General features: G+C 40.9%; 2 protein-coding genes, 1 long non-coding RNA gene and 1 other non-coding gene across 11 annotated transcripts; 2 read left to right on the top strand and 2 right to left on the bottom strand.

Annotated features, from left to right (window-relative positions):
* The first annotated feature begins 30260 nt into the window (after positions 1-30260).
* PWWP2A (PWWP domain containing 2A) lies at positions 30261-64560 on the top strand. 7 transcript variants are annotated; one of them, XM_015472348.3, is made up of 4 exons: positions 30261-30853; positions 47256-48220; positions 59915-60034; positions 62448-64560. In XM_015472348.3, the coding sequence occupies exons 1-4, from the start codon at positions 30270-30272 to the stop codon at positions 62459-62461; spliced, it is 1683 nt and encodes a 560-aa protein (XP_015327834.2). In that variant the 5' UTR covers positions 30261-30269; the 3' UTR covers positions 62462-64560. The 7 variants fall into 7 exon arrangements, with proteins under 7 accessions (XP_015327834.2, XP_010805871.3, XP_024851054.1 ...); XM_010807569.4 differs by lacking the exon at positions 59915-60034; XM_024995286.2 differs by lacking the exon at positions 59915-60034 and having other exon boundaries at positions 47256-48950; positions 62448-62534.
* LOC112447615 (small nucleolar RNA SNORA33) lies at positions 41466-41595 on the bottom strand. Its single transcript, XR_003035808.1, has one exon. It is a non-coding gene; the product is annotated as a small nucleolar RNA SNORA33 (small nucleolar RNA).
* A 6133-nt stretch (positions 64561-70693) lies between the features above and the next one.
* TTC1 (tetratricopeptide repeat domain 1) lies at positions 70694-119584 on the bottom strand. 2 transcript variants are annotated; one of them, NM_001034217.2, is made up of 8 exons: positions 119519-119584; positions 118113-118473; positions 89937-89997; positions 88764-88876; positions 85539-85575; positions 80962-81110; positions 78581-78635; positions 70694-71311 (listed from the first exon to the last, which is right to left on the bottom strand). In NM_001034217.2, the coding sequence occupies exons 2-8, from the start codon at positions 118440-118442 to the stop codon at positions 71178-71180; spliced, it is 879 nt and encodes a 292-aa protein (NP_001029389.1). In that variant the 5' UTR covers positions 118443-118473; positions 119519-119584; the 3' UTR covers positions 70694-71177. The 2 variants fall into 2 exon arrangements, with proteins under 2 accessions (NP_001029389.1, XP_005209737.1); XM_005209680.5 differs by having other exon boundaries at positions 119545-119580.
* LOC132345785 (uncharacterized) lies at positions 71307-84017 on the top strand. Its single transcript, XR_009495336.1, has 2 exons — positions 71307-72210; positions 74498-84017. It is a non-coding gene; the product is annotated as an uncharacterized lncRNA (long non-coding RNA).
* Positions 119585-144179: the final 24595 nt, after the last annotated feature.

Genomic DNA, 144179 nt, shown 5'->3' with positions numbered 1-144179 from the left:
CTTCACTTTCACTTTCATGCATTGGAGAAGGAAATGGCAACCCACTCCAGTGTTCTTGCCTGGAGAATCCCAGGGACAGAGGAGCCTGGTGGGCTGCTGTCTATGGGGTCGCACAAAATCAGACACGACTGAAGTGACTTAGCAGCAGCATTTATCTATTCATCTGTTGACGGACGTTTAGGTTTTTCCATGTCTCGGTTATTGTGAACAGTGCTGCTGTAAAGATAGGGGTGCATGTATCTTTTCAAATTATAGTTTTGTCTGGATATCTGCCCAGGAGTAAAATTGCTGGATACCATTCATATTTGGTTTTCTGAGGAACTGCCATACTCATTTTCATAGTGGCTGCACAAATTTAAATCCCTTCAACATTTTAGGAAGGTAGCATTTTCTCCACACCCTCTCCACATTTGTTATTTGTAGTTATTTATTTTTGGGTGTGATGAGTCTTCATTGCTGCAGGTGGGCTTTCTCTAGTTGCAGGGCATGGGCTTAGTTGTCCCTTGACAGGTGGAATCTTCCCAGACAAGGAATGGAATTCATGTCCCCTGCATTGGCAGTCAGATTCCTGACCACCAGGAAAGTCCTGTTATTTGTAGACTTAAAAAATATATATATGTATTTTGCTGTGCCAGGTCTTAGTTGTGGCATGTGGGTTCTAGTTTGTGGCCCCAGGGATCGAACTGGGGCCCTCTGATTTCGAGCTCAGAGTCTTAGCCACTAGACCACTAGGGATGATGGTCATTCTGATTGATTTGAGGTGGTACCTTATGGTAGCTGTGATTTGCATTTCTATAATAATTAGCAATGTTGAGCATCTTTTCATGTGAGTATGCTGCTGCTGCTGCTAAGTTGCTTTAGTCGTGTCTGACTCTGTGCAGCCCCACAGAAGGCAGCCCACCAGGCTCCCCCGTCCCTGGGATCCTCCAGGCAAGAACACTGGAGTGGGTTGCCATTTCCTTCTCCAATGCATGAAAGTGAAAAGTGAAAGTGAAGTCATTCAGTCGTGTTCGACTCTTCGTGACCCCATGGACTGCAGCCTACCAGGCTCCTCCGTCCATGGGATTTTCCAGGCAGGAGTCCTGGAGTGGGGTGCCATTGCCTTCTCCGTTAATGTGAGTATAGCCCAATGTATTTTTTCTTTGGAGAAATGTCTATTTAGGTCTTCTGGCCTTTTTTTGATCCTGTTGTTTGTTGCTGAGTTGTGTGAGATGTTTGTATATTTTATAAATTAAGCCCTTATCAGTTGCATAATTTGCAAATATTTCTCCCATTATATAGGCTGTTTTTTCAGTTTTGCTTTCTTTTCAGTTTTGTCTTTCAGTTTTGCTTATGGTTTCCTTTGCTGTGCAAAAGTTTGTAAGTTTGACTGGATACCATTGGCTTATTTTTGTTTTTATTTCTATTGCCTTGGGTGATTGACCTAAGAAATATTGGTGTGATTTATGTCAGAGAATGGTTTGCCTATGTTCTCTTCTAGGAGATTTATGGTGTCTTATATTTAAGTCTTTCAGCCATTTTGAGTTTTTGTGTGTGCACATGGTGATTTGCACGCAACTGTCCAGCTTTCCCAGCACCACTTGCTGAGGAGACTATCTTTTCCCCATTTTATATTCTTGCTCCTTTGTCAAAGAGTAATTGACCATAGGTATGTGGGTTTATTTCTGGGCTCCCTATTTCTGTTCCGTTGGTCTATATGTCTGTTTTTGTGCCAATACCATGCTGTTTATTTTTAATTTATTTGGCTGTGACGGGTCATAGTTGTGGCATGTGGCATATTTTAGTTGTGGGAGCGCAGAATCTTTAGTTGCAGTATGTGGGGTCTAGTTCCCTGAGCATGGATCCAATCCTGGGCCACCTTCCTTGGGATCATGAGATCTTAGTCACTGGATCATCAGGGAAGTCCTGCGCTGTTTTGATTACTGTAGCTTTGTAGTATTGTCTGAAGTCCGAGAAGATTATGCCTCCTGCTTTGTTCTTTTTCCTCAAAATTACTTTGGCAATTCTAGGTCTTTTATGGTTCCCTTAATTGTATAAATTGTAGGATAATTTGTACTAGTTCTGTGAAAAATGTCTTGTGTAATTTGATAGAATCACTTTAAACCTATGTATTGCTTTGGGTATTATGGCCATTTTAAAAATAGTAAATCTTCTAATCCAAGAGCATGGGATATCTTTCTATTTCTTTGAATCATCTTTAATTTCCTTTATTCATGTTTTATAGTTCTTAGCATATAAGTCTCACCTCCTTGGTCAAGTTTGCTCCTTATGGAAAATTTTAATCATGCAGAAAAATAGAAGAAAAATTACAATGCCTTCTATTTCTAACATTCAAATGTAAAATATTAATACTTTAGAGTATTACCAGGAGTTTTTATGCATTTAAATAATATTGTAATACTTTATATCCAAAGACTTATATCATAAACACTTTTCATGTTAATGCAAATCTTTATGAATACAAGTTTTTTTTTAATGGTGATGATATTCTTTTACTTTTGAGTGGTGAATTTTCAAAGCTTTCTTAGAATTTCTCAATGGTATACTGTTCTTCACATGTCTGAGACCCAAGAACAAGGTAAAGTCTTCATTCCAAATTCAAAGATCATTTTTTACAGCAGCAATCTGAATACAACGTTTAAAGTTGCATAATATACCACTGAGTGGCCATATTATAATTAATTTACCAAACCTTGTTAGTGAAATTTAGGTTGTTTCTTTTCCCTCCCCTTTAACAAGGTGAAAGTGAAAGTCACTCAGTCGTGTCCGACTCTCTTAGACCCCATGGACTATAAGAATCCTTGGAATTCTCCAGGCCAGAATCCTAGAGTGGGTAGCCATTCCCTTCTCCAGGGGAATCTTCCCAATCCAGGTCTCCTGCATTGCAGGTGGATTCTTTACCAACTGAGCCATGGTGCATAGTGATAAAATTCTTTGTAGATAAAGTTAAAAAAAAAAAAAAAAAACACTTACCTAGAAATTGAAAAATTAAGGACCTTGTTTATATTATCAAGTTGCTATTCAAAAAGAAAATATCAAATTGCAGAGGCTTGAGTGCCTAAAGGAAAGCTCATCTCACTCACCTTCACTAGCATTTGATATCACCATTTCTTTCATCTTTACAAGTTCTCTGGGAAAAGCCATGGTCTCTCATTTTTGTTTTAATTGGAATTCTGGTTCCATCTCTTACAAACCATGACACGACCTTGGGGAAGCTAGTTTACAGTTCCAAGCTTTGGGGTCTGGGACTTACTGGTGGTCCAGTGATTAAGACCCTGTCCTTCCACTGAAGGGGGCACGGGTTCAGTCCCTGGTGGGGGAAGTTGCACATGCTGTGATGTGTGACAAAAAAAAAAAAATTATATATATATATATATATATACACACAACAAATAAGTTTTGGAGTCTGTTAGGCCAGGCTTGTGGTGTTGGCTTAGCTATCACCAACTGTGTGATCAGGGGCAAATCACTTCACTTTCCTTAGTCTGTTTTCTCATTTGTATGATGCATAGGAGTTACTGTGAGAACAAAATGATTTCTTATTTGCAAAGCATCTATCAAGTAATAGTTATTATAATCACAAGCCCAGTATGACTAAAAGATGTGATTATTATGGCCTCCCTTTATACTTGTGGCTTTAAGATGCCAGCCTCTCTAATCACCCACCCTGCAAATTTACAATGTCAGGATTTGAATTTGGAGGTTCACACCCAGCAGGTTTCTCCTCAGCTTTCAGAAGTATGATCTCCCTGAGAGCTGAAAACCAGGAGGTAGACAAGTTAGAAATCAATTGTAACTCAAGCATGGGAAGCTCGATTCTAATCCCCTGTCAGGTAGAAAGAGGGCAGAAGTTGGAGTGGTCTCCCAGGGCCTCAGGCACTGTTTGGAAAGACGTGGGTAAGATGTGGGTAAGACAGAGACAGGCAGCCAGCTACAGCCCGACCTTCTCCAGAGATTCCTGACAGTTGCCAGCAGAAGTGAAAATGAGGGAGACTAGTTAGATAGAAATTCCTCTTCCATATTCATGCAGGATGAAGGCAGAGGTGTTGATTTCCTCTTAAGTACACGTGTCACTTCAACTGTAATTACCTTTCTGCAAATTCAAGTATAGACTGGGGTGGGTAGGGAAGGAAAGGATGTGAATCTATAATGGGACTCTAAAAAGGAAAACAAAAGCCGCAACAGCTCATCAAATTTGTAACCAAATGCAAACTGCAGTCCCTTTCTGGGACAATTATTGGGAGGTAGAACTGATGGAGAACTGGATTTGTTTGACCAGATGTGGGTTCTCATAAAGGAAATTCACACATCAGGACCCATTTCCTCCATCAGGAAATGGAGGCTGCCCCAGTGGCCCAGCCCAAGTCACAAATCTAAACCTAAGTCAAGCCCTATCTTTTAAAAACAGCCTATCTCTCAGAGTAAGAAAACAAGATAAAATGGGATTTCAAATAAGATACAGTTTGGAATCAAAACAGGTCCAGGTGACTGTAGGACCAATCTCCAACAATCATACCTTTCTACTCTGTGACTCAGCCTCCTTAGAATTTAATGGGCTAAGATTTTTGATCTCAATTACAACGTCAGGGACTTCCCTGGTGGTCCAGTGGTTAAGAACCCACCTGGTAATAACGCAGAGGATGCAGGTTTCATCCCTGGTTGGAGAGCTAGGATCCCATATGCCACGAGGCAACTAAGCCCGTACGTGGCAGCTACTACTGAGCTTGATAGCTCTGGAGGCTGCACACCACAACTTGAGAGCCCGCACTCCACAACAAAAGGTCCCATATTACACAAGGAAGATCCCGAGCGTCACAACTGGGGCCCGATGCAGCCAAATAAATAAATATTCTAAAAACAAGTTACAAGGGTAAGGGGAGTTCCCAGGTAGTCCAGTGGTTAGGGCCCTCCACTTTCACTGCCATGGCCGCAGGGTAAGTCCCTGGTCAGGGAACGAAGATTCTGCAAGCTGAGCCACCAAAAAAAAAAAATTACAAGGGCACATAAAGATCACACCCAGTGGAGAAATAACCCTTGAATTCCCTGGCCCACCCGAATCACAATCATTATGTACGCCATAATCTGCAATGAATAGTATTGAAGATGTTTCACCCTATGAGACTCCAGAGTTATCTGAAGTTCCCCAGAATCTGTGGGCAACTCTATCATCAGACATTTAGCAAAATCAAGAGTGCTAAACTCAGAAAAACATAATCTACCAAACTTTTGCCTAAATTGATTGGATATCCATTAATATCAAAGGCTACACAAGGAATCATCCCCATTGTTGAATCTTAAATTTTACAAAGATTACTGTTGCTTGCACCAGGCCTTGTCATACTCCCATCCTCCCAACTAAAACACCAAGCGGGCAAGGATGGCAATTTGTCCAAGACCTAAGGTCGATAAATCGCGATTCCTCATTTTCCAGTTCTACCCGATCCAAAGACCTATTATCACAGGTCCCACCAACTGTTAAATGGATCACAGTAGTAGACTTAAGCTCAGCTTTCTTTAGCATCCCTGTGGACCTGAATCACCAACATTTATTTGTCTTTCATGGAACACTCAGCTATACACTTGGACCACAATGCCTCAAGGATTTACTGAGGCTTCCACGTATTTTTCCCAATCCCTCTACCAAGATCTGAGCACCCTACAATCCCCTCAGTTTTACAATATGTGGGTGATGTGTTGGTATATTCACCCACACAGGAAGTCTCTAAATTAGACTCAATATATTTACTCTAACAGTTTCCAAACAAAGGTCACAAGTCCTCAAAGAAAAAAACGTGAATTTTGCAATCAGTATATTTGCTATTTAGGACATGATTTAAAGCACTAGGGGATTTTACTTTTCTCTGAAGTGCATACAGTGAATACAAAACTTTCCCAAGCCTACCATAAAAACAAAACAAAACAAAAAAAAAGTTTTAGGCCTGGCAGGATATTGCAGGCTTTGGATTCCTAATTTTTCCTCAAAAGCTTCCCTGTTTTAGGAACTCACCAAAACCACACCAGAACCATCCTCAGGGGAAGACAAACATGAACAAGCACCTACTGACCTTTAGACAGCCCTCCAAAATCCCCGGCACTGGGGCTACCCAGCTATGACAAGTCTTTGTAGTCCTCCATGAAAGGAATAATAAAGCTTTAGGAATTTTTTTTTTTTTTTTTTTTAATTTTTGGCTGTGCAGGGTCTTCCTTGCAGCTCTCCAGCTTCTCTTTTTGCAGCTCACAGGCTTTAGAGCTCGTGGGCTCAGTAGTCGCTGTGCACGGCTTCTCTAATTGTGGCATAGGCGCTTAGTTGTCCCACCCAGCATGTGGGATCTTAGTTGCCCAATCAGGGATCATACCCATGTCCTGTGCATTGGAAGGCTGATTCTCAACCCCTGGACTATGAGGAAAGTCCCAGGCTTTGGGAGAGGAAGAACGAGACCTGCCAAATATGCAGCAGGCCGCTGAACATGGGAGCCAGGGCTCACGCAAATCAGCTTACGGCAGTCACAGCTGCAACTCAGTTAATAATAGCCTCAACAGGTCTGAACTGATGTTTATCTCAAACATCTCACACTGTTGTTCTAAGATCAGCATCTTCTCTCAAGTAGACCCACTGCTTATAGATTCTGCTTTTGTCTCCATCTAACATCTTAAACGCTGCCTGGCTTGGCTTCCCTTATCATGTGCAGAAGAACATGGCTGCGAGACAGTCACTTTTCAATTAGGTACCCCACATCCAGATCTAAAGGACATAGGCCTATATAACCCAGGTTTAGTTCTCTGTGTGGATGGGTCTCATACTGAAAATAAACAGTGAAAATATCAAGCTGGTGATGAGGTCACTACTCAATATGAGTTCATTGAATGCAGACCTTTCCTGCAGGTAATTCAGCACAACAGGCAGAATTATTTGCCTTGACCAGAAGAGCATGCATCATAACTCAAGAAAAAGCAGTTAACATTTACTGATAGCCACCATGCCCTTAGCATGGTAGATAGTTTTCCAACTATCTACCATGCTAAGCAACTCCTATTAAAAAGAGGGAATAAGTCGAAGTTCTTCTCTCCACCATTCTCCTCCCTTCTAAACACACTATCATTAAAATCACTCTTAAAGAACTGAGCTTGAAATACCAGAGAAAGGCATGGGAAGATTTTCATGCCACAGTCACTGCATCCACACTTCCCCTACTAAGGACACCAATACTAGAAATCATATTAAAAACAAATTATTTAGGGGACTTCCCTGGTGATCCAGTAGCTAAGACTCTGAGCTCCCAATGCAAGGGGCCAGGGTTCAATCCCTGGTCACGGAACTAGATCCCACATTTGCTGTTGTTCAGATGCTCAATTGTGTCTGACTCTCTTTCACTCCATGGACTGGAGCACACCAGGCTTCCCTGTCCTTCACTATCTCCCAGAGTTTACTCAAACTCGGGTCCATTGAGTTGATGATGCTATCCAACCATCTCATCCTCTGTCACCCTCTTCTCCTCTTGAGCTCAATCTTCCCCAGCATCAGGGCCTTTTCTAATTAACAGGCTCTTCGCATCAGGTGGCCAAAGTATTAGAGCTTCAGCATCAGTCCTTCCAATGAATATTCAGGACTGATTTCCTTTAGGATTGACTGGTTTGATCTCCTTGTAATCCAAGGGATTCTCAAGAGTCTTCACCAGCACCACAGCTCAAAAGCATCAGTTATTCAGTGCTCAGTCTTCTTTATGGTCCAACTCTCACATCTGTACATGACTACTGGAAAAATCATAGCTTTGACTATACAGATGTTTGTGGACAAAGTAATGTCTCTGCTTTTTAATATGCTGTCTAGGTTCATCATAGCTTTTCTTCCACGGAGCAAGTATCTTTTAATTTCATGGCTGCAGTCACCATCTGCAGTGATTTGGGAGCCCAAGAAAATAAAGTCTGTCATTATTTCCATTGTTTCCCCATCTATTTGCCATGGGACCAGATGCCATGATCTTAGTTTTTTGAATGTTTAATTTTAAGCCAGCTTTTTCACTCTCCTCTTTCACTTTCATCAAGAGGCTCTTTATTTCCTCTTTGCTTTCTGCCATTAGGGTGGTGTCATCTGCCTATCTGAGGTTTTTGATATTTCTCCTGGCAGTAATGAATCCAGCTTGTGAGTCATCCAGCCTGGCATTTTGCATGATGTATTCTGCATAAAGTTAAATAAGCAGGATGACAATATAGAGCCTTGACTTACTCCTTTCCCAATTTGGAACCAGTCCATTGTTCCATGTCTGGTTCTAAGTGGTGCTTCCTGACCTGCATATAGGCTTCTCAGAAGGCAGGTAAGGTGGTCTAGTATTCTCATCTCAGTTTGTTGTGATCCACACAGTCAAAGGCTTTAGCATATTCAATGAAGCAGAAGTAGATGTTTTTCTGGAACTCTCTTGCTTTTTCTATGACCCAGTGGATGTTGGCAATTTGATCTCTGATTCCTCTGCCTTTTCTAAATCCTATTTGCCCTTCTTGGGATTGGAATGAAAACTGACTTTTTCCAGTCCTGTGGCCATTGCTGAGTTTTCCAAATTTGCTGCATGTTTAGTGCAGCACTATAACAGCTTCATCTTTTAGGATTTGATATCGTTCAGCTGGAATCCCATAACCTCTGCTGGTTTTTGTTCGTAGAACATGAACAAGGCTTCCTAAGGCCCACCTGACTTCACACTCCAGAATGTCTGGCTCTAGGTGAGTAATCACACCATCATGGTTATCTGAGTGAATAAAACATTTTTGTACAGTTCTTTTTCCACCTCTTCTTAATATCTTCTGCTTGTTAGTCCATACGATTTCTGTCCTTTATTGAGCCCGTCTTTGCATGAAATGTTCTCTTGGTATCTCTAATCTTCTTGAAGAGATCTCTAGTCTTTCCCATTCTATTGTTTTCCTCTATTTCTTTGCACTGATCACTGAGGAAGGCTTTCTTATCTCTCCTTGCTATTCTTTGGAACTCTGCATTCAGATGGGTATATCTTTCCTTTTCTCCTTTGCCTTCCACTTCTCTTCCTTTTTCAGCTATTTGTAAGGCCTCCTCAGATAACCATTTTGCCTTGTCGCATTTCTTTTACCTGGTGGTGGTTTTGGTCACCACCTCCTGTACAATGTTATGAACTTCTGTCCATAGTTTTCCAGGCACTCTGTCTATCAGGTATAATCCCTTGAATCTATTTGTCATTTACACTATGTAGTCATAAAGGATTTTATTTAGGTCATACCTGAATGGCCTAGTGGTTTTCCTTACTTTATTCAATTTAAATCTGAATTTTGCAATAAGGAGTTCATGTACTCAGTCATCAGCTCCCAGTCTTGTTTTTGCTGACTGTATAGAGCTTCTCCATCTTTGGCTGCAAAGAATATAAACAATCTGATTTTAGTATTTGACTGTCTGGTGACATTCATGTGTAGATTCCTCTCTTGTGTTGTTGGAAGAGGGTGCTCTGACCAGTGCATTCTCTTGGCAAAACTCTTTGCCCTGCTTCATTTTGTACTCCAAAGCCAAATTTGCCTGTTACTCCAGATATGTCTGGAGAAGGAAATGGCAACCCACTCCAGTGGGATTCTTGCCTGGCGAATACCATGGACAGAGGAGCCTGGCGGGCTACAGTTCATGGGGTTGCAAGAGTTGGACATGATTTAGTGACTAAACCACCACCACCACCAGGTATGTCTTGACCTCCTGCTTTTGCTTTCCAGTACCTAGTGGTGAAAAGGACATCTTTTTTTGGTGTTAGTTCTAAAAGGTCCCGTAGGTCTTCATAGAGCTGTTCCACTTCATCTTCTTTGGCATTAGTGGTTCGGACATAGACTTAGATTACTGTGATGGTTACTGTGAACGGATTCTTGCCCACAGTAATAGATAAAATGGTCATCTGAATTAAATTTGCTCATTTCCTAACCATTTTAGATCGCACATACCACAACTTAAAAAAAGACCCTATGCACCATAGCTAAGATCCAATGCAGCCAAATAAATAAAAATAAATATTTTAAAATGTTTATTTGCTTGCACAGGGTATTAGTTGTGGCACATGGGATCTTCAACCTTCGTTGCAGCACTCGGAATCTTTAGTTGCAGCATGTGGGATCCAGTTCCCTGACCAGAGATTGGACCCAGGCCCTCTGCATTAGGAGCAGAGAGTCTTAGCCATTCAGTTTAGTTCAGTTCAGTCACTCAGTCGTGTCCGACTCTTTGTGACCCAATGAATCGCAGCATGCCAGGCCTCCCTGTCTATCACCAACTCCCAGAGTTCACTCAGACTCACGTCCATCGAGTCAGTGATGCCATCCAGCCATCTCATCCTCTGGCGTCCCCTTCTCCTCCTGCCCCCAATCCCTCCCAGCATCAGAGTCTTTTCCAATGAGTCAACTCTTCGCATGAGGTGGCCAAAGTACTGGAGTTTCAGCTTTAGCATCATTCCTTCCAAAGAAATCCCAGGGCTGATCTCCTTCAGAATGGACTGGTTGGATCTCCTTGCAGTCCAAGGGACTCTCAAGAGTCTTCTCCAACACCACAGTTCAAAAGCATCAATTCTTTGGTGCTCAGCCTTCTTCACAGTCCAACTCTCACATCTATACATGACCACAGGAAAAACCATAGCCTTGACTAGACGGACTTTTGTTGGCAAAGTAATGTCTCTGCTTTTGAATATGCTATCTACGTTGGTCATAACTTTCCTTCCAAGGAGTAAGCGTCTTTTAATTTCATGGCTGCAGTCACCATCTGCAGTGATTTTGGAGCCCAGAAAAATAAAGTCTGACACTGTTTCCACTGTTTCCCCATCTATTTCCCATGAAGTGATGAGACCAGATGCTGTGATCTTCATTTTCTGAATGTTGAGCTTTAAGCCCACTTTTTCACTCTCCTCTTTCACTTTCATCAAGAGGCTTTTTAGTTCCTCTTCACTTTCTGCCATAAGGGTGGTGTCATCTGCATATCTGAGGTTATTGATATTTCTCCCGGCAATCTTGATTCCAGCTTGTGTTTCTTCCAGTCCAGCGTTTCTCATGATGTACTCTGCATAGAAGTTAAATAAGCAGGGTGACAATATACAGCCTTGACATACTCCTTTTCCTATTTGGAACCAGTCTGTTGTTCCATGTCCAGTTCTAACTATTGTTTCCTGACCTGCATACAGATTTCTCAAGAGGCCGGTCAGGTGGTCTGGTATTCCCATCTCTTTCAGAATTTTTCACAGTTTATTGTGATCCACACAGTCAAAGGCTTTGGCATAGTCAATAAAGCAGAAATAGATGTTTTTTCTGGAACTCTCTTGCTTTTTCAGTGATCCAGCAGATGTTGGCAATTTGATCTCTGGTTCCTTTGCCTTTTCTAAAACCAGCTTGAACATCAGGAAGTTCACAGTTCACGTATTGCTGAAGCCTTGGATCACCTCAAAAGGTTTTATATCAATAAGATCTCCAAGCTCTGCGATATTCAGGGTGGCCATTTGGTTCTCCCACAATCTCTTTTCCATATCTTATGTTCCTTGTCACACCATAAGAACAGGAAGAAGTATTTACAAGCTATCAGCACTTTCTTTCATGAGGAGGAGAGTGAGAGAGTGCCAAATAGTGGCAGACTTTTAAGCTTGTCTGAGTGCCTGAACTGCTAAATCAATAGCTGCCCAACAAAAATCCCTGGACTCTGACCAAAGTTGTTCTTGATAATAGATAGCCCTTGATTATCTTTTAGATGAACAAGGAGGTATCTGTACTGTGGCCAACACCACTTACTGCCCTTGGATTAATAATTTAGGGAAGTTGAGACTCGGCTGTGTAAGATCACTGAGCAAACCATTTTACTTAAGAAGGTGACTCCTTCAACAGGGTTTTACTTTCATCTATCTGGTCTGAGTTGGTTTGCATCGCAGGGACCTTGGCCTCAAAGTACCCTCCAAATATTGGGTGGCATCCTGCTTATAATCATGCTAATAATCTCCCTGGTGTGCCATGTTCTCTCAAAGGCTTTAAATGCATGCACGCAGCCTCTGGGGACCAGACAAATGATCTCCGTTTGCCTAGAGCTGATCTCAGGTGGCCTCAGCCTGTGGGGGCTTGATGCAGGATTTTAGTTCCAGACCAGAGGTTGGGGTCAGGCCACTGCAGAGAGAGTGCTGAGTCTTAGCCACTAGACCACCAGGGACAAGACCCTGGCTTGTCAGCTGTGTAGAAATGAATTTCCACATAGAGATGAAAAGTAGTGAAACTAACAATGTGTTTATCAGGAGGAAAAAAAGTGTAAGTGTGGATAGACACACTGGCAAGCTCAGAGAGAGTCGCACCCTTGCGGTGATTTGAATCACTCTTCAAGGGTATTTCTTCTGGGTTTCCCTTGGCCAATCACCTTGCTTTTCCTAGTTCTGAGTGTATTTGGCATATCTTAGGACCCTCCCCTGTGTACTTGTGCATCTCTTAGCCAAGATGGATTCTAGTCAAGAGGCTTATGTGTACTTTGACATCACTTATTATGAGGTGATGCCCCCTCCCTCTTGACCTTCAAGGAGTCTTTCTGTGCATGTGTAGTTGGGAAGGTCTCCTGGACTTGGAGAATGAGGAGTATGTGGTCTTTTATCTCTTATCTGGGCAGGATTTAGCTATTCTCTGAATCCTCATCTGGGAGTATCTGTCCCCAGGGGGACAAACTCTGGCTGCTGAGCCTGGGGCCCATTTATCTCCTGCCTCGGAATGTCAAAAATGAGATGAAGAAAATAGCTAACTCAGGGACCAAGACCCTGGTTATCCTAGCCTATGAATTCCAGTTAGAGATCCAACCTGATCCCAGCATTCACAGAAAGCAGTAGTGCAGAGCAGAGCTAACACCTTAAGTTTTAATCAATGCTCTAGTAAAACTGAGAGTATTGATTAAATGTGGCGAATTGATAAATCACATTCATATATCAGGACCTACAAAATGGAGCCTGGGGCTTCCCTGGTGGCTCAGATGGTAAAGAATTCACCTGTAATGTGGGAGACCTGGGTTCAATCCCTGGGTTGCGAAGATCTCCTGGAGGAGGGCCTAGCAACCCTTTCCAGTATTCTTGCCTGGAGAATCCCCATGGACTGAGGAGCCTGGCGGGCTGCAGTCCATGAGGTTGCAAAGAGGCCAGGTGAGCGACTAAGCACGCCAGTGGCCTGATCCAAGTTATAAATCTAAACCTAAGTCAGCCCACACTATCTGGAAACACCTGACTGTCTAGGAAACTAATTACAGTCCTCCAACTCAGCTAAAGCTGGCTTACCTTACCCTATAGAGCAGGACCTCCCTGATTTCCTGGTCAATCACACCCTGTTTCCACATCCCTTCATCTGATGCTCTTTTGCCCAAAACCCTTTAGAAGGAGTGCTCTTCTGCTTGTGAGGCACTGTACTTCCCCATCCATGGGTTGTTTTCACATAAGTAAAGGACAGAATATTCATTTCTAAGACGCATTATTTTTGTCATTTAATGTTTAAATTTTGTTACCTGAAAAATGGGTTTGCCTCTTGGCTCTTGGTATATGTTGAACCAAAGATGGGGTTAGAAGGTAGGATTTATTATTACTAGCAGCAGGTGAGGAGAACACTGGGGATCTTTCTTAAAGCAGTGTCTCCCCAAGAGCAAAGTTTTAAGCTAAAAAAAAAAAGTGTTAATGGCTCTATCAGGTCTGACACTTTTTTTGACCCCATGGACATGCAAAGTCCTGAACAGGCTTGAGCAGAGGAGGATTCACAATAGAATTGGGGCCAAGGTCACAGCTAACTTTTAGTTAATTGAAGTCCGGAGGGTCAACATCATCATTTCATTCCCCACCAGGGTGGGGCCTTTGTTCATGCAGAACTTAAAAGATATATTATTATGTATATCCCCTGAGGAGGAACTAGGACTTCAGTTCAGTTCCCTTCAGTCACTCAGTCGTGTCTGTCTCTTTGAGACCCCATGAATCGCAGCACTCCAGGCCTCCCTGTCCATCACCGTCTCCTGGAGTTCACTCAGACTCACGTCCATCAAGTCGGTGATGCCATCCAGCCATCTTATCCTCTGTCGTCCCCTTTTCCTCCTGCCCCCAATCCCTCCCAGCATCAGAGTCTTTTCCAATGAGTCAACTCTTCGCATGAGGTGGCCAAAGTACTGGAGTTTCAGCTCTAGCATCATTCCTTCCAAAGAACACCCAGTATCATGCATCGAACCTGGACTGGCGATTTGTTTCATATATGATATTATACATGTTTCAATGCCATTCTCTCCCAAATCATCCCACCCTCTCCCTCTCCCATAGAGTCCAAAAGACTGTTCTATACATCAGTGTCTCTTTTTCTGTCTCGTGTACAGGGTTATTGTTACCATCTTTACAAATTCCATATATATGCGTTAGTATACTGTATTGGTGTTTTTCTTTCTGGCTTACTTCACTCTGTATAATAGGCTCCAGATGAGGAACACGTGTATACCTGTGGCAGATTCATGTTGATATATGGCAAAACCAATACAATATTGTAAAGTTAAAAAATAAATAAAATAATTAAAAAAAAAAAAAGAAATCCCAGGGCTGATCTCCTTCAGAATGGACTGGTTGGATCTCCTTGCAGTCCAAGGGACTCTCAAGAGTCTTCTCCAACACCACAGTTCAAAAGCATCAATTCTTCGGTGCTCAGCTTTCTTCACAGTCCAACTCTCACATCCATACATGACCACAGGAATAACCATAGCCTTGACTAGATGGACTTTTGTTGGCAAAGTAATGTCTCTGCTTTTGAATATGCTATCTAGGTTGGTCATAACTTTCCTTCCAAGGAGTAAGCGTCTTTTAATTTCATGGCTGCAGTCACCATCTGTTGTGATTTTGGAGCCCCAAAAATAAAGTCTGACACTGTTTCCACTGTTTCCCCATCTATTTCCCATGAAGTGATGAGACCGGATGCCATGATCTTCGTTTTCTGAATGTTGAGCTTTAAGCCAACTTTTTCACTCTCCTCTTTCACTTTCATCAAGAGGCTTTTTAGTTCCTCTTCACTTTCTGCCATAAGGGTGGTGTTATCTGCATATCTGAGGTGATTGATATTTCTCCCGGCAATCTTGATTCCAGCTTGTGCTTCTTCCAGCCCAGCGTTTCTCATGATGTACTCTGCATAGAAGTTAAATAAGCAGGGTGACAATATACAGCCTTGATGTACTTCTTTTCCTATTTGGAACCAGTCTGTTGTTCCATGTCCAGTTCTAACTGTTGCTTCCTGACCTGCATATAGGTTTCTCAAGAGGCAGGTCAGGTGCTCTGGTATTCCCATCTCTCTCAGAATTTTCCACAGTTTATTGTGGTCCACACAGTCAAAGGCTTTGGCATAGTCAATACAACAGAAATAGATGTTTTTCTGGAACTCTATTGCTTTTTTGAAAGATGAAAGTGAAAGTGGAGAGTGAAAAAGTTGGCTTAAAGCTCAACATTCAGAAAACGAAGATTATGGCATCCGGTCCCATCACTTCATGGGAAATAGATGGGGAAACAGTGGAAACAGTGTCAGACTTTATTTTTTTGGGCTCCAAAATCACTGCAGATGGTGACTGCAGCCATGAAATTAAAAGACGCTTACTCCTTGGAAGGAAAGTTATGACCAACCTAGATAGCATATTCAAAAGCAGAGACATTACTTTGCCAACAAAGGTTCGTCTAGTCAAGGCTATGGTTTTTCCTGTGGTCATGCATGGGTGTGAGAGTTGGACTGTGAAGAAGGCTGTGCGCTGAAGAATTTATGCCTTTGAACTGTGGTGTTGGAGAAGACTCTTGAGAGTCCCTTGGACTGCAAGGAGATCCAACCAGTCCATTCTGAAGGAGATCAGCCCTGGGATTTCTTTGGAAGGAATGATGCTAAAGCTGAAACTCCAGTACATTGGCCACCTCATGCGAAGAGTTGACTCATTGGAAAAGACTCTGCTGCTGGAAGGGATTGGGGGCAAGAGGAGAAGGGGACGCCAGAGGATGAGATGGCTGGATGGCATCACTGACTCAATGGACATGAGTCTGAGTGAACTCTGGGAGTTGGTGATGGACAGGGAGGACTGGGTGCTGCAATTCATGGGGTCGCAAAGAGTTGGACACGACTGAGCGACTGAACTGAACTGATCGGATGTTGGCAATTTGATCTCTGGTTCCTCTGCCTTTTCTAAAACCAGCTTGAACATTTGGAAGTCCACGGTTCACATATTGCTGAAGCCTGGCTTGGAGAATTTTGAGCATTACTTTACTAGCGTCTGAGATGAGTGCAATTGTGCAGTAGTCTGAGTATTCTTTGGCCTTGCCTTTCTTTGGGATCGGAATGAAAGCTGACCTTTTCCAGTCCTGTGGCCACTGCTGAGTTTTCCAAATTTGTTGGCATATTGAGTGCAGCACTTTCACAGCATCATCTTTCAGGATTTGAAATAGCTCAACTGGAATTCCATCACCTCCACTAGCTTTGTTCGTGGTGATGCTTTCTAAGGCCCACTTGACTTCACATTCCAGGATGTCTGGCTCTAGGTGAGTGATCACACCATCATGATTATCTTGGTCGTGAAGATCTTTTTTGTACAGTTCTTCTGTGTATTCTTGCCACGTCTTCTTAATATCTTCTGCTTCTGTTAGGTCCCTACCATTTCTGTCCTTTATTGAGCCCATCTTTGCATGAAATGTTCCCTTTGTATCTCTAATTTTCCTGAAGAGATCTCTAGTCTTTCCCATTCTGTTGTTTTCCTCTATTTCTTTGCATTGAACGCTGAGGAAGGAACTAGGACTTACCACTGAACTATTGTCTGACTGCCTTTTCCCTGCTCCTGCATTTCTTTGTTTTCTAAAATCAAGGATTACTGAGACGTGTTCAAGGGCAAGCAGTGCAGCCAGGCTGATTACAAAATGGCTTAGGCCAAAATGGCTTCTTTTATATCAAGAAAGCCATTCCTGGTTCTCTTTCTATGGGGACCTTGTAACCTATATTTTTATAAACCCAATTTATAAGCTAAATGGCTCTCAGAGCCTCAGTTTCCTCATCTGTTAAGTGAGGATAATAGTACCAATCTCATGGATTTTATAGAAATGAATGGTATAAAGTATATATTATCCCAGTGCCTGCAAAATAATAAGAATGCCTGCTTTTTTTTTTTTCTTATGGGAGACAGTTGTGGGTGTTAACATACTGTTTTATATAGTTGAAATGTTCAATTTTATTCTTACTAAAGAAGTCTTTTCTTTATGAAATGATGTAGTACATAATAATAGTGATTTGGTGACTTTATCTGGCAAAATAAAGGGTTAGTATCCCTAAGTTTGTCCTCTACTAGTACAATATAGATAACAATATCTTTCAGATAATATTGTTGTGACAATTAAAGGAGAGAAATGTGAGATGATGTTCTACATAGGTCAGCTGAGCTGGAATTAGAATTTTCTATACCACCTCAGTTTTATAAAAATACAATATGTATCACATATATTACTGAAAAATTTCTAGTAGCTGTATTAAAAATATGAAAAGAAATGGGTGAAATTAACTCTAATAATGTATTTTACTTAAAATATTATTCCAGGGACTTCCCTGGTGGTCCAGTGGTTAAGGCTCTGTACTTCTACTGCAGGGGCTGTGAGTTCAATTCCTGGTCAGGGAATTAAAATCCTTCATGCTATATGGCTGGAGAAGGCAATGGCACCCCACTCCAGTACTCTTGCCTGGAAAATCCCATGGACGGAAGAGCCTTGTAGGCTGCAGTCCATGAGGTTGCTAAGTGTCAGACATGACTGAGCGACTTCGCTTTCACTTTTCACTTTCATGCATTGGAAAAGGAAATGGCAACCCACTCCAGTGTTCTTGCCTGGAGAATCCCAGGGATAGAGAAGCCTGGTAGGAAGCCGTCTACGGGGTTGCACAGAGTCAGACACGACTGAAGCGACCTAGCAGCAGCAGCAGGGGCGGCATGCTACATGGCACGGCGCGGGGGTTAAAAAAATATATATATATATATATAATTATTCCCAACATGAAGATACTCTATTTTTGAATTTTAATGATTTATTTTTATTTATGTTGATTTGCAGTATTGTGTTAATTACTGCTATATAGCAAAATTATTCAGTTCTACATATATATACACACATTCATCTTTTAATATATTCTTCTACATTATGGTTTATCATAGGATGTTGAATATAGTTCTCTGTGGTATACAGTAGGATCCTGATGTTTACAATGGGATATTTTATATAAAATTTTTCTCCCACAAGTCTTTAAGGGTCAGTGTGTATTTTATACTTATATCGCATCTCAGTTTGGACCAGATACATTTCATGTCTTCAGTAACCACACAAAGCTGGCAGCCACCCTGCTGGGCAGCATAGCTCTGAAAGTATTGGCAGCAAGGCTATAGGGAGGTACAGATTTCCATTCTTCCCTTCTCTTCCCTTGTCTAAATCTTTTGAAAATTGAAAATCAAGCTATGAAAAGCATTTTCCAAATTCACCTTCCTCCCTATGGAATGTCCTTTTTTTCAAGTACTCTGCTCCTTGGCTAACACACAGCAAAGGTGTTGGGCTCTGGGTGAGTCTGGGAGAAGATTGTAGACTTTTCTGTTTTTGTCTGTGACCAGAAGTTCTAGCAGGAGAGTACTTTGTAACTTTGGAATAACAAAAACCGCTTATTGAATGTCAGGCATAGTGCTAAGTGATTTATATTCATTATTTTATTAAATCCTCACAATGACTTATAAAGTAGGTTCTATTATCATGTTTGTACAGATGCAGAAATAAAGGCTCAGAGAAGTGAAGTAACTGTCAAAAGTCACACAGCTGGACAATGGCTGGACTTGATCTCAGTGAATTTGAAGTCATTGCCTGAACTAATGAGCTATTGTACCATCCTTTATCATTAGTAAATTGCAGAGTAGCATTCAAATTCGCCTCTGACTCCAAGTAGACAGATTCAACCATTCTCTGAAGCTTCAGGTTTCTCAATTTAAAAGGAAACAATGACAGTCACTTTGCAGGGTAATTTTAAGGATTAAATGAGCTAATTTACTTGCAAATCTGTACTGGAAATCAAAATGCTTTGTCTCCCTACAGGAACTCTAGTACTGGCCTTTCACCAGGGGCTCATCACAATCTGATTACCATAAATTTGGTAACCTTTAGTGACAGTCCCAGGAAGTGGGACCCCAGTGCTTGGCACAAAAGGCCAAGAAGTTAGAAAATTTAGGATGAGAACATGGGCCCTGCACACCCTTGATGATGAGAAATTGTGGGTGAGTCCTTTCTCCTCTATAAACTGAGGGGACAGAACTGGAAGGGTTCTCAACCCCTTCCCAGCTCTGACCCTTCCCTCTGCACAGCAGAACACTGCCTCCCTTCCATCAGGCTCAGGCTCCCTGCACACCATCGCCCTGCCACCCTCCCCTCCCTGCTTTAAAGGCCCAGTGTGTCAGCTGCATGACTGTGAATGTACTCAGTGCCTGTTCCCCCGTGGGTGGAAAATGCAGAGGTGGCCTTGTTATGAATGAATATCGAGCAAAAACCACAGGGTTGAGGCTTCAGAGAGAAGTCACTATGGTGACCAAAGCCAAGAGAAGGAGCGCGGGCTCCAAGAGCCCTCCAAGGTCTCTAGCATTTCATTCCAGAAGTCTGCCAGCCTCCCCACACTGGGCTCCCCCCACCAGGAGCTCTGCTGAGTTAAGTGCCTCAAGGTCAAGCGAATAAAGCGAGGACGACAACTAAATTGGCTTGTCTGTTCCCTTCTTCCCCAGCAGCCACAAACCTGGGTGGAGAGGGCTGAGTATGGAAGGAATTCAGATTTGGATATGGGGAAACGGGTCACCTCTGAGGGTTCAGGGACAGGCGGAGGGTGGGAGCCGGGCCACCTCTAACGAATGCTGAGCCACAGAAACAGTCAAGGTCAAAGAGCTCCTTATGAATCATTCTCAGTCCTTGAAAACTCTTTGAGGACTTGCTTCTTGTTTTCACCCAGTAAACATACGAGAGCAAAATATGATGTGCTGTGACCCAAAGGAGAATGGAAAGGGCAGGCTGGCGAAGGCTCTGGGTTCTCAGATCGGAACTCTTGTGCCTTCTCCCCATCACAACCCATGTCTCTGAGTCATGCCTGAGGCTCTGCACACCCAACCCAGACAGCCCATGTTTGTGATCTTCCTGTTACAAGACTACCCAGGTTCCATTTTATACACTTATTTATTTGCTGAAGAAAGATTTTAAACATTTTCTGTAAGAAATACATGTTCTATGTAGAAAAATGAGAAAATTAAGATAACTGGGACATGTAGATGGGCAAAAAGAGAGAGAGAGCCACAGTGATCCTGCTAAGTCGCTTCAGTCGTGTCTGACAGTGCGACCCCGTAGACGGCAGCCCACCAGGCTCCTCTGTCCCTGGGATTCTCCAGGCAAGAACACTGGAGTGGGTTGCCATTTCCTTCTCCAATGCATGAAAGTGAAAAGTGAAAGTGAAGTCGCTCAGTCATGTCCGACTCTTGCGACCCCAGGGGCTGGAGTCTTCCAGGCTCCTCTGTCCATGGGATTTTCCAGGCAAGAGTACTGGAGTGGGGTGCCATTGTCTTCTCCGACAGTGATCCTACTCCCTAGTAATAACTATTCATTTAGTCATGTTTATGAATTTTACAATTTTTTTTGGCAGTCCTGCGTGTGGGATCTTAGTTCCCAGATGAGGGACTGAACCCATGCCACCTGCAGGGGAAGCATGAAGTCTTAACCTGGACTGCCAGGGAGGTTACTACAAATGTTCTTGAGGGTATGCTGTATGCCAGGCACTGTGCTCTGTGCATGCTCCGTTGTGTTCAGACTCTTTAAGACCCTATGGAGTGGGACCCCCCCCGCCCCCCCCACCCCCCCTCGGCCCCCCCGCCCCTCCCTCGCCCCCGATCCCTGCCCTCCAGCTCCTCTGTCCATAGGCTTCTCCAGGCAAGAGTATTGCATGGGATTATTGTTCCCTCCTCTAGGGGATCTTCCCGACCCAGGGATCCAACCCATGTCTCCTGCATCTCTTGTGTTGGCAGGCTGATTCTTTACCACTGAGCCGAAGCACTGCGTTCTGTGGGAGAGGTCAAATGATGCACAAGACTGATGTCACAAGGGCTTTTTTCTATGTGTAGCTGTATGCACATTCCTTCCTAAGAAGAATCTCTGCTATTTTAAAAACAAATACAACAGAAAGTAGGAACTTGATATAAAAATGAACCAAAGCAACATAGAACTGAATATTCTATTCTGTTTGTATTTGCAAATGTAACAGCTCTGTTGTTGCTGTTTAGCTGCTAAGTCATCTCTAACTCTTTGTGACTCCATGGACTGTAACCCACCAGGCTCCTCTGTCTCTGTCTCAGAGTGGGTTGCCATTTCCTTCTCCAGGGGATTTTCCTGACCCAGGGATCAAACTGGCATCTCCTGCGTCAGCAAGTGGATTCTTTTCCACTGAGCCACCTGGGAAGCCCAGCACCTGTGTAGTGAGAGAAATTACTGGGGGTAAGCACGGAAATAGCTGCTTAGAAACGAGTAGCCATGAACTGAATGCCAAGACTAGGGCCTGGCTGGCAGCCTCTAGCTCTGAATTTATATTGTATTCGTGCTTAGCCTTGCCCAACACTTACATTGGGTGAACCAAATGACCTCCACACTCCCACTCAGGCCTTCAGACCTTTGGGAGGGATAGTAAGAACAGTTGCTGCTTCACAGCCCTGATCCAGGTAGAGATGATTGTTTTTTTGAGGTAGAGGTGATCATTATCATTAGAGGCAGAGACAAGGAAAGCAAGACAGAGAGAAACTGTGATGACACAGAAGTAATTCTATCAAAATGAGTTTGTGTTTTTTCAAGAATGGATGTCATATCATATGAATCTCTTTAGCTGAGGTTTCCACCTGTTTTTCAGAAAGATTCACTTAAGTCTGTCAGAGCAAATGATAGTTTTTTTCAGAAAAAGCACAGGGAGCTCTTTGTAATCAACAAGCAAATAGATGTTACTCTTTGGTGCCTATATTTACTAGCTGTGTAACCTTGGGCAACTTACTTAACCTCTCTATTCCTCAGTTTCCTACTCTGTAATGGTGAAAATTATGTGATTATACCTCGTAGGGCTTAATTGATTTAAGGCTTGATGTAAAGTAAATACTTGATAAATATTAGACATTATTACTTGGCCTAGCACTGTGCTAAGGAAGTTATAAAATTAAGTCCTTACTTTACAAGGATCTAATAATCTAATAGCTACCACATTTGACATGAGGGGAGAACCCAACCTAGAGGAATGTTAAGTAAATAAAAGTTCTTGGAATTATTATGAGGGGGTGGGTTCAATCAGAGGTGTTTAGAATCTAAGGTCAGGTTTTATTTTTGTTTTTTTAGATTTTCTACTTTAAAGGTCAGATTTAACCTGTCGGTTTGAAAGTAGAAGGCTAGACCCAAAAAATGCACACTGATTTGCCATTTACCCAAGGATCCTGTCCCAGGGAATGGCTAAGGAAACATAAGAAACAGCCAAAAGATCAAAGTTGCCGAGAGAGCATTCTTTGGAGACTATGAGGCCCAGTCTCTAGCTTTGGAGGCTTTCTTTGACCTGTCCGAGGCTCCCCCTCTTGCTCGGTTGTTGCAAAGATCAATGTTCATTTCTGTAAGATACGAAGCATGAAGTCTGGCCAACCATTAGGGTTTGCCTAGCTAGGCCTGAGTGGTGTTTTGTTTTGTTTTTTAATTTGGTTTTTTTTTTTTTTTTTTTGGACCGTGCCATGCAGCATGCAGGATTTTAGTTCTTAACCATTTGACCACCAGGGAAATTCCAGGTCTGTTCAACTTTTAACACTGAACATCCTGTGTCACAGGAAATATTTAAGTTCCAGACAAACTGAGACATTCAGCCTAGAACCACTCCCTCCCAAGCAGTACCCTTAGGGTCCCTTTTGAGGGAACTATGTTGACACGGCAGCTGTTGAGCATATACAGAGAGGGGCAGGGACCATGTGAAGGAACACCTGAGACCAGGGAGGAAGATGACTCAGGATGGTGCCCACCTGTGATGTGCTTGATTCCCCCAGGCTCATCTGGCTGCTGTCTCAGCCTGGCACATAATAGGTGCTCACTAAATAGCTGGATAGATGACGGCTGTCTTTTCTTCAATATTGGGATTTACTTTTTTTTTTTTTTTAATATTCATTTATTTATATGGCTGTGCTGGGTCTCAGTTGCAGCATGCAAGATCAATCTTCCTTGTCGCATGCAGGATCTTTAGCTGTGGCATGCAGGATCTCGTTCGCTGAGTAGGATCTAGTTCTCTGACTAGGGATTGAACCCTGGCCCCCTGCCCTGGGAGCTCAGAGTCTTACCCACTGGAAATCCCAGGATTTATTTTTTTTAGTATGATGGCCCCTTCCACCTGCCAGTCTGAGGTGAGGATCTGTTACTAGGGGCAGGTAATATGGTGTGGAAAGCATCTGCATTGAATAAGAGGCCTCAGCAGGGTCTGTGGATGAGTGTGTCGGGATGGGGGGAGGTTTGGGGAAACATCTAGAATATTTTTTCTTTTCATCTTTTAAAACCTTGAAATGAGGTGTCCATCAGCTCCCAGTGATCCTTGCCTTCTTGGTACTCCTACCCCTGTGTGATCTTCTACTCTTGTGTTTGGGCTGGCTCTAGTGACTTGCTTTTGAACAGAACACAACAGAAGTGACAGGATGCCTCTTCTGAGATTAGGCTATAAGACACTGTGACTTCTGTCTTCCTTGCACCATTTCTCCCTGGCTCTTCTCATTTTCGTGCTCTGATGAAGCAAGCTGTCAGTCACAAACTATTCTCTGGACAGGCACACATGGCAAGGAGTTGAGGGCAGCCTCTGGCCGGCAGCCACTGAGGAACTGAATCCTGCCGGGATCATGAGAGAGAGGTTAGAAGTGGGCCCTTCCCTAGTCACACTTTCAGATGACACTGCAGCCCCTGCTGGCATTTTGATTATAGCCTTGAGAGAGACCCTAAATAGAGGACCCAGCTAACCCTTGCCTGAATTTCTGACCCAAGACACTGATAAAATAAACGTGGTGTTTAAGACACTAGCAGTAAAGGAAAACTAATACAAATCTATATACAAAAAAGCACATATGTGCACAGGTTGATGAATTTTTATAAGTTGAACATTCCTTATAACTAGTGAGTAGATGAAAAACAGAAAAATATCAGAGTCCCAGGAAACTCCATTCATATTCCCTTTTAGTCACTAGATGTACCGTCCCCTTTCTCCTGCTAAGAAAGGAAGAGTTGTAACTGCATAAGTTTATTTTCGGAGAAGGCAATGGCACCCCACTCCAGTACTCTTGCCTGGAAAATCCCATGGGTGGAGGAGCCTGGTGGGCTGCAGTCCATGGGGTGGCTAAGAGTCGGACACAACTGAGCAACTTCACTTCCACTTTTCACTTTCGTGCATTGGAGAAGGAAATGGCAACCCACTCCAATATTCTTGCTTGGAGAATCCCCAGGGATGGGGGAGCCTGGCCGTCTATGGGGTCGCACAGAGTTGGACACGACTGAAGCGACTTAGTAGTAGTAGTAGTAGTAGTAAGTTTGTTTTCTTTGTTTTTGTACTTTATATAAATGTGATTACACAGTACGTAAAACAACTTTTTAGTGGATTCTCAGAGATCCCTTAATACATTGAGAACTGCTGAGACACATGGAAAGCCAGTGACATGTCTGTCGGTAGTTATCATCACAGTCTTGGCCTGGGAGTGGGTCATCTGATTTTAGAAGAGAAATATTGGTTACTTGGACAGAAATAGGCCTAGAACAGGAGGAGCAATTTATTCAGCCACTATGACTTCACGACCATGTGCTGATAGTTACTTCCTTTTGTCCTGAGTCTCCAGGACCCATGCTTTTGTCTTTCTGTAATTAGATTTCCCGAGAGACCAGGCCAGGAAACAAAAACTACTAAAACATAATTAGCCATATTTATCCGTCTTCATGAACCACCACTCCAGTGTTTGGGTTTTTACTTTATCTTCCCTGGGTAGGGAAGATCCTCTGGAGGGGGGTATGGCAACCCACTCCAGTATTCTTGGCCTGGAGAATCCCATGGACAGAAGAGCCTGGCAAACCACAGTCTGTGGGTTCACAAAGAGTTGGACACAACTGAGCAACTGAACACATACACAAATTGTAGTACTCTGGAGAACTCAGATCAAAGTCTGTTTGAGACAGTGAGAATCCACTTGGTTAGTCAGCTGGATTTCTTATCCCTGACATTCATCTGTCAATCCACCCATCCTTTCAACAATTTGTCCAACCAAACAACTATTCATCTGTTATGGTCTGAATGTTTGTGTCCCTCCAAAATTCACATGTTGAAATCTCAACCACCTAGGCAATGGTATTAGGAGGTGGGACTTTAGGGAGATGATTAGGTCACTAGATTGGACTTCCCAGGTGGCACAGTGGTGAAGAATCTACCTGCCAGTGCAGGAGATATAGGTTCATTCCCTGGGTTGGGAAGATCCCCTGGAGTAGGAAATGGCAACCCACTCCAGTATTTTTGCTTGGAACATTCCATGGACAGAGGAGCCTGGTGGGCTAGAATCCAGAGGGTTGCAAAAAGTCAGATGTGACTGAGCACTAGGTCACTAAAACAAGGCCCTTATGAAAAGAGACTAATGCCTTTATGAAAGAGGCCCAAAAAAGCACTCTTGCCCACTTCTGCCAGTGAGCATACAACAAGAATTATGCAAGCTGAAAGAGGGCCCTCACTGAACTGTCCTGGCACCTTGATCTTGTATTTCTAGGCTGCAGACCTATAAGAAACAACTTTCTGTTGTTTATAAGTCGCCTGTCTGTGGCATTTTGCTCTAGCAGCATAAATGGACCAACCTTTCAACTATTCATCAAAACCTTTCTCAATTCAGCAACAAATGCCATGTGGCTATCCATTCTGTACAGGCTTCCCTCATAGCTCAGTTGGTAAAGAATCCACCTGCAATGCAGGATACCCTGGTTCAATTCCTGGGTTGGGAAGATCCGCTGGAGAACGGATAGGCTACCCACTCCAGTATTCTTGGGCTTCCCTTGTGGCTCAGCTGGCAAAGAATCCACCTGCAATGTGGGAGACCTGGGTTCAATCCCTGGTTTGGGAAGATCCTCTAGAGAAGGGAAAGGCTACTCACTCCAGTATTCTGGCCTGGAGAATTCCATGGACTATACAGCCATGGGGTCGCAAAGAGTCGGATACGACTGAGCGACTTTCACTTTCACTTTCACTTCATCCATCCTACAAATACCTCCTCTATGCTTACCCTATGCCAGGAGAAAGCTGAAGGCAGTGGAGACTAGGATATAGCAGCACATGTAAAAACTGGATTCCCAGTAGATCTGGAAACCCCTGAGGGCAGATCCTTGGTTTTGTATTTGAAGTACATAAAATAAGACTTCTGTTTTCCTTTCCAGCCTTATCTCCCTAGCTTATCTTCTTATTCCTCTTCAACCACATTGAATGAGAGATTTCTCGATCATTAGGGTTGACTCTTGGGACTTCATGGACTGTGGCCCGCCAGGCTCCTCTGTCCATGGGATTCTCCAGGCAAGAATACTGGAGTGGGTTGCCATTCCCTTTTCCAGAGGATCTTCCTGACCCAGGGATTCGACTGTGGTCTCCTGCATTGCAGGAGGACTCTTTACCATTTGAACCACCAGGGAAGTCGCACTGGTTTCTCTGGAGTAAACCAAGCCCTCTTGTGTCACAGGACTTGAGCAACTGCTGTTCCTTTTGACCCAAATGTTCCTTCAGCAATGTCAATAGCTGGCTCCTCCTTCTTTTTAAATGTATTTATTTACTTAGCTGAGTTGAGTCTTAGTTGTGGCATATGGGATCTAGTTTCTGACCAGGGACTGAACTCAGGCCGCCTACATTAGGAGTTTGGAGTCCCAGCCACTGGGTCACCAGGGAAGTCCCTGGCTCCTTCTTAATCCTTTGCATTGGTTAAAATGTCTTGTCCTCAGAGAGGTCTTTTCTGACCACCTTATCTGAAAGAGACACTCTCTGCCTCTCCCCTAGCTATTCCCTATCACCTCACCCTGTTTATTTCTTGTATGGCATTGCTCACAATTTGTAATCATGTTATTTATTCACTGCTTATTTTCTAGTTCCCTAAGTAGAGAAATAAGTCCCAGGAGGCTTACATGTTCTTTCTGCCTGTCTTCTGACTTCTAGCCTGGTAACTGGCATATAGTGTGTGTGTGCTCAGTTGTGTCCAACTCTTTGTGACCCCACAGACGGTAGCCTGGTATGCTCCTCTGTCCATGGGATTTTTCCAGGCAAGAATACTGGAGTGGGTTGCCATTCCCTTCTCCTGGGGATTTTTCTGACCCAAGGAACCAACCCGGGTCTCGTACATTGTAGGTGGATTCTTTACCACTGAGCCACTTGGGAATCCCCAACTGACATATAGTAGGCCTTGAATATTTATTTGTTGAATAAATGGATGAAAGATCTCCCCAGTATTAGAAAGCTTGAAGAGCAAGGGAGAGCAGACCCCAAAAGATAAAGTAGGAACAGAGAGAGCCTTGAAGGACAAGCAGAAGAGGCTAGGAAGCCAGTAGAGAATCTTGAGTTGCAGGCTGAAAATGGTGATTTATTTAGAAGGGTTACTTGGTATCCCACAACCTGCTATAAATCCTTAATTTAAAGGATTTACTGCAGCATCTTGCAGTGAATTACTGCAAGAGGTAATCACATCCTAGGACCTGAACTGTATTTTTCTCCCTGTAGGATATTATGCAATGTGGGAACTCTGTGTGGGTCTCCAAGTTTCATAGAACTATATGTAATGTTTAATTGATTATGTTGAAATATAGAAAAGCAATCATGGTAAAAACTCTGTAAGGTGGGATCCATGGCTGTTTCCTGCAAGAGATCTAGCCTGCAGGGGACAGATTATTTGTTCAATGAATAAGTGAAACAATCATGCTCTTGAAGGACCTGCATTCTCTAGGATCTGTTGCTAGCCATCTGTGTGATGGCTAAGAAGACCTGTAACCTGGCTAAGGATCAGTTTTCTCACCTGTAGAACAGGGAGAAGGTTTAACTCACAGGGTTTTAAATAAGAGCTTATGGGGGAAATCTCTGGTACACAATGGATCAGTACCTTTATTTCCTTCTGTTACTTTGGAGATGCTGAACCTGCCCTGATTGGGATTTCCGGCTTGCCTTTCCCAAGAGCTCCAGGGCTTGAAATAGGGCCTATGGCGATTTTTCTTTCCCATTTTCAATCCTTTCAATGTAAAACTGTAGGTTTTTAAAAAATTGAAATTAGTTGATTTATATTTAATTGAAATATAGTTGATTGATAATCTTGATAATAGATAATCGATAATGTATTAGTTTTAGGTGTATAGTAAAGTGATTCACTCATATATATATATTCTTTATCAGGTTATTTTCCATTATAGGTTGTTATAAACTATTGACTATAGTTTTCTGTGCTATACAGTAGGTCCTTGTTGTTTATTTTATATATAGTAGTGTGTATTTGTTAATCCCAAACTCCTAATGTATCTATCCCCCACCCCCCCCCCCCCCCCAAAAAAAAACCACACAAAACCTTGGAATTCTGACTCTGCAATTTACTATATGACCTTGGGCACCCTTTTTGTGCCTCAATTTCTTTATTTATAAAACAGGTGTAATAACAGTCGGGCTTCCCTGGTGGTTCAGTGGTAAAGAATCTGCCTGCAATGCAGGAAATGTGGCAGGAGCCATGGTTCCATCCCTGGGTTGGGAAGCTCCCCTGAAGGAAATGGTAACCCATTCCAGTATTCTTGCCTGGGAAAGCCTATGGACAGAGGAACCTGGTGCACTTAACAGTCTATGGGGCGGAAAAAGAGTTGGATACAACTTAGCAACTAAGTAACATTACCAGTAACTGCCTTATAGGAGTATTTTAAGGATTACATGAGGTGTTATACCAAGTGCTTGTACTAGTGCCTGGCACATAGGGGATGCTTAGTAAGTACTGGCTGTGATGAGTCTTTATGATTCCCTTTTTCACTCCTAATTTTGGTAACCTTTCTTCCTTTCCTCCTGTAGGCATTCTTAGTGCATACGATCTCTTCTGGAGAAAAGGCTCACTCTGAGGTACACTTTGAGAGAAATGGGTTCAGTAGAGTCTTCCAAACAAACAAATCAAGAAACTTAAAGTGGGAATAGACAAGTAGGGGCATTAGAACCCTGAAGAGAGAGGCTTTTTGCACCTGTAGCATACACGAGGCAACGATAAAGGCTGAAGCAAGAAACCAGGTGTGACCACTTTCCAGTGAATTTGGGTTGAAAAATTGCTATTCATGTGAAGTCCAGCAATGCCGCAGAACTAGTCTCTGAAACATTCATCAGCTTAATCCAGTGTGTATGATGTTCTTCTGGTTTTCATTAGCATTTTCCTACTTCGAAATAAGTAGGTGCATTGTTCCTAGAAAGTGGAGAGTACTCAATGAGACACTCCTTGTGTGGGAGCTGAAGCGGCTGCCATGAGGTTATGGAGAATGTCTTTCACATCTTTCTATCCCTAGCACTAGCACAGTGCCTAGCATAGGAAGGAGCTCAAAAAGTGTTCGTAGAATTATCTTCAAACTTTAGTTGTCCTTCCCAAAGAAGCTTCTCTTGCCCACACTCGGCCGCAAGCAGGTCCGCTCCTAGAAATAACATTTATTCTAAGGACCTCTACGCAGAGAGTCTTGGGAAGCGGTTCCCCTCCCTCATTACCTCGTTACTCCTCCCCTCTGTAGCCTTTGAAAGAACAGGCACGCCACGTGATTCCCTCCTTTATCCCACCTCCGAGAAAACCTGGTTGATAATGGGCAGGAGCATAGGCCAACCATAAGACTTTACTTTCTCTTCCATCCAATAAAAAGAGGCGATAGGTACAAGGCTCAGCTTTTGTGACTTCCCCCTCCCCCTTTGAGCCCGCCCCCCCACTTCTCCTCTAAGATTCGGCATTTGACAACTCGTCTGGCCAATGAGAAGTTCCTACTCTGTATGAGAAGGCTGGACCGACTGAATGATAGACATTCCCACCTGACCAATGAAGTGTCACAAGTGTGGGAGGGGTGTAGGGCAGGACCAATGGCGCGGTGCCAATAACGAGCATCGGGGTGAGGGCGGGACAAAACTGTTTGCTGGAGGGAGGGGAAGGCCTAGGGAACCAAACAGCGCTGCCGCCGCCGCCGCTACAACCCGAGTTGGAGGAGGGAGAAGCCAGGAAGAAAATGGCGGCCGTGGCTGCAGAGGCGGCAGCGACTGCAGCGTCCCCCGGGGAGGGGGGCGCCGGCGAGGCCGAGCCGGAGATGGAGCCCATCCCCGGCAGCGAGGCCGGCACTGACCCCCTCCCGGTCACGGCTACTGAAGCATCTGTGCCGGACGGAGAGGCTGACGGGCAGCAGTCCTCTCCTCAGGCCGATGAACCGCCGCTCCCGCTGCCGCCGCCGCCGCCGGGGGAGCTCGCCCGCAGCCCGGAGGCGGCGGGGCTGGAGCTGGAGCCTGAGGAGAAGCTGCCCGCTCGAGTAGTGGAACCGGGGGCAGCCGCGCCTCCGGAAGGGCCCAGCTTGCCACCTTCTCCTGTACCGCCGCCGGAGGAGCCCCCGGCTCCCGAGGAGCGCCAGGAACCGCCGCTGCCCCAGCCAGCAGCCCCGGCTCTCGTACCGCCGGCGGGCGGGGACTCCGCGGTGTCGCAACTGATCCCCGGCTCGGAGGTGCGGGTCACGCTGGACCACATCATTGAGGACGCGCTCGTCGTGTCGTTCCGCCTCGGGGAGAAGCTCTTCTCCGGGGTCCTCATGGATTTGTCCAAAAGGTACCGCGCCCGCCCCCAGCAGCCCCCCGGGACGCCCCGGCCCGCTCGGTCCCCGGGGAGGGAGCGAGTCCAGGCTGCCCACCTACACCCGGCTCCCGCCTCTCAGGCGTCCCGCCGCCTGCGCCGCCCTCGGGTACCGCGCGGCGCGTGGCGCGCGCTCCGAGTGGGGCAGGGGCGCGGGGCCGCGAAAGGGCGATCCCTGCCCCAGGTGGGCGCCTGGAGGCAGGTGTGCCTCCAGGTGGGGGGCGCGAGTGCTTGAGGGGCTCCTGGGTCTCACCCTCCCCCCCCAACCCCAGTCCCAGCCTCCTTTCACACCTGACCCTGGCTCACCCACACTGAGTCGGGTGGGTTAATGCAAAACGCAGAAGAATTTTCGCAGAGTACGGGATACAGGGTGGGGGAGATTGCTGTGTTCCGAAATTAATCTTTAATGAGGTTGGAGAAAGGGGTGTGTGCGTTGGGGTTCCGGAAACGTTAACTGTCACTCCTTATAAAGGGAAGAGCATTTATTGAAAATGAGCCTTTTGATTGTTAATCTCAATGTTAGAACTAATTCCCCCTATATAACTGTTCAATACGGAAGCATATTTGGGTAATTACGATAAATTTTAAGAGAAGTTTAAAGAAGAGATGGGATTTTTGTTATTTAATTTTTAATATCAAGATGATGTGGTATAAAAGTGTTCAAATACTAACTTCTAAAACTGGATACAGTTTGAATGGTTGAGTTCACCCATAAACCTCTTTAGCACATTTTCATTTCTTACATTAGGTTGTTTTGGGGCTTTGGTTTATACAGGTGAAGATACTGTGTTCCGAGTCTAGAATTAAGTTAACCTTTTTATTCTCTTCTTTTGCAGATATGAAGTGCAGAGACTCCCATTCACGGCTCTCCATTCTGTTTCCTGCAACAGCACACACTCTGATGGTATTTCACCTGTTTAGAAATGGCTTATTTTAGTGTGTTTTGCTTTTAACTGCTTGCCCTCCCATCAAGACACAAGAATCTTTCCTTGTTTGGGGAAGAAGTGTGTAATAGAAGTATGGGAAAAGATGGGAGCCTTTACCATTACCGCAAACACTTCTCAAAAATTTTTTTTAGTTTTTTCATTTATAAAGAATTTTGGGTTAGGACTTTTGCACTTTTGTTTTCGTAAAACAGAAAGCAGAATAAGACCAGTGTGCTTTCTACTGATGTGTTTATTAGCAAGCGAGAGAATGTATGGTCAGTAGTGTGTATGCTATTGAATCAAACAGAAGTGAAGGGCAGTGATTGTGTGAGAATCTGGATTTCAAATCTGCAAAAGGAAGGTGCAAAAAGGTAAGTTGTTTCTGGAAATGGAATCCATATTGCTTTCCTGTTTTGAGGTGCTCATTGTCCAGGTGTTTTGTTTGTTTTTAAAATTTTTCTTTCATAGGAAATTGCAGTTCTGTTTTACCTACAGTACTTCTAATGAACAGCAGCTTTTGTAGCTCTTGTTATGAACCTTTTACATTTTAATGTTTTGAAATGAAAAGATCCTGTCATTAAAGTATTTTTTAAAAAGCCATTAAGGGAACCATATTAACTTTTCATTCCACAAATATTTGTTGAGCACATTTATGTAAGGCACCCTCCTAGCTATTCTGAATACTATATGTATGAGACACAATCTGACCCTCCTAGAAACGTACATGGGAAGCATACACATTATGGAAGTGGTGAGGAAATAAAACAGTTTTTAAAATTTAGCTCTTTGAGGAAGTATTGGGTCAGTGATTGATTAGTTGAATATCCTTTCATAATATAATTTGGAAAAATAGATCTGCCAATATTATTTTGTAATCTTTGCATACTTTGCATACTTTCATGCACAGTTTTGGGGTTAAACTGATGATCCAGGAGAGAAATCTTTACAGATTTTACCAAGACTGTGAGTATAGTCATCAGTTGCTTTAAAAATAGTTTGTATCAGGAATTCCTTCTCCGATCAGTGGGTAGGATTCTGCACTCTCACTGTCTGGACCCGGGTTCCATCCTTGCTCTGGGAACTAGGATCCCACAAGGCCGCATGACCAAGAGATAAATAAAAATAAGTTGTTTCCTATTTGAATTGGCCATTGAGTGAAACCTTTAGGTAGAAATAACAACAGCTTCCTCTATATGGGAGAAGGATATGAAAAAAATAGACTGTATAACTAAATCACTTTGCTGTACACCTGAAATGAACACACACTGCGAATCAACTGGACTCCATAAAAATTAAGACAAGAGCTTCCCTGTTTTTTTTTTTTTTGAGTACCTGTTAAGTAACAGGCTTTGAACCTCATGCTTCAATTCTGGGGGTATTTTTCATTTATATGAGAGGAAATTCCATCAGTTTGGCCAGTTATTTAGCTTGTAAATTGCAAAGATTCAGATGTAGTTGATCTGATTCTAAAGCCTGTGCATTTTCTAATTTCATATTAGAAAGGCAGTTGGGCTGGCAAATTTCCTGTTAAGTAGTAAGTAAAGAAGTGCATGCTTCTGAAATATATGCTTATCCTTCTGTTAATAGCTATATCGGATAATACAGAGGTTGTGTATGTTGGAGCCAGGCAGATATTTTTAGTCAGCTCATAGCCATACCTGCTCTGGAGACTCCGCGTTTTCATAGCTGTATACTGGGAACGGAGTAAACTCTGAGGCCTTGGTTCTTGCCTCCTCAGTGAGATGTCAGAAAATAATGAACATTTGGGAGGCTACTAGGTGCCTCCTAGTACGTGCTTTTCTTCAGTCTTCCAATGGGCCAGTTCATGCTTTTATTAATTTTTTTATTCTGACGTGTGGCACAGAAATGTCTTTCAAAGTTGGAAGAGTTGTTCATGTAGCAAGAGTGTCTGATCCTAGAGTACAGGATTTTATATATATATATGTGGCTTGATCAAGAGTCTGCTTTTTGTAAGCATTTGCTTGACATTCTTTACCTTCCTGTCATTGAATTATTTTTTCCTTTATTTTTAGAATTATTTGATTGAAGAAGACATTTTTGAAGAGAATCTTTTTGTGGAAAAGGAGCAGGACACATGTAATTAAAAAAAAAAACAAAACCTAAAGAAAAGAAAGTGGTGCTGAATGGTACATTGATCTGGACAGAGTTTCAGGGTACATGGGTGCTGACTTCTAGCATCTGCCTCTCCAGTTAATACCTTGACTTTGGGCAAATCTCTTTGCCTGTCTGGGATTCAGTCTCTATCTAGTCTTTATGAGGCTAATTCATTTTGACTTAAGGCAATTCACTTTACACACAAATAAGCAAACAAACTTTACACCTCAATTTATAGACCTAAATAGGGTGACCAAGTGGTCTGGTTTTCCTGTACCATCCTACACAGGTACCTGGTTTCCTGTACCTGGTTTGATTGTTGATCTCCTTTCTTTATTCAAAGTAACTTGCTTTGGCAAGTAAAAAACATGGTCACCCTAAAAATGAGGATATTTGAATATCTAGTTAGAACAGATATTGTGTAGTGGAGTATTTGTTTGAAACTGAATGGCTTTAAGTTGAGGCTTGCATTATTTAGTTTATTCTAGGCATATCCACTATTTTATCCTCAGCCCTCTTAGGTAGTTTAAATTAACCCTGTCTACTTTAGCAAAGTCTAATGACAAGCAGATAAAGTAATCAGGTAACTCCCAAATGTAGTTTGGTGTTCCTGTTGTCTTTTCTTCCTTAACCTTATGCTTTTGAAATTTTGACTTTGGTACGTTTGTTTCTTCATCTAGCATTATATAGTATTATATAGTAAACATTCCTTCAGGTTGCTAAACTGTCTTAATGCTTATTTTAGACAGAATAATCATTGGTTGTACAATATTTAATTTTCTTATGGTAAATAAACATCCATGGTATTATGGTAAGTGGATGTTCCTTGCTCTGACATATGTCAACTGTTAGCCAGATTTGTTTTATCATACACACACCTCCACTGGGTTATTTTGAAGCAAATCGTAAACATCATTTTACCATAAATATTTTGGTACAGATCTCTAAAAAGATAAGGACTTTAAAATTTTAACTGTACTACTGTTGTCATATCTAATATAGTAGCAATTCCTTCACATCATAATATGCAGTCAGCGTCTCAAAATTAACATCTAAGTTTTGTTCAAATCAGAATTCAAGTAAAGTTTATTACATTGCAATTGGTTAAGTTCCTTAAGGTTTTCATCTGTAGTTCTCCTACCATTACTTTTATTCCCTTGCAGTTTATTTGTTAATCCATAGCCTTTTTGGTAGAATTTTCCACATTGTGACTTTCTTCCAATTGCATCCCCTTGGATGCATTTCCATAACATTTTAAAAATAGTTCTTTTCCCTCAGGAGTAAACAGATGGGACAACTGTAGCCCCCTACAGGCCCCCAAGGGCCTTGTTTTGGGTCAGTAGAAATGATACGATATCTTTTGCCTGCCTGCAGACTTCTAGGCCTCTCCCTTAAACACACCTCCAACTTTAGTAATTCCAAACATAGAAAAGTTTAACCAGGCAAGATAACTTGCTGAGGGCAAAAGCCTTCAGCCAGAGCTTCTGAACATGTAGTTTCTCAGGCTTCTCAATCTATACTTGAAACAAAATAAGTCTTTCTGTAAGTTGTGACTGACTCTTTGCCCCACCAGGCTTCTCTGTCCATTGTATTCTCCAGGCAAGAATACCGGAGTGGGTTGCTGTTTCCTTCTCTAGGAGATCTTCCTGATCCAGGGATCAAACTCAGGTCTCTTGCTTGGCAGGCAGATTCTTTACCACTGAGTCTTTTGAAGGGACATATGTATGAAACCTGTGGTTTCTTTCTATAAGAGGGATCTTTAAACTGTTTGTTACTATTCTTCACATCTTTAAAGTTATAAAGCTACGTTGAAGTCCTAAAAAATCTTTCTGATCCCGTATTTTGGGAACTGATATGAATTAAGGGATCATGAAGTAAATGCTTAACGCTTAAAAGTCCTTGTGCATTTTTAATTTTGTGGTACGTACTTATTAAAGATTGTAGCTAGTTGTATTTTGGAAATGATCTTTTATAAAACTGACTTTTGTATATGCAGGTTGCATTAATAAGAACTGAGGTGATTTCTTAATAGACAACTTCAGATTTCACTAAATTCTTAAGACAATTTATAGATTTACTTGTTTTTTTAAGGAAATATAAACCAAGACAATAATTTTTTTTCTTTACAGACATCATGAAACGTATGGTGCAATAGCCCTACTTTTGGTGGGAAAAATATACAGCCATTCTGGTGAAGCAGTGAGTAGTGGTATGAGTAGCTTATGCTAAGTGTCCAGGCTGAGAATTTAGGCCCTGAAGTAGTATGCTTGAATGATTGTGTTGAGTTGTGCATATTTAAAACACTTAAAAATATTTTTGATTATTCTGCTTATATCCAAATGTGTTGATAAAGAATTTCGACAGTAAAATAGCGTAGAGATGAGTGCCAATCACTTTGACCCAGGCAGCTTTAGGACAGCCACTGCTGTACTTGTATATATATTGTATTGAGAGTGAACTCTTCATTGCTGGTTGGACTACAGTGATTTTTTTGGAAGTGATTAGTTATTGAACATTAAAAGTCTAGTTTGAATGTAAAGAATCTTGTAATATCATAGTATTGAAAATGAATTTTGTAGACTAGATAACTAGATGTGTTACACACAAATTATGCCAGGCATGTTTTATTGGAGTTGGGTCTCCAATAAAATGAGGTTAAATTTCAGCCTTTTATGTGTGAATAAGACCATACTTCACTGTGTACTGTCTTAAAGCAATGCTCTTGATGGAACTAAGTTTAATCTTCCTGAGATCAGCTTTTCTGCGGGGGGCCATTAAAGAATTTGTGTTCATCTTCTCTGTTATGGCTGAGTTAATTTCACATTGATTAAAAATGAAAGATATTTTTAGTAGTTAACTTGTGCCTCCGAAGTACATCCTTGTTTCTTGATATTTATTGGTCCCATTCTATCTTAATTCCCTCATTAGTTCAGGGACACCAGAACAGAGCTTGCTTTAGTGGCAGATCATGCAGGAAAGTGGAGGTTAAATTATACTCTGGATGGATTTAATAGAGAATGTTTTGGCTAAAATCTTTTGAGCAGTTTTTCTCAAAACAAATGTGCTTTAAGATTTCTGAGCTTCGCTCCACCAATTTGTTTTTAACAAGCTGATTCTGATACAGATGACTCTTAGAGCATATTTGGAGATAACTGACTTTTAGGGGTAGTTTTGCCAAGATAGTAGGACCATAAATTTGTTAAACCTGTTTTTAAAGTTATTGGGTAATTTGACTGGAATGTAGTTACAAAGTAAGCAATACATGGGCCACTTGGGTGGCAGGTCAGATCCTTTGTGTAGAACTGGTAATTAGACTTGCAAATTGTTCCCTAAGTCTGGTTGCCTACTAGAAGTTTAAGAAGTCAATTTTTGTCTCTTTACCTTTGGACCAAGTGGCCTTAACAAAATTGTGGGGTCTTTTAGCCTTTTTTAAAACAAATAATTCCTATAATATTTGACTTCTCTTTTCTGCTTATTCCCACCATTTAAAAAGGTTGCCAAGCTTTACTTTCTATAATTAACAATAGTTACTATGTATTTCCCACTCCCATTCGAGGCACTGTGCCAGGTACTTTGTAGATATTGTTTCATTTTACTCTAGGAAGTCCAATGAAGTTAAATTCTATTAATCTTCATTTCACAGATTAAGACACCAAGGCTCAGAGATTAAGTTAATTGCCTAAAACTATAAGTGGTAGGAATTAGCAGGTGTATCGAAGACACCTTTTTGCTCATGGAATAAGATGAACAGCTGATAGTCACAGTGGTTTCTGAGAACTACATTTTGTGATTTGAATAGGAAAGCACTGAGGAGCCTTTTTTTTTTTTTAAGTCTTTATTGGATTTGTTACAATATTGTTTCTGTTTTAGATTTTGGTGTTTTGGCCAAGAGGCATGTGGGATCTTAACTTCCCAAGGAGGGATCGAACCTCCTTGCCCGGCATTGGAAGGCGAAATCTTAACCACTGGACCATCAGGGAAGTCCCCGAGGATGCGTTTTTGAATGACATACAATTCTTTAAGATTTACAAACAGCCTTGTTCTACTTCGAATACATATAACTATTTTTTCCCATTGTCATTTAGCTTACAATTGTGGTGGGGAGTTACCCTACTAGGTAGGAATGGCAGAGCGCTCTGTTCTCACGCCACCAAGAGTAGCTGCTTGACTTTAAATTGTGAGCTGCTTTTCAGTTAGTTCAATTTAGTGAACTCTTTGGGGCATTTTTGAAAATGGGGTTTCTTCTTCATATATGGTCCTAGGTCTTAAATGTTGTGCCTTGGTTGGCCTGGTCCTGGCAACAGTGGAGTCTACTTCATGGGAGGAATCACAAAATGTCAGATTGGAAGCTTGTTGAGCACAAGATCACATTGATTAAGTGCTGGATGATTGAGTTGGAAAAGACTTTAAAGACTAACCTATAGTAAGTTGTTGGAAACCTGTTTGTGGTAAAACAGAAATAGTGAAATTAATTGAATTAGTTGCTTTTAAAAAAGTCCATCCATTGAGAAATAACTTAGACCTCTGTGTGATAGATCCTATTGGATATAATACAGAAATATCAAAAGTACATAGAAATAATAATGGAAACATAGAGAACTTAAGACTATGTATTGGTGTCTTAGAGCCAGGACCAAGGGAATTCTTTCCAAGTGTTTGAAAACTGATGAGTATTTTGTTGATAATTAAGATTCTTTTATTATACCAGTGTTCATTTTCAAGTATCTTTCTCTAAGTGATGTTATACAAAAGTGAAGTCAAGATTTGTCAGCTCTTAAAAACGTTTTGCCGCTTCATGGTCATTATCATTTTCTTGGATGGTTATTTTAAAAGAATTTACTGTTAGGGAGTTAAATAATTTGAGTACCATACAGATGTTATGACCATTTTGCTTTGAAAAAGAAGGAAGTGTGTTTTCTTTATAGTTGTTTCCATATTTCCAGAATATCCAGGTAAGTAGTTGTTTTTAGAGCAGCAGTTACCAGCCTTTTGGCACCAGAGACTGGTTTCATGGAACAGTTTTTCCCTGGACTGGGGTCGGGGGGTGGTTGCAGGATGATCCAAGTGCATTACATTTCCTGTACACTTGATTCTATTGTTATTGTATCAGCTTCACTGGAGATCATCAGGCATTAGATTCCAGAGGTTGGGGACCCCTATTTCAGAGGATTAGTTGAAGGTATATGAGTGGGAGCTTAAACTCTAAATTATTCACGATTAACCTCTTTTTTCTTTTCCTCCAAAAACTATATTTATGAAAGGGAATTGCATGGACTTTTCAGAAGATGGAGTAGATCCTTAGGATTACAGAGATGTTCTTTTAAAACTTATGCAGCCTGTCCATGCTCCCCACCCCTAGTTAATTTTTCCTGGCATTCTTGTTCATAATATGTGGATGTTTTGTTTTTATGTTGCTAAAGTCATCTTCCCTCCCTCCCTCACCCATTTGGGTACCCACAGTCCTTGCAGATTGCCTTTATAATACTTGGGGCTTTTAATTAAAAATATCCATTTACTCAGTTAACAAAATTGAATATATTTTATTTTTTAAATATTGTTTTATTTATTTAGGCTAGGCTGTACAGATTCCCAACCAGGGATCTTAGTTCCCCAAGCTGGGATCAAACCCATGCCCCCTTTAGTTAAATGCAGAGTCTTAACAACCAGACCACCAGGGAAGTCTCAGATATGTATTAATTTTACTATAATAATAGTTATCATATATTATACCTGCTGCTGCTAAGTCACTTCAGTCATGTCCAACTCTGTGCGACCCCATAGACGGCAGCCCACCAGGCCTAGTATACAGTAATTATTTATACTCAATTAATCTTGACAATTCTATCAAGTTACTTCAATTCCAATATTGAAAAAGCTCTGAAACCAATTTTCTGTTAAATTTTTTGGTGGCAAAACCTAACCTGACTGAAGTTATATGAGGATATTATATGTGTTTATCCCATTTAGCGTGAAGTTGTTTCATTTCACCGCTGAACTAGTAATATGCTTGATGAATCAGTGCTTATTATCTTTTGAAAGCTGGGAAAAATTCTGAGGCCTGTCCACCTCGATGGGGTTCAGAAAACAGTATGTGGGCCTGTTAGCTCCTCCACTCCCTTAGAGGTGGAGGAGAGGGGTTAAGTAGCTTGATGAAGTAAGGGGAAGCAGCAGTAGTGTGGTTAAGATTCTGATTTTGGGGGCAACTGCCTGGATTTGTATCTTGGCTGTACTGCTAACTAGCTATGTGATCTTGGGAATGTCATTACACTCTGTGCTTTAGTTTTTCATCAGCTACAAATTGTGATGATTAATCAGTTGCTGTAAATAGAATAGTGCCTAGCACAAAGTACTATATAGTTGTTAACTATTCATAGTTTTATGAAGTAGCTATTAAGTGGCAGAACTAAGATGACAGCAGCTGTTACAGTCATTTAAATAGGTTTGCTTGAATAGCCACCCAACCTAATGCATTGTGGCCTGCAGTATAATCTGCATCTTCAAATAACTTGAAAACATCTGTAAGCTTCAAGTAATACTGGTGAAGTATAACTTTCCCATTTTAATAAGGAAGGATGACATTTATATTTTATGAAGGAGTGAGATAAGTAGGAGTTTTCATGATGGATGGTGAGGGATGTGTCTCAATTTTTTCTTCCAGTAACCCCTTGGGGCAGGTGGATTTTGAGGGAATTATGGGCTTTGTCATGAAGAGAAAGTTACAGTGTCATTTGGGAAATTTAGTCCTGCTTATTACATGCTTCTAAAACATAATTGAAAAGGGCTCACTTTTGATGAAGACAAATTTCAAACTTAGGGAACGGAAGATGTTTTGTGTTCTTTTCACTTATTAAATGGTGGGACCAGACTAGAACAGCTGAACTTTTTAACAAGTGATTTGTACTTTTGGTCCCATCACTATGTAATCAGAAACCTGCACTGGCATTGTCTTTTTAGGAGACTAGTACTCTTCTTCCCTTGCACTCTTACCTAACCCTCCCTCATACACACGCTCATCAACATGTCCTCTTTTCCCACTATATGGATTATCTGTGTTTTATTGCTTGTGTAAGCCTCTGAACTGTCTCCTATGGAAGGGGGTGTCAGTTTGCTGATGGGTAATTCCTGTGCTGCATCTTATCACCTGTTGGCTTTTTATTTTTTGCTTTTTTATTTTTTTTCTAAAAAACAAATGTGGCTTTACTAAAATTTACAAACTCCCAAGTTGTTAGCACTAGTTACAGTGAAGCTTTACAAAAAAAAGAAAGAAAAAGGGGCTTCCCTGGTGGCTCAGAGGTTAAAGCGTCTGCCTCCAATGTGGGAGACCCGGGTTCAATCCCTGGGTTTGGAAGATCCCCTGGAGAAGGAAATGGCAACCCACTCCAGTATTCTGTACTGGAATTCTCCAGTACTGGAGAATCCCATGGACGGAGGAGCCTGGTAGGCTATAGTCCGCGGAGTTGCAAAGAGTCAGACACGACTGAGCAACTTCACTTTCACTTTACAAAAAAAATAGCACATCTTATTAAGTATTTCCCACCATTAAAATGCCTTGTAGCCATTTTCAGGGACCTTAATGACTTCAATGTCTTTAAGGCTCGTAACATGGCTTTCCTATTGCCAGCATTTTCTAAATTTCTGCAGAAACACATTCAGGTAAGCAGATTCTTTGGCTGGCTTAAGTTTTTTGCTTTTTTAAAACCTAACTGTAGTTGGTTACCAACATTCAAAAACAGGCAACCACTCTCTGCCACTCCTGTTTTGCTCTTTACTTAATCTGCTTGGGCCCTTCCAGGTATAGTCTATTGCAAGGCTCATTGCCTAGCCACTAATCCTCAGTGCTTTCTTTCCCTCTGGTCTAGAACCCTTTTTTAGCAGGGACTCATGCATTCTGTCTCACCTACTGCAGTTGATCCTAGGGCTGGGAACTAGTTTTATACTATCTGACTAATTAGCATACTTGTATTTGAATAGATTTTGTGCTTAGTGGTAGTTGAGGTGAGTTTGTGGGCATTTATGTTTAAGCAGAACAAATTTTCTTTTTTATATACTTCTTTGGAGGTTTTAATTTTTTTCCTCCTTGTCTTGTCTGTGCCACAGCATCCCTAGTTTCCCAACTAGGGACCGAACCCGTGCACCCTGCAGTGGATGCTTGGAGTTTTAACCACTAGACCACCAGGGAAGTTCCCTGCTTGAAAGTTTTGAGGGAACTGAGGTGTAAACTAAATTTAAGATTATACTTTTTAGAATAATTTTTACACTTTGAAATAATCTCAAAATAGAGAACTTAAACTCTTTTATCCTAGCTGCACTGATTTTTAACGTTTTGCCACATTTGCTTTATCATTCATTATATAAACACGTTTTTCTCTTGAACTGTTTGAGAGTAGGTTGCATACATCATCTCTCTTACCCCTTAATATTTGAGCATTTATTTCCTAAGATCAAAGATATTTTCCTACATAACCACAGCATAGTTTTCAAATTCAGGAAATGTTGATAAGAGAACATTTATCTGTTTTGTAGCTCATGTTTCATTACTTTGTCAATTTTCCCAAAAGTGTCCTTTAAAACTTTTTCCTTGAGTAAATGTACTGCATTTAGTTGCAGTATAATATAGAATGTATGAAATGGGGACTCTTCCTCCCTTTAGTTGCCTGTTCTTACTCACCAGAGGCTCACACAACAGGCAATGTTGTGTGCTCAGGGCACCGGGTCTGTGGTCATGTGGCCTCACTGGTGATGTTCCGTTTGAGTCTTCTCTCAGGTCAGGGTGTTCTTCTGTTATTCTCCATCATAATTACTATTTCCCTTGCAGTAATAATTCCTTTATCACCATGGAAATATACTGCTTCTCATCAAACTTGCCCCTCTTCATTAGACAATTAAAAAAATTTAATTGTGGTAAAAACGTAAAATATACTCTTTAAGTGTATGTAGTTCAGTGTTAAGTACATTCATATTGTTGTGAAGCAGATCTTCAGAACTTTTTATCTTAAAAAACTGAAACTTTGTACCCATTAAGTAACTCCTGTGAGTTTGACTACTATCAGTGGAATTGTACTGTCTTTTTGTGATGGACTTATTTCACTTAGCATAATGTTTTCAAGGATAATACATGTTGTAGCATGTGATAGGATTCCTTTCTTAAGTCTGAGTCATAGTGCATTGTACTTTATACATTTGTCTGTAAATAGGCATTTGGGTTGTTTCCATCTTTAGCCTGTGGTGAATGCTGCTATGTATGTGTGTGTGCAAATATCTTTGAGATATTTGAGAAACCTTTTTTTTCTTCTTCCAGTTATTGGCTAAATACTCAGAAGTAGATGTGTTTAATTTTTTGAAGCATATATGTACATTGTATTTTAATTTTCTACCTCACGTAGCTGATATTGAAATAATTTCATTTGACCTAACAACCAATCTTGTAGAGATGCACTGTGAACCAAAATCAGCTTGCTTTAGTTTTCCCTCCCTTATGATTGAACCTATTGGTGATTTAAGGAGGGAGGTAGATTTCTGAAAACATCTGCTTGAAATAAGTACATCTAGATATTTAAAAAAATGGGTTAATTTCATATAATTTTTTCCTACTGTAGGTTTTTATAAGAGAAAAGAATTCTGAGAGAGAGAGGTTTCCCTTTGTCTTTCCTTCATACACTTGAATGGAGGGAGGTTTGGTTCAAACGGAACTCTGGCGTCTGTCTCAACTAACTTGCCTGAACTTCTTTTCTGAGCAATTGTTTCACATCTGCATTGGCTGAAGATTCTTTTTCATAGTGATTTTCTCTTGCTTTGACACAAAATAACTATTAAGCCCCATTATTTGCCCTCAGAATTTTGATATTCATTACTCCTAGATTATTAAGATGATGGCTAGTTTTAAACTAGTTCTGAACTAAATTCACAGGAATCCACAGAAGTAGGGCAGGGAGGTCTCCTGTCTACTTTATATCCAAAAGCTATTTTTAATTAAGCTATAATACCTGAATAATTTTCCTTTAGAAGATTTGGGTACTAAAGATTGGAAATGGATAGGAGTTAGAATGAGTTGTTGCTAATGTGTTAATAAAGATCCTCATGCTGCACAAAGAAGGGGAGGGGAAAGAGAGATGGTTTGAATCTTTCTACTCGACGCTTGAAGTATTTGTAAAAAGTTCTTTTGGAAAAAGCTCATGCAAGGGATACTAGTCTGCTTTCTTCCTCTCCACTGATCATTAAAATCTTCCTCTGCTGAGGCCACCCTTTGAGCATTTACATGGGACATAAATATCTTCACTTTAGAAAAAGGTAAAGCAGATATACTTGCTAAAAATTTAGATCCTGTGTTCCAGCCTAGGAGAGTCTGCACATTCAGTCTTGGGGCAGGGCTTAAGAATCTCCCTTTTCAAACACCGTTGAGTCATGGTGTGTTGTAGATTTCCCCAACTGTATTTGAGAAATTAGATTTTAGGGTTTTTAGAAGACCATAGTTTTGTTGCTACTTTATATTCTTATTAAGGTTACAGTTTCATAAGTCATTGGCTTTCATACTTGAGCATAGTAACGAATGTATTTTATCTGTGACCCCGTATATACACATATTACATGAGACAGATGCACTGCAGTTACATATATTTACACATTTTTAAAAATTTAAATCATAGACATGACTCACAAATAGACATGACTGTTGATTTTGCAACCAGCCTTTCCACACTTAGTTTGAAAACAGCCATGGTATTAAGTGTTCTTCCTGGAACGGTAACCAAAATGATCACTAAGATGGAGTAGGACATTGATGCCTTTTTCCTCTTAAATTTATCATTCTGGTTCTTTTTGGAAGTTTTGTTATCAGTTTAAAAAATATTTGCCAATCCACTACCCACAATTACCAGTTAGGCTTCTTTCTTTTTTTTCCCTCTCTTTTTTGGCCTCTTTTTTTTCCATTATCATTATACAATCAAGTGCTTCCCTATGTTATTAAAAATATGTAATACTTGTATATGCATGAGAGGGAAAGGCAAAAGATCTAGTGGGGAAACTAATGTTCTTATTAAAAACTGCATGAAGGTGGACATATGAGATTTCACAGCTTATTTGACATAAACAGATGTAAAGTAATTGGCCAGATGATACGTAAGATACACAGAAAAGGATCTGAAACTCAGGTAAATTGTTAGTTGAAAGTAAAATTAAATTACTTGAAAAATGGTTAACATTTATTGACCTGTTAACCTCCCTGAATTCTCTAAGGTAGGAAATAGTGCTATTTTCTTTTATACAAGCAAAAACTAAATTTAGAGGGGTTCAGGACTGCCTGAGGATACAAAGTTGTTAAAAAAAAAAACAACAAAGTAAGATGATTGCAGTTTAGTTATCCCTAATGAAAGGAAGGAAATTTGTTCTTTTCTCAATTATAGAAATAAGTGAAAGTATAATGGGACAAAATGATGGCTTATACAAATTAGGGAATTCTGTTAATACAAATAGTTGTCTCACCTCATTAAGTTTTTTATGTCGCTGCAGAAGAAAACACAGAAATACCTTTGCCTTCCTGTCATCTTGAAAAAGTGTTGAGCACTTACGTATAAGGGCAAATACTCAAAGTACGTTGCAATTAAGTAGTCAGGAAGCAAACACTTGGGTACAAAATGCTATCCTGGAATAGAAAGCTACTTAAAAAAATTTTTTTTTTTGTATTGAAGTATACAGTTGAAATTTAATTTTGCAGTCTGACATAGAGAGGAATTTGTCTTTCCTTTGTGGATTAGCACAGACCCAAACTTGTCCCACCCTAGGTAAAGACGGCGTTCCTCTTCCTTTGTGACTTATATTTGCTAAAAGTTGCTGGTTTGTGGTAGTCAAGCTAACAAAAGACTTCAGGAAGAAAACCATTCAGGCCTTGGAACCAAATATCCTGGTGTTGGCTCTTCCTGTATCCCTGCCCAAGTTTAGGTATCTGTAGCCCTAAGAACTCAAGATTTCTTTCCAGTGAAGAATTCAGTACATTTTCAGGGACATAAGGATGGTTTAGAGAATGTGAGAACCAAGACTCAACCATTCTCCAGAAAAACAGATCTATATAAAACATTTGCATCTAATAAGGTCAGGGGTTCCATCTGACTATTTGAAGCCAGTTCTTGGGTTCTACGCACTTTTGCTTTAGAGGATTGGCATTAGAACTGTATTGTGTTCAATACTGTTTTACTCAATTAGTGCTTAAAATTAGCACGTTAACATGTACTTGATGAAATTGGTAGTGTGCTTTTATTTTTATGTGCAAGATTCTGCGTATATAGCAAGTTTAGATTTAAGGGTTCTTGATGTTCAGCTCAGGCAGATCAAACCACAGTAAGTCCACCTGAGAAGCAAGGTTATTTGACTCCTGTTTTATTAGAAATTGATCATTGTAGAGACTTTGTTCTCTACCATTGCTTCACAAACTGGGTTTGGATCTGTAAAGTTCTGAAATCCATTTACTGCATCTGACTAGCATCAAAACAAATGAAAATAGACCAGAGTAGAAAAAAATACAATTATGTATAACATATTGTAAGGTTAAGTATTTAGTGATGCTTTTGCTCAGTTGTGTGCATTTACATATGTATGCATGCATGTATACATGCATAAACATTTTATTGGATTGCAACGTGAAGATATTTCTTAATGTGTGATGTGATTTTAAAAAGCTCAAAAGCCATAGTTCTGTAGCTCTCTGCTTTTGAGGTTATCTGAATTTCTAATATTTCTGTGTTGTTTCCCTGCACCCCCACCCCCTTGGGGATAGGGCGGGGTGGATGAATGGGATGAGCTAGGGTAGAACAGTAGAGAAGTAAATACCTGTGAATCTTTAGGGTTTAAACAATAAAGTTGAGATAGGATTTTACTGATTCAATATTTTGGAGTAGGTAAGGCCAAATTTGCTTTGTGAAGCTTTTGAAAGCTATTATATAACCAGAGGAAGATCCATATACTACACATTTATAGTTGCATTTATTGGACATGTCTAGTTGAGAGAGTGTTACAGCAAATGACATTAAATATTAAGCTGTCTGACAGAAACTCCTTACTGATTCAAGACTGAAAAGATCTATTTGAAATAACAGCAGCTATCATGGCATTGCTTAGAGCAACTATTGAGTATTTCCTGTTGAGTGTATGCCAAAATGTAAGACAAAAAAAATGGAATGGTATGCTTTGGGACTTTTGTGGGGAGGTCCATCCGTAGGTTTTTGGATTGTTTTTTAAAGTGAAATAGCTTTCAAGGAAGGTCACATAAACAGTAGGTGGTCTTTCAAGAAATGGAATTGTAGATGCTAACTTAATGGTTTCTTTTTTTCCTTTCATTTCTTTCAAAGGTTTGGGCCCCATGGGATCCCTGTGACAGTATTTCCCAAAAGGGAATATAAGGATAAACCCGAAGCCATGCAGCTCCAAAGTAATACATTCCAAGAAGGGACAGAAGTCAAGTGTGAAGTGAATGGTGCTGTTCCCAATGACCCTTCTCCCGTCCCGCCTCCTGAGCTCAGCTTGGCCAAAAGCCTGTGGACTTCCAAACCACCACCTCTCTTCCATGAAGGAGCACCTTATCCTCCCCCTTTGTTTATCAGGGACACATATAACCAATCAATACCTCAGCCGCCTCCTCGGAAAATTAAGCGACCCAAACGAAAAATGTACAGGGAAGAACCTACTTCAATAATGAATGCTATTAAACTACGACCCAGGCAAGTTTTGTGTGACAAGTGTAAAAACAGTGTTGTTGCTGAAAAAAAAGAAATTAGGAAAGGTGGTAGTGCAAGTGACCCTTCTAAATATGAAGATAAAAAACGGAGAAGTGAAAGCGTAACTACTGTGAACAAAAAACTGAAAACTGACCATAAGGTGGATGGGAGAAGCCAAAATGAAAGCCAGAAAAGAAGTGCTGTGGTTAAGGTTTCAAATATTCCTCACAGCAGAGGCAGAGTAGTCAAAGTTTCTGCTCAGGCAAATACATCAAAAGCTCAGTTAAATACTAAAAAAGTGCTCCAGAATAAAAACATGGATCATGCAAAAGCTCGGGAAGTGCTGAAAATTGCCAAAGAAAAGGCACAGAAGAAGCAGAGTGAAACCTCTACATCCAGAAGTGCGCATTCAAAAGTTCATTTCACACGTCGGTATCAGAACCCTAGCTCAGGCTCTCTTCCACCCCGGGTTCGTTTAAAGCCCCAGAGGTACAGGAATGAAGAAAATGACTCTTCTCTGAAGACCGGACTGGAGAAAATGCGAAGCAGCAAGATGGCACCCAAGCCCCAGTCCCGTTGCACCTCTACCCGCTCAGCAGGTGAGGCCCCTTCAGAAAATCAGAGTCCCTCCACAGGCCCTGAAGAGGCCAGCAGTGGGGTTCAGGACACAACTGAAGTGCTTGTGCCTGGTGAGCAGGAGGAACCGCAGACACTGGGCAGAAAGGGCAGCAAAAGCAGTATCTCTGTTTACATGACCCTAAATCAAAAGAAGTCTGACTCTTCCAGTGCTTCAGTGTGTAGCATTGATAGCACAGATGATTTGAAATCCTCCAACTCTGAGTGTAGTTCTTCTGAAAGTTTTGATTTTCCTCCAGGCTGTATGCATGCACCTTCCACCTCCACTTCCTCCTCTTCGAAGGAAGAGAAAAAGCTCAGTAATTCCTTGAAAATGAAAGTCTTTTCCAAAAACGTCTCTAAGTGCGTCACACCAGATGGCAGGACCATATGTGTAGGGGACATTGTCTGGGCCAAGATATATGGCTTCCCCTGGTGGCCAGCCCGTATTCTTACCATAACTGTGAGCCGGAAAGATAGCGGCATTTTAGTCCGACAGGAGGCCCGTATTTCATGGTTTGGGTCTCCAACAACATCTTTTCTGGCTCTTTCGCAACTCTCCCCCTTTTTAGAAAACTTCCAGTCACGCTTTAATAAGAAGAGAAAGGGCCTGTATCGCAAGGCTATCACAGAGGCAGCTAAGGCTGCCAAGCAGCTGACCCCTGAAGTGCGGGCTCTGCTGACACAGTTTGAATCGTGAACATGGACAGTAAGGTAGGCAAGAACCTTTGGGAGGCGCCCCAGGTTTTCTAGTCTAGTGAGGGGTAACTTCTATGAGACAGCTTGGCTAAACCTGAGAGAGAAACTGCACTCATTTGGCTGCTTTTTTATACTTAATCTTATAGCCATTTTTAGACAGAGAAGCTTAAACTGAACAAGCAATCAAATTTTGTCTTTAGGAAAGGAGATTTTAGCAGTATTTTTCAGTTTTGAAGTCTAAAACCATCACAAGGCATAGGAGCCATAGCCTCAACTGAAAATGAATTTTTGCAGGGACTGTTAATTGTCATTTGTACCTAGTACTGTGTGTATGTGTATATGTATATACACACATGTACATGTATGTGTGTGTACATAGATGCATACATATATAAAATATCGCCTGTCACTATGTGACACAGGTTGCATATTTGGGATGTTAAGGGCTGGTGAGCTGGGGGGAATAGTGATATTTAATGACTTCTTAGTTTTTATTAATCAGTACTTAATACGTGCATAATGGCACAGGAGTTTGATATTTGGATGTCTGACAAACTGAGCTGCTTGCTGTGAAGGTGCAGACTGGGGAAGCAGCCCAGTCCTGAGGATTAAGACTGTCAAGGCTGGCTAGGTCTGAATCATCGCGCCCTCTCTCTTGTCCAGTGGGGACTTAACAAAAACTTTCAAACTTCTGGTTTGGGAGTTTAGATAGATTTGTCTTTGGATATGTAAATAGTTGATTGCTAAATTTGGTCAGATTTCTGCTGACTGACTGGCTGTTCCTAAATTCTTAGGATATGTCCTGGTAAATTACACTTTGTGAATTAATTGTCATATATGTAATTGTTGCATTCTGGATGTACCTAGTTTGATAATTTTTAAAAAAATATTTCCGTTTAAGGTTATCTGTTTGCAGGTCAGAAAATGAGAAACTGTAATTGTGTAATGCTTTGAAATGTAAAAAAAAAAAACAAAAAAAAACAAGCTGTAAATAAAATCGACTAAATCCAAATTATTTGTGTGTGTTTCTCAAAAAGCTTTGAAAAATTTCAGGATGGTAGAGAATTATTCTTTGTAATAGTATATAGAGAAGATGAAAAAAAAATCACCTATATTTTCCTGTTTGCCCTATCAGGGAATATATAATCTGAGCATAGATACAATTCAAATGAGGGACTAATCAATATAGTCTTAAAATGAGGTTTTGTAGTTTAGAGGTCTGATAAGCTTCTAGATTTGAGCCCATCCTCCAGCCAATTTCTCATAAGTACATGGGTTTTAATTACTTCATATTTAGCTTTAATATTTCACCGCATGCTTCATTTTTTTTTGGTTTGTTTTACATTTGGGTAATTACAAAGACTCTCTTTTCTGCTTGATCTTCTGCCTCAGGTATCATTGCTTTTGGGGCTTGTAACTTAGCTAACTACTTTCTACATGGTCCATCTGTCCCTAAGATTTGATCTCTTATTTTCCATTTTTAGATTTTTTTATTCTTAGTGAAAAATCTGATGGCCTTTTAGAGGCAAGTTTCTCCCAATATTTGTAAGTTGGTTTCATATTGTATGCATCCAACTTAACCTTTAAGTATGATACAATGTCAATTTGACACTTTTGGAAACTTGGAACTTTTAAAGAGAGCAACTTTTTGTGGATTCCTAAGTAACCAGTTTGAAATACTGTAGTTCCTATGGAATTATGAAAAGATTTTAATGGAGACTGAAATCAATAGTCTGTCAGCTTCCTTAAGGTAAGGTACTGATTTCTACAAGTAGAATTTTTTCTGGGGAACTCAGTCAATGCTTTTTGATTATAATAAACACACAATTTAAAAAAGATGTTTCACTTGAACATATTCTTTCCTGCAAACAGAAATAACTAGTATTTTTTAAATTCTTTGATTATAGGCTGAAAGAAGTTCAGTGTGATTGAGGGGTTTTAAGGAAGTATCTTAAAGGTTTTCAGAGTATTTGTTTCAGATTAGTGAATTTGTTCATTATTTTTTGAAAGTTTCAAATCTAAGGTTTAGGAAGTTTTAAACATAGGCAGAGTCACCTAAGTTATGTCATTCCAACGTCTCATGAAATGATCCAGGTGAGTTTTATCCTAACATGCTTTGGACAGTGGATATTGCTAATGGAGTCAAGTGCTTGGGCAAATGCTCTTGTGGGATGAACTAAATTTGTTTCAGAAGCCATGGGGAAAGAAGAAAAAATCATGATTGAATATAAAAGTAAAACTGAATTTGATACAATCCATACCTTGGAGGAAAAAGTTGAAGCATGATCACAATTGTGCATGATCTCTAATCATGCCAAGTAAGCCCTCAGTTTTAAACCAGCAGTCTGGTATATTTCATCTGAATTTTCAATAAGGAAACTAGTTTGAAAGAAATTCTGTAATCTTTTTAAGATGTACTCTATGTTCTAAACACTAATCCAATAGCTGCATACTAAACAGTGTTTTATTCAAAGAGAAATTTTTTAAGCAGGTAAGATATATTTGTCCAGGGTCCACTGTAGATGGAGATAGAATTGGATTGGGTAATTGTAGTCATTTTTCTCTTTAAGTTTCTTTTTAATGACAAAAAAGGAGACACTTGGCTCTTTGTGTTGTGCATAGTCGCTCAGTTGTGTCTGACTCTTTGTGACCCCATGGACTGTAGCCTGCCAGGCTCCTCTGTTCATCGGATTTCCCAGACAATACTGGAGTGGGTTGCCATGCCCTTTCAGGGGATCTTTCCAACCCAGGGATTGAACCCAGGTCTCCTGCGTTGCAGGTAGTTTCTTTACTATCTGATATCTGTGGAGACAACCAAGTGGGTATTTCCCCCTGAACAGAGAGAATACTAGGCTTAGGCCAAGTCTCTAGTGGTCCAAGAAGACTGGTTAGAACAAGATTAGCAAGGGTGAAAAACTAAGCAAAGTAAAAGCTATGAAGGCTAGAGATGTCTATTTCTAAATGTAAAGCATCAGAGTGTGTTTTAGTTTTCTAGAATTTATAGATCAGAAAGAGTCTGGTTTAAATTTGGAAGGAGCTCTTTATAGATGTAGAACCAGAGATCTAAGTTATCAGTGAAACAGAGAAAGTAGAATTCACTCGTCTGAAGCCCATTTGCAGGACTTGACAGTGTCCCTACTTGGATATTGAATAACGTTTATAGTAGTGAGTAGAAAAGACAGTAGGAATATAGATATGAGGGTGGGCTGCAGGCAGAGGAATATGGAACTTAAAATCAACTAAATGAATGTATACATTAAGTCTGAATATCTAATATGAAAATACTGAGTTGCACCCATATTTGAGCTGGTGCTTATGCTGAAGAACACATTTACATTCCATTATATACATATACATCCTTAAATACCTGAGTTGGGAACTGGAATACCTTAAGAAACCAATAATTTGGATCTAAAAAATAATATTTTCCCTTGTAAGTTGTGAATTTCTCTATACTTCCTGCTGCATTGGTTCACATTTGTTACTACTCATAGCAGAGAAGAGACTGGGAAATGTCTAGAAAAGTTGGTAATATGTAAAGTGAGGACAGTGTTCTGATTTGTATCCAGTGGTGGTCTCCAGTAGGGGATTTGCCAGAAAACTCTGAAGACCCTATTTGTAAGTTGGGACAAATTTACTTTTTTCTTTGGGACTGTACAAGTATGGTTGATATTAAAACAATTAAAATGCCTGATAGAGGGAATTCAGAAATAGAACAGGAGGCTGGTGCCGTGCCAGTTGTCAGGAGAAATAAAACAGCTAAGCTGTCTCAATTACTTTTACCTCATTCTGACTTAGTTACTAGGCTCTTTATACTCTGTTTGCTTGTGTATGTTTACTGTATACCTTATTTCAACAAAGAGTGAACAGAAATGTTAACAGATGGAAGCTTTAGCAGTTAAAGTCCTGGGGATATAGATGATCTATGCATTTTTAGTTTTCCAGGAAGTCTTGGTGTTTTTACCATGGAGAGTTGATGCTGAGATGAGAAGAGAAACAGCTCAGCTCTTTGTTTACTCAAGTAAGAGACTTAACCTTTATAGACTCAAACAGGGCCTTTTTCCTGTTTACTTTTTTTGTGACTGTAGGTGGAACTCATTTCTTCTCTTATATTAATAGATCATTGTAGTTTGCTGAGATTTTATTTTTTTGGTATTTAAAAACTCATTAAATATACCTAACCCAGTTTACCATTTTAACCAGTTCTGTGGCATTAAGTGCATCTACATTGTTGAGTAGTTGTCACTATTATCCATCTGTAATTTGGTTTTGGATAGAAATCTTCTAAGTTTGAGTGGTATTGTTCTGGCAGCCTGGTTTCCAGCATTCCTTCCTAACCAACCTATAGTCCTGCACTGTGCTAGTGGTGCCCATTTTTAAGAACTGTCAGATCAAGTTGCTCATTCCTGTCTGACTCTGCGACCCCATGAGTCCCAGCACGCCAGGCCTCCCTGTCCATCACCAACTTTAAGTTCACTGAGACTCAGGCCCATCGAGTCAGTGATGCCATTCAGCCATCTCATCCTCTGTCGTCCCCTTCTCCTCCTGCTCCCAATCCCTCCCAGCTTCAGAGTCTTTTCCAATGAGTCAACTCTTCGCATGAGGTGGCCAAAGTACTGGAGTTTCAGCTTTAGCATCATTCCTTCCAAAGAAATCCTAGGGCTGATCTCCTGCAGAATGGACTGGTTGGATCTCCTTGCAGTCCAAAGGACTCTCAAGAGTCTCCAACACCACAGTTCAAAAGCATCAATTCTTCGGCGCTCAGCCTTCTTCACGGTCCAACTCTCACATCCATACATGACCACAGGAAAAACCATACCCTTGACTAGCCGGACCTTTGTTGGCAAAGTAATGTCTCTGCTTTTGTATATGCTATCGAGGTTGGTCATAACTTTCCTTCCAAGGAGTAAGCGTCTTTTAATTTCATGGCTGCAGTCACCATCTGCAGTGATTTTGGAGCCCAGAAAAATAAAGTCTGACACTGTTTCCACTGTTTCCCCATCTATTTCCCATGAAGTGATGGGACCGGATGCCATGATCTTCATTTTCTGAATGTTGAGCTTTAAGCCCACTTTTTCACTCTCCTCTTTCACTTTCATCAAGAGGCTTTTTAGTTCCTCTTCACTTTCTGCCATAAGGGTGGTGTCATCTGCATATCTGAGGTTATTGATATTTCTCCCGGCAATCTTGATTCCAGCTTGTGTTTCTTCCAGCCCAGCGTTTCTCATGATGTACTCTGCATAGAAGTTAAATAAACAGGGTGACAGTATATAGCCTTGATGTACTTCTTTTCCTATTTGGAACCAGTCTGTTGTTCCATGTCCAGTTCTAATTGTTGCTTCCTGACCTGCATACAGATTTCTCAAGAGGCAGATCAGGTGGTCTGGTATTCCCATCTCTCTCAGAATTTCCCACAGTTTATCGTGATCCACACAGTCAAGGGCTTTGGCATAGTCAATAAAGCAGAAATAGATGCTTTTCTGGAACTCTCTTGCTTTTTCCATGATCCAGCGGATGTTGGCAATTTGATCTCTGGTTCCTCTGCCTTTTCTAAAACCAGCTTGAACATTAGGAAGTTCACAGTGCACATATTGCGGAAGCCTGGCTTGGAGAATTTTGAGCATTACTTTACTAGTGTGTGAGATGAGTGCAATTGTGCGGTAGTTTGAGCATTCTTTGGCATTGCCTTTCTGTGGGATTGGAATGAAAACTGACCTTTTCCAGTCCTGTGGCCACTGCTGAGTTTTCCAAATTTGCTGGCATATTGAGTGCAGCACTTTCACAGCATCATCTTTCAGGATTTGAAGTAGCTCAACTGCAATTCCACCACCTCCACTAGCTTTGTTCGTAGTGATGCTTTCTAAGGCCCACTTGACTTCACATTCCAGGATGTCTGGCTCTAGGTCAGTGATCACACCATCGTGATTATCTGGGTCGTGAAGATCTTTTTTGTACAGTTCTTCTGTGTATTCTTGCCACCTCTTCTTAATATCTTCTGCTTCTGTTAAGTCCATACCATTTCTGTCCTTTATCAAGCCCATCTTTGCATGAAATGCTCTTTTGGTATCTCTGATTTTCTTGAGATCTCTAGTCTTTCCCATTCTGTTGTTTTCCTCTTATTTCTTTGCATTGAACGCTGAAGAAGGCTTTCTTATCTCTTCTTGCTATTCTTTGGAACTCTGCATTCAGATGTTTATATCTTTCCTTTTCTCCTTGCTTTTCGCTTCTCTTCTTTTCACAGCTATTTGTAAGGCCTCCCCAGACAGCCATTTTGCTTTTTTTGCATTTCTTTTCCATGGGGATGGTCTTGATCCCTGTCTCCTGTACAGTGTCACAAACCTCATTCCATAGTTCATCAGGCACTCTATCTATCAGATCTAGGCCCTTAAATCTATTTCTCACTTCCACTGTATAATCATAAGGGATTTGATTTAGGTCATACCTGAATGGTCTAGTGGTTTTCCCTACTTTCTTCAATTTAGGTCTGAATTTGGCAATAAGGAGTTCATGGTCTGAGCCACAGTCAGCTCCTGGTCTTGTTTTTGCTGACTGTATAGAGCTTCTCCATCTTTGGCTGCAAAGAATATAATCAGTCTGATTTCAGTGTTGACCATCTGGTGATGTCCATGTGTAGAGTCTTCTCTTGTGTTGTTGGAAGAGGGTGTTTGTTATGACCAGTGCATTTTCTTGGCAAAACTCTCTTAGTCTTTGCCCTGCTTATGACTGTATTTACCAGAGTAGGTTTTGGGTTAAAACCATCACTTCCTAATGACAAAAACAATTTTGTGAATATGAAAATCATTTAAATGATTTTAGTAATGGAATTAATTAGTTTCCAAAACTTGTTTACATACCATCCCACTCTTTACCATATTTTCATAATATGGGTACTGTTTTTCCACTTTTTATGTCAGTACTACTAATGAAAAAACAGATATTCCTTGACATATGTAGATAATTCTGTTTGGAATTCTGAGATCATCTTGTTTATCACACTCTGGTAGGAAATACTGAATTTTTATACCCTGTCTTAAAATCCATCTTGGATAGAGCCAGGTTTTAATGCATCTAATTAATCTTTGAAAAAACTAATTGCCAAACTTGAGTTTTTTCTTATATGATCCTATGTCATGCTAGCATAAATTAAAGACTGGTTGTGGGGATGTGTAAAGGAAATGAAACCAGATTCAGAAGTTACCAGGATTTATTGAAACAGTGAATTTGAGTCAAATTCTCACTGTTCACAGAATAAATTAGATGGCTGTAGTATATGTAGTCTAACTTGTGGGCCTTTTGTTTTAGACATTTTGGTTTGTGAAACCATAAAACTTCAATGTTGAAAACTGGCTAGTTCTAAAATTACTTGTCTTTAAGCTTAGTTTGAACATAAATATTAAGTTTTTGATATTTGTAAGATCTCATTAAAAAATGGAATTTTCCTTTTAAGAATGTGACAGTTAACTTCCTTTTATTGACTTAGAAATCTTAGAGCGCTTTTATTACCAGAACCGTCATTTAAACCTCCTTGTGATTTTTTTTCTATCCGGTGTAGCTATCTAGAAGTAAAACTAGGTACCCCTAGTTACATAGCCAAGTGTTACAGCTGTATTATAATTTTTTCATGTAAACTAAAAAACTTGTAATTATAATGCACATCAAGGTTTAGCAAGGTCTTTTTGTTGTTTAAATATTTAAAATAATTTTGTAATCCTCAGTATCCCTCACTTAGTTGTCTGCAGCACAAAGATTCACTTAAAAGCTACCAAAAAAGCTTGATAAATGTGCTGCCAAAGTGAGCACAAAAGCTATTGAAAAAGCTTGGAAGGAGCACGGAGCACATCCCCATCCCCTCCCAGGACCCTGTTCCCCCAGGTACGTTACCTATTGTACTTTATAATAGGGTTCCTCCCCTCCCTCCCCTGCTTGCCTGGGGAGACTTTTTTTTTTTTTTTTTTAAGAAATGTGAGAGGATCATCCTGTTGAGTGTAAATGATAGAAATGGATACTTATGAGAATATAACTTGCCAGATGCAGGTGAGCTGGAATGTTTGTTAACATTTTTGCACTAATAGTACTTGGTATCAGTCTTTTAATTGAGCAAAGGATCGGTCTTTTTCACTTTTCAGGCACATGGTGGAAAGTACAGGCTCTTGAGCTAGATAGACTTCCTATGCAAAACCTGACTTGGATCTGCCACTTCCAAGCTGTGTGATCCTGGGCAGGTTACTTCAGTGTCATGATCTGTGAAATGGGGAGAAAAATATTACCTCTTCAAAAGGTAATTGTGAGAATTTCAATGTTCAGAGCAATAAAGTGCCTGGCCCTAACACTTAACATAAATACTTGCTGTTATAACTACCACTTTCTGTATGTGGCATAGAAATTTCATTCTGGTAGCTTCGGATAGTATCTTTCTGCAACATACATGCAGTATAAAGTTTTTTTTAACAACTTAAATTTTCTTGTCTGAAAGTGAAAGTGAAGTCGCTCAGTCATGTCCGACTCTAGCCCACCAGGCTCCTCCATCCATGGAATTTTCCAGGCAAGAGTATTGGAGTGGGTTGCCATTTTTTAAATCTGAAAATCCCACTAATCATAGTATGATCAGATACCTAAAAGTGGCATGATCTGAGTGGTCTCAACAGTCACCTGTGGAGAGCAACTGGGCTGGAGGTCATGGAGGTTATAGTGAGAAGCCCATGAACACTGCAGCTCTTGAATGAGGAAGAGTAATTGTGCTTCAGACACTTGTGTACTGATGACCAGTCACCATCTCAGAAGGCCTTCAAAGGCATGAGCAGCGTCTGAGCTGGTGGGGCTCAGTGGGGCAGAAGTCCTCTTAGGAAGACTTTCCAAAGGCATTAGAGCTACAGAGGTATACTTCTCAGCTTTTAAGTAGCATAAATTAGCAGTTTTTGGTTTTCTTGTTTCCTGGAACCTCGGTGTTTATTATTTTAATATTTTGCCAATTGGTGAAAAAGTGGACATTAACTTGAACATTCCTTCTTAGTGCCACTGGTGTGATTTGAGTAGGAGATCGTTTCCCATTTCTAGCAGGGAAATACCTCACATTCCAAGGCCTTGATCTGTGTGTGTTGTGGTTGTATTTTCCAGAGAGTAGTCATTTCTATCTGCGGCTCATTTTTGAGGTGCTGTTGTTTACCAACCTGTGATTTCCCCTCACCATTTAGTTTTTAGCAGGGAGTCCAGCTGGGAGTGGCACATCTTGGTGGGAGTCCTGGAATGCTGGGAAGAACTATGCAGTTTGTCTAAAACCCTAAAAAAGAACTGGTTAGAAAAACAGCATTGAGGCTGAAAAACCAGAATGTCTACTGTAAAATGTTTTTCCTGGTGGTTCATGTTGCATCATGCTACTCTGTATTAAGAGAGGCAGCAGGATGTATGTAATTTTAGTTCTTTAGTTTTTAATTCTGGGCTTTGCTCTAAGAGTGTGACCTCCTCTACTTCATTCCTTCATGTGCTCTAAAAAAGGGAAATTCTTACCTGTTCTGGTTTGCCCCTTTATGTCTTTGCTTGCATCCCAGGGAGTAGTTGCCATTGTTGCATGTAAGCTTTTCTCTTAAAAAGGACAAAAATAAGTACTTTCCAGTGAAATCCCTGCCTTCCATGAGGTTCTCCTATTTACTACCTCACTGTCAGGGTTTCCTGGTTCTTCCTAATGGATCCTGTGTGGTCAATTCTAAAGAAAAACCTTGAGACCCTAAAAGCTTTGAGGGGAAACTCAGCATTAGCACAAAAGACAGGCCAGGCTCTGTGGACTGGGGTCTTGAATGTTAATATTTTCACAGCATTTCTGGGCACTGGTAGGGTTAATGCATAGGGTAAGATTATTCTTTGATGCAGCTTTTTGACCCCCTCTTGCCTAGATGTGAAAAGGAGATTCTTTAGAATCATTGTTGAAACCTAAGTTTTACCCATGGAGGGAGAGAGGTTCAAAAGATAATTTTTTGTGCATTCATATTTCTACTTGTGTGATTGCTGTTGGGTTATAGCTAATAGTATATTTGTTTCCCCATAAACAAAAGGGTAAATAACCTCATTATTGAACATCATTTAAGGAATCTGTTGAGTTAAAATTCAGTAAGTAATCATGTTTATAGATCAGGTGTGTAACGTTTCTTCTTTTTCAGTATCAGAAAAGCCTATTTTAAGGTTTTGATTAGCTACTCTTTCTGATTTAGAACTTAATATTATAGGGACTGGACATTATCTAAATCAGTGATCCCAGAGTTGCCTACACTGATATGATACATGAGTTGTTACTTATATATATACTTATATATATATACTATATATATATACAGTATATACTATATACTGTACTTAGAGAAAAAAGGAAACAAGCAAATAGGTTAATAAAAAATAAGGCTGAACAGTAACCCTTTAGTGTTTGGTGTTTGGTCTCTCTTCTGAAAGCCTCAGAGAAAGCTTTCCTTGTCAAACCTATTTCAAACAGGTCTGACCTCACAGTAAGTTCAGCTGTTGAATGGTACGCAGAGGTGCCACTGGCATTACAGAGAAAGGGATTCAGGCAGTTTTGGTGATTCTTCAAAGCAGAGTCTCTGAGCTCGTTAATGCAGGTAGGGATGACAGCTTTGGCCCTTGTTGAATACTGAGACAATCAGGACTCTCTCACCACTAGGCTAGTGTTAGGCTAGTACAAGATTTTTGTCAGAATTAAACCATGAGTTAGCATTGGCGGGCAACATTTTCATGAGCCTTAAGGCATTTTGCGGCTCAACTGACTTGGGCTGGAGAGTGCCCTCTCCTGGCCAAGACTGGTGTGTACACACCTCAAGTCTACCAGCGCTTCCCATTGTGTGAAGCCAGCAAGCTATCTAGAATAAATTCATTATGAAAATTCAACTGAATTTTAGTCTATTTTTTTTTTTTTTGGTAAATGGATGAAAAAGAACTCAAATGCTCTATTTTTGTTAACTTGGTTTTTTCTACCATAGGTCTCAACAAATGGCAGCTATTACATCAGACAGTGACGAGCGCTGCTGCTCCCTTACAGTGTCTGACAGACCACTGTGGATTCAGACTGGGAGCATTGAAGTTAACAGTGAAACGGGCAGGTCTGTCTGTGCTAAGCCCTGCCACAAAGTGAAGAGGGCATCATGTCATCACTTATCATTCCCTAAGTAGATTAGGCTAGACATAAAAGAATGCACTGGTTCTTTTTCCTTTGTTTTCATTGACCTTGGTAGCTGGGTGTACCTCATATTGGTGGTAGTTTTTGTGAGTGAAAATAGCTTTCAGTCACCATTACTTGTGTTTTAAAAAAAAAAAAAAGAGAGAGCCGCCTCCGGAGCACTTCATGATGGAGAGGAGTTATCTCCTAGGGTGGGAGAAGCTGGGTGTCCAGTTGCAGAATTATGTCAAGTAGTGACTGAGGCTCCACAGAAAGTCAACTAGTGGACTTGTCTTTTCTCAGTCTTTTGTCTCTTTTATATTCATTAACTATTTAGTCATTACTTAATATATATATTAAGAATATATATCTGTATATAAACATACACTTAGTGAATTAAATCAACCTCACTTGTCATTTACATGAGGCAAGTCCAAATTCAAGACGGTGGCAAAAGATAATGCTGAAGTACAGCTGTAATCTTTCTTCACATTTAGTAAAACCTCCTTGGATAATGCACAAAAAGCTTCTTTGGGGCTTTTGTAAGGCAGGAAGGGCTTAGGGATTTTTGTTGTCATGCTGCTTTTGAATTTAGGATCTTTTTTTTTTTTTTGCTTCCTTGAATTAATGCTGCTTAACTCTGCTGTTTGAAGCTAGTGAAGAGCTGTAATTGGGCTGTATCATTGTGTATGAGCTGAAATTTGCAAACCAGGTCAGAATGGCACATTTTGGATCAGAGATTGTGGCTAGAATATTTTGGACTCTAAATATTGTGTAGGAGTCTTAGGTACTGGTGACCCCTTGAGGGAATAGCATTTTCAGTTTTCTTCATCTCCCACAGAAGGAATAGTAAACTTCAGTCTTTGGCTTTCCTGCCAACTTGAATAGGCCTCACTAAGGTTGAAGCCAGATATTGGGAGAGTCAAAAATAGAAATAGAATTGTATATAGAATTGGCTCTTTACCTTTTTTTCTCTTTCAGTTTATACAATGGGGATATTTACTTCCAAATTTCCATGAGTCTAAATTTATTAGTATTAGTGAATAGTCTTAGAAAATAAAAACTTTTCTTAGCTCAATGTCAGATTTTAAAATCATGTTAATGATTCCATTGCTTTAGTAAGCATGGACTACTGTTGTTTTGATGTGTGCAGTATTTATGGCTAGAAGTAACTTTCTATTGCTGGAGAAGAAATGTGATAGATGCCCTGTGAAATTTATAAGCCTTGATCCAGTAAGTGAATGAAGCCTGGCAGCACTGGGAAGTTTACATAAGATCAAGAGTGCTATCAAAAAATGAGAACTACACCTACTCTGAAATGTCCGGAAGTCAAATACTGGGAAGGACGGGGATGGTTTTCCTTTTTCCCTTTTTGCTTTGTCTATTATTATTCCACTGAAGATACCATATCTTTTTTTTTTTTAAATACATTTGACAAAAAATCATCATTCTTTCCAGAGATCACCTCTTTTGGAACTCAAACCCTTACTGGTACTTAGGCTTCCAGGTTGGAAAGGCAACTGTAGAGGGTTTCAGTGGGATTATACCACTTCCTGGGATCAAAGTGAGGTTGTAATGTTGGGCCTTCTGGTCATGCTCCTTAGCAGTGATTTTGATAAGCCTCATCCTATATAAATATTCTGTTCAGAGTCAGGCTTTCTGTTGGAGGTACAGTGCAGAGTGGCTCTGCTGGTAACTTGGTCTGCTGGTGTACCAAGGACACTGTGGTCAATGGAACCAGTTGTCTTCTGGCTGCAAAACAGTACTGCTGATGCCTTTGGATGTGCTGCGTGTCTACCCCGGGGAGGCACCCTCCACCCCTCTCTCTCTGTTTCGTTCTTACATGTGTGTAGACAGTGTCATCTGCAGCAATTTTTACCTGGTTTTGTATATAAATTTGCTTCTTAATCCTGTAGGTAGCCTGTGCTAGAGGAAGACTGCTGGTGTTTCATGGTCCACAGCGGCAAAACTGACTTGCAAACTTTTCTATTGTTACTTGTGAAATGGCAGCGTAAAGGACAAAGCTAAAATCCCCCTTTTATTAGGCAAACATTCACAAATAAGTGTTGAAAAATATACTCAAGTGCAGATCGACTCTGTGACGGTGATAACCATTTTATTTGTGTTGGAATTTGCCCAGATATGCTTTGGAAAGAATAGGAATGCTTCTGCTGGTTTATAGTGGCAGTAAGTTGTTTTCTCAAAAAAATGCACACTGGTCAAATTTAATTGATTTTAAGTAAAAAATCAGGTGTGATCCCACAATCTATATAGGGCTTAAAAAAACAAGGACATCATTTTTATCATAATTACTTGTGCTTAACTACATTTTCTTCCTTTTCTTTACTATATTTCAGCACAAAGACATTAGCAGGCTGCTGGTTTCATGGACCTGTACCACAATGACAGAGAACACCAGAGCATCAGGACTGAATGAAATTGGAGACTCAGATTTTTAAAGCTGCACTAAGAAGTAAATGTTCAGGCAGTGATTAAAACCAACAGTCTATAAAGAGGCACTTGCATATTGTGCTATATTAAACTGAAGAAAAGGTATTAGGGGAATATTTTATTAAAAAAAACCTATTGCAATAAATTATGCATGAGATGAGGAGGAAAGTGATGTGAAATACGCAAAGAACTCTTGAATTCTATGTGTGAAGAATCACTGACAGTACCTTCTTTTGAACGTGAAGTTCTCAGTACAGTTTGGACACGCCTAAAAGGCACAGGATGATGACAGAAATGCTGAATTATTTTTCATATTAAAACTGCTTTCTCCAAGGTTTACTGTTAATCAGCTCAGAAACGATGATCTAACATCCTACTAAAAGGATGGTAAAGTGTCCCTATACCCCACCAAGAAAATTTGGATCTTTTCTTTAATAAAGCAGGACTATGCTCTCTTAAATATACATTTGCTTGTTAGAACATATTAAGATGTATTTATTTGCCACCAGTATTTAATGTTTTCTGCACATTTTCATAACTACATTCTTAACTTTCAAATTCTGACTCCAAGTGGATAGGCTACTGTCAATCTTGGAGTGAAAACATACTCTCTAGGAACTAGTTCTTAATCCTGCTGAGCTGGAAAGGCTTTATTCTTCCTGTCCTTACTGATTTTATCGAGTTCACAAAAGGTGATAATATCTGAATTTTGATACTGACCTCTCTCCACAGAGAGCCCCTCTTTCTAATAAGTGCAAGAATTCCTCAGAGGTGTCCGATGGGACTTGATCCTGGGGAACAAGCAGCAGGAACCATAAAGACGGTGAAGTTTTCATGCATAAAGTATGAATTCTTATTCACAGAGACCATAATGTTTTATCTATGAAAATTACACATTATAAAAGACCTTACTTTTTCTTTTTTAATGAATGGAGAAAACATTGAGAAAACCAGATGAACTTGTTAGTACTACATTTTTAAGGCATTTTATATTTGATGGTGCCGTACTTTTAATAATATACCTGAAGTTTTTTAGTGGCAATACTGATTTATTTTTTAAACCAGAAAGGTAATCCATAGTGATTACTTAATACAAAAGGAAAAAAATGCCAAAAATAAAAATACAAAATTCATTTGAAGCAACATAAATGATAACTGAGCATTTGGCTTCAGTGCTCAAACTTTGCATAATCTTACTATATGTGTTTGGAATTACTTATTAACCCCACACTCAGGATTAACACACAGTTCTGGGTAAGTTTTAGAACATTTACTATACCAGCTAGGATCTGTTTTACAACCCTAGAAAAGGTAGGCAGTCTTGCTTCTAGCGAGTTTAATGCCAACCCTAATTACGCTGTAACTAAAAGTCTTGATTCCATTCTAAGATTGTCTTTATAGAAAATTTTTTATCATGAAGTCATTGTACATTTGATGAAGTCTGAAAGAGTCAGCTCAGGAACTGCAGCAGCAGGAAGCTCTAAACACAAGCGACGCTCTGCTCTGGCCCAGAGCTTAGGCTGGGGTCCCTCTTGTTCTTTCAGATCCGTAACCCAGCAGTACCACTTCAGGCTCATTTCTGATAACCTGATAACTCCCAGATCATAGCAGATTTTGCATAATCAAAACTTCTAATTGCAGAGTGATGGAAATGACGAAGTAACATAAAGGCAAAAAGAACTGGGAGAGATCAGGTTTTAAGTATCTAAACATTTTTTATGACAATTCTCAGTGGTGTTTGTTATAAACCAGACTTTCATTTTTTTGAAAAATGAAACTTGGTGGTATTTAAAATCTAGACATACCATGTTTGCTATTTCACCTTCATTGCTTTAGTTGCTTAATATTTAAGCTTTGCTTCATGCTACCTTCATCTGTATTTCAAATCTTCACAAGCCTATTTCATTTTGTAGACTTGAATGACAACAATTGTTTCTCATCTAAACTATGCTGAGACCTAAATGTTAAAGAATGTTGTGTAACATATATTCAATAAAGTCTTGATTTTTTTAAAATTTAGTTATTTAAAAACTATTTGTTTACTACTTAGGAGTTAGGTTTTAAAGATTATTTTTAAACTGTTAAGATTCAACCACTTGTTCTCTAGGAAGCTGTTTTTAAGCAGCACTGCTTCCTTAGGAGAACAGCCTATAATCACTGGGAGATTTTATGGGATGTCTTTATGACCAAGGATGGAGGAAGGGAAACTAGCTTAATAAGGAACTTGTGCACAAACATTACTGTTTTCTGATAGAAACAAATAATCTACCATTCAGAGCTGGATGTAACTAAACATGTACTGTTGGGTTTGTCTTAATTTCAAGTAGTTCTACTCTTATGGATAAATGGTTGCTTCTTTAAAAGCTGAGTACCTCCAATCTGAGGGCAAGTGTTTGACCAGAAACACTCAGTTGTTAGGAAAAATTAGCCTCTGGACACCTACTGGACAGCTGAGATTTAAAAAGGCTGATCTAGAAACCTAAAGTCAGGTAAATTGTTTTTTTTTTTTTTTTTTCATTTAAGTAAAGCAATCCTTTAGAAGGCTGCCTGTTATTCCAGAGTATATACACAAGAGTCTTTAACTGCAAACATTCTCCCATTTCAGTTTACCTAAATGTGTAAGAAGGAAGCCACTGGAGTATCTCCCTGGGAATGCTGGCATGTCACTGCACATAAAAGTAAGCTGTTTTCTTGCTTTTATACGTGACAGCTCATTTCTACTCTTTCAAGTAATGATTCTTCCCTCAGTGCTTTGAAGAGAGTATACTGTAAGTGTTTCTTAAGCATACTTTTCTCTGGTGAACAGCACCCTGCCAAATCTTGGCTTATTCACAAAGAAGTTTCATGGCCTTTGCTTTGATATCAAAGGGTGATGACCTTGGGATGAAAGAATACAACTCAGGCATTCTGTGCCAGAGGAAGAAAGAGCTGGCTAAACCAGTGGCTAGGTCATTGTCCTAAAGAGTTAATACTTCTAGGATTAGCCCTTCATTGCATTGTGGAGCACGGTTTTAGAAGCAACCTCACATACAGGAGGCAAAATGAGTGGGTGATATTAGGATGATGCTTCTATCTCAACAGGCACTTCCCTTGTAGCTCAGTCAGTGAAGAATCTGCCTGCAGTACAGAATAACCTGCTTTACTCAGTAGAGACATGTATTTTAATCTTAGTTCTATCAGTTACCTTATTGACAGAAGAATCACTTAGTGGCCACACTGGCCAAGATGAGGTATGGAAAACAGGTGTCTCACTCAACTAGCTCGAGTTCTTATTCAGCCAAGGCCAAAAACACAGGTGACATCAGGGAACTCTACAGAATAGTTCAGTCAGGGAATAATCCTACTTTTCTGAATTCTGCCTGTGCCCAGGGCCTGAAGCCTGTGGATACTGAGCAGACCGCCCACACCTGTAATCTAACAGAGGCAAATGGATTCAGCAATGGGCAGTGCCCCGAGGTAAAGAGGAGCCTGATGTGTCCCTGCTCTAGAAACGCAGGGCCAGGGGCTTCAGTGAGACACAAAGCGACCTCACAGAACGCGCTTCCACAGAGCTGCTTTCATGCTGGTAGAAAGGGAGCGGCTGGAAAAGCTGCCTCCTGGCCTCTGGAGCCGACTGAGAATCCAGTCAGTCACACGGCTCTTGGAAATAAGACAGTTTCCCAGCTAACTCCCTGAGGTAGCGCTGCAGATAGCATATCTGTTCTGGGCAGCCAAACTATCCCTACACAACAGTCCTGTGTCCTTGAGACTAAGTACCAGAGAGTCCTCCAAAGCCTCCATCCTTTGAAATGTAAACACTTTCCCATCTCACACTGTTCCCTTGCTTCCCAACCCTGGCCTCCTCCTTGTCTTTAGTTTGCTTGACGATGCTCATGCTTGCTGATTTCTGACTTGGAGGGCAGTGTGCCTGGTGTGATGGGGTGTCAGATGCGGACCTCCGCTGGCACAGCACTCCACCTGGTACTAGGAGTTCCACTGTCTGCAGATCTGGCTCCTCACACCTGCAACTAAAGGCTTCCTGAAGAGCATCTGGGTTGATTCCCTTCACATCTGTCAATCATGACATGTTTGGAGAAGCCCCAGTGCCTGACTTGGGGTTGCCATCTGGGTAGGCTGTATTTTTTTTTTTTTTTAGCAAGGTACAACTAGCAGCTGGGACTTGATCTCACCCACAGATTATTAGCTGTGGGCTACCCTGGCAGTGAGGTGACAGGCTTTGCCGTGCTTCAGCTAAGGTGGGAGGGAATGTGAAAGGAAGCTGTAGGGAGTCTAATTCTAGTCTGGCCAATAGAAATTCTCAGGAGTTTATTCCTAGCTTGCAGCCCTCAGAGGGTTGAGAAATTAGAAGAAAATGGAGTATTTTTTTAACCCTAGAACATTTCAAACATCTGTAAAGGCAGACTGGTATAAGAAATAAACCCCATGTACCCATCTTTACCTTAAAAAATTACTTACTCACAGGAAGACTGAAATTTTTGATACTCTGAAATACGAGGACATCCTCACTAGTTTTCATAAACTAACCTCTAGTTTCCTTGATTGCCCTTTGGAAGTTCTTACACAGTCACTCTGATGCTCTATGGGCTGGCTGGTAGCAAGTAACCCATTTCTCATTTTCAGGAGTACTAATGGACTCAGTCTAGTATGAGCTCAAGGCTGCTCTCCAGACAACAGATAGTGACTGGAAACTGCCATTCTCTGCATTAGCTGTGCAGCTTCCCTGAAGAAAGAGAATTTCCAGCCACTTCTGGTGGAATGTTCACATATCAATGCTTCCTTTTCTAAAGGAAATCCAGATGAGAGAAGGACTCAGCTGCTTACTACTGAAGTGCAGAGAGGGGTAGGCTGCAAAGGATGAGGAACATCTCACTGAAATTGCTTCCAGGAGATTTTTCCTAGGGTGTGGGAATGTGTTATCAGGTACACAGTATACACCCATAGGAGGATTTGAGGAAGATTTCAGTGCCTTAACAAGTAAGGCAGGGTCAAAAGCAGAAGTGATCAGAGAGCAACATGGACAGAGCTGTGGGCTGGCAGTGACCCCTGGGCTGCAGGCTCAGTGAGACTGAGCTCTGGCAGCCAAGGGCCTTCCTTTCCCACAGGGGAGTGCACACCCAGAGCTGAGGAGGAAATGAGTTTAAGCTGCTGCTGGCTCCTGTCGGGTGTGGTGTCTCAGGTTTACACTCTAGTCTTGGAAGGTTATTGGGTCCTGTGCTTTAAAGATCCTTCTCACGATTAAAGCAGCCAGTAACTTCTTTCCATTCTCCTTAGCCTCCTATCATAGTCTTCCCCTTTGACATTCCAAGTTTTGCTAAACCGGCAATTGTAAGGCAATTTGCAGGTCTGCTCATTAGCTCCTGGGAGCAGATAACCTTCCGAATACACCTTCTAATCGGGCTTAGATTTAACAGCCACTGCCAGCTCCCCATTCCACGCCAGTCCAACCTGACAGTAACATGCCTCCATAAAGTCCCTGTGCCTCTTCCTACAGCAGTCTGGACTGAGAGCTGTGAGAAACTCAGCAACAGGCTCGGACCCCAGCATAGAGATCAAGGAGCACCAGAAAGAATCACCAGGCCCAGCCACATTTCCTCAAGCAGTTCTCTATCTTCAACTACACAAAGTGCTGTAGGACTAAACATTCACACCTTTGACTCTACCTGAGAAACTCTGGAGGTCCAGTGTGTGAGGTCTTGTCATCTTACTGCAGCTCAAACACAGGCCCAGTGCTGCAACGTTCAGGTCATAACCTAGCAGCTCGGCCACTCCCTGCCTCAGCATCTCGGCATGGGGTTAACATTCTCTAGTCCAGTAAGCACGATAACTTTAAGTTACGGTATCTGGGCAGTGGGTCAGACAAGGTGCAAAAGGGTAGGGAAAAAACCCAGCTGCAATGCTTGTGATGGAAACATAGAAAAGGAGTTCTTAGAAAAGGGCTGGGTTTTAAGAATAGAATTTAACCATACTTCAGATCCATGATGCATGTGCAAAATGAACTAAATCCACAGTACACTCTGCACAGAAAAACTACCACCCAAGTGTGACTGTAACAGAGCCAAGCCCTGGGTAGGCCTACTGCAGAGGCTCCCATGTATGAGAAAGCTGCTCACGTGAGAACCAGGAGGTGGCTGAGACTGCGGACACACAAATAGAGAATATAAGGTGACCTGGAAGATGGAGGGGAGCATGAAACCAGAGGACAAGCTGGGGGTTTCTGAAAGTCTCAAGATAAATCCTTGTAAATATCCAAGATGCAGAAATGAACATTTAAAAATCAGGAGGCATTATGTTTACAGGCCAGGGTGAATGATCACCATCTGAGGCTATTCTACGTGGCTGCACAACATGGGCTCGACTGGCTTTAAGGGACTCTCTACAAATGTCTTTTTGAGCTGCAAAAAACCAATCAACCACCACAGGCACTAAATAAAGAAAGGCCACAGAACCTAGAGACGTTTGGATAGAATGATTGTTCACACTGAGACCACTTCTTGTGGAACAGCCTTCAACAACAGTTCACTAAGCTTCTCTAGTAAAGCAGTAGGTGCTATTAAGATAAATATGGCCCTTACCTTCCAGAAGCTCACGGTCTATTCATGGAGGCAGGTAAGGAATAAGTAATGGCAATTCTAGAAGATCCAAAATTTTTGTGATCCACTGCAGTGTCACTGGCATAAAAATAAATGTCTCAGCGTGGATTACCTTAGAAGTCTAGTCTGGTATACCTTTTTTGTGGGGTGACAAAAGCATCACAGACTTTTAAATCATACATCTTATAACACGAGGTAAATACAGGCCACCGTAATCTGACAAAATGACTTTCAAGGTGGTCCAAGGCTCCCCAAGGGTTCCTGGGACCCTTTCAGGTGTCTACGAGGTCAAAACTTTTCATAGTGGTTATGAAATAACTTACTAACAAAAAATAAATTTTATTTTAAAGGAATATTTTTAAAATTTCTATTTTAACTTCTATATAAATATTGATAAATATCAAGACTTTAGTCCACATAAATCAAAGAGCTCTTTAAATTTTTTTTTTTGCTTTATTTTTTTGGCAGCACGTTGTGGCACGTGGGATCTTAGTTCCCTGACCAGGGACTGAACCCATGCCTCTTGCAGTGGAAGCGTGCAGTCTTAACCACAGGACTGCCAGGGAAGTCCCCTCCTTACATTGTTCTGAGCGTGGAGTAGTGCTGAGATCGAGAGGTCGGTGGAGTGCTGGGCCAGCAGGGCACTGTTGCACAGGGAGCATGTGCCACCGCCAGCCGGGCCATGCAGCTTTCAGCCAAGGTTTCTGTGCTACGTGTGTGATTTCTCACACACCTTCTGGGAAAAATTAGATACCAGATTTATCATAAAGACAGCAAAGCAAAACTAACCACATTCTTTTTCCTTCCCCCTGATAAACTGCATGAAGAATCTGATTTCCATCTAGGAGGCAGGACTTCCCTGGGGGTCCAGTGCTTCCAATGCAGGGGGCATGGGTTCAATCCCCAGTTGGGGAGCTAAGATCTCTCACGCTGCCCTGCCAAAAAACCTGGGAGACAGGCTTAGCGAACCACAGAGTGTGGATACAGCAGATCATTCCACTGCCTAACAACAGACGCTAAGAAGCTTTGAGGAACTGATCAGAAAAACAGCACAATTCTTAACACTGGGAGCATGCGTACTGCATGTCATTTACAGAATTATACGTGTACTTCATTTCTAACATGAAACCTGAATGTCACTGCTTTTAACACTTAAACCATAACAATCAAAAGCTTTTCACCAGCACTGAGGATTAGAAAAAAACTACCTTTGAAATTTCTGGGTTCATGGAATCTAAGAGAAGACGGTTTTGTTCTGGGATTCACATACCAGCATTCCTAAACGAAGCCATTTTAAGTAAGACTGGTTACTTGGTCAAAAACACTGATTTCATAAGCATCTGCACAAACCTTGAGAGGCCCGGGACAGCTTGTGAGGTGGGGTTTCTGAATCTTAGTACATGGTGGATGCTCAGCTCCTCCCGATCGTCTTCAAGGTGGCAGCTAAGGCTCTGGGAGGACTGGACTCCAGTAACACTGCTCGAAATCAACACTGCCTCCTACAGCCAGAACGCCTTCTGCTCTAGCTGTTATTTTGGGGACAAAATTCACAACCCAGCTCAGACTGTCACAGAAAGCATTTATTACCAGAGGAAACCAGGAGATGCTGGAGCCCACGCAGGGCAGTGTGTGTGATCGGGGCGAGGGGACAGCAGGCGGGGACCCCATCACACATGGCCAAGTGGTCTCTGCCAAGCAGGTTTGCTCAGCCCACGAGACTCCAGCTGGGTTTGTGTTTGTGGAGCTCAGGGAGGTGAGTCTCGATAAGCAGGCTTTCTCCTGGACAAAACAAAGGACAGCTGGAACCAGGGCAACAGCAGCACAGACACCACCGTAAAATGGAAATCAAATTAGGCTCACTGTATCAGGAAGTGCATTTCACCCTGATCGTAAAACAAGGGGGAGAAGGGAGCGCTGGGCTCTACGAGACAGCCTGTCTCTGAGATCAGATGCTTTTAGAAGTTAAACACTGGCAGGGCCTTTCCCCTTGCTAATCCAAGCAGCACACAATTTCCAAGCCAGCTTTAAAAGCTATTGTTATCTTTGTTATCTGTTGTTATTTGGATTTTGAACAAAATTGATGGAGTAGGAGCCAGTAGAGGAATCCTGTTTGATCTGGAAATTCTCTGTGGAGAGTCCAAAAGGCCGGAGAACCAAGTTCCCAAGATCTTTTAGTTTACCTGCAACGTAAAAAGCAAAGAGTCCAGTAAAAACAGGGAGTCGGCAGAAGCAAGAGATTCCAACTGCCTTCCTATCTGACTACAAAACACAGTATTCCTCTGCAGTTAAAGAAACTCCTGCTTTTAAAATTATGAAACCCTCAGCCCCCAATGTACCAACAGTAGAGCAGTCATTTCAGTGCCATCCACCTGAGCCATTGCTTGCACAGATGAGCACAAGGGGCCCCGCTGGGACAGCAAAGCTTCTTGGCCACACTGGCCAGAATCCCCAGGGGACAGGCTCTCTGGGCTGAGTGATGAGCTGCTGCCTCGGGGACTGAAGGCCAAGCCTGGCGGGGAGGGCTGAGGCGCCTCCAAGTCTGTTCTCCATGAAACAGCAGAGTCACTTGCTGAATCTAATTCCACTCAGCAGATTTCTACTGAACCTGAGGTTGAAACTCAAGAGCCTCCTGCTTTTCCAAGTCAAGTCTCAGCTTCCAAACCAAACTCATCATTTCTGGGGTAACGGGAGATCTTGTTCTCCTGCACAGCTCCATCAACCTCAACAGCCTAGTTTCCCTCCCTGAGTTTCGGGCTTTCTTTGTCAATCACCAGGTGAGTTCACGTCATAAAGTCAAATGAACACACACAGCATAACCATGGATTTTTATGTTGATTCTCCATGTAAGGGGGACATGGAGCTTATACAAAAGTAGGAGTTTCCAGGACATTTGGGAGACTGGGATTTGTGGGGCAACAGGATGGAATATTTGAAACTAGGGTGTTTTGGAAAATCTTGGCTAAGATGAGTAAATATGCATTTCAATCATTTCTAAACGGTTCTAAATTTTTCTTGCAGGTCTGCTTCCAGTGGAGAGGAGGAAGAGGATAAAAGAAAAAGAAACCCCTGCTCATCAGAGGTACAGATTCCTTCTCACCTTGCTGCCCTTGTTGGCAGCTTTGTTACTCTGAGATCTCCCACTTTGAAATAAATCCCAGATAAAGAACTTAAAGATGCATGCTTTTAAATGCCAAGGCCTTTCCTGGGAACTCTTGGAAAGAACTTCTGGACTCAGTCTGAGATTTAGCCCCCAGAAAAGCTCACCATATTCACAGAAACCCAGACTGACCACTCTCCAGACAGGCTTCCCAAACCCAGAACACACATGCTCAGTGCTGCTGATGGAGGAAGAGTCATCGCACAGGCCTCGTCCCTGCGCGCCAGGGGCAGCACAGAGAGGCCCCATGTAGGGCAGGAGACAGATGCGTGAATAGGAAGCCAGGAAAGACAGGGCCTCCCCAGGACAGCGCAAGTCAGCCAGAACTCTGGCAGTTTGTCTTGGGACTGAAGAAAGAGGACAGGGAGGGAACCAAACATTTAAAGAAGCCCACTAAAATGTCACTGCTGGCACAATCCTTGGCTCCTCTGACACAGAGTGAGTGAAGCAAGGAGGTGCCTGTCCCAAGGCTCTGGACTGTCAGCCAAGCCTGGGGCCATCACCCGGGGGAAGGGATCACTGCATAGCCATGTCCACGGCCGGAACAACAATCTCCAGGGCAAATGTGTGTATTATCTGGTGTCCACTACACGAGGCACTGGGATCTAAAAAATACGAGTTACTCTGGTGTAACTTCTGAGATGCTCACAGTCTAGCAGGCAGACACAGATTGGGGTGAGTGCAAAGGAGCCCCCAGGCCCGTGCGGGGGTGTGAGGCAGGCGTTTCAGGAGGGCAGAGGCCCTGAAGGATGGGAGCAGGTACTGAAGGTGGTGAGGAGGCCCCTGTACCTTGGAGATGGCAGTGAAACCAGAGCACGAGTATTCACACTGAGGACAGAGTGGAGCAGGGGCCGTGCACCGGCCCTTGCTTTGCCCATCAGGCTGAAGCGCCTGCACCGCAAGGAGCTGGGAACCTTGGCCTGGCTGATTCCACTGAGTGGCAGCCAGAACACGCACTTCTCTGGATGCAGGGCGCCTCCACGCCAAGGTCGCAGGTCCCACAGCTGTTCAGTCAGTGACCGAGCCCTGCAGAACAGAGCAGGGGCCCCTGTGACAGGCGGTGTTGGCTCCCCAGTGGCTTTGCTGAAGCGTCCCTGGGACTAACCTGCAAGGCAGGACTTCTCTGACCCAGGTCCCTACTCCTCTCAGGGACCTGACGGGATCCCAGTCACGTCCAGTTCCCTGTCTCTGCTCACTTCCCCTCGCAGGTGTTCCCTCTAATAAACCCCTCATATTTCTAATCCAATCTTTGCTTCTGTTTCTCCAAGGTCCCAACCTAACACGTGTGGCATCACTTTTTCCTTTTATTCTCGTATCTCTGCCCTCCTAACATTCCACAATAGCTTGACTATTACCACCAGAACAGCAGAACAGAAGATGGGAAGTCTGCCTGCTAAATAGATAACGCACATAAAATCCCTGGCAGGTACCAGACACGTAATAAAGACACATGATCAAACAGTCTCCATGTAAGAGAAGACCTGAGGTTACCTGACTTGAATTAACCAACATGTACCAAGTACGTATGTGCAGTGGGGATGCAAAGATACATGACACTGTCTTTATACCAAAATAAGCTTAGGTCTGATGGAAAAGCATACACACAAGCCAGTTCACATGGAGTCAAGACGTAAAATGCTATGAGAATCAGTAAGCAGATGATCCCCTCCAGCTTGGGCAGGAAGGAGGGAGACCTGGCAGAGCTGTGTACGTGAATCTGCATTTCAGTCACCAAGGACAGGCAGAACTGCAACGGTCTGAGACAGAGGGAGTAGGCAGTGCGGTGAAAATGGATGGAGACGGGGGCAAGGGAGGGCGGCAAGTCCACAGGACTGAAAGGAAGTGGGAGGGTGCGGCCAAGGCCACTGATAGTTGGAGAACAGTTTTCAGTGTTAATAATGCTGTGCGGCAAAGTGAAGAACAAACCCAAAGGTTCTGACAGAGAGCTAGTGCAACATTACAAGAAAGAGGCCATTTATTCACTGAACAAACAGCTGATGTCTATGCTGTCGGGTAAAGAAGCTCTGAAATTAGGGGTATGGAAATAAAAGACACAAACTACTATATATAAGATAGATAAGCAAAAAGATACACTGGGAATTATACCCGTTATCTTGTAAAAACTTCAAATGGTGTATAACCTGCAAAAATACCTAAGCACTGTGCTGTATACCTGAAACTAACACAGTGGTGCTGATGATCTGTTTAGTTGTCACGTCATGTCCGACTCTTTGCGACCCCATGGACTACAGCCTGCCAGGCCCTTCTGTCCGTGGAATTCTCCAGGCAAGAACACGGGAGTGAGTTGCCATTTCCTTCTCCAGGGAATCTTCCCAACCCAGGGATGGAACCTGCCTCTTCTGCACTGCAGGTATTTTTTTTTCTTCTGCTGAGCAACTTTGTAAATCAACTACAGTTCAATTTGACAACGCTCTAAAATCAGTGTAGGACCAATGGGGACATAAGGAGACAGAGCCCAACATTAAGGCAGAACCAAGCTGTGGTGTCTGCACAACTCACCCTTACCGTTTACGATGGTGGTAGACAAGCACCTTCAGTGAGAGCAGGCTTTCGGCTGTGCACACGATCACATGCTCAGACTTCCTGCTGCTGCTCAGTCAGGCTGGACTCTCAGAGCCTCAAGCAGCTTCTGCACACCCCAGACAGGACCATCTGCCATCTGGCCCATCTCCGACACTCTCCACTGACTGCCAGATTTCACCCGCCCCTTATCTGGGCAGTAATCAATCAGGTTCCCTTCTTTCCACTTGTAGCAAACCTGGTACCACCACTCGGCCTGAACGTGTCCACATGTCCTTAACTGTAAGGATCTCATCTCTCAGACCAGATCCCATGGCAAAGAGAAGAGTCCAACAGTGCTTGGGCTCAGACAAGAACACTTAGGACTAGAGACCAAGGCTTGGCACTGGATCCACTTCTGATAAATATTGAATTTCTGTGTCTGCAAGCAACACTGCATTGTAATAAACCAACTGACTTGTTATACATCACTTCTCTTTGGAGACAGTGACTGGGCAGTAGTCAGCTTACTGTCAGGAGAGGCAGGAAGACAGTTTGTTTTCACCTTCTCAAGATCACTGAGGTGGAGGCCTCGTGGAATAGATCCTCTATTAGGAGAACCAGACTGCACACAAGTGAATCCTGACACTGCATTTCCTCTTCTGAGGCAGGAAACTAAGCCATGCAGCTGACTCCTAATGTCCTCTGAGCAAAAGGCAAATTAAGAGACAGCACAGAAAACAGAAAATAAAATTTAAACCCAATTCAAATGCTTATATATTAGCTCCTGGGTGAAAGTGGAAGTCAGTTCCTTACCAAGCTAACTATCAAAGCAGCAGGAGTGATTCTCCCGAGAGGAGGAGCTATGGGAATAGCAACCACGAAATGAGGCAAAGTGCAGGGAGGGCACTGAAAACCCCCAACTGGCCTTCGCTACTGAGGGGCAACAGCAACGCGGGCTGGCTGAGACTCTCTGCTGGCCAGACCCACTACATGGCAAGTGCACAGTCTGAGCTAAGGACTAGGGAGTGCAGCAGGAAGAAAAATGTGGGAAAGGAGCCTGGCTGCAGCAGCTTTCAGGGCCAGTAACAGGCGAGGGAACGACCAGATTCTAGGACCCTGAATCACTTGCACAGAAGCCCTTAATGCGAAGGAATAGTCAAAAGAACCCTTACAATGACACGAACAAGTTACTTCCAGCTCCAAATCTCACTTTTTAACATGGATCATACAAGGTGGTGTTCTTAATTTAGTTCACAAATGCACACTCATTAGGATGCTAGTGGTCAGGAGCAAACACCTGAGTAACTTCAGGACTCAGGGGACTGGTAACATGTTCCAAGAAGGTGGAAGGAGGGGATGGTACAAGTGGAAAGCTGGACTGGATGACGAACAAGGCCCCCGTGTGTGCCGAGCAGCTGGAAGCTAGTGAAAGAAAGGCAGGGTCACTGGGGCAACACCTCGCCCACGGCTCTTGACCTTTGAAGGAGTCAATAAGTTTCATGTCCAGCTCTAGGTTTTCCAGGTCAGGACAGACTCTCAGCTGAGGTGGGAAGACAGATCATCTGGAATGGGTGGAACAGAAGCTAGATGCTCTGTCCAGGGCATCTTTCCCACCTCATCAAACCAGTGACTATACCCTGCAGTCCTTTTAAACCTTATGTTCCCTGGCTACAACAGGGAGGCTGTCTTCCCAGAGAAGAGAAGAGGGCAAACAAGTAAACACTCCAGTGACTGACCCCTTTCCTCTAATCTAACGTCAGCACGATCATCCTCTCTGGCAAGGACTGTGGCACTATGACCAATGGCCACTCCTGTTCTAAGGATGACATTTACAAACGACAGGCTAAGAAGAGAGGAGCAAGTATGTTCTGCCCACTCATAGTTTCAATTAGAACTTTTTTTCCCAAGGAGGGGGGTACATTTCCAACAAAAAGGAAGTCAAGTTACAGACAGAAAAGGAAAAGAAAATCAAGAGTACCGAACAAACTAAAAGTCATGCAGTCCACTGCAAAAAGCCTGCACGGGACTTCTGAGTAAGTGATACGGCTCTGCGCATCTGGAGGCACCAGCCTCCAAGGATCTTAAAGTGCACGAATCAAAGCTAGTTCATGCGTAACGAGGAGGGACACATCAGGAAGCTCATACAATGCTGAGAGTGACTTCTCCCTTTAAGGCTCTCCTATGGTAGATGCTACCAAGAAGCAGTATTTTATGCACTATCATTATATTCATGAAGAAAATAAAGGAGTCCGCTCATTCAGACTACTGATGTATAACAACAGACTGACGCATTATTTACCAAGCAACTTACGTTATTTCATGAAAGGAACAACCTAAGTAACTGCCAAAACCGCAAGACAAGAAACATTAGCTTATGAGACCTGAGTGACAAGGACAGATGGAACTTAATTCCATCTGGAACTAACAATGGCAGTAAGATTCAGTTTATATCTATCCATTTATTGTTTCATGGTGATTAAAAAAAAAAAAATGGACCCAGAGATCAGTGCCTAAGTGACCAGTATGGTCATTCACCAAGTCTTCTCTTTCAGCGCAAAATCCAGCTCAGCTAAATGCAAACACCTTTTTCCTTTTTGCTAAAATAAATAATCATTTTGAATAGGTGAGGAATACTCTTCTTCCTTCTTTGAAGAAAAAGTACCTCCAAAATAACTTTTTGGCTCAAACATGGTGTCAAATTTGATTAAAAATGTAAATTAGGGAAAGAGCCAATTTTGGAAGAACTGAGGAAGGCTCCAGAGATCTGCCCACGTCTGAAGCAGCTCTCCTGGGAGTCTGAGTCCACCCAGCAGGGCCCACACTTGGATTTACTGGGTCAGTAGTTTCTCCTCAATCAACTCTCTGTCAGTGATCTTTTGGGAAATTTGTCTCATTTTCTGACACTGATTCCTAAAGGCCATAAATGGTCAGGCTCAATTTATTTTAAGTGATCTTTCCTTTTGGCCCATGTGACTGCAATTCATGATATAGATTCTTCATAAGGAAAATAAACAGGAGATCATGAACAGACAACTATCACACAGGTTCTAAGCAGACTGTGCTGGGCAGGTCTCTGTCCAGGAACCTTTACTCCTCTTGGTCATGCAGACTGTTTCCAATGAAGAGCCCTCTAATCCCAACCATAAACACGGTTTGGCCAATATAAGAACTAACTAAAACACGGGTCAAATGAAACCATTTCCCCTGACCCTCCACCCACAGAGTTTTTTGCCCTCTTCCCATTTACTACTAATTCTTACCCTCTCATGTCTTCTCAAATACTAAAGGGCCTCTGAATGTTATTTTCAAAACAAAAATCCCCTTGGTTTTCACAGGGTACTGGCTTGTACTGATTGCATCCTAATGAACTTAAAAACTGAAATTGTTTCCTCAGTGAACAAACTCAACCGTTTTTATGAAACTGATGATCTGAAAGAGAGATTGGTGGCACCCCCAGGGATGGGAGTTAATTATGTTTGCATTTTGAAGGCAGGAAAACTTACCAAAAAAATAAAAGCAAAATGGAAGTTTAGTTTTTGAAAAGCTGATATCCACTCTAAACTACACTGGTCCTTTAGAGTCAAAACTGAGTAAGAACTCATGAGCCCCAAGTTGCTGGTGCCCCATGATATTGGTACTGAACCACAGAAAGGCCTCAAAGCTGTTTCCAACTGTTGAGTTCTCCTCTAATGAATAAAAGGACGGATGGCTGTGTCCCCCAGCTTCTGAGCTGTTTATGGTAAAGAGAAGGCAAGGGAGGCAGACTTACCTAACATCTCTTCCTTCAGTCTTTCATTGCGTTCTTCAATCTGCTTAGGTAATCTCTGAGGGAAAAAGCACCAAAACAGGGTTGTGAAAATCTTTTGGCTTTATTTTGAATTTGAGAAACATTTTTACAAACCTTGTGTGAAAATGAGATCAGGTTAAAGCACACATATATGATCCTACCAACTATAGAAAAATCCCAAATATTTCTCTGTGGGGGCACTACAGAGACAGGAGTTTTGTTTGGTTCAATGCTATACACAGTTCCTGGATCACTGGAGTGGACTCAGCAGGGCCTCAATAAAAATTTGGTGAAAAATACACATACACACACACACACACACACACACACACACACACACACACACAGAACATCTGAAAGGATAAACATCAGATGTTTACAGTGGTATATTCAGGTGGTGGGATAATGGCTGATATTTATAAATAGTTTCTGCTCACTTGTATTTTTTAACTTGAAGTCCTTTCTTTATGTAACTTAATTGTTGAGAAAGCATCAGATCGATATTTGATATTCTGAAACGATCATCCAGTTTAGGGTTTTGCAACCTTGGCCCGATAGTCTGGACGGGGCAGTCTGCTGTTGGGGCTGCCCTGTGCACAGTGCAGTGGTCAGAGCACCCCCGGCCTTTAGTGATGCCAACAGGACGCTCCCCACCATGGCAAAGTGACCCCCCACATAGCCAAATGTCCCCCGGAACCAGATCGCCTCCAGCTGAGAGCCACAGATCTTCTCTGGGCACTTTTAGCTCTAGAGTTGCCCCCACACACTCTGCGATTCCAGTATTAACTCCGTTGTAATAATTCAAGATAAAATAAATTCTTTACGCCTATAACAACAAGCTTTAATAAAAGGCTCCCTTTGTCTTAACACTAATTTGACAAGGATAAAGGCCACCATGAATTTAGCCAAGATTTTAAGTACTCTAGTCCCTTTCCTCATGTCCAATTTAAGTTAATCCTAACACCATTCAGAGATACGTTAAAACTCAGATAAAGGATTAAAAATGCTTTCAAATTGCGTATGTATTTTAATTACCCAAATGAACCTTTCTCCGATTACTCCATATCTAGGTAAATAAAAGACCTGTTGTAACCAAAGGAACTCACCTCAAGTGGGTATAAAAACAAAGCTAAAGAAAACCCAAACTACCTAGGATACTGATATTAATGCATGGAGACGAGTCAACATTTCTCAGGTCTGCCTGGTGGAAAAACAGTCCCATGAATTAAATGGGAGATCCTGTGGAGTAGGGGCTCAGATGCCCTCAGGGAACTGACAGGAAACGTAAATAAGTAATGGACCGGGTGTAAGCCAATAGCACTGGTGTGCTCAGCCATGTAATCGGAGCACTCAGCCCCACGCCAGCATGTGCGAGTGCAAGGAGGAGCCCACATGTCCACATTTTCCAACTTTCAAAAGGAGCCCAACTTAGATTTTTATCCATTTAATTTTATCCACTTGAAATGGATAAAAGTTTATTCATTTAAAAATTCTTTCCATTTTTAAATGTTGGTATGTAGCCTCAATTAAAAAAACAAAACCAAAAAGTCTGGCTAAATAAAAGATGCCTGTAGCTCTCTGGCTCCTGCCATCTCAGCTACATACTGGGTTCAGGACAGACCTCTCCATTCTAATGCCCTCTGAAAAGTCTGGCAATCAAGAAACCTGTTTAGTTAAAGCCAGTGTCAGTCGAACTTATTTGAACACCTATTATTTTGGGGCAGTGAGACACACATCCAATTTTGTAGGAAATCCTTAACAGTATACCCTATGCATTGGAGATAAAGAGTGATGATAGAGGTAAAAGCACAAACATACAGTTACTTTTAAAGAGAGGAAAACAAGTAATATTTAGTTTTAATTTACTACTGACATAAAAATATGACATTTAGAAGGAAAAGGATTTTTAGTGACAAGGACAAGAACTAGAGTCATTTTAAGAAGGATAAAAAGATTAGGATATGTTTAACTGGAAATGTTCTGCACATATGACAATGAGTAGAAACTTGGTGACTGAGTAAGGAAAAGAAAACCACAAATTTATTATCTATAATACTAAGGCTCACTTTCGACTAAACTGTACACCTATAAGCAGACAAGGTTTCCCTAGTCCAACAACAAAATAAAGTTCTTGTTAACCTAGAGGTCAAAGGTTTATACAACAGTTTTAGAATGAAGGTTAAACAGTACAGGGTGCAGTGCGCTGCAGCCACCATTTCAAAGCTCTATCTCCTGCATATTCCTTCCAATAAGCTTTTCAAAAGCATACGAATGGCATGTAGTTGTGTCTCAGAAGATTATTTAAGATTCAATGACTAGTAACACAAGGAATAGAAAATATTTTTGTAAAAAATCAGGTTTACCATGCAAGCTTCTCTTGCTTGATGTACTGATGGGTCTTTTTCTAATATGGATTTATAGTCTTCCAGGGCTTCATCCAGCTTGTCAGTCTTCTCATACAACTCTGCTCTCCTCAGTATTGCCCTGATATAGCTGGGGTTTAACTGAATTGCTGTAAAAAGGGAAGAAGTAACTGTTACCATGAGGAAAAAGGGCCTACACACCCTCAGTTATATCAAGTTTCCTCAATAATCATTCTTCATGGCTCCATAGGAAGAGTTATTTGTTAAAGGTTATACCTAGGGTCAGCAAACTTTTTCGGTAAAGGGCAGGTAGTAAAGATTTCAGGCTTTGTGGGACAGACTGTTACGACTACTGAACTCTGCTATTGCAGCATGAAAGCAGGCACAGACAATGCCTAAGCAAATAAGGGTGATTGTATTACAATAAAATTTTATTGATGGGTACGAAAATCTGAATCTCACATAATTTTCATGTGTCCTAACATATTACTTCTCTTTTGATTTTATTTCCAATGATTTAGAAACGTAAAAACCATTCTTAGCTTGCAGGCTGTACAAAAGCAGGTGGCATGCAGGCTGCATTTGGCTTGTGGCTGTAGTTTACCCAACCCTGGTCTATACCCCAAGTCCTGGTTTCCACCTAGATCCTTCACCCACTTCAGAACAATCCAGAACAACAGAGCTCAAGTGTACAGTGAAAAAGTGAGAGGGAATTTGAAGGTGCATGTTAAAGAACTGAGGCAGAACAGTGGCAGACTATCATTTACTCTCGTTTTCTAGGCCTCAACTACGGAGGTCACATAATGACAACTGAGGTGGTATTTTTAGCTAAATCCTCACTGTTCGTTCAAACTCTTGCTCTAACACCCTTAGGTGACTAGTGTATAATATCCTCTCTTTTATCCAACAACAAATGCCTTATAATAATCCGGTGCCCATGTTTTGGTTCAAGTACACTACATTCTTGTATTATTTTTTGTGTTTTTTATTTTTTCTGTTAAAAAGCAGTATCATGACTCTAAAACTTTTTTCTTTTCAAATGATATCCTCATTTTTAAATTCATTCATGGTTTCAGTAACTGTTTGTTTATACCTAATATATGCACCTAGGGTAGTGACCCTCCAGAGGACAGTGTAACCAGAACAGACCAGGTCCAAGTCTTCATGAAGCTTTAACCTATTCCAGGAGGCAACAGAAGATGGCATACAAATAATTTCAGGTAGCTGTAGAGCTACAGAGAAAAATAAAACAAGGTGATGTAAATTCAAAAGAAGAGGGGAATAAGTGACTTTATAAAGAGTGGAAAGAATATGAAAAGGGATTACTTGAGGGAAGCCAGCTATTTGAAAAGCTGAGGGAGACAGTATAGGAAAAAGAACTAAAAAGAGTAAAGGATCTAAAAGCAGGAATAACTTCGGCATCTTGGTGACAGGCAGAGGTGCAGAAGAGATGAGGTTGAAGATACACAACAAGCAGGTCATGGGGGCCTTGCTGGCCAGGGAAAGGAGCTTGGACTTTTTCTATTTTGTATTTTTTAAAAGTTTTTATATTGGAGTAATACAGTTGATTCACAATGTTGTGTTAGTTTCAGGTGTAGAGCAAAGTGATTTAGTTATATACACACACACACACATCTATTCTTTTTCAGATTCTTTGCCCATTTAGGTTAATACAGAGTACTGAGTAGAGTTTCCTGTGCTATGGAGTAAGTCCTTGCTGATTGTATATTTTAGTTATTTATTATAATTTTTATTGGAATATAGTTCATTTACTAGACCTTTTAAGTGTGGTAAGAAGCCACTGGAATCGTTTCAAGCAGATTAAGACATAATCTGATTTACAGTTTTAAAAACTCACTTTGGCTACAGTGTGAAGGGTATGGGTGGAAGCGGTGAGACAGCTGGGAGGTCACTGCAATAGCCCAGATGACAGAGGGTGCTCACTAAGCTGCTAAATGTGGAGATGGAAAGGAGAGGCCAGATTAAGGGAATGTCTCTGAATCAGAGCCCAATGGACTTGCTAATTAATTAAGCCATGTGGAATGAGAGAATAACTCAGGGATGACTCCAAAGGTTTTAAAGTTTCAGCAAGTGAATGGATAATAATGCCATTTACTAGTATGAAAAAAACTACAAAGTTGTTTTCATGCATTCATGTATGTGTGGGGGACTGGGAGGCACCAGAGTCTGTTCTGGGCACATCTGCTACGCCATGGGACCAGATGTCCCAAGGAGATGTCAAGTTTGTAGTGGGGTACAGGGCTCCAGACTACAGGGCAGGGCCGAAGATATAAACCACACGGTATGGACAGGCAGACAGTCTTTCAATGAAGCAGATGAAAGAAATGGTGCAGTGGCTGGAAGGGGATAGTGGTTCAGGAGAAGGTTTTCTGAAAGAACATAAACTGCAGGATTTCATCTTTACACACTGTCAACCTCCCCTTAGTCTAGCATACCATATTCTCTTAAAATACTCCAGTGACCTCTACCACGCCATCTTTTAAAAAACTGAACCCTCTAATTTACATTTTAACTCCTATACTGCCCCCTTCTCAACTAGTGGATAACTTCTAACAATGCAAATATTGACCGAAGAGATGGAATCCTTCCAGGATTGCTCTTCTTACTGGCAGCACAGCTGACAGGATCTTAGTTTCCCAACCAAGGACTGAACTCGGGCCCCGGCACTGAAAGCACTGAGTCCCAACCACTGTGCCACTAGGGAATTCCCTATGACTACTTTATAGAAACCTCTAACACCAACTTATCACTCTAACTTGTGATTTGCTTTCTCAATCCCTATAGAGAATTAAACTTTATTTACCTGCTAAGGCTAAAAGCATAAAGGTGACTGGCATTAAATACTGTTCCACAGTTTTCACACAGTTTCTTAGATAGTATTTCATAGCAAAGAGCTCCAAATGAGTTAAGTCCTTTGCCAAAGTTTGTACACAGAGTGGGCATGCGTTTATTTGGGGGGCAGGGGAATGAAAGGTCCTGTATATCCAAATAATCTGTACTACTTAATCCAAATAAACTGTACTATTGTTAATGTATTTTGCGCATGGATTCAATAAACCATATGTAGCCATAACAACTAAGTATAAGCACATGTATTTTGGTTTAACCAAAACCAAAAACAAATCTGGAAAACAAACACTTCCCCCCACTTCCTCTCATTCTCTTGGCTCCTAGACTGAGAGCGACAGCTAGAAATGTAGTTTTCTAGTATATTCCCCGCTAATCAGCTTACAAGCCATTTTCTCTCCATTTGGTTACCAAGAAAAGAACTCTGAAAATCGCAGCTTGTTCCTAATTTAAACTCGTCAAACCCACACATCTCACAGAGATTAAGGTTAAATACCTTCTTCCAAACAAAACAGTACATTTAGAATTAGTTCCAGCTGAAGACAGTAATAGATCAGAATAAGTTTGCTGGATCCTAATGTGTTAAGTTTCATTCAGAGACTCTAATGAATTGCCAAGTATAAAGAAGAGAGGGTGACTAGTTAATGTTATTAAAAAATCGAAAGAAACAAAACAATTGAGGGAATTCATGCTTGGTCTGAGAGAAGGATTAGACAATATATATGATTCTTCTTCTTCTTTTTTTTTTTAAATAAAGTTCTTTTAAAATCTGATTCTCTCAGAGAAAATATTATCCAAAATGGAAAAGAAAATACAAATTTAAAAAACAATATTAGCTTGAAAAAACTCATGCGAGTAGCAAGATGCAAGGAACAAGATTATGTGTGTTTCCCACACCAAGCAGGTTATAAAGACAAGACAACCATCTGGCCTGTCAGGAAATTTTGGGGAAAAAAACCCAAAAACAATAATGACCCTATGTCTGGAGCTGTCTCTATGAGGTGGTAGAATGCAAAGATCATTATGGAGCTCAGACATCAGATGACAAAGACTGTTCACTGTGTTGAACTTGATAAAAAATGATGGCAAGGAGATTTGGATTAAGTACAACATCTGAATGGAGTACCATTTTCCTAAGAGCAACCACCACCACTAACCAAGCACACAGATTCAGAAGCCCCAGCAACAGCTGAGATCTTCATTTCAAAGGCAAGCACACAAGAAGTATATACTGTTTCTGTGGCCAAGGTAGGTTTAAATTTTCTCCACATATCTACCAATACAGGATAAACTGACTGAACTATCCATTCAAAAAATGCTTTCACTAAGATGACTACTGCACAGTACACCTCCGAGAAAGACCCAAAGCTTCTCATTTAGCAGCCCCAGAAGGGTGCATGTGTACAAGTACACACCTGGCTGAGAGCCTCTGTATTTGCTGTCTAGCTGAACTAACAGGCTTTCCAGGTGACTCAGTGGTAAAGACTCCACCTGCCAAAGCAGGAGACAAAGGTTCAATCCCTGGGTCAGGAAGAGCCCCTGGAGAATGAAATGGCAACCCACTTCAGTATTCTTTGCCTGGGAACCCCATGGTCGAAGGAGCCTGGTGGGCTACAGTCCATGGGGTCACAAAAGAGTCAGTCACAACTCAGCAGACAGCTGAGGTAATGCTCTTGTATGTTAACATGTACAAGACCAAAACGCTGTACCTTTGCTGCAGTCACTGATGGCCATCTCTTTCTTCTCCTAAAAGGAAATAGATCATTAATATGTGTCACCCTAATTCTGTCTCAACAGCTTAAAGGCTCAATGACATAAACTGATCATTAATAATTGCTTACAGAGATAGATGCATGCTCTTTAAGGAAATCACACCAAAACATGCATGCCACTTCCAAGCTAAAATTCAAACTATGCTGACAGCTGACTTGAAAGTCTCCTGGCAACAAATTATTCAAGGAGCTTCCTCCTGAAGTATCTTTATTTAAAGACTGCTGCAATTGGCCTGCAATATTTTACATTAGAATGTTGATAGTGAGAAAACTCTATCAATAAACAGGACAAATGACTGATACATGAATAACTGAATGAGTAACCTTCCTCTTTGGTGAACTGTTACATATCACACCCAAAGTGGTATTTTCCAGAAAGTACAGAGGTGGTTCATATACAGATAGAGCATGGCTTGTCATGTAGTCTCAGTTATGAACCTTAATTGATTCACTGACCAAACAAAAATACAAAAGAATTTGCCAAATATCTAATTTAATTTGCTGAATTGAGAAGCATGGTGTAGTGAAAAGAACACAGGATTTCAAAAGAACTAGATTCTAGCTTGAGAACCAGACTCTCAAAAGAACTAGATTCTAGCTCTGATATTCATCTGCTATTTAATTTTTCTAGGCTCTAAAATGTCTATTTTTTTCCAAATTGGAAATGTTCTACAATGTTAGAGAGATGTTAGTTCAAGTACGTGTTTAATACTTCCATAATGGCTACTATGGCAAACGCCAAATACTTTGTAGAATATTTCAGAGCACTGTCTACCAAATGAGTTTCAGGATTCAATCAAAAACAGTTCCAGGATGGGGAGTGACTGCTTAATGGGTTTTTCTTAAGGTCATAAAAAATTACTGGAACTGGACATGATGATCATTGCTAATACTATGAATATATCTAAAAATGGTTAAAATGGTCAATTTTATAGTATGTGTACTTTACCCACAATAAGCAAAAAAAGGTTCCAGAGTTGTCTGGGAAACACTAACTACATTATCTCTTCCAATGTCCAAAATAGCAATTCACATATTAAAAACTCTAACAAGAAGTCCTGCAGTATAGAAAACTGGAAGTCAGTATTTTCCCAACTTTTAGATAACTGTTAAGTCTGATACACACAATGTTATTTTTAAAATTTCTGATACAGGAGTAAATCTCTATAACTTGTGTGTACAGCTGATGTGGTGGTATTCTTTGTGCCCCCAAGTAGTTATTCTTAGAACCTATTTTTTGGGGGACTTTGTTTACTCTTGTGTAGTCAGGCCTAGAGCTGAAACCTGCCCTAACTCCAAGTTTGCCTTTTCCCCCTCTAGACGCGAAACATAAAGCTTGGCCAGGCATACCCAATCAGGGATGCTGAGCCTGCAAACTTGTCTTTCAGAGATTCTTCTTAAAATAGTTAACCCATCACTTCCTTAAACTCAGAATAGGCTCCTTAAATCACTTCAGTGCATTCCTGAAAGTCTCCAAGTCTGTAATTTTAGTATCTTCTTAAAATATTAAGAATGAAAGTTGAAAGAATAAAACAAACAAAAAGAGCCCAGTAGCAAACTTATCCCTTGTAGAGGTCAGAGTTACAGAGCAAGTCTGAGTTCCCCTCGGCTGTGACAGACAGAAGACTAACAAGGCCATCCATCTTCTTAACTTAGGAACGAGTTGCTCATACTAGCCTAATGCTAGCCTAAATGGCAACCCACTCCAGTGTTCTTGCCTGGAGAATCCCAGGGACAGAAGAGCCTAGTGGGCTGCCGTCTATGGGGTCGCACAGAGTCGGACACGACTGAAGCGACTTAGCAGCAGCAGCAGCCTAATGCTAGCAATGTCACTAATTTTGGTAATTGTGAGAACAAAGAATCCCAAATTCCAGGAGCCAAATGGGTATGGTGTGTTTTCTCTGACACTGAAGGTGTCCTCGATCTCAACTCACAATGACAATTTCCAGTCTATGAATGTGGCTTGATATCTCCCAGAGGCAAAAGTGAAATCAGAATTTTCCAGCTAAGTGGAAAGACTGTTAGTTGTGAATTCTGATCGATGGTAGAACGTATTAATGAATGTTGTTTTAAATAAATCTAAAAATTGTTTTATTTCCCCTAATACAAAATGTCTGTTTGTATATTCTATATGCTCTAGAATTATTCCCTCTCTTGTGTCACATGAATCACTCTAAAAATATTAAAAACTTCACCCTGGACACTGAATCCAGTAACAAAACATACAAGCCTGGATTAAAATAAAACTTTTTGAATGTCCAAACATTCAAGTGCACCCCCCCACTCTCCCCTTTAAAAACCCTCATCAGTCGACATCAAAAAGAAAATGACATAGTTACCTGATCAAAACAAACAGAAAACCACTTCACCCAATCTTATGCCTGCTTTGTGGTTGCTTAAAGGTAAAAAAAACCCTCTACCCTTGTGCTTTGAATATAAGTAGTCTTTAACAAGGGGTACTGTTTTTTTTTCAAGCTCTCACCATTTCAATCCAGCAAGATTTACTATGGTGTCTAAACAGGAATATCAACAAATCACCAATCTAACTTTTAATACCAACATGATACCAAACAAATATCACAACATTCTCCTCTACTCTACATTCACCCTGCAACATCAGGTTCTCAATCCTTTGGAAATACAAAAATGCTTCTGAATTTTCCCTGACACCTATTTTGCATTTAAGGGTACTTTTCACCCCAACTCTTGGATGCTTCTCCCTATATCCATACTTTCAACAGAAAATCAGAATCTCAGGGATAAGCACCTTGAAGTCCAGTTTCAAGCACTGCTTCCTGTCCCTTCGAGTCTTATCTGAAGTTTCAGAGGCCTGGAATAAGCAGCTGGAGCTATTCTAGGACATGTACTACTTGGCTGTTTGATTCATTAACCTACCCTGGTTTGGTAGAAACTGTGCCAGGCTTCCTTCTGTGAAAGTATTCACTCAGCCACTTTAATAAGGAATACGAACAGTAATCTGACTTAAGTTTTTCAAAATTATGCTTCTATCCTTCCCATGCCCTTTAAATCAGCGAAATATAGGGGTAGGAAAAGAGAAGCAGCGACTTTAAAGCCCCTGTGCTTGTTTCCGGAGAGAAGCTAGCCTACAAACACAGTGCAAGTCCATGTGCTTCTGAAAAAGACAGGGTCCAAGACACATACCTGTTTCATCCTTGCTGCAGCTCTGTTGGAAAACAGAACAGACCGGTCTTTCTGAAAGCAGGAGGGACACGTCTGCAGGGCTCGAGTATAAGAACTTTCGGCTTCTATGTAATCTGAGGAGAAGGGAAAATATAAGAAGTCGTTATGATTTTATTTCTGATATCACTGTATTCCAAATGACCTCAGGATGTATAGCTTTCCATTCTATACATTCACCTTTCACTTGGCTTATCAATTTAGTAAAGAGTTTTGAAAGGGGATTAGGAAACTGGACAGAGGAAAGAGACTAAAATCTGGAATTAACAGCCCAGGATGAAGAAAAAACTCTATATATTTTTCATTAAAGATATTCTGCTTTCATGGAGTCAACCAGACTAAAAATGCTTTCCTGAAATGTCTGGAGAGACATTTTATAGAGCTAAAAGCAACTATGTTAAAAACCAGTAGTTGACTAAATACCTTAGAGAGAAAATGGTGATCAACTCATACATTCTTTGCCACATACAGAATTATAGTTAGGATACTAAAAGATAATTGCCTAGTCACTCCTTTCTCAGGTTTGAAATATTTAATACTAAAATATAAAGAGATAAAACTTTCAGAGAACCTTTAGTTCTCTTAGAAAAAAGAAGTGATAATTGATAAATCAGGATATATGAAAAAAAATTTTTTTTAACCTAAAAATAACAAAGGGAAGATGTTACTACTCCTAGATATCCAAAGCATACATACTCTGAGATGTGACAAATTTGATAATAAGATCAAACAGTTCTCCCAAATTATAAAAATGAACCTCAACTATCCCTAAGCAAATACAAGAAATGCAGAAGGACCATCTCTCTAGTTAAGGCATCTACAGAAAAAGGAACTTGAAAGAGCAACTGAAGTGTAAGCAAAACCCTTCTTAGGCAGCACAGGACGCACTGGGCCAGTATTCACAGCACTGTCACAAAGTGAGGAACTGAGACCCCCTTTTGACAGCAATTCAGCAAATAGCCTTTTAACATTCCAGATCAGAGTTTCCCAAAGCAAAAACTCAAAGAGCTTTGTTCTTCAGTATTGTTAGCAGTTCAGATCTGCTAGCTGTTTCCAAACATTCTTCAGTGTTTCTTCACAGACTCTACAAAAGAATGAGTCAAGACAGCCAGCATCAGTGCTGAAAACACATCTTACCTCCCTTCTTAAACTGCTCATTTCCCTCCTCCTTTAGTCTAGAGCTCTCTTCTCTCCTTCTCTGAAAAAGATCAGAGAATGACAATAAATACAGTATTATGATAAGTGAACAGAAAGGCCAGCTTTCATTACACATTAGGCTATTCAACTGGCAGCAGCTTGACTTTTGAGAACTGGGTCAGTTTTACCTACATCTCAAACACACAGAAAAAAAACACATGACCATCTGGCTAAACATCCAGTGAATTCTTGACACTAAAAAGACAAAACCCAGGTTTTCTTTGTTTCCGGCTTTTGCATGGACAGTAATTTCCATTTACTAAAAATGAAACTAATATACCCACTGGTATGCTTACCTTTATAAATTAAAATTCTAGATCTGCTACTTATTAATTGTAGATGATCTTGGACAAGTTTCAGATCTTTCTGGGCGTTAATTTCTTCATCTAAAAATTAAGGCTAATAGATTTATGGGTTAATGTGATAATGTATGTAAAGTTTCCAATCCACTGGTGAATAAGGGTTCAAAAATTAGCTATTATTTTTCTATAAAATAAATAGTGTAATACTTATTTAGCTACAACTGCACTCTGTGTCATGAAGCAGACATACAGAGGCTGGCAGAGTGCACTATGGGGGATGAGTCTTATTTGCAGGGTCAGGCGGTATGCTGTTAGCAGGCTAACACAGGGGAATTTGAAGAAACCCAGAGGAATCTCTTTTCCTAGCCTCTTCTATCAACAGAATTTCACACAGATGGTAGAGCACTCATGGGACTCAAAGGCAGAGTGAATGTTAGTCTGTGGAGCCAAAAAGACACGTGCCGAGCCCCTGTGTGCTCTCAGCCCTGAACACCTCAGCAAGTTGGCCGGCATAAGCAGAGCTAGCACGCCACCTTTGACAGCATTAAAAAAAAAAAAAGAGAATCTCCAAAAATCTCTTCCTTCATTCTTGAAGTTTCTGACTCAATAAAAACTCCAATGGGAGGAAACAAAATTAGCACACTCTTTCATCGACAGTACAAGCTGACATCCTAAACAGTTGGTACTCTAAATATTAGGAACCAAATTAAAAAAATATAATGCTTCTGGAGAAGATCTGTAAATAAGCTGCTGAGATCTGGGTGCTTTCCAAATACCTTATTACTATACTCTGAAAGAAACAGAACACTTGATGAATCTCAATAAAGAAACTAAGAAATAGGTATAAACAGAATCTAATTTTTACGACATCTATTACAGGCCAGATGTTCAGCAGACAATAATAATTCATTTATAACATATCTGAAGAAGGCCTATTCCAAGAGAATACAGGAAAAAATAAGATGGGTAGTGGTGATGACAATCAAAATATAAAAATGTGGCCACATTTACCTACTACCACCCAGAGGAAGGTGCCCGAACTGTAATATCCTCTATTGAACTGGTTAGTGTTTTTGTTGTTTAGTCGCTAAGTCATGCCTGACCCTTGCGAACCCATGGACAGCAGCTCGCCAGGCTCCTCTGTCCATTATTGCCCAGGCAAGGATACTGGAGTGGGTTGCCCCTTTCTCCTCCAGGAAATCTTCCCAACCCAGGGATCAAACTCACGTCCCTGCATTGGCAGGCAGATTCTTTACCACTGAGCCATTTGGGAAGCCCGGTTAGGATTTCTGGAGGCAAGCAAAAGAACTATCTTGGGCAAAAAAGAAAAAAAAAAATTTTTTTTTAAGGGCATAAGTTTACTGGAAAGCTACCGTGGGGCTCACACGATCACAGGGAGGCCTAAAACATGGGCTTATAAAACAGACAGGACTCAAGGCAACTCTGAAGTCAAAAAGCTAAAAAATATTGATGTGTCTTCTAGGAGAAGAGTCTCGCCAAGATAGGGCTGTAATAACAGCCAACAGACCCTAACCATTCCCCTTTCTTTGTCCTAATTTAGATTTAAAGTTTTGGTCAGAAGCCTCCAATGAGCCAAGCGTAGTCACATGCCTTGGCTGTCAAGAGACCAGAGTGAACACAGGGGACTGACCAGCACTCAACAAGGGGAACTTTCTCCACATAAGAAAGGGAATTCTATGCTGGAAGCAAAGAAAACCCCACAAAGAATCCAGTTAAAAGTTATTTCAACTCCAAATAGACAAAGTGACCTGGAGAAACAAAGTTGGAGGCATCACACTCCCTGATTTCAACCTACACTTCCAAAGCTCTAGTAATAAAAATGGTATGGTATTGGTATAAAAACAGACACACTGATCAGTGAGACAGAATAGAGAGCCCAGGAATAAACCCACACACATACGGTCAATTAATTTATGATAAAGGAGCCACTAATATATAACTGGGGAAAGGACAGTCTCTTCAGTAAGTGGTGCTGGGAAAACTGGACAGCCACATGCAGAAGAATGAAAACAAACCACTGTGTTACACCACACACAAAAGTTAACTCAAAATGGATTAACCGGAAACCATAATACTCCTAGAAGAAAACAAAGGTGGTAAGCTTCTTGAAGTAAGTCTTGGTGATGATTTTCTGAATCTGACACTCAAAGCAAAAATAACCAAGTGGGACCACATCAGATTAAAGAGCTTCTGCACAGCAAAGGAAACCATCAACAAAATGAATGGAAGAAAATAGTTATAAATCATCTACTTGATAAGGCAGTAATCTAAAATACAAAAAGAACTCATATAACTTAAAAGCAAAAACTCCCCAACCTTATTAAAAAGTGGGTCAAGATCTGAATGGACATTTTTCCAAAGATGACATACATGGTGAACATGAAAAGATGTTCAACATCATTAATCAGCAGGGAAATGCAAGTCAAAACTACAATGAGATATCATTTCACACCTGTTAGAGTAACTATTATCAAAAGACAAGAAATAACCAGTGTTGGCAAGAATGTGGAGAAAAGAAAACCCTTGAGCACTGCTGGTAGGAATGTAAATTGTGAAGCCACTATGGAAAACAATATGGACATTTCTTAAAAACTTAAAAATAGAACTACCATATGATTCATCAAGTCCACTTTTGGGTGTTTATCTGAAGAAAATGAAAGCACTAACTCAAAAAGATGGCTGCATCCCCATGTTCAACTGCAACATTATATGCAATAGCCAAGATATGGAAACAACCGAAATGGCCATCAGTGAACAAATGGATAGGGAATTCCCTGGCTTTCCAGTGGTTAAGAATCCACCAGCCAATCCAGGGGACACAGGTTCAATCCCTGGTCCAGGACAATCCCATATACCATGGAGCAACTAAGCCCACGTGCTGCAACTAGCGCGGGCGGGCCTACGTGCCTAGATCCTGTGCTCTGCAGCAAGGGAAGCCACTGCAACGAGAAGCCCACCCACCACAACAAAGAGCAGCCCCTGCTCACCACAATGAGAGAAAGCCTGCACATGGCAAAGACGACCCAACACAGCCAAAGACAGAAGAAACATACCTCAAAAAAAAAAAAAAAAAAAAAAAAGGATGAATGGATAAAGAAACTGCGGTTATACACACACAAAGGAATATTATTTAGCCATAAAAAGAATGACATCTTAGACAAAAAAGACCAAAAAAAAAGGAATGCCATCTTGCTATCTGACACAACATGGACAGACCTCGAGGGTATTATGCTAAGGGAAAGAAATCAGAGAAAGACAAGCACCATATGCTCTCTCTTATATGCAGAATCTAAACAAATTATGAAACAAAAACACTAAGCTCAAAGGTTGGGGCAGGAGGGTATGTGGAGAAATGGGTGGGGGAAAAAAAAAAAACACTTCAAAATTCTAAAGTAATTTCAATTAGGGCAAAATGAAAACCCTATAAATAGTAGTGACTTCATTCAATCAATCTTAAATTCACACAAACAACCATATATCACTGGCTAATAAAGTTCTAACAGTGAAATGAAAAATTGGTTTCACATTAGAAAATATATTAATGCAGGGTAGCATATTAATGAATTAAGAGAAAATTATAGGATCACATGAATATCACATGAGTATCACAGGTCTGTAATATATTTTTTTAAAACAGTACTATCAAAAATAAAAATTCTTCAGGGAAGGGCGGTTCATTAAGTTATGAAGAGTTCAATGCCCATCCATCAACAACTTCAATCTCTCTAATTTTAAGCTACTTTCTGATCTATAATCTGTTCTCCAATGCCAACTTACCAGGAATGTTTTATGAACACAGATCAGTCATTCAGACTGCCAGATCAGGCTCTCGTGAAGAGTGTGTTTTAAGAGTTTAATCATTATTTGGTAAATTTAGAACATTAATATTCCAACAAGAAAAGCCTAGATCCAAAGTATACCCAGAAGGAATTACTGACGGGGGCCAGCCTGAGCAGGCAGCCTGAGAGAAGTTCACAGTGTTGTTACAACTGGGCCTAAAAGTTGAACTGGCCAAGAGGCTCTGGAACATACTACAGAGGCCAATTATTCTAAGGAAGGCGTTTTATTTTTTTGGTCTGATAAATTACAACTCAGTGACCCATTAAGTAATAAACACTGGAAAAGAGCTGCTGCTTTCACAGATTGTGTTAAATTGAGGATTAATGCAATTATCAATATCATGCTGAATATCTCCTTGGTAACAGCTAAAAATAGCACTTTGAAAAGAACACTGCACTGTCTCCCGGCTGTGCCAGGAGACTAACTTGATCCTAGTACAAAGACTAGGATTTATTCTGCCGCCGGAACACATTCTTTAACCCGAGGATGGCATGCACACTGTGAAATGCTGTGGAATCCAAGGACAGACTCCACAGTGCATAGTCTTACTCAGCCTGCCAAGTGCCAAGAGCATCACACATAAGTGAACTGGCAGGGCTGGTATCCTGCGGTGCAAATCTTCCAGGTTCTGGTCTAATGTGGTTAAGGGCCCTCTCACATGCCTCCAGATTCTGGGGAGGCCGCATGGGGTAACATCTGTTCTAGAATTTTGTTTCCTTAAGAATGGGAACCAAAGAAATTTTACAGGACTCTAAACTCAGTAGACCTCCCCATCACTGAGAGCTCAGGGGGAAATAGTGACATTATTTTGTATTGTGAATCATCACAGGAGCTGTCACGGAAAACCTCAAAAACACAATGCCCTTGATGAAGGGAGTTTATTTCAACAGTTACCACTGCAACTGCCAACTTTTCAGCCTGTTATTCAGTTCACTATAAACTCTACCAGTACAGATTTCACTGCTTGACATCTGCTATCAGACACATTAGAGCTCTACTCATCGGTTTCCCAAGACAATTCTGAGAGATGGGCATGTAGGTATTTACCTGTTTTACAGGTTAGAAAAAAAAAAAAAAATTCAAGATTCAGAAATCTTTTATTTTTTGCAACAAACTTCTATTCCAACCTACTCAGTCTTATCTCCCATTACTACACAAGTCCTCTCTTCTAACTAGTTGGATCTCTTATTCTTCATTCCAATCTTTTGCTTATGCACCCACCTTGGAAATGCCATTGTTTTTCTTCCAGATTTTCCTTTCAACTGCCCAAACCAAATTTTGCTGTTTTCCAAGTCTAACACAAACCAGACCTCTTCCCCAGGACTACCTTCACTTCCTTCCCCACATGATCTTCCTCTGAATGTCAACTGTACAAAACGCCTCTAACTGGGCAATTCAATTCTACCTCGGGTTATTTTTAAAAATTATAAGAGACTTTTTTTAAAAAGCACTGCAGAAAGTCTAGATGGTTACAAAGTGCTTAGATGGTTTCATGAGTTGAACATTCCACATTCCTTAGGCCTGGGCAAAATAGGCCAGTCAAGCTCCTCCTCTGACTGCACTCTTCCTCCTGTGGGGCCCCTTTAGGCCATACTCCAGATTTCTTACCCAAGACTTCTTAGCCCACTTTCAGGATATGCACGAATCTTTGCCTGGATCTATCCCCCTAAGGGTAAGCTTTGCTGCAGGCATACATTATATTCCAAGTGCAATAGTTTGTACTCTGCCTTCCCTGTACCTGGAATCAGTCATTTTTTCAAAACCAAGATCTAGGTGTTATGAGGGAGTCATTGCTTTTAGGTCCTCTCAGTGAAGAGATTCATGAAAATACATCTTAAATAAAACAGAAATCCCAGGAGTAAATACAGAAATAAAACAGAAATCCCAGTAACAGCAAAATACTTAACTCATTTTGCTCTATCCAACAATAAACAAAAATTTCAAACACTATGTGACTATTACTACTTATTATCTACTACATAAAGTTCAAGATCTCATTTTTTTCCAACTTTAGAATATATTCTACTAAGGATATACACCCAGAGTATTATGTCCAAATTTATTGAAATTACCTTCTCTATGTAATTAACTTGAAATAGTTATGCCAACATGTAATCAATTTGATATAGTTACAGCAATTTGTTTCTGTTTGTAATCCATTTTAAGGGTTAATTACCTTTCTGATTTAATTTTAACATTTGAAAGTGTAAAATACTTGCACAGTTCAAAACAATACTAAGTGAGACTTCTGATGTGGCTAAACGAGGTTTCCAAACCCTCTAAGAGCAACGACAAAAAGATCAACCACAACCATTTCAGTGTCCTGGAAATGGATTACAGGCTTACGACAAATTGAACAATGCTTATTTATGAAAAAACTATTGAACTTCAGGAAATCACCATGAAAATCCCTGGCATACTTCCTAGGGACTGCTCCCTTTCTTCCTCCCATCATTCAGTGTGGTAATTTTCACACCACAAGGTACGTTGTGAATAACCAGCAGTTTTACTGCTGGAGGACTGACTTGATTTAAAGAAGGTGAAATAATCCATGCCTCGTGGTGCTGTAATCTGAGAGCTAAGCAAATGGGGAAAGCCAGGGGTTCTACTGATCTGTGGTTGCAGTCCTGGTTGGGCAAAGACAAACGTAAAAAAGCCATGGGACAGAAAAATGTAATGGGAAGATAAAAAGAGAGAGAGTCATAGAGGCACTTGACAAGCGTTTCAAATATCCTGGCTAACTGGAGTTGGTGTGCACGCTCGAGAAGGATGAAACTATTCACACATCCTTGTTTTATCAGAAGCCTGTGCACATGTACTAAGGAAACACAAGAGGTGCAGACCTGAAAACTATCTAAACCTGGAATATACTTCTGAATTCACATATAGATCCACTGATAGTAAGTGGAAGCCATATTGGTTTGATATGTTTGAATATAATCTCTGACCAGTATTGGATGGCCACTACACTGTGTGGAAACAGACACAACCTCAAGAAAGCCAGAATTAAAATTAAAAAAAAAAAAAAAAAACAAGAACAAAAACAAAAACCAACTAAACAGAGCCATCAGTGGCCACACATCCCAGAGGAAATGAATCACACAGCTAAGTCCAGGTAAGTCCAGATAAATTACTACACATATAAGCAGACAGGCAAAATAGCAACAACAAAAATAATTGGGGCATGGAGGAGGGTCAGACTTTACAGTTGCAACAATATTACTTAAAATACCCAGATTCATCAACAACAAAATAATTGTAAGACAGGCAAAGAGAAAGTCTGACCACAATCAGGAAAAAGCAGCAGCTGACAGAAACATCTGATTATACAGGGATACTAGATCTAACCCACAAAAAGCGGCTATAGAAGGGAGGAATCAAGATGGCAGAGCAGGAGAACACGGAGTTCATCTCTCCCCACAAATACATCAAGAATACAACTACGAATGGAACAGTTCTCACACAGTACCCACAGAAAGCCAGCAGAGGACCTTGGACACCTGAAGGACAAACAAGATCCACACAGGAGGGGCAAGACAGAGGAAAGAGAGGAAGCAGCACAGGACCTGCACTCCTGGGGAGGGGTGAGGAGCTGAAGGAAAAGAAAAAGTCCCGCACCTGGGGAAGCCCCCTCACCAGCAGGGACATCAGCAGGGTCAGAAAAGGAGCTCTGGGGGCTTGGAGCAGCGTGCAGCAACTGGTCGGCGGCAGGCAGGACAGAGTGAGACCCACCCGGATGGTGTGTGCCACAGCCCCACGCACCCCAGCCTGAAGTGTGGGTCTGCTAGTGTGGATGGGGGCTGGGGGCTGGAAGGTGGGGTTTGGAGAACAGACCCGGGTAGAGGACTGCTGTTGGCTATGAAGAAAAAGCCTGTAGGGATGGGAGCGAGGAAGTCCACAACCAGGAACCGGGAATGCCTGTGGAAGAAGCCTGGGCCTCCATAGAAATGAAGCTCCATGGTTGAGCAGTGCACGGCGGGCGTGGCCTCCACTGCAGCCTCTCCCCTTCACCCTGGCCCCTGCCACCATGGGCACTAGGAGGGGTGGCTTGACCACCACATGTGGGCAGACTCACAAACCCAGGTTTCTGCGCGTTGGCCCCATTCTGCCTGGGCAGGCTCATGTGCCCTGGGGCAGCCTCAGGAGAAGACACCAGCTAGGGAGCGCACATGGAGAAGGGGGCTGACACCCCAGCTGAGTCCCAGGAGCCATGCGACTGAGAGAGAAGAGATGATATCTCTGCTCACGGCAGTGCGAACTGTGGATTTACATCCGTGCTGCTGATTCTGTAAATTCAGCACCTACAGAACATCCCAATAGACAATGAGTGCTCTCAAAGCTGAGATGGGTCCAGCTTTAGAGCTGTGGGCTTTGTGGGCAGATACACAAGGGGGCTGGGCCAGGCCAGAGGCTGAGCTGCTACCACAGCAGGTCCAGGGGCGTGGCTACTACAGTGCTGAGACCCACCTTCAGTGAATCTGTGCTGGTGGCCTGGTGAAAATAACGCCTGAGAGACACCAGGGCCAACCACAGGCCTACCAATGGTCACGATAGGGCTGAGAGCAGTGCCGACAACGGTGTAACTCATGAGCCCGCACAACGGTGAAACGTGACACAACAGAGCACACGCACAGGTGGACAGCTCCAAGGGAGGCGCTCAGGGACGTCTCCCGTGGGAGTGCTCCAATCCCACTATCCTGCACCACAGCTCAGAATCGTACCTCAGAAACACCTCCAGGGGCTTCTACTCCATTTCAATGGCAAGGGAGCAGATCCCGCCCCTGACAGGGCAGTGTAACCACAGAGCAAAGGGGAGGTCCCACTCAATATCCAGTGCAAGCCCTGGTCACCACAACATCAGTCTGCCTAAAGCTGTACTGAGTTTACAGCCACCTCAAAACATACTCCTTGACACGGCCCTACATACCAGAGGGACAAGACCCAGCAGGGGGTAGTCACTAGAGGCAAGAGGAACGAGGAACTACTCTCCTGCACCCTGTGGAAAGGAGACCACAAACACAGAAAGCTACACAAAATGACATGGCAAGAGAAATATGTTTCAGACAAAGGAACAAGATAAAACCCCACAAGAACAACTAAAGAAGAGACAGGCAATCCACCTGAAAAGGAATTCAGAGTAATGATAGTAAAGATGATATGAAATCTTGGAAAAAGAATGGAGGAATAGACCAAGAAGATACAAGAAATTGTTAACAAAGAGCTATAAGATTTAAAATACAAATAGAGATGAACAGTATAGTAACTGAAATGAAAACTAAATTAGAGGGAATCAAGAGCAGAAAAACTGAGGCAGAACAAATAAGTGAGGTGGGAGACAGAGTGGTGGAAATTATCACCACAGAAAAGAATAAAGAAAAAAGGATGAAAAGAAATGAGGACAATCTCAGAGACCTCCGGGAGAACACTAAATGCACCAACATTCACATTTTAGGGGTCCCAGAAGGAGAAGAGAAAGGCCTGAAAAAAATATTTGACGAGATTATAGCTGAAAACTTCCCTAATACGAGAAAGAAAACACTCAAGTCCAGGAAGCACAGATATTACTATATAGGATGAACCCAAGAAGGAACACGTCAAGACACATATTAACCAAACTAACAAAAATTAGACACAAAGAAAAACATTAACAGTAAACAAATAACTTTAACATACAAGGGAATCCCCATAGTTATCAGGTATTTTTCAGCAGAAACTCTGCTGAAAAGAATGGCATGACATATTAAAAGTGATGAAAGTGAAAAATCTACAACCAAGAATACTCTCAGCAAAGCTCTCATTCATATTTGACAGAGAAATCAAAAGCTTTACAGACAAGCAGAGGCTAAGAGAATTCAGCATCACCAAACTGGCTTTACAACAAATGATAAAAAGGAACTTTTCTAGGCAGGGGTTGGGGGGGTGAGGGGAGAAAGGAAGGAAAAAGAAAAAGACCATAACTAGAAACAAGAAAATCACAAGTGGGAAAGCTCAACAATAAAGGCAAATAAACAGTAAATGTAAAAACTCATCCATACGAGTAAGATATTAAAACCAGCAACTGTGAGATGAGACTACAATTGCAGGAAGTGGGAAATGCATGTGAAAATAAAAGTCCAGTAACTTAAAAACAACCTTGTATAGTTGGCGTAAAACTCAACATTCAGAAAACTAAGATCATGGCATCTGGTCCCATCACTTCATGGGAAATAGATGGGGAAACAGTGGAAACAGTGTCAGACTATTTTTTTGGGCTCCAAAACCACTGCAGATGGTGACTGCAGCCATGAAATTAAAAGACGCTTGCTCCTTGGAAGAAAAGTTATGACCAACCTAGACAGCATATTCAAAAGCAGAGACATTACTTTGCCAACAAAGGTCTATTTAGTCAAAGCTATGGTTTTTCCAGTACTCATGTATGGATGTGAGAGTTGGACTATAAGGTAAGCTGAGCGCCGAAGAATTGATGCTTTTGAACCGTGGTGTTGGAGAAGACTCTTGAGAGTCCCTTGGACTTCAAGGAGATCCAACCAGTCCATCCTAAAGGAGATCAGTCCTGAATATTCATTGGAAGGGCTCATGCTGAAGCTGAAACTCTAATACTTTGGCCACCTGATGTGAAGAACTGACTCATTTGAAAAGACCCTGATGCTGGGAAAGACTGAAGGCAGGAGGAGAAGGGGATGACAGGGAATGAGAGGGTTGGATGGCATCACCGACTCAATGGACATGAGTCTGAGTAAACTCTGGGAGCTGGTGATGGACAGGGAGGCCTGGGTGCTGCACTCCATGGGGTTGCAAAGAGTTGGATATGACTGAGCGACTGAACTGAACTGATCTGATATAGACTGCTATATCATAACCTCATGGGAACTACAAACCAAAAAACTACAACACACACAAAAAAGGAAATGCAACCCAAACACAACACTAAATAAAGATAATCCTCAAGTCACAAAAGAACAAAAGGGGAAGGGGAAAAAAAAGACCTAACAAAATCAAGTTGAAAATTATTCACAAAATGGTAGTTAAGAATTCAGATAGATAATTACCTTAAATGTAAACATTAAATGCTCCAACCAAAAGATTTAGAACAGCTGAATATATACAAAAATGAGACTTGTGTACAGGGTGCCTATAAGAGACCCACTTCAGATCCAGGAACACAAACAGACTGAAAGTGAGGGGATGGAAAAAGTATTCTGTGCAAACAGAACCAAAAGAAAGCTGAAGTGGCAATACTCACATCAGATAAAACAGGCTTTTTTAAAAAAGACTGTTACAAGAGACAAGGAAGGACACTCCGTAATGATCAAGGGGTCACTCCAAGATGATGATGTAACAACTATAAATATATATACACTGAACCTAGTTGCACCTCAATATGTAAGGCAAATGCTAACAGTCATAAAAGGGGAAACTGACAGTAACAGTGGGGGACTTTAACATCCCACTAACACTAATGGACAGATCATCCGGACAGAAAATCAATAAGGAAACACAGGCCTTAAATGACACATTAAGCGAGACAGACAATTGATATTCACAGAAAAATTCATCCAAAAGTAGAATATAATTTCTTCTCAAGTGCACATCGAACATTCTCCAAGATATGTCACATCTTGGGCCATAAATCAAGCTTCAGTAAATTTAAGAAAATTGAAATCATATCAAGCATCTTTTCTGACCACGACACTATGAGATTAAAAATGAATTACAGAAAAAAAAAACCTGTAAAAAAAAAAAAAAGCAAACATATGGACACTAAACAATTTGACACTGAACTACCAACAGATCACTGAAGAAATAAGAGAGGAAATTAAAAAACACCTACACACAAATTATAACGAAAGCATGACGATCCAAAACCTATGCGATGCAGCAAAAGCAGTTCTAAGAGGGAAGTTTATGGCAATGCAATCTTACCTTAGGAAACACAAAAAATATCAAACAACATAGCCTTACACCTAAAGAAAGAAGAACAAACAACATCCAAAGTTAGCAGAAGGAAAGATATAAAGATCAGAGCAGGCAAATGAAATAGAGATGAAGAAAACAAAGGAAAATATAAACGAAACTAAAAGCTGGTTCTTTGAAAAGATGTAATTGATAAATCTTCAGCTAGACTTTCCAATACAAAAAGGCAGAAGGCTCAAAACAATAAAGTTAGAGATGACAAAGAAGTTACAATAGACATCACAGAAATACAAAAGATCATAAATTCTTAGAAAGGTACAATCTTCCAAGACTGAACAACAAACAGAAAATATGACCATGTCAATCATAAGTATTGATATTGAAACTGTGATCAAAACACTTGCAACAAATGTTGACAGGCAAATTCTATCAAACGTTTAGAGAAGAGTTAACACCTATACTTCTGAAATGTTTCCAAAAAACTGCAGAGGAAGGAACATCCCTAAGTTCATTCTAAGAGTCCACCATTATCCTAATACCAAATTCAGACAAAGACATTACAAAAGGGAGAAAATTACAGGCCAATATCACTGATGAACACAGATGCAAAAATCCTTAAAATATTAGCAAATCAAATCCAACAATACATGAGAAGGATCATACACCAAGATAGAATGGGATTTACCCCAGGGATGCAAGGATTCTTCAACATATGCTTATCAGTGTGATACACCACATTAACAAACTGAAGAAGAAAAACCATACGGTCATCTCAACAGTTGCAGAAAGAGAATTTGACAAAATTCAAAAACCCATTTATCATTAAAAAAAAAAAAATCTCCAGAAAGTGGGTACAGAGAACCTATCTCAGCAAAATGAAGGCCATATATGACAAACCCACAGCTAACATCACTCTCAATGGTGAAAAATTTAGATCATTCAGGTGGCACAAGTGGTAAAGAAACTGCCTGTCAATGCAGGAGATGCAAGAGATGCAGGTTTGATCTCTGGGTCATGAAGAGCCCCTGGAGAAGGAAATGGCAAACCACTCTTATTTCTTGCCTGGAAAATTCCATGGAGAGAGGAGCCTGACGGGGAGTCCATGGGAGGGCAAAGAGTTAAGACAGGACAGCAAACACACACCACGCCTTCTAAGACCAGGGACAAGCACGTCTGCTCTTCCCACTTCTATTCAACACAGTTTTGGATGTCCTACCCACGGCAATCAGAGAAGGCAATGGCAACTCACTCTAGTACTCTTGCCTGGTGAATCCCATGGATGGAGGAGCCTGGTAGGCTGCAGTCCATGGGGTTGTGAAGAGTCGGACACGACTGAGCAACTTCACTTTCACTTTTCACTTTCATGCATTGGAGAAGGAAATGGCAACCCATTCCAGTGTTCTTGCCTGGAGAATCCCAGGGACGGGGGAGCCTGGTGGGCTGCCGTCTATGGGGTCACACAGAGTCGGACACTACTGAAGCGACTTAATAGTAGTAGTAGCCATGGCAATCAGAGAAGAAAAAGAAATAAAAGAAATTCAAATTGGATAAGAAGTAAAATTGTCATTGTTTGTACATAACATGATACTATCCACAGCAAATCCTAAAGAGGCCATCAGAAAACTATTAGAGCTCATCAAGGAATCTGGTAAAGTCACAGGATACAAAATTAATATACAGAAATCTCTTGCATTTCTATAAACTAACAACAAAAGACCAGAAAGAGAATTAAGGAAACAATCCCATTTACCATCACATCAAGAATAAAATACCTAGTAATAAGCCTACCTAAGGAGGCAAAAAGACCTGTACTCAGAAAACTACAAGATGCTGATGAAAGAAATCAAAGATGACACAGATGGAAAAATATATAGTGTTCTTGGATTGGAAGAGTCAATACTGTCAAAATGACCATACTATCCACAGCAATCTACAGATTCAATGCAATCCCTATCAAATTACTGACGACATTTTTCACAGAATTAGCTAACAAAAATTTTAGGGATTTGTATGGAAACACAAACGACCCTGAATAGTCAAAGCAATCGTGAGAAAGAAAGATGGGAGTTAGAGGAACCAGGCTCCCTGACTGCAGACTATACCACAAAACCATGGTCATCCAAACAATGCAGCACAGGCACAAAGACAGAAGTAAAGATCAGTGCAGCAGGACAGGAAATCCAGAGATACACCCACGCACCTAGTTTCAACTAGTCTGTGATAAAGGAGGCAAGATCATACAATGCAGAAACATGGTCTCTTCAATAAGTGGTGCTAGGAAAACTGGACAGCTATATGTAAAATAGTGGAAATTAGAACCCTCCCTAACATCACAGACAAAAATGAAAAGGATTAAAGACCTAAAAGTAAGGCTGGAAACTATAAAACTCTTAGAGGAAAACATAGGCTCAACATAAGTCACAGCAATATCTTTTTTGATCCACCTCCTACAGTAATGAAAATAAAAATAAACAAATGAGACCTAATTAAACTTTAAGTTTTCTACAGCAAAGGAAATCATAAATAAAACGAAAAGACAATTCACAGAATGAGAATATTTTTAATCAGTGCAATTGACAAGGGGTTAATCTCCAAAACATACAAACAATTCATGCAGTTCAAAAAAAAAAAAAAAAAACACACACAAACAACCCAATCAAAAATGGGTGAAATATATAAACAGACATTTTTCTAAAGAAGATATACAGATAGCCAAAAAGCACATGAAAAGATGCTCAACATCACTAATTACTAGAGAAATGCAAATCAAAACTACAGTGAGATATCACTTCACACTGGTCAGAAGGGCCATCATCAAAAGATTATATTAACTGAAGTTAAGTCAGACAAATATCATATGAAATCACTGATATGTGAAATCTAATAAAAAAAAAATGATACAAATGAACCTATTTACAAAACAGAACAGACCCACCAATCTCAAAGTCAAATTTATGGTTACCAAAGGAAAAACACAGGGAGGAAGTGATAAATTGGGAGATTAGGATTAACATACACACACTACTAAATACAAAATAGATAACTAATAAAGACTGACTATAGCACAGGGAAGTCTTACTCAATATTCTGTGGTGACATATGAGAAAAGAATTTGAAAAAGAATGGATATACACACACACACACACACACACACACACACACACACCTGATTCACTTTGCTGTATATATGCACTAACCAAATTATAAATCAACTACACTCCAATATAAATTTCTAAAATTTTAAGATGATAAAAAATAAAAAACCAGTTATAATAATTTGTTGCAAAAACTAAAAGGAGTATGTTTAAAAACTTAAATGAGCATGATGACAATGATTTAAAAAAACAGATCCATGAAAAAAGGACAGACATTATTTACAAAGAAAAACAAAATGAAACAAAGATGGAAGAGTCAATAACTGAAATAAAATATTCACAGATGGGCTCAGCAGACTTATATCAGCATAAGGAATAAGTAAACTTGAAGTCAGAGCAATAGACATCCAATCTGAAGAACTAAGGGCGGGAAAAAAAGACAAGGGGGGCGGAAAATGGACCTGTCACAATATATGTGATTAGAGTTCCAGAAATGAGAGACCAGGTATTTGAAAAAGTGACTAAAAATCTCAAAACTGTGATGAAGAGTTAATCTAAAGATCCGAGAAGCTCAGTGAACCCCAAGTACACAGATCCATCTTTTAGAGACACCAGAGTCAAATGTGCTCAAAGACAAAATCTGAAAGCAACAAGATAAAAACAACTTATCAAGTACAGGGGAACAACAAAACTGTCAATATCTGATTTCTCACCAGAAACAATGAAGGGCAGAGGCAGTACAATGACACATTCTAAATGGTAAAATAAAAAAGACTGTCAATCAAGAATTAGATATTTAGGAAAACCATACCTCAAAATAAAGGCTAAATAAAGACATTCACGATAAAGACAGAGAATTTGCTGCTATCATACCTGCCTTACAAGACATACTAAAGGGAGTCCTTTGGACAGAAAATGACAACGGACAGTAAAAGTTCATGAAGAAATGAAGGGCATTATAAATGGGAAATACACCAAATGCTCTATAAATACGTTATTTTCTCTTTTAGGGCTTCCCTTGTGGCTCAGCCGGTAAAGAACTGCCTGCAATGTGGGAGACGTGGGTTTGATCCCTGGGTTGGGAAGATCCCCCGGAGGAGGGAAAGGCTATCCACTCCAGTATTCTGGCCTGGACATTTCCATGGACTGTATAGTCCATGGGGTTGCAAAGTGTTGGACATGACTGAGCAACTTTCACTTTCAAGAAAATTTAGCTAAGAAACAGATGGCTAAATCAGAAATATTAAAATGGTACAGTAAAAAAATTATCTAACACAAAAGACTGTAGTAAAGGAAAAAGGAATAAAAAAGACATGAGACGTATAGAAGACAAAAAGTCTGATATAAATTTAACCATGTCAATAAGCATAATGTGAATGGACTAAGCACTAATGAAATGGCAGAGACTGTCAGACTGAAATTAAGAAGATCCAATTACATGCTGTCTCTAAGACACACTTCAGATTCAAACATGCAAACAGGATGAAAGTTTAAGGATATCAAAAATATATGAATCAGTAACCATAAAAGAGAGTGGATGTCTTAGTTTGGGCTGCTATCACAAAAGTATCAAAGACTGGGTTATAACCAACAAGCATTCTGGAGGCTGGAAGTCTAAGATTAAGGGGCTGGCAGATTCAATATCTGGTGAGTGCCTGCTCTCTGGATCCTAAGGGTCTTCTCACTACAGCCTCATGTGACAGAATGGTCAAGGGCTCTTGGATCTCTTATTAGAGCACAAATCTCATTCATGTGTACTCCACCCTCACGACCTAATCATTTTCCAAAGGCTCCATCTCTTAATTCCGTCATATTGGGAGTAAGCGTCGAAGATATAAATTTAGGGAGGATGAAAATATTGTCTATAGCAGTGCCTCTAGAAGTATCAGACTAGATAGTTTTAAAAACAAGAAATATTGCTAGAGACAAGGAACATTTCATGGTGATAGGAGAGTCAAGTTAGGAAAATATAATAGCTATAAAAACGGATATCTACCTAACAGTAAAGTGGTAAAGTTATAAAATACATAAAGAGGACAAACTGCCAGAACCTCAGACGCTTCCCAGGTGTCCCTTCCAAATCTGTAATACCTTCTTTCTCACCCCAGTCCCACATCCCCCAGCAAACACTCAATTTGTTCTTCATAAATTAACTTGAAGAATAATTTATGTATTATTAACTGAGGTTAACATAATTCTAAAACTCTGAAATATTCACTTATGCTTGCCACCTTGTGAGAAACGTATCCAGAAAGGACTCCAGAGATCTTAGAGGCTGCTCTAGGCCCCTAAGTATTTTGCAGACTACACTCCACTGAAGTTTAGCTACAACTTCGCTAACAACTAACACTGCCTGATTGCTTTCATGTGCTAGTCATCTAATCCTTACAATAACTTTGTGAAAAAGGTAGTACTATTATCCCACCTTACACCAAGTTAAATGATGGAACTAGGACAGATCTGTCCAACCCCTCATGCTTTTAACTACAAGAGTATATTGTTTTTCACTGTATGGAAATAACAAATTGTTTGCAGGAAGAAATAACTGAGCAAGACATAGAAACTGCTGCACAAAGGTAAAAGCACAGAGCTTACACGTTTCACTGTCCTGAAGAAAAAGTGACTTTAAATTCCCTTGCTACCAAGAATTAGGGCACCTGAAAGAAGATGACACTACTTCAGAACATTCATCAAGTCACAGAGATCTGATCTATAAAGATTCTGAGACCTATGTTAAAAATAAACCTCTACCTCACTGTGAATCAGGGACTTGTACCACTGGTCTTGGGTTTTTCTTCTATAGTTAATCCAAGTTCATTTTCCAGTAAGTTAGCAAAATGGATTCCTTGAAGATGGATGAATTCAATCTGCAAGTACTTACTTATTCTTTGAAAGTGAAAGTCACTCAGTCATGTCCAACTCTTTGCAACCCCACGGACTACAGTCCATGGAATTCTCCAGGCCAGAATACTGGAGTGGGTAGCGTTTCCCTTCTCTAGGGAATCTTCCCAACCCACGGATTGAACCCATGTCTCCCTTACTCTTTGCCCTTACAAATATACAGATGCATGGGATCTTTTATTCTGTTTTCTAGGAAATTATTTTCTTGGGTCATAGGGTAAAATAATTTCACATGACTTGGGGCACAGTCCTTTATGAAAGAACTAAAATATTATACTGCAGAAAGCCATCTCCACAGCACGCTTTTATACTTTTAAAATAATTCTCCAGTTATTTTAAAATTTTATTACTACTCAAATCTCTGGTAATCCAATCTGAATCTAAATGAGGTTCTAATGCCACTATAACCTAAATTTAAATGATAATCTGACAAACAGGAAGAAGGTAAGCATTTGGGAAAGGAAACGAACCCAGCTGACACTAAAATATACCTAGATCTTCGAGGCACAGATGGACATTTTGAAACAGTCCTGGGACAAGTTGGTAGTTATTTGGAAAATGAAAACTTTGGATTTCTATGTCACACTACACACAAGAATAAAGTCCAACTGGACTGCAGATCTAAATGTAAAAATCTATAACTACTGGGAAAAAACAGGTGAATTCCTCTTTAAGCTCGGTGTAGGGAATGGCTTTCTGTAACTCAGAATCCTACAGAATTTCAACTGACACAACTTTAGATATTGGTGTAACCTGGAAAAAATATCAGAAGGTGTTCAACCGTTCCCTTATTAATCACAAAACATCCACTCTCCACCAGAGACCCTCTCGATGCAGTGGCTGGCTAGGGATATTTCCTATACTTTAGGTCAGTGAACAAAACATAAATACAATAAGCTTGACTTGGAACTTACAAGTGTATATGCCTTCTATCATTATTAAATGATAAAAACTTGCATTAAGTACATTAAAAAAAACTTCTCATAATTAAATAATTCTGTAGTGAATATGTGTTTATAGACAACAGGGAGAAAAACAAGAGGTTCACTATCCACAGATTAATTTCCATATTGTAAATCTATCAGCAGCTCTCTGGTTCCCCCTGCAGCTTTGTAAAGTAATTGCTACAAAATAAAAAAGTACAAACTAGCACAGTAAGCAGAGATCTGGAGAAGGCAATGGCACCCCACTCCAGTACTCTTGCCGGGAAAATCCCACGGACAGAGGAGCCTGGTAGGCTGCAGTCCATGGAGTCTCAAAGAGTCGTGTCAGAGACACGACTGAGCGACTTCACTTTCACTTTTCACTTTCATGCATTGGAGAAGGAAGTGGCAACCCACTCCAGTATTCTTGCCTGGAGAATCCCAGGTACGGGGGAGCCTGGTGGGCTGCCGTCTATGGGGTTGCACAGAGTCGGACACAACTGAATCGACTTAGCAGCAGCAGCAGCAGCAAACAGAGATCAATCTTATCTGGCTAAAAAAGAGGAATAAAAAAAGTTACATACTTGCTAAAGGGCTGGAAAGTGGAAGCACAGACAAAACTTTCCGCTTCAGCCCTGTTTAGGTGGGAAAAGGAATCCCTACACTGAAAGGGCTAGATACACTGACCTACAAATTATCCTGAAGGGAATGGTTTATCATTAAAAAGGAAACAGAAGCTTCAGTTTTGTCTTCTTTGAAATAAGACATCATTTGCTTCACACATTCGCTCTTTCCACAAGTCACTTTTATTAGTCTACTAGGAGCTTGGAGGGAGAAATCTCTAGATTGAAGCTGTAGTTAGAACCTCTCACTAAGCCTTGTCCTTCTGAGGAAAGACAACTGATCTTGGAAACAGTTTCCTGTTTCTTAACTCAGAAAATCCCATCTCCCAAAACTCAATTCAACAGAAGTAAATTTTCTTATTTTGGTACTGCTTACATTCATCTTTTAGAACCCTGAGCGCAAGATCAGGGTAAAAAAATATATATATATCCTATTAGTAAGCTCTTCTTCTGATGTTAGATGGAGTCAGTATACTGGTTAGTCAATACTTCTTGTTTTGGAAGCTTAATCATTTGCATCCATCTAGCTCTCTGTCTCCCAAAGTGGAGTCACAGTTCTACCTGAACCAAAATGACATGGAAAATAAGCCACAAGGATTTACTGTATAGAACAGGGAACTACATTCAATATCTTGTAATAACCTATAAAGAAATATAATTGAGAAAAAGTACAACTGAATCGAATAGATGCTTTTGAACTGTGGTGTTGGAGAAGACTCTTGAGAGTCCCTTGGACTGCAAGGAGATCCAACCAGTCCATCCTAAAGGAGATCAGTCCAGGGTGTTCACTGGAGGGACTGATGTTGAAGCTGAAACTCCAATACTTTGGCCACCTGATGCGAAGAGGTGACTCATTTGAAAAGACCCTGATACTGGGAAAGATTGAGGGCAGGCGGAGAAGGGGACAATGGAGGATGAGATGGTTGGATGGCACCACCGACTCAATGGACATGGGTTTGGGTAGACTCTGGGAGTTGGTGATGGACAGGGAGGCCTGGCGTTCTGCAGTTGATGGGGTCGCAAAGAGTCAGACATGACTGAGCGACTGAACTGAACAACTGAATCACTATGCTGTACACCTGAAATGAACACAACGCTGTTAATCAACTAACTTCAATTGTTAACAAAGGAGATTACTGGCTGCTACCTCACAATTTTGTGGTAGCAGACACTTATCAGGGCTTTGCATGGTTAGCAAGTTTCCTGTGATTCTCAGACACAATTCAGTTTGAGAACCACTTATCTACACAATGAGATCTTCCTTAGTAAACAAAAGAAACATTGAATGCCATTTTAACTCTTTCATCTGCAAATAACTTCCAAATGTTTTAGAGTAAACGACCCTTACTTCCCCTGGTTTAAAATCAGGATCAGAAATCTAAGGTCCCTTCCAGTTCTTAAATTCTAGGATTTTATTTAATCACTTGTCAGTAGCATTCATTAAACTTAATACTGGTAAACGCTATAAAATTAAATATGGCAAGCTTAGTTCAAAAGAATGCACATTAGAAATGAAATAAAAGGAAAAGAACAAATCAGAAAGGGTTTTCTCATGAAGTTAACAGAATATGCAGGGCACTAAGTTACTAAAAACTTTCTGGAAGCAATCGAGAGAACTGTTCCTGGTAATCATGCCCACAGTTACAACAACACTGATAAGATTATGAAAACAATGCAATGGGGACTTCCCTGGTGGTCCAATGGATAAGACTCGGTGCTCCCGATCCAGGGGGCCTGAGTTCAATCCCGAGTCAGGGAACTACATCCGACGTGCAAAAACTAAGACCAGCCACAGACAAATAAATAAAACAAATAATATTAAAAAAATATAATGCAATGAGGCAGCAGATACATGGAAATCAAAAGGATAAAGTAATGTGGGATTTAAGAAATATGGGAGTGACAGGGGAAAGACTGATAAAGAACTTCAGCACTAAACCAATAACTATTCCTGGTTAAAGATTAAATAGCCCTAAAGCAAAAAACAATCCTTTCAATTTCAGAACCTAAGGAAAATGTTTTAAAATCGCAGAAACAACATGTTCTGAGTCCACGCTCACCAAGCAACAGACTTTTTGTAAATGAACTCGATGTGCACACAACTGGCAACAAGGAGCAAATCCGTTAAAAGGAAGCAATCTGCGCTCTCGCTCACAAATAAAAAACCTTTTTCATTTGCACACAAAAATGAAATCACCAGAGACCTGACAAGCTCAAAAAGCCCTCCTCATCTGCGTATTTCTAATGGGCATCACCAGCTACCCAGTAGCCAAAGCCAAGGAATCATGCTTATTCCTCTGTCCAGCCCTCCCAAAGGAATCCAGTATGCCTCGTCAACTTCTCCTCCAAAATGAATCCTGAAGTATTCACTTATCTTCACTCAGTCCACAGTTCAAGCTACCATCGTCTTTCACAGGCTACAGATTAAGCCCTAACTGGTCTCAGTGTTCTGCACCATCCCTGTCCCCATGACCAACAGAATATCAATAAAATGTTAATAACTTTCATCTTTCCTCTGGCTTAAAATTTCCCATCTGTTTTCCATCTGTGCACTCGGAAAAAAATTCAAATTCCTTACTCACAGCTCTCAAGGTGTTCCATCATCAGACTCTCTCTTACTTCATCATCCCATTCTCTTCCTTAATCACTTTGCTCCAGCTCCCAGGCCTTGCATTCCTTGCATGCTCATAAACTGTAGCCCGCCAGGCTCCTCTGTTCAAGGGATTCTCCAAGCAAGAATACTAGAGTGGATGGCCATTCCTTTCTCCAGGGGATTTTCCTGACCCAGTGATAGAACCCAGGTCTCCCGCATTGCAGGCAGATTCCTTACCATCTGAGCCACCAGGGAAGCCCATGCCAAAAATACATCAAGTTTACAGCTACTGTACAACCTTTATACTAACTGCTCCCTTTATATGGAATATTTTCTTATCAGATCCTCACACACTTGACTCCTTTTTCCCGAAAAGTCTTTCCTAAAATGGCACGTCCCCAGAGAGGTCTTCCCTGACCAACCAATTTAAAGTAGTCCTGCCTACATGAAGCAACCTAGACAGATGTCCACCGACAGATGAACGTATAAAAAAGATGTGGTGCAGGTACATAATGGAATATTACTCAGCTATAAAAAGGAGTGAAACTGAGTCAGTTGTAGTGATGTGGATGGACCTAGCATCTATAACATAGAGTGAAGTACATCAGAGAGAGAGAAACAAATACCATATATTAACACACATATATGCAATCTATAAAATGGTGCCGATGAACCTACCTGCAGGGCAGGAATAGAGATGCAGACATACAGAGCGGACTTATGGACACAGAGGGGAAAGGAGAGGGTGGGCCGAATGGGGAGAGCAGCACTGACGTGCACGCATCACCATGTGTCGGACAGAGGGCTAGCGGGAAGCTGCGGCGCGGCACAGGGAGCTCAGCTTGGTGCTGTGACGACTAGAGAGGAGGGACGGGGTGGGAGGGAGGGTCTAGAGAGAGGGATGCATGTATACATATGGCTGATTCACGCTGTTGTACTGCAGAAACTAATACGATATTGTAAAGCAATTATATTCCAATTAAAAAAAATAAAGTAGTCCCACCCATCCCACCAGGCCCCATGCGTTTCTCATCACTCCCCCCACCTCCACCCATACCTCCCAACTAGAATATGAGAGATGAGTGTTTTATTCACCACTGTATTCCTAAATGTCTCAAACAATGTGTGGCATGTGGAAGAAATGCAAATATTTCTTGAATAAATGAATGATAAAATCTCTGATATCTGTAAGACCAATTACTGGCCCTCATGGGAGAGAGAAAACCTTACTTACTCAGCTATTTAATGAAGGAAGACAGTGTGCAAGGTTCCAAGAGAGTGGTCTTTGAATTTTAGTGTGTGCATAAGAATACCCAGAGAACTCCACTTTGATAAGCAGCCCACAAAAAATGATTCTCTTACATCAATACCACCACAAAGAAATATATTCTATAGTTTCCCAAACTATAAGCATCTTTGTATCATAATTTTATTATAGTAATAATTCTCATCTGCTACCAGGTAAGTCCACCTCAGTCAAGCCTTTAAAAATCATTTATTTGCTTTGCAGATCTAGTACATCTCAAATGTGAGTTAAAAATCCCATCCCTCTGGGTACTCATGTCTACATTTAAGTTTTCACAAATAGTCAGGATTGCTGCTGAAACACACGTGCACACACAGTGCTTTCTTGAAGAGATTCTGCCAGTTTTAACCAAACCTTAACTGCCTCCCTCCTCCATTACTCCTAATCTACGAGTTCTGCTGAGAACTGGCACTCACTTGAGCCTGGATCTTCTCAGCCACAGGGCAAGTCAAGTCAACTTGAATAACAGACTTCAGCTATTGATACCTGATATGTTTGGCAATACATAGATCCTATGATAGTAAATCTTTCCCAAATCTCCAAAGGTCAGCTTTGTGTACTTACTTTAGTAAAAAGTCTGCCCTGGTTATAAAGAATAGAAATTTTATTTATTTATATACTCAAATTGGAGTTACTTTTTTTGATGTTGGTCATAAATGTAACATATGCTTACCATAAAAAAAAATCCTGCAAACATTATAAAATTGTATTAAATATAAATGAAAATTCTCCAATAACCACATCCTTCAGAGCTACTCACTTTTTATAATTTGGTGTATACCCTTCCAAGCATTCCTGTATTAACGTATTTTCATGTATAAACTATTTTCACACAGGTTTGTAACTTAAAAGGAATCACTGACTGTTCTATGCTGCTGCTGCTAAGTCGCTTCAGTCGTGTCCAACTCTTCGAGACCCCATAGACAGCAGCCCACCAGGTTCCCCCGTCCCTGGGATTCTCCAGGCAAGAACACTGGAGTGGGTTGCCATTTCCTTCTCCAATGCATGAAAGTGAAAAGTCAAAGTGAAGTCGCTCAGTCGTGACCCCATGGACTGCAGCCCACCAGGCTCTTCTGTCCATGGGATTCTCCAGGCAAGAGTACTGGAGTGGGGTGCCATCGCCTTCTCCAGACTGTTCTATAACCTCTGATAAAGAAAACACCTGCATGTCTCTTTTACTCTCAACACTCACTCAGAACATGTGTAGAAGTTTCTCCCACACCAAACAACTCCAGCTCTACAGTGGACAGCAGCCAGTGTGCTACACTTTAACTTAATTATGTCACAATCTATCTGGAGACAGTGCCAGACCCCACAGGTTATAGGCTGAGTTCCACAAGCCTGGATCCATCCCCACTTCAGATGGCAACTGCAAGTCCAGGGTGTCACTGCTGTTTGTTTTTTTTTGGGGGGGGGTCTGTTTATATATATTTTAAACTACAGTTGATGCACAATATTATATGTTATATATAAAGGTGTACAACACAGTGATCCATGATTGTAAAAGTTACACTCCACTTCTAATTATTATAAAATATCAGCTATATCCCCTGTGTTGTACAGCACATCCCATAGCTTATTGCATACACAGTAGTTTGTGCCTCTTACTCCTCTACCCCTATACTGCCCCTCCTTTCTTCCCTCTCCCTACTGGTAACCATCGGTTGCTTTCCTGATTCTGCAAGTCTGTTTCTTTTCTGCTGTATTCACCACTTTGCTTTATTTTTTAGACTCCACATGTAAGTGGTGTCATACAGTACTTGTCTTTCTCTGGCTTCTTTCACTTGGCATAACGACCTCCAAGTCCACCCGTGTTGCTGCTGTCAGCTCTGCTTTTGACCCATGGGCTATACATGGACAGCTTCCACGACAACCTCCTCAGGTTCAACTAATTTGCTAGAGGGGCTCAGAGAACTCAGAAAGAGAGTTCACTTATTAGATTATCACTTTACTATACAGGATATAACTCAGGAACAGTCAGATGGAAGAGATGCGTAAGGCAAGGTTTGTGTGAAGGGGCACTGAGCTTCCAGGCTCTCTGGATATGCACCCTCTCAGCTTCTGTATGTGCTCATCAACTCTGAAGCTCTCTGAACCCCATCCTTTAGGGGTTTTATGGAGCTTTCATTAAGTAAGCATGATTGATTAATTCAACCTTCAGCATCTCTTCCCTCCCCAGAAGTGGGGTGGAGTGGGAGTGGGGCTGAGAGCCCCAAACTGACAACCAGACCTCATCCTTAGGGGTTTTCCCAAAGTCATCTCATTAACTCAGATGTGGTTGAAAGAGCCTTGCTATGAATAACAAAATAAACCTTCATCTCTTTCCACTTAGGAAATGTCAAAGGTCTTAGGAACTCTGTGTCAGGAACTGGATAAACACCAAATACATATTTATTATAAATTATATTATAACACCTGCTTAATTCATTTAACATTCAGGCATTAATCCATGTTGATACAAGATTTATCTCTTTTTAATGATTATGTTGTACACCACACATAAATATGCCAAAACTGTTTAAAGTAATCCCCTCTGTTCAACATTAGTTCTAGTTTTCTGAAATTATGAATGATCCTGCAAAGCGTCTTTATGGTACTCACCAGCCATGTGCGACCATTTAAATTAACTAAAATTAAAAAAATAATTTTTAAATTCATTTTGTCAGCTGTACTAGCCATATTTTACCTGCTTAATGGCCAGATGACTGTTAAAATGTAGTAGCAGTGGCTACCATATTGGACAGTGGAGATACAGAACATTTCCATCACTGCAGAAGGTTCCATGGTATCCCTGATCTAAAGAAATGCTCATATAAAAATTTGCTATCTGTACACTATAGAAATGATATAGCAATTCAAACTCTCACTGTTGGTACATTAGTTGCTACTTCCTTTTCTTGTCAACATCCGAACAATGTTCTCATCTGAGAAATGACATATGTTTTAATTTGCATTTAAAAATTATTACTGAGACTGAAAGTCTTCCCGTGTGGCCCTTTGTGTTTATTTTTATTGTTGAATTATCTGAACTGTGTCTACTTTAAAAGAATCAAGCTTAAACATATCCCTTTCCCAATGACCTATAAAACTAAACCTTATGTGCAACAAAGAGACATTTCTTCATCTGTTTAGCTGATTTCCTAATACTAATTTCACAAAGATATTTATCAAAGCATCATAAAAGAAAGCTAATACTACAACTGCTGTGAGTTACACAGGTATACACAGCTGTCAAAACTCAGTGAGTAGTACACATTATAACTTAAAGTTTTACAACATGTAAATTATATCTTAACTTTTAAAAGGACCAGTGTTACGAAAATTAAGCCAAACACTTTCTGGAAAATCATTTCTCTAATGTTATTAAATAGTACTTGATTTAATTTTCTGAGCCGTTTCTGCTGGAGGTAGTTTATGACCTTGGCTCATTTTTGCCCTTTATCGTTCTCCTCTAGTGGCACACACTAGCACAAAAGCTAACACATGCATGTTAAAACCAAAAGATTTGATAATGAAAAGTGCCTAAGATGCTTCTCCTCACTTCCTGCTACATTCCCCCGCCCATCATTACACTGCATGTTTACCATCTCAGCGCATCACCAATGCATCATAACCTGTTCACTGAGTGAGTGCTTCAGAGCCGTAAGCTACAAATCTCACTCATATTCTCTGCAGACAAATTCAGATGTTATAGTACCTCATTAAGCCACTTTGCTTATGAGATCAGAAGGAAGAATATATAGAAGACACCAAGCCTCTGTCTCCCAAAATAAATGCTTGCTCAGTCACTAGCCCAGGGGCAGAGTAGCAGGACAATATACATTTTATTAGTGGATCTGCTTTGTAGGAAGACAGTTGTTTTTGTTATTAAATTCTGCATTATATTTTACCTTTGGAATCAAAGAGATCTGGGTTTGAGAAACAGTTCTACTACTTAATAGATATGTGATTTTAGGCAAGTTACTGTACTACCCTAAGTTGCTATCTTATGGAGATACTAACAGTATACATTTCATAGGCATGTTGTAAAGATTAAATGAAAACACAAGCAACATTTTAAGCTTAGTGGCTGGCATATTACTGGTGCTTAACAAATGAGTTACTATCACACATAATTCTGTTCCTCAAGAACAAAATGTAAATGACACAGGTCCCAGTCATTGCCCTCTGTAAGCGAATCACACCAGGATATTCAGGCAGTCATTTTTTGCTAAAGAAGGATTAACAAACAGGCAGCATACCAAATTCTAAAGTCTGACCAAAAAATATCCACGACAGGAATTTCAGCAGCCAACCATCAATAAGGTCATTAAAAAAAAGCTAAAGGGTATATATGTAAGAAATAGTTACACAAGATGAAAGTAAGAACAAAGTTCACAGAAAAAAAGTGGAAACTTCTTCGCTAAACAGATACACTCAATGCGGCCCCACCATGTCACTGATTTATCTCAGATGCATCATTACTAAAGCAATAAGGACACAGATGGGCAAGTCACTCTTTACCACAAATGATGCAATCTATGATAACAGTATCAATCAAATTTAGTACTTTACAGAAGTTTATGTGGCAAATCATGCACACTAAATAGAATATGTACCTTTTTCTCTTCATCTGGCATGTTCTTCTCCAGCTCCATTAGATATTCTTCATCTAGTTCAGAGGGATTCATATCATCCTCAGGTTTGTTCTCAAGCTTGTCGGCTCCCGGCTCCTCCGTCTCAAATGAGGCACTGGCGTCATGAAAGCACTCCTCCTCCCCCTGGTCCTCCTGGGGCTGGGCGTCGACATCCTTGAGCAGCTCGCTCTGGGAATGCTGCTCTTTGCCACTGGATACTGGAGGGTGAAGACACTCTGCTTCCTGGGGATCTGTAACTTTCAAACCAGTGAACAGATCCTCTGGAACCCTACAGTTCGACTTTTCCCCCATTGCTCAATCAGTGAGGGAGGTGAAGCCGAAACTGCGAAAGAGAAAATAGGTTAAGTAATGCTATCTACCTGCCTATCCAATCCTAACTATCACATTTAAACAAACTTCTGCATCAAATTCAAATCACATCCGAACTTCTTTTCATTGATTCAATTATATATTCATACATAAAGGGTTTCATAAGCCCACAAATAATGCCAAATGTAATTCTAACTGCTACCCTTTTCAGAACTTCTTACAAGCCAATAGGAGACACCGCTTTTAATGTGATTCTTCCATCTTCTACTGCTCCTAGTTTTTCAGGGTTGCAAAAAATTGGCAGAAGCGAAAACAATGGCAAGAAAAACGAAGCGTTTCTAATTTTTATTCAGATTGAATAACCAGGTCGTAAATAATTTCCAGCACCACCGCAGGAAGCTCAAAAATAAGTTTCTGGTAGAGTTCAAAATATAATCCGTGCCAACAGAGCAATCATCAACTTCACCCACTTGCATGTGATACAGCCCACGCAGGTTACAGTGGAAGGGAGGCCTTGGCTCTGGTAGCCCTAATCAGGATTCCCGAAGGGGTCAGAATTAGCCATGAAAAGCGTGGTTCTTAACCCTGGACGCACAACGTTAACACTCAAAACGCTTTAGCAAGTCTTGCTGACCAGACTGTATACTCTACAGATTCTGATTTACTAGTCTGGCGTGGAGCCAGGGCATCTGTAGTTTTAAAACGGCATCCCAGGTGACTTTCAGGTGCAGCCAATTGAGAACTAGTGCTGTAGACGCTGAGTCAGACCGTCAGCAGCTCCACTCCTCCGGTCGCAGTAAAATCACGCAGACTCTTGGGTTGCGACAAAACCCGAATTCGCCCCTATTTCGTCCCAAGAAAACTTTAAACAGCACGATTTTAATACGGAGACTTTGCCTCCACAGCAACGTTTTGTTTTTCCCAGCTCCCAGGCCTAGTGTAAGAACACAGGAGTCTGAGGCTCCTGAGTTAAGGAGGGCCACCCCTACACTTCCCAAACGTTCCTCCCCTAGCTGTGTCCCTCACCGCCAAGACTAAAGACCCATGTGGCTACTCACAGCTTCACTGTTCCTCTCGTCCTCACCTTCCTCGCCTCTGAGATCTCTACTTCCGCTCAGTCAGGTGCTCTTCCGTCGGCGCCGGCCAATATCGTCGGCGTTGGCAAAGCATCCTGGGAAATGTAGTAAAACCTCAGGGAGAGGGTGCGGCACTGTCGCTCTATCACGTCATTGTACGGACTGAAAATGAGCGATGGTTGCCATCTTGGGTTACGGCGAGACTCCGCGATACCGGGCTCTGGAGAAAAAAAGGAAAACAGAAAGGCTGTTTCTATAATGTTCCTTTTACTCCTCTGCTCTGACCTCTCAAATGCCAGCTGTGCTGTGTACAGAAGCATGAACCTGTTCAAAAATAGTTTTCCCTCTAATGTTTCTCAAAGTGTATTTTTGTCGAAAGGGGTCTACAGCTAGATCAAAACAGTGTTGATAAATTGCTAAATGGCAACCCACTCCAGTACTCTTGCCTGGAAAATTACATGGATGGAGAAGCCTGGTGGGCTACAGTCCATGGGGTCGCAAAGAGTCGGACACGACTGACTTCACTTTCACTTTTCACTTTATACTCCTCTCATGAATGTACAATGGATTTTTCCAGAGGATATGTGTCCTGTGATAGCGCAATGGATTGAACGCAGGAGCAATGAGAATCCAGGTGTCTTTTATTAAGCCAGAGATTTGCAAAAATGTAAGACAATGCCACTCTTCACTATATGTACATTTTTTGTTTTGGAAAACTTAGTTATCTATTGAGAGATTGTTTATGTTCGCATATAATGGGTGTATTGTTATTTTAAGTGAATTAATAAACTGATATTACAGTAATTTCAGTTATAGATAGAACCCACATAAACAAAAGCTTTTTGTGGTCCTCAATAATATTTGAGAGTGTTAAGCAGTCTGGGAACCAAAAGCGAACTGTTGGCTTATACATTCATTCAAGAGATGTTTACTGAATGTTAATTAGACCCCAAGCATTGCCCACTAGGAATACAGAACTGAGATATCCCTTTAAGGTAGCCAGATACATAACCAAGGTTAACAGCAGAATATTAGTTTTCTATAATTCACAGAACCTACTGCAGAGAAAGCTGGAAGTGACTTTTTCAAGAAGGGTATAACATTTGCTTTTTGAATTTGTGCCTGAATTAGGTTATACATACAGTTATATTTTTGTGTAAATCAAAAGTTTTAATATGCCCAAAGTAAATATTAAAAATATATCAGAATTTTAGAAACCTTTTTATATTTTTTATTTTTTTAAATACAGTAAGACCTTCAAAAAGTTAAGTGGTCAGGTCTTATGATCTTTAAGAAGTCCTGTTAAATTCTGGTGTGATAGGCTATAAATTTCAGAGGAAAACTAAGAAAGTAAATAAATTCAACAGACACATTACAATGTCAAGTTTTTTTAATAGCTGTCCCACTTTGGATGATAGTTCTAGTAGCTAGCCTTTATTGATTACATGCTTATTAGGTGCTATATGCTGTGAAAAATGCTCTAGGTGGATGATTTGATTATTTGAATCCTAATTCTAGCTCTGTCATTTGACTAGCTGTGTGACATTGGGACAAATTACTTAATGCTTCTAAGCTTAATATATAAATGTACCTCATACGTAAAAATTGGGATGGAGCCAAGGGAACATTTCATTCAAAGATGGGCACAATAAAGGACAGAAATAGTATGGACCTAATGCCAAAGCCTTTGACTGTGTGGATCACAATAAACTGTGGAAAATTCTGAAAGAGATGGAAATACCAGACCACCTGACCTGCCTCTTGAGAAATCTGTATGCAGGTCAGGAAGCCACAGTTAGAACTGGACATGGAACAACAGACTGGTTCCAAATAGGAAAAGGAGTACGTCAAGGCTGTATATTGTCACCCTGCTTATTTAACTTCTATGCAGAGTACATCATGAGAAATGCTGGGCTGGAAGAAGCGCAAACTGGAATCAAGATTGCCGGGAGAAATATCAATAACCTCAGATATGCAGATGACTCCACCCTTATGGCAGAAAGTGAAGAGGAACTAAAAAGCCTCTTGATGAAGGTGGAAGAGGAGAGTGAAAAAGTTGGCTTGAAACTCAACATTCAGAAAATGAAGATCATGGCATCTGGTCCCATCACTTCATGGGAAATAGATGGGGAAACAGTGAAAACAGTGTCAGACTTTATTGTTTTGGGCTCTAAAATCACTGCAGATGGTGACTGCAGCCATGAAATTAAAAGACGCTTACTCCTTGGAAGGAAAGTTATGACCAACCTAGATAGCATATTCAAAAGCAGAGACATTACTTTGCCAACAAAGGTCCATCTAGTCAAGGCTATGGTTTTTCCAGTAGTCATTTATGGGTGTGAGAGTTGGACTGTGAAGAAAGCTGAGTGCCGAAGAATTGATGCCTTTGAACTGTGGTGTTGGAGAAGACTCTTGAGAGTCCCTTGGACTGCAAGGAGATCCAACCAGTCCATTCTAAAGGAGATCAGCCCTGGGTATTCTTTGGAAGGAATGATGCTAAAGCTGAAACTCCAGTACTTTGGCCACCTCATGCAAAGAGTTGACTCATTGGAAAAGACTCTGATGCTGGGAGGGATTGGGGGCAGGAGGAGAAGGGGATGACAGAGGATGAGATGGCTGGATGGCATCACTGACTTGATGGACGTGAGTCTGAGTGAACTCCTGGAGTTGGTGATGGACAGGGAGGCCTGGTGTGCTGCGATTCATGGGGTCGCAAAGAGTCGGACACGACTGAGCAACTGAACTGACTGAACAAAAGCAGAAGATATTAAGAAGAGATGGCAAGAATACAGAGAAGAACTATACAAAAAAGATCTTCATGACCCAGATAACCACAATGGTGTGATCACTCACCTAGAGCCAGACATCCTGGAATGCGAAGTTAAATGGGCCTTAGGAAGCATCGCTATGAACAAAGCTAGTGTAGGTGATGGAATTCCAGTTGAGCTATATCAAATCCTAAAAGATGATGCTGCGAAAGTGCTGCACTCAATATGCCAGTAAATTTGGAAAACTCAGCAGTGGCCACAGGACTGGAAGGGGTCAGTTTTCATTCCAATCCCAAAGAAAGGCAATCCCAAAGAATGCTCAAACTCCCACACAATTGCATTCATCTCACACACTAGCAAAATAATGCTCAAAATTCTACAAGCCAGGCTTCAATAGTATGTGAACCATGAACTTAGAGATGTTCAAGGCTGGATTTAGAAAAGGCAGAGGAACCAGAGATCAAATTGCCCACATCAGTTGGGTCATAGAAAAAGCAAGAGACTTCCAGAAAAACATCTACTGTGCTTTATTGACTATGCCAAAGCCTCTGACTGTGTGGATCATAACAAACTGTGGAAAATTCTTAAAGAAGTGGGAATAACAGACCACCTCACCTGCCTCCTGAGAAATCTGTATGCATGTCAAGAAGCAACAGTTAGAACTGGACATGGAACAACAGACTGATTCCAAATTGGGAAAGGAATACGTCAAGGCTGTATATTGTCACCCTGCTTATTTAACTTCTATGCAGAGTACATCATGAGAAATGCCAGGCTGGATGAAACACAAGCTGGAATCAAGATTGCTGGGGGAAATATCAATAACCTCAGATATGCATATGACACTACCCTTATGGCAGAAAGTGAAGAAGAACTAAAGAGCCTCTTGATGAAAGTGAAAGAGGAGAGTGAAAAGTTGGCTTAAAACTCAACATTCAGAAAACTAATATCATAGCATCTGGTCCCATCACTTCATGGCAAATAGATGGGGAAAAAATGGAAACAGTGACAGATTTTATTTTGGGGGCTCCAAAATCACTGCAGATGGTGACTGCAGTCATTAAAAGACGCTTGCTCCTTCAAAGAAAAGCTATGACCAACCTAGACAACATATTAAAAAGAGACATTACTTTGTCAACAAAGGTCTGTCTAGTCAAAACTATGGTTTTTCCACTAGTCATGTATGGATGTGAGAGTTGGATTATAAAGAAAGTTGAGTGCTGAAGAATTGGGGCTTTTGAACTGTGGTGTTGGAGAAGACTTGAGACTCCCTTGGACTGCAAGGAGATTCAACCAGTCTATCCTAAAGGAAATCAGTCCTGAATATTCATTGGAAGGACTGATACTGAAGCTAAAACTCTAGTACATTGGCCACCTGATGCAAAGAACTGACTCACTAGAAAAGACCCTGATGCTGGGAAAGATTGAAGGCGAGAGGAGAAGGGGACAACAGTAGATGAGATGGTTGGATGGCATTACTGACTCGATGGTCATGAGTTTGAGTCAGCTCTGGGAGTTGGTGATGGACAGGGAAGCCCAGCATGCTGTAGTCCATGGGGTCACAAAGAGTCGGACACAACTGAGCAACTGAACTGAACTGGATGAATCACAAGATGGACTCAAGATTGCTGGAAGAAATATCAACAACCTTAGATATGCAGATGATACCACTGTAATAGCAGAAAATGAAGAACTAAAGAGCCTCTTGATAAAGGTGAAAGAGGAGAGTGAAAAAGCTGGCTTGAAACTCAACATTAAAAAAATTATGATCATGACATCCGGTCTTATCACTTCATGGCAAATAGATGGGGAAACAGTGGAAGCAAAGACACATTTTATATTTTGGGCTCCAAAATCACTGCAGATGGTGACTGCAGCCATGAAATTAAAAGATGCTTTCTCCTTGGAAGAAAAGTTATGACCAACCTAGATAGCATATTCAAAAGCAGAGACATTACTTTGCCAACAAAGGTCCATTTAGTCAAGGCTATGGTTTTTCCAGTAGTCATGCATGGATGTGAAAGTTGGACTATAAAGAAAGCTGAGCACCAAAAAATTGATGCGTTTGAACTGTTGTGTTGGAGAAGAGTCTTGAGAGTCCCTTGGACTGCAAGGAGATCAAATCAGTCAGTCCTAAAGGAAATCAAACCTGAATATTCATTGGAAGGACTGATGCTGAAACTAAAGCTCCAATACTTTGGTCACGTGATGTGAAGGGTGAACTCATGGGAAAAGACCCTGATGCTGGGAAAGATTGAAGGAAAAGGAGAAGGGGGTGACAGAGGATGAGATGATTAGATAACATCACTGCCTCAATGGACATGAATTTGAGCAAGCTCCAGGAGATAGTGAAGGACAGAAAAACCTGGCATATTGTAGTCCATAGGATTGCAGAGTCAGACACAACTTAGCAACTGAACAACAACAAATTAGTGGTTACTTCCTCTTCAGTTTTTTGGCAGAAAATGATATAAACTAGAAGACAAGGACCCACAGGCTAGGCACATAATATTTAATGCACATTAGAGACAATTATAATATGTGACAGGCCTTGTGACAATAGCTGGGTACAGGACACCTAATAAGAAACAGTCCCTGCCTTCCTCCATCCTCATGAGCTCACAGGCTAGAGACAAAGGCTCGGAGACTGGGGATGAAGGAAGGCACTACTGAGCCTAAAGGAAGAAGCACTCCATTCTTTTCTTTTTATACCAAGAACAAACAGGCAGTTGGACCTGTTTGGTAGATCTTCACTAAGAAGATATCTGAATTAGTCTGTTGGAGGAGGAATAATTCATTAAGAGGATAAAAAGGACAAAAAGAGAGGTTGGAGGACATCATGAAAACCTTCGGAGCATTTTGGGGAATGAAAAGGAGTTGGATGTTGCAGAGGTATAGAGCATGAGACAAGAAACATTTTTAGAGATGCGAGCCCAACAGTCAATTCTGGAAACTGTAGAGATTTTGTCTCTTCGTTCTTGCAACCCTGCTCTGTAAAAGGAAAATAAGCGTTTTCCATCCAGGGGGTGGTTCTGTTGTGATTTTCCCAGTGCAGAGACCATGTCTGTTTTGTTTACAGTTGTAAGGGGTCAGTGAACATCCTGCTACCACACGGGTGAATGAAACACTGAATAACCCAGTGCTCTCATGGGTTGTGTAGTATTTTGAGGCTTCTGGAATTTCCTTATACCATTGTTGTGAGAATTAAACACAGAAAATTAAGTGCTCAAGATAGAAAAAAAATTACTAAGTGCTAATTAAGTGATATTAATAGTATTTAGCATGGCAAGTGCTCCACAAATATTATTAATGAAGGTGTTACAGTATTACCATTATTAAGACCAATTACTAATAGTAATATAACTTGATTATTAGTGTTACTAATGATGACCAGTAATATTACTAATAGTGATAGTATTTGTGAAGTTTTCATTCACATCTCACAAGACAGGGAACTGATCACATAAATTTGTTGAAATAATGAAAGCTGAACATGAATGCAGCATACTAGACCCTGTGGTGGGTACAGTGATATATCTGGAGAATAGCAAAATAATCATTTACTCTTTGTTTTTCTTTCTGGAGGGAGCAACTGGGTGATTTCTCAGTGGCACACACCCATCTCTCAATCATAAGGAGTTGCCCACTTCGTCGTGGCCTGCTAGCTCAGGGCTGGGAGCAGAGCAGGGACTAGCAAGGGGTAAGCGAGTGTCAGCAATGGCTAGAAGTTATGGAAGTAGAGAAGAAGTCTTATATTCAAGGGTGGTCCCTTGGGTCACTGGCATGTCAACAGGATTGCTGCCTGTATGGTGACTAAGAGTATAGGTTCTGGTGTCAGGCTGCCTGGGTTTGAATCCTTGCTCTGCCTCTTAGCAGCTGTGTGATATGATTGATCTTGGACAAGTCACTAAACCTTAACACCTACATCAGAAAGTTTCATGAAGTTTGAATGGGATAATGAACCTAAAGCACTATATACAGACCCTGGTACAAACTTTAACTATACTTTAAGTTAAAGCAATTTATTTAATTGCTTTGTGGAGAATCTGCAGGCAGAGATGGAAATCACTCCTACCTGTCCCAGTGATTTACTATGAACACACTGTCCTAAACCTTTAGGAGGCTCTGTGCATCTATGCTCCCTGGAGCTAGAGATTTCAATCTATGCTAGACTTACTCGGTCCTTTTCCTGCTCAAAGTGGATATATTAATACCACAAGGTTACTAAGCTTGGCTTTGGGGATTCAGCTTTACACCTGCAGGTTCTTTAAGTCCTGGGCTCCTTCTCCCAGAGTTGGAGTGCTTGAATTCACTAAAGTAAGGTTCAATATCCAGGAATAGTCAGGGGTGCCAAAAGAATTCCCTGAGGTTGAGATACACATCAAATATATAATTAACATGCAGATCCTGTATTCTTAGTGTTTCCAAAAGATGCTATTGCTTTTTATTTTTTCCCAGTTCTAATCTTCAAATTGAGATTTCTAGATAGGAGACATAATCAAGAGTTAACATCCTGTGTGTTTAAATTTCTAGATTTCTGTATCTGTTTGACCAGCATGTCCAATAGTAATACACGAGACACTTATGTGTAACAGACAAGAATAAACCCGACTCCATGTTGGATCTATTTCTTTAGCTCTAACCCATGTGCTCTGTGGCCCATGCTTAGTCATGCTGGCTTTGCACCTTTGTGAAAGAATGTTGCCTATAGCCTGCAATATACAGGAGAACCCATTCTCAGGGCTCTGACCTTTAAAGATACAACACTTTTCCTCTAAAGACCACAAAACAGAGAATGACATTTGTCCTGTTGGAGGTTTAGGGGAACATTGTTACCAAACAGACCTACAAGGAAGGCAGGAACAAAGGATTCTGGCACCTAGGTTTGCAACATCAAGCCACACCCCCTTTCCTTTTACCATAAAAGAAGCCTGAATTCTAACTTAGAGAAGATAGTTCTTTGGGACACTATTCTGCCATCTTCTCAGTCTGCTGGATTGCTGAATAAAGTCTCTATTCCTTGTCCCAACATCTCACCTCTTAATTTATTAGCTTGTTGTATGGCAAGAAGTAGTAATCTTGGACTCAGTAACATATGTTAATTAAAAAAATTTTTAAAGCTTTAAAAACAGTAAAATAAGTGAAATTAATTTATTTAAATAATATTTAATTTAACCTAGTATGTCCAAAATTTGAACATATAATCAATATGAAAATTATTAACAGAATTTTACATTTTCTTTTTCATACTAAATCTTTGAAATCATGTGTGCATTTTACTGTTATAGAACATCTCAATTTGGACATTAAATTTTCATCAAAAATAGTTGACTCTGTACTCAGATTTCATAAAATTTACAGCTAAAAAATAGACTCATATATCCAAGTTTTTCAAAAGTTCTTCCCAAGTGACTGAGTCAAATACTAGTTTTTAAATTTAATAAATATGAAATAAAATACATTTACATGATTGCACTAGTCACATTTCAAATGCTCAACAGCCACATGAAGCCACTGTCTACTGTATTAGATAAGACAGGCTTAGATTTTTCAGAAAAACAGCTAACTAACATTCATAGAGAAATTCTATGTGTCAGGAGGTATGCTCATTATTTTACCTTTGTAATTTTAGGTAATCCTTACAACTTTGGCCTCCCTGTTTTTACCCTTTTTCCCTATGATCCCTTCACCATGCAGTAACCAGACAGATCTTTTAAACATGCGATTCCTATACATATCTCAATCACTTTCATTGGCTTCTCAGGCTGATCAGAATAAAACCTAAAACTCCTTGTCATGACCCATAAGGCCCATGTGAGCTGGTCTCTATCCACCTCTCTGACCTTGTCTTGTACCACTGCGCCTCTTGGATACTGACTACTCTGTCTTCCTAAAACACATTTTCCCTGCCTCCAGACCTTTCTCCCTCTGCCTGATGTAATTTACAGCTCTTCCCATGGTTTTCTCGTTCTTATTCTACAGGTCTTGCCTCAGTATCACTTAAGTAGCTCACTCTATTATATCACCCTGTCTCCTCCATATCACTGATCACATCTGTAACAATCTTAAGCATTTATTTACTTGATTATAATAACTCCCTCTACTAGACTATAAGAGCCACAAGGATTGAGATCTCATCTGTCTTGTTTGCTGTGAAATCCATAGAGCCCAGCACAGTGCCTGGCACACAAGAAACACTCAAATATTGTATAAATGGATGACAGTAATAGATATTATTATTACAAATGACAAGACTGAGAATCAGAGAAGTTAAAAGTTTTCCCCAAGGTCACACAGCTAGTTGAACAGAACAAGGGCATAAAGCCAGGTCTAACCACAAAGTCTGTGTTTTTCTAAAGAACCAAAGGGGTGGGCAGATATAGTAACCTTAACTGTTAAGAGGAGAAGTGGCCTTGAAGGCAATTTATATCTATAAAAAATATATGGATATATACTTGGCAGGAAAACTCAGCAGTTTTTCACTGTCAAGCAAATGGCCCAGAGCCCGGTTAAAGATGAGGCCTTTAATGTTGGTAATGGATGGATGAAGGTACCATATAAAATGGAGCCTGACAGTCTTAGAGGGACTCACGCAGAAGACTGCCAAGGCAAGCATCCTGCACCCACTCGCCCAACCCCGCCTCAGCCCTCAGCCTTGGCCATTTGGATCAAGAGAGGGAATCTGTGCCCTAACCACAAATGGAATGACTTAGCTAGCACATTTTTCCCCCTTGGGACTCATCCACTGGACCAAACAATTTATTATGAGTTAGGACACATACTTCCAACCCTCACTTTACTATATTAAATGTCAATGCCCATTTTAAAGCATAAAGCATTGTGTTCATGATGTATAAACCTTTGCAAGTTTAGGCAGCAGACCAATTTTGGTTCAGCAGGTGGCAAGGATGGGAGACAGAAGGAAGGAGGGCTGTTTGGGAAGTGCCAACTGGGTGTCAAGTACCATGCTGAACATTTTCATCTGTCATTCCCCTCACTGAATCCTCCCAGGCTCCCATTTAAAGGGGGAGGCAATCTTTTAACTCCAGAAAGGAGACTGTCTTCTTTGTCATCCTTTGCAGATGTAGTGGATATAGGGGGAGCTAAATAAGCTACAAGTTCTTCAGGGAGAATCTCTGTCCCAGGTTTCAGATCTCAGCTTCAAGGTCCTCTCTCTGGGGACTCACATTTTAAAGAGCTCATGCCCCACCACTGCAGTGATTCTCTTTCACAGGGTTCCATTTCATGAATCATGGTATGTTAAAAAATTATTTTCAATTATTTTACTTACCTCTTGTCATTTATGTGGGAGAGGAAGCAGTGGGAGTTGGAGTTTTAGAGCAGTCTCTTTCCTGTAAAGGGACAGGTAAATATTTTAGGCTCTATGGGCCATGTGGTCTTTGCTGCAACTACTGGACTAATACTGTTACATGGAAGCTGCCAAAGGCATCATGTAAATGAATGGGAACTTGTCTGTTTCAATAAAACTTTATTTACAAAAGCAGACATTGGGCTGGACTTGGCCAGTGGGCTGTAGTTTGCCAACCCCTGTTTCAGAGCACAGACTGTGGCATCAGATTGGCCAAGACTGAATCCCAGCTCAGTCCCTGACTAGCCCTGTAAACCTGAACATGCTCCTTAAACTTGTGATTCCTTATCTGTAATGTAACGTGGGGTAACAGTATTTTCCTTCTAGGGTGACTGAGAAGCGTTAATGAATTCACATAAGTAAAATACTTAGCACAGAGCCTGTCTCTTAAAATTTTTAATGTTATCAACATTAGTCGTAAGTGTCAGGAGGGCAGGGGCCACATCTGTTGTGCTTGGCATAGTGCCTTGCTAAAGGTGCGCAATCAAGAAACACTTGTAAATAAATAAATGAATGACCTCTCATTAATATCGACAAGAAAACCAGAGTTTTTTCTCTGTTGTTTTTCTTTTAAATATAGAAGTAGGCTTTTTTCTATTTTAGTAGAATAAAAGTTTTCCTCAATTCTACCTTTTAGCCGAGTTCTTCTCTATCTGGCTAAGACAGCAGAATCAGACTTCCATTCTCTCAAAGCCAGAAAAAAAGGGCAGCTTCCATTGTGCAAACCAGACATCCTCTTCAACAAAAACATCCCAGGGTATTTCCAAAAGTCCTTGGGGAAACCGATCAAAATATCACCTTGTTTAGGAACCATCTTTCTTGGCCAAGCTGACTACCTCCCAGTACACTGTGTCTTTGAGTTTAAGACTATGAAAGCATGAAGTTAACACCCCAAACATAATTTGAGCTCATTTCTAAAATATTGTTGAACAAATAAGATATTTGTAGATATTTACTTTGCTACTTAAAATATTATAGTCACCTCAGCAGATTTCTTGGATGAATAAATATTTGGTAAGTACTCACAGATATTTTAAAGGCACAGACTATGAAAGAAACCAACTTTCTCAACTTTCTAGTCATTTGTCCAATTATCCCTGTATTTAGAGATTACAGAGGAAATGACTGATTGATCTGTGATTTTTTTCTTTTAGCCATGGTTTATTGACTGAAGTTTTTCAGAAGTGTAGTGAAGTCACTCAGTGTGTCCAACTCTTTGTGAGTCCATGCATGGAGTAGCTTACCAGGCTCCTCCGTCCGTGGGATTTTCCAGGCAAGAGTACTGGAGTGGGTTGCCATTTCCTTCTCCAGAGGATCTTCCCAACTCAACAATCAAACCTGGGTCTTCCGCATTGTAGGCAGATGCTTTACCATCTGAGCCACCAGGTAAGTCCAAAATACTGGAGTGGGTTGCCTTTCCCTTCTCCAGGGGATCATCCCAACCCAGGCGGATTCTTTACCAACTGAGCTATCAGAGAAGCCCAACTTCCCTGGTGGCTCAGACAGTTAAAAGCATCTGCTTGTAATGTGGGAGACCTGGGTTCAATCCCTGAGTTGGGAAGATCCCCTGGAGAAGGAAATGGTAACCCACTCCAGAACTCTTGGCTGGAAAATTCCATGGCTCCTAGGCTCCTAGTTTCTCAGAGCCTAGCATAATTGGAGTTATATGATCCATTGGGAAAAATCTCATTTTCTCTCCTGTGTTCTTCAGTAGTTCTATTCAAGTGCATTTAAGGTGCAATTTCCCCTTTATTATTGAGTTTTTTCCTAGGTCAATCCCAATCTATATGACTATCTCAGGACACTTATCTAGAAGTGATTCAAAAAAATCAGCATCTCTGGGAAATAGGTCTAAAGTTGAACAACTTAATAACCCTCATTTATTACCACTTCAGAAGCTGACTCTGCACAGCTGAACAGGCATAAGCTCTGCATCTGTGTGTACTCACATGCAGATTTCTCTGGTTCTCTTAGTAGCTCTTAACTAGATAACACTAGTATTATTCCCATTTTACAGAAGAGAAAACTGAGGAAATAGAGCACTGAAGGGAGTTGTTCAGGATGACCATGATAGTTAGTGGCACAGTCTCATTTACAGCCAGAGAGGCAGAGTTCTCATATTTCAGGAGCTTTGTCTTATTTGTTCCATGGGCTCTTTGGCAGTCTGATGAAGCCTATGGATCCCTTCTCAGAAAATGTTTTTAAAGGCATAAAGCAAAATACACATGATTATGAAGAAAATAAATTACCTTGAAATATGCATGCTCAGTCACTTCAATGATGTCTGACTCTGCAACCCTATGGACCTTAGCCTGCAAGGCTTGTCTGTCCATGGGATTCCCCAGGCAAGAATACTAGGGTGGGTTGCCACGCCCTCTTCCAGGGGATCTTCCCAATCCAGGGATCAAATGTGAGTCTCCTGTGACTTCTGCATTACAGGCAGGAGAATCTTTACCGCTGAGCCACCAGGGAAGCCCCATTTTTTTAAGTTACTAAAATATTAAAAACAAAATTTGTAAGGTAGATCTATATAGATGTATGCCTCTTAATTAACATATTAAATATGGCAGGTGTAATAATGACCACAGTTTTAGGTAGTGATGAACATAAATGACATCTTAACATATCTGAAACAACTATAATAGGCTCTAAAATATCTGTGATTTCCTTTGGTAAAAAAGTCACAGAATCTGCTACTATTACTGTGGTCTGTTGTCTACAGTCATAATAGAAAGAAATGCTAAATTTCAAATAGAGGTTAGAGAAAATAAGAATGAAATGGTTTTCCCCATCCAAATTCACAAGCCTTCTTCCTGGGTTTTATCCATGGTCCCTGGAAGGGTCTGGAGACTTTAAAAACTCCTTCTCTAGTCTAGTCCTTCATTAAACAGATGAGAAAATGGGGGGTCAGAAAGTGATTACTTTGGATTGCTTAGCTATATAATAGAAAGGATAAAACCAGAGCCCAGAGCTTGTTAAAAGCTCTCATACAGGGCTGTTATGAAGAATAAATACAATACATGTGAATGTTTGGCACAGTATCAGGCACACAATAGCCATCTTGCAAAAAAAAAAAAAAAAAAAGGCCAGGTGATACAGTAGAAGCACATAGAGACAGAACTTTCTGGAAATCTCCTTAAATAAAAGGGGGACAGAGTCAGCAGGATGTGCCTTTTGTTCTTGTCGCTTTCCTTTTCCTGTCCAGAAGAGAGACCTGGTGTCCACATTAGAAGGACAACACAGGCAAATGCTAGAAGGGACATGGGGCCTCCATCCTCAATGGTAAGGAGGGCCCTGGGTTAACTACTCCCAAACTTCTCACATGAGAAAAAAAATCTTCTGAGTTGTTCAAGCCACTGCTACTTGTGTTCTGTTATGTGTAGCCAGTTCACTCACTGACACACGCTTCTTGCTGGTTGGTGGCTGACTCTCTCTGAGCTTTGCATCTGTAAGAGCAACATCAAGATTTTCTGGTGAGGATCAGAGGATACAGAGGATACAGAGGACTCAGCACAGTGCCTGGCTCAATTTCAAGTGCACAGTTAAAGGCAGTTGTTGTTGCTCATACAACTCAACAAAATAAACCAAACAACCCAATCAAAAAAATGGACAGAGGATCTAAATAGACATTTCTTCAATAAAAAAATACAAATGGCCAATGAGCCATTTGAAAGATGAGCCATTGAAAAGATACTCAATGTTGCTAATTATCAGAGAAATGCAAATCAAAACTACGGTAAGGTACCACCTTACACTGGTCAGATGGCCATCATTAAAAAGTCTACAAATAACAAATGCTGAAGAAGATGTAAAGAAAAGAGAACCTTCCTACACTGCTGGTGAGAATGTAAGTGGGTGCAGCCACTATGGAAAACTGTGGGAGGTTCCTCAGAAAACTAAAAACAAAATTACCATATGATCCAGCAATCCCACTCCTGGGCATATATCCAGACAAAACTCTAATCCAAAAAGATACATGCACCACTATATTCCTAGCAGCACTATTCACACTAACCAAGACATGGAAACAACAGATGGATGGATGAAGATGTGGTTCATATATACAATGGAATACTACTCAACCATAAAAAAGAACAACAAAAAATAAAAAAGAACAAAACAGTGCCATTTGCAGCAACACAGATGGACCTACAGATGATCATACTAAGTCAGTCAGAAAGAGAAAGACCAATACCATATGATATCACATATGTGGAATCTAAAATATGACATAATGAACTTATAGAGAAACTCACAGACATCGAGAACAGACTTATGATTGCCAAGTGGGGAGGAGGCTGGGGGAGGGATGGAGTAGGAGGTTGGTGTTAGCAGATGCAAACTATTATATAGAAGGGATAAAAAAACAAGGTCCCACTGTATACCACAGAGAACTATATTCAATATCCTATGATAAACCATAATAGAAATGAATATAAAAATATATACATAACTAAATCACTCTGTTGTACAGCAGAAATTAACACAACATTGTAAATCATTATAAATCAACTACATTTCAACTTTTTTTTGAAAAAGGCAGCTGCTGTTACTATTATTGTTTCAGTGCCTTGTGGCTCGTTTTAGTGTCTTGCGGTTCAGTGCTCTTTCTTCCATATTGGCTCACAGCTGCAAAACCACGTACACAGCCTCACCATTCCTATCCACCCTCCCACCCCCTCAAAACCCCTCTCCCCCTCCCTCTGGTACACATGCCTCTAACTCAACCTTGATTAAGTGCTTATCATGTCTCACAGAAAGGAATAGTTTGTGAAAATGCTGACAGAGGCAGAACACCTAATAATTAGTGGCTAACAACCACAGGCATGGAAGCAATTAGGAGGTTTATACAAATTCAGGGAATGAAAGCAACTTCTCATTTATTCCTCAGATTTCTTGCATAAGCCCTGGAGATGTTATTTCCAACCAGCAATGCTGACTTCACAGGAAGACTGTGGGATGAGGAGTGAGTGGAGAGGTTGGAGGGTGTTGTGAAGAGCCTTCAGACCCCAAATGCCCCTTCCACCATGCTCCCATGGCTACTCTGCTGGCCCTTTACCACCCAAGCTGGGGTCCTATGGATGGCACTCTTGCTTATGAGTCTTGACAACAGGATGGTGCTATTTCCCCACTCTGTCCTTTTTTTCCTTAGACATCTCTTGCCCCAGCAGTGATGGACTGGGGACCACTTGGGATGCTAATGCCTTCCAAGTAGGCTTCCTTAGGCATGGAGCACTTCTCTGCACTTAGGGCTGGTTGGGGCTCTGTATGTGTAACGGGCAGGCTAAAATTTGGCACCTCTTCCAATTAATATCCTTTTATCATCATCACCAACTATTAAAATAGTGTCATTTAAAAAATTCCTGTAGAAGAAATAGGACTAACTTGGAACCCCAGCACCATTCCCCAGAAGTTATATTAACAACAATTTGCTGTGTATCCTTCCAGAAAATTTCCATACACTGTAATGGACTGCATTGTGTGTCCCCCAGCCCACCCCCTAGCACCCCAGTTCATAGGTTAGAACTCTAACTCCCAATGTGACTGTATTGGGAGATAGAGCCTATGAGGAGGTGATAAAGGTTAAATGAAATCATAAGGGTAGGGCCCCACTCCAATAAGACTGATTACCTTATAAGAGGCAGAGACACCAGGGATGTGCAGGCCAGAGAAAAGGCCATGTCAGGCCATGGTGAGAAGGCGTTGGAGAAACCAACATTACCAACACTTTGATCTTAGACTTCCAGCCTCCAGAACTATGAGAAAATAAATTTCTGTTGTTTAAGCCACCCAGTCTGTAGTTTGGCCACCTGGGATGACTAATACTTCATTATGTAAGTCCATGAGCCAGACAATGTATCAAAATATTTCATTGTGTTCAACCTCTCTATTCCTTTCTCCTTTTACCAAGGAGAAAGTCAGCTTTTGTTATTCCATAGCTTAGGGATGGCTGAAGTGCCCTCCCCCTTAAGAGATTTTCTTCACTTCCATTCCTAGGAGCACTACATGGTAAAGTTTGCCCACATTATCTCAAGTATACTGTCAAACTTTCCCCTTTAGATTTGATTGAGTGAGGATGAGAAGGAACCAATTTTCTAGAAATACAAATGCATAGAAATGGATTAACCATCCAGAGGGGTCCACTTCTGCTGGCAAAGCAAAATTAATGTTCTAAGAAAAAAATTCAGGGGAGTATCTCTTATTGTTCCATGTACTCATTTTCTTGTTAACTCTCTTTTGTGATTTTTCTGAATCAGACAAATTTTGGGGAGGCAGATTAAAGGGTGCAAAATGAAGACTATTTAACAAATTACCCAGTCCTCATAAACAGGTTCACACTGTGCATTATTTAGTGTCAAAATTTCAGCTATGGTGAAGCTAACTTCAATTATTTTTGGCATGCTTTAGTTCTATCCCATCTGCATGGTTCAAAGAAATTTATCACTTTTTACCACCAGGCACTTAGGAAGAAAACTACTTATTCTCTCATGTAGGCATAAAGGAAAAGCAAGAAGCAACATCGGCTGTCTGCCTTCCACTCCTCTTTCTCCTGACTTCGGGACAAGGGACACCCTGAGATCGGGACCTATTTTCTAGGTGGAAATCTCTTACCCAAAGTCACTGCTCCTTCTGGATCAGAGTGTAGAACTCGGCTCTCCCCTTCCTGTGTCTAGGAAAGCCCAAGGACAGAGCTGCTCATGAGGCCATGTGCTGATGATACATATGAGAAGTTCCGGGGTCCAACAAGGACCCCTTCCATGCCTGCCCTTCCAATCTTGCCCCCTAAACCAGAACCAGGTTCCTACTGCCCATCTCTTCCATGTTTGTAAACAGGACTATTCTTCCCTAGAAGCTGAGTTCAGCTGGGGAGGGCTTTCTTTTGGCTAGGTTCTGCTGGGGAATTATACAAAGTTATATGTTGATTTGTGACACACTTGGTGCCAAAATATAATCACTATTTGAACATCTTTTCTTTTTCTCTTAAATTATGTTTTTAAAGGGAGAAGAAACATTTGTATGAGAATGTTCCCAGGCACAGGCAGAAGTAGAACTTTAAAAATATTCTCTTTGCTGTGATTACTAATGTTTTGTTGACTCTGACCAAACACGTGTACTGCACAAAGTTAGGCCTATTTAAGAAAAGAGGGGTTAAAAAAAAGTCCACATCAAGAACTGTCTTTTAGAGCAGGAATGAGACCAATTAACGTTTCCACTTATTTACGCCAGTGATGTTTTAGCATTTTTTTATAGGTCCCGCCCCACTCCCTGTCCACCCCTGGAAGCTACAGAGCTGGCGTGCTATTTAATCCAGTCGTCGACATTGAAGTCACGGGGTTCTCAAGGCATCAATTTGAAGGACACTGGAAACTCCTCAGAATGTTTTTTCTTATCTAGGAAGATTTTTCTAAGACTAAAATGCAGAGAGCTGCTTTTATTATACCTTAAAATGAATAGCCTTTTAGATCTTAGATTTAGAAATAGTGTTCATTTGGGGGCTTCTTAGTAATCATTGCCTGAGGGGCTCCTTGAATGGATGAATGATGAAAAGAAGTCTGAGTGATCGTCGAGGCTACTTAGAGAGGAGTGGACTCTGCTGGTAGCATCCTCGTGGGAGGATAGCTATGACTAGCACTGTGAACATAACTCATGAAGACCTGTTTCTAGAAGATCCTCTCACTTGAGGAGGATGAGTTGGGGTTTGGGAGGTAGTGAGACTGACAAGATTGACTGATTCTTGGGGACTTCCCTGTGCAGTGGTTAGGACTCTGAGCTTCCACTGCAGGGGGCATGGTTCCATTCCTAGTTGGGGAAGTAGGATCTCACATGCTGTAGCACAGCAAAAAGAAAAAAAAAAAATTAAAATAGTTTTGAAACACATCAAGTTGATTGATTCTTGTCACCACTCATCCATCCCTTCCCCTGTTGAGGACTTCTGTGAGAGAATCATGGCTGAGTCCCCAGTTACCCTCGAGGTCAGCTCCAAGGGCCTTCGGGGAAAAGCCAGATTCTGCCTCCTCAGCTTTAATTTCCAAGCCGCAGGCCTCCCTGGCTCACTCCACGTACTCCCTCAGAGTGACACAGTGACAGGGTGGGGTGGGTGGGGGCTGCTACAAGTTGAGCCTTCGCCAGAACTTGGTCCACAAGCCTATAATTTCCACAGGTTTGATGGGCTCCAGTTCCTGAAAAGTAACAGCAGTATTTGAACAGTGTATTGTTTCCCAAACTTCAGTCATTAGTACAGTCACAGCATAATTTTTGCTATTTCTGGGGTCCTCTATTATTTCTGTATATTTAAGATAATAAAAATAATAAATTATGTATATTTAAAAATAATTTCTGACTGAACAAAAAATAACTTCACCACTTAAAAGATATATTTTAAAAGGAAAAATTTTATGTCATCTGCATAGTTGAAATACTAGTCCCACTTGCTCTAAAGAGAAGCTTTCAGCAGAAGTAAATACAATGAAAATGAAACAATATGATTAAAGTTGAGCTCTGAGGCTGCCTGCCTAAAGCCCTGGGCCTAAGGTATGCGACTTCTTTACTTAAACAAGAGAGGGAGGGAGGAAGAGAGAAACAGAGAGGGGAAAGTGAAAGAGGGGTGTTTGGGCTTTACTAGCACCAAAGTCAGACTTTCAATATGATGTAATCGGAAGGACTAAAGGAAACTGAAGAGAGAGTACTTTCTCATTTTACGGTCTAATATTATTGCCTATTCAGTGTTCTACTTAGGTCATCCTATAGGTAGGCAGCGTGCAAAGTACTCTAGCTGAGCAGTTACAGGATCTTAAGAAGTTAAGATGAGGGACTTCCCCGGTGGTGCAAGCAGGGTCCAGGTTTGATCCCTGGTCAGGGAACTAGATCCCACATGCTGCAATTAAAGACCCCATATGCCACAACAAAGATCAAAGATCCAGAGTGCAACAACTAAGACCCAGCTGCTGCTGCTAAGTCGCTTCAGTCGTGTCCAACTCTGTGCGACCCCAGAGACAGCAGCCCACCAGGCTCTCCTGTCCCTGGGATTCTCCAGGCAAGAACACTGGAGTGGGTTGCCATTTCCTTCTCCAATGCATGAAAGTGAAAAGTGAAAGTGAAGTCACTCGGTCGTGTCCGACTCTTCGAGGTCCCATGGACTGCAGCCCACCAGGCTCCTCCGTCCATGGGATTTTCCAGGCAAGAGTACCGGAGTGGGTTGCCTTTACCTTCTCCATAAATATTTTTAAAAAAGGATCAGAAGGTCATAATGAAATCAATTTCCTTCTTGCATAAATAAGGGGAGATGAGGACAAACTGAATTTTTTATTGTAGTCAAACACACATGAAATTCACTGTTAGTGACATGTAGTGTATTCACAGTGTTGTGCAACTATCACTGCTTTCTAGTTCCACAACACTTGCATCATCCCCAGAGGCCTCCCTGGACCCATTATCGGTCATTCCTCACTCCCCCCTCTCCTAGCCCTGGCAACCACTAATGTGATCTCTGTTCCTATGGATTTGTGCACACTACAATTTTATATAAATGGAATCATGCAACATCTGGCCTTTTGTATCTGGCTTCTTACACCTAGAATGATGTTTTTAAGGTTCATTCATGTTGTAGCATGTATTAGTACTTTTCATTATTTTTTATGGCTAAGTAATATTCCATTTATATTCCACCAGGGACTTCCCTGGTGGCTCAGACGGTCAAGCATCTGCCTACATTGCAGGAGACCCGGGTTCAATACCTGGGTTGGGAAGATCTCTTGGAGAAGGAAATGGCAACCCACTCCAGTATTCTTGCCTGGAAAATCCCATAGATGGAGGAGCCTGGTGGGCTGCAGTCCACCGGGTCGCAGAGTCGGAGACGACTGAGCGACTTTACTTTCACCATTCCACTTACAGGTGTACCACATTTTGTCTATCCATTCATCAGCTGAGGTACATTTGGGTTACTTCCACCTTTTGCTCTATGCTGCTATGAACATTCATATACAAAGTTTTGTTTGAGTCCCTGTCTTCAGTTCTCTGGGGTATATACCTAGGAGTGGAATTGTCAGGTTAAATGGTCACTCTATGTTTAAGTCACTGAGGAACTGCCTATCTATTTTCCACATGGGTTGGTTATACCATTTTGCATTTCAATCAGCGATGTACAAAGGTTCCAATTTCTCTGTATCATTGTCATCACATGTTATTTTCTGGGGTTTTTGTTTGTTTGTTAAATTGTAGCCATTTTAGAGAGATGGACTAACTAACTTTGACTGAACACTAACTCTCCATTTCTTCTCTGATTAATTCTCCACTCAGCAGCCAAATTAATCTTTCCAAAATGCACCTCTGATCACATCATCTGCTTTTTTGATCCCAATCTCTTAGGATGAAGACAAAAAGCATCCCAAGTCCTCCAGACTTTGACCTGGTCCTTGTCTGGCCTTTCAACCGGCACCATTCCACCTAGGCCTTTTCAGAAAGCATCCTCTTGCCAGAGCATGGAGAGTTCCCTCTGCCTGGAATGCTCCCTTCCTACATCCTCAAAGCTTAGCTCAGGCTTCATTCTCCAGGAAAGCCACCCCCCACCAGGCCAGGGGGCTTGTCCTTAGCTCTTAGAGCACTGTGCATTTCGCCTTTTTAACACCTTCTCCTGTTTGCAGTTACATATTTATTCATGTCATTATTTGGTCCTGTTGGAGAGCTCCACCTTCACTCTGCAGAACAGTCAGCAATGAGGCCTTGGACACTCCTTGAACCTGGAGCAATTGTCTTTCCCCTTTTCCATTCAGTCCAACGAAGGAGGATGAATTTTCCTTTCTCTGCATTCCTTTGCCCGGAGAACAACTTTTCCTTCCTCAAAACCTCATCAAGCATGCAGGGTTGTCTGCTGGGTTTGCTTGATTCTTAAATTCAAAAAACACATAGGACAATAAAAAGCATGAACACTGTTCAGGAAATAAAAAGATGAGACAAACTGGGAGAAAATATTTGCAAAGCATATATATATATTCAAAGAATTGGGCTTAAGATATATAAAGAACTCTTAAAAATCAATAAGATTTAAAACAAAAATGAGCAGACAATTTAGACATATGATCAAAGATGTAAGCACATAAAAAGATGCTCAATATCATTAGTCATTAGGGAAACACACATAAAAATAAGTACGTAAAAAGACGTTCAATATCATTAGTCATTAGGGAAATGCAAATTAAAGCCACAATAGAAGCTATACACCTATTGCTGCTGCTGCTGCTGCTGCTAAGTCGCTTCAGTCATGTCCGACTCTGTGCGACCCCATAGACGGCAGCCCACCAGGCTCCCCCGTCCCTGGGATTCTCCAGGCAAGAACACTGGAGTGGGTTGCCATTTCCTTCTCCAATGCGTGAAAGGAAGCTGCTCAGTCATGTCCGACCCTCAGCGACCCCGTGGACTGTAGCCTACCAGGCTCCTCTGTCCATGGGATTTGCCAGGCAAGAGTACTGGAGTGGGGTGTTACTGCCTTCTCCGATATATCTACTAGAATGACTAAATTAGAAAAGAGTAGCATTACCAGGTGTTGGTGAGGATGTGGAGCTTCTAAAGATCTCACACATTGTTGACAGGAATGCAAATGGTACAGCAATTTTGGAAAACAGTATGGAAGTTTTGATAAAGTTATGATACAACACAACAATTCCACTCTTAGCTATATACCCCAAAGAAAGACCAACATCCATAAGTTCACACACAAAGGTCCTCAGCTGCTGGCTGTGCTGAAAAGGCCTCCCCAGCAGAGGTCAGTCTGCTACGTGTTTACAGGATATTTTCAGCCATCACAAAGGAGACATATAAGATGGTAAGTTATCAGCCTTGTCTTTGCTTTTACAGAGTTTTCCAGGGGATGAAGTTCAAAAATGCCAGATAAAAATGCTATATAGGCTTTGTGTTTCAGACACTAGAAAAAACCCCAAGTAGCTCATAAGATTCCACTGTGAGAAACACAGAGTCTGATGAGGGGAATAACAGTCAGGCTTCCCTTGTGGCTCAGCTGGTAAAGAAGCTACCTGCAATGCAGGAGACCTGGGTTAGATCCCTGAGTTGGGAAGATCCCCTGGACAAGGGAAAGGCTACCCACTCCAGATTCTGACCTGGAGAATTCCATGGACTGTATAGTCCATGAGGTTGCAAAGAGTCAGACAGGACTGAGTGACTTTCACTTTTCCCATATTTAGTTCCTCTAGGGAGGATTTCATATCCATGACACTGGGGAAAACTGTAGGGAAGGCCAGTGGTTTCTAGAACTGAAAAAGGGAGGAGAATGGCTACATACAGGCATGAGTGAAATTTGGGGGTGTTGAAATCTGGATCTTGATTTCAGTACTGGTCACACAAATGTATACAGTTGTCAAAATTTATCAAACCATACACTAAAAAAGAGAGTAAGTCTAAAAAGATTTTTAAACTACTAAGAAAAATTGAAGTATAGTTAATTTACAATGTTGTATTAGATTCAGGTGTACAGCAAAGTGAGTAAACTATATATTTTTCAGATTCCATGGCATTATAGGTTATTTGAAGACACTGAATATAGTTCCCTGTGGTATACAGTAGGTTCCTGTTATCTATTTTATACATGCTGCTGCTAAGTCGCTTCAGTTGTGTCCGACTCTGTACGACCCCATAGACGGCAGCCCACCAGGCTCCCCGGTCCCTAGGATTCTCCAGGCAAGAACACTGGAGTGGGTTGCCATTTCCTTCTCCAATGCATGAAAGTGAAAAGTGAAAGTGAAGTCGCTCAGTCATGTCCGACTCTTCGAGACCCCATGGACTGCAGCCTACCAGGCTCCTCCATCCATGGGATTTTCCAGGCAGGAGTACTGGTGTGGGGTGCCATTTTATACATAGTAGTGTGTATATGTTAATTGCAAACTCCTAGTTTATCTCCAAGAGTTTTATTTTATATAAATTATACCCAATAAAACTGACTCAAATACTTACTTGAAATTCAACCATAAAAAAGAAGTAATTTAATTTAAAAATGGGCAAAGGACTTCCATCAAGCATGTAAAAGATGCTGAACATCACTAACCATTAGGAAAATGCAAGCCAAAACCACAGTGAGAGGGTCTTCCCTGGAGGTCCAGTTTTTAAGACTTTGCCTTCCAATGCAGCGGGTGCAGGTTCAATCCCTGTTGGGGGAGCTAAGATCCTACAAGCCTCCCAGCCAAAAAAAAAACAGAGCATAAAAAACAGAAGCAATATTGTAACAAACTCAATAAAGACTTTAAAAATGGTCCATTAAAAAAAAATCTTAAAAAACCACAATGAGATACTATCTCATACCTATTTAGATGGTTACTATTAAAAAAAAATAACTTGATGAGGATTTGGAGAAACTGGAATACTTGGGCACTGTTAGTGTGGATGTCAAATGGTGCAATTGCTATGGAAAACAATACGTTAGTTCCTCAAAAAATTAGAATTATCAGATGATTCAGCAATTCCATTTTTGGATAAATATCTAAAAGAATTGAAATCTGAGTCTTGAGGAGGTATTCATACACCCATGTTCATAGCAGCATTATTCCCAAAAGCCAAAAGATGGAACCTACATGTCCATCAGAGAATAAATGGATAAACAAACTGTGGTATATACATACATGGAATATTATTTATCCCTAAAAAGAAAGGAAACTGACATATGTTACAACATAGATGAACATTATGTTAGGTTAAATAAACCAATTGCAAAAAGACAAATACTGTACGTGAGGTGTCTAGATTGGTCAAACTCATAGAAACAGAAAACAGAATGGTGGTTGACGGGGCAGGGCAGGGAGGTGGGGGGTGGATAAGGAGCTGTTTAATGGGTACAGAGCTTCAGTTTTGCAAGATGATCCTGGAGATTGGTATACAACAATGAATATATTTAACTCCACTGAATTACACATTTAAAAATGGGTATGACAGTAAATCTTATGTGTGAGTGAAGTGAAAGTCACTCAGTTGTGTCTGACTCTTTGCAACCCCGTGGACTATACAGTCCATGGAATTCTCCAGGCAAGAATGCTGGAGAGGTAGAGTAGGTAACCATGCCCTTCTCCAGGGAATCTTCCCAACCCAGGGATCGAACCCTGGTCTCCTGCACTGCAGACGGATTCTTTACCCGTTAAGCCACCATGGAAGCCCTATGTGATGTATATTTGACTGCAATTAAATAAAAAAAAAAAAAAAAAAAACCAACAACCAAAAAACCTTAGAGCACTTTAGGAATGTGTGTGTGTGTATATATATATATGTCCTGTATACAAAAAAAGCCAAACAGGGAATATACAATTAAAAAGAAAAACCTTTCTCTGTTCTTTTTTCTCTCTAGTACATACGCTCATTCCCATTTCCTGTTGAGAGTCACACACACAAATATATAGCTTTAAAACGTACGTAAATGGAGCGAAACTGTATGTATGGTTAGGTAATCTGCCCTTTCCATAGTGTCCACCTCATTTTAGAGATTTTCTATGTCAGTATACAGCCAGTGAGTGGA

Source organism: Bos taurus, chromosome 7 (genome assembly GCF_002263795.3).
Source record: "Bos taurus isolate L1 Dominette 01449 registration number 42190680 breed Hereford chromosome 7, ARS-UCD2.0, whole genome shotgun sequence".
In the NCBI taxonomy this organism is placed as follows: Eukaryota; Metazoa; Chordata; class Mammalia; order Artiodactyla; family Bovidae; genus Bos; species Bos taurus.
Note: the sequence above shows the minus strand (reverse complement) of the source record. Positions and strands in the feature narration are given on the sequence as shown.

What these genes read in the sequence shown, in the direction of transcription:
- TTC1 (NM_001034217.2), bottom strand. Translation starts at nt 118,442, where the DNA reads ATGGGGGAAAAGTCGAACTGTAGGGTTCCAGAGGATCTGTTCACTGGT. An exon ending in TGAGCAGTTTAAGAAGGGAG is followed by an intron (nt 88,877 to 89,936) that starts GTAAGATGTGTT and finishes CCTTCTCCTCAG; the next exon opens with ATTACATAGAAGCCGAAAGT. An exon ending in CATCAGTGACTGCAGCAAAG is followed by an intron (nt 81,111 to 85,538) that starts GTACAGCGTTTT and finishes CCCTTTTTACAG; the next exon opens with CAATTCAGTTAAACCCCAGC.
- PWWP2A (XM_024995286.2), top strand. Translation starts at nt 30,270, where the DNA reads ATGGCGGCCGTGGCTGCAGAGGCGGCAGCGACTGCAGCGTCCCCCGGG. An exon ending in CTCATGGATTTGTCCAAAAG is followed by an intron (nt 30,854 to 47,255) that starts GTACCGCGCCCG and finishes TTTCTTTCAAAG; the next exon opens with GTTTGGGCCCCATGGGATCC.